The sequence below is a fragment of the Artibeus jamaicensis genome, unplaced genomic scaffold (assembly GCF_021234435.1).
Source record: "Artibeus jamaicensis isolate MK-2021 breed Jamaican fruit bat unplaced genomic scaffold, CSHL_Jam_final contig_1417, whole genome shotgun sequence".
Taxonomy (NCBI): Eukaryota; Metazoa; Chordata; class Mammalia; order Chiroptera; family Phyllostomidae; genus Artibeus; species Artibeus jamaicensis.
In genome coordinates, this window is record NW_026521282.1 from 174,790 (window position 1) to 311,047 (window position 136,258).

Genomic DNA, 136,258 nt, shown 5'->3' on the forward strand with positions numbered 1-136,258 from the left:
ACATCGTTAGAAAATGTGCAGACACTACAAGCTCCCTGAAAACTGCCCCTGGGTGGGGCTGGATACGTGGGGCCAGGAACTGGCGGGCTATCTCCGCCTGAACGGGTGACGGTAGAGGCACCATGAGGGTGCTGGTAGAGGTTCAGTTAAGGCGCCATCCAATATGGACTTCTCCTGTTCCACCTCAGACCAATCCCATCCGCCCCAATCGCCTCCTCCCTGGTCCCTCAGCCCGTCTCCCCGCCCCCATCTCAACTGCCCACCTCCGGCACATCCCCTCAGCCACCTTGGTCTCCCGTCTCCTGTCTTCACTCGGTACCCCCAGGCTGGCCCCCTTTCCCTGTCCCACTGCCTGGCCTAGGTGCGACCCCCTGGCAACGTGCCACTACTCGAGTAGGATACAGGTGGAACAGTCGTCGTCCTGGCATCTCAGCTGCGGAGCGGGCAGGCCCACCACGCGCCAGCGGGACATCTCTGACCAGGCCGGGACCGTGGAGTGCCCACGGGGCCGGCGGCACTCCGGTGGGTGAGGCCACGGTCTCCCTCACGCCTCGCATTCTGGGGTCCTGCTGGCCTCCAGGGCCATCTGACCTGCCGGTGTCACCCCGACTGCCATCGGCTTCAGCCCCGGGAACCCGAAAACCTGCACCGTGGCCTTCGCCCTGCATGACTTCTCAGCACCGGACTCCGGACCTCCGACTCCGACTTCCGGTTTGTAAACGCCGGACGACAGCTTACCCAGAGGAAGCTCCGCCCTTTAGAGTGGGCCCCCACGCGAACTCGTCTGAGCGCCTGCGCAAAAGGCCCCTGACCCCACCTCCCAGAAACGGCTCCTCTGTGGCCCGGGTCCTTTTGACAGTTTCCCCGCGAAGGCCTGCCGGCACCATGTGCGCATGCGCGCAGGCATCACGTGCGCATGCGCGCGTGCACCATGCCCTCAAAGCCTGTGCGGTTAGTAATGTAGCCAATGTCCCATGGGATCAGGTTGCTGACTGCGGGTCCCTGTTCCCTGAGTGGGAGGGATGTGTCAGGGGCCTGATGGACAGTGCAGGCCTGTCTTCTGCCCTGGGATCCACAAGTGGCCAGCCACTGGATGGGCTGCACTCTGCACAGCCTGGAGCGAATTCCCAGCAGGAGTAACTGTTTGGCCTGGAGAGCCCTCGGGCACCCCCTAGTCCAATGTGCCTGGGAAAGCCGGGATGGATGGGCCCTGGTGGGTCCACGTGCTTTGTCGCTCTGGCCCTGTCAATCCAGGTTGCGGCGCCTGCCAGCCTCCCCACTTTCTTTCTCCCTGGGGCCCACACGGTCCAGGCACACACACCACCCTGTCTCCAGGCCACAGGCTTGGGTTGCCCCATCCAGGGGTGCAGGAGGAACCTGCTGGGCACAAGGGCAGAAGGAGCAGAAGGACCGTCCCCGGGACAGGTCCCAGGTGCTCTGCCCTCTGCTGGCACAGCCCTCATGGGCTCTCCCTGCCTAGCTGCAGACTCTTGCTGCTGGGGGGAGGTGGTGGATGGGGGAGGCTGGAGGTGCAGGAGGTGGCAGGGGCCCTCTACCTGAGGCAACCCTGCATCTGCTGCCCTGTGGGGTGCCACTTTACTTCTGTGCCTGAGGGGGTGAAGTCACCTGCAAAAGCACAGCGGGAGGTGGGCAGGGGTGATTGTGGGCTTGTGAGGCAGCCCAGCCCACAGAGGTTTTTGTGTACCTACAGTGTTCCTCTGGCCCCATGTTATGGGGGTGAGTAGGTGAGATGCTGTGCCCCAGGGATATGGGGCTGCTCACCTGGCTGGGCACAACTGCAGGGATCTGAGGTGGGCACCCACCAGGGATTGGATCCCAGCTTGGCTCCCACCTGTGACCTTAAGGCTTGAGGCATTTTCCACGTTCAGATCCTCCATGTAGCAGCTGTACTCAACCCACTCTGTGTCACAGCCATCCCCAGACAGCCGAGTGGATCACAGGAAGATTTCGCCCACGCCGTGATCTCAGTGGGGGTGGGGTGAGGAGGGGGTGTTGAGGCTGAGGGCAGGATGGGTGCTGGCAGCGGGGACATCCTTACTCTGCTAAAAGGCCCTGCAGACATAGCAATAGAAAGGCCATTTTTGCAAAGCTGACTCCTACTCCACCTCTGTTTGTCTTGGAGTTTGAGGGGGGTGGGGTTGTTGGTATGGGGGAGCCTTGCCCACCTGCACCTGATTCCTTGCACAAGCATGTGTTCTGGGGGACTCTGAGCCCCCCACTGTTTCAGGAACTGGGAATAATAGCACAGGGGAAGGAAGCCAGCAGGAGGCCTTGTCTGCAGGGAGCTGACAAGCTTGGGGAGAAAGGATAACACTATGCTAAAGAGGAACACACCAAGCCTGGCAGGTGGGTGAAGGGATTGTAGAGAAAACCCAGGCTGTAGGTGTGAGCAGGTCAGAAGCACAGATTTCAGCAAGGCTGCATGTGGAGGATGAAGAAGTGTGGTGGAAAGGAGGGGCCTCCACGTTTTGGCAAAACTGGGTGATAGTGACATGGGGTCATGGAGGGAAAGAGCAGCCTGGGCAGGTGACAAATGAAGAGCTCTGCTTCGGCCTGCTAATGAGCTCCTTCCTGAGTTTTCTACATTTCTCTACAATGCTTCCTGCTCACTGTCACCTGCAGGCTGCCTATGCCTGCTGAGACTCGGGGCCCCGGGCACTGGCTCTTGCCCTCTGACTTCCTGCTCCTGGGGTGGACACCTCTGTACCCTGTGCCCGTGCTCCCCTCCAGCTCCCTCTGCACATCCTCCTTTCCCCGCCTCCACAGAGCCTGTGCACAGGGTGGGCCCGGCCAGGCAGGGGAGTTGGCAGCCCTGGACATGGCTCTCTGCCCATGCAGCCAAGAGTCACGGGATACAGCCTTTGGAGGGACAATTCTGGGGTGCAAGGGACTAACGAAGGAAGTGGGAGTGGACAAATGAACACTGACCTGTTAAGCTGTTGTGATAGTTCTCACAGAAACATGGGAGGGAGGAATGGGAAGGAGTACATTCACATGTACGCTGCCTATTTACGGGGTATGTGAAGTGTTTATGATGGGAAGGTGTTTAAGTAGTATACACACAATGAAATCATGTGAATATACTAGAGGAAAAGGTAGCTGATGTCTGAGACTTTGCATGGGGAAGACGTTTCTCAGCCCACTGTCAGTGGGGTAACAATAACCACTAGCGTGGATTGAGTGACTGCCATGTTTCAGTCACTGTTCTAAATACTAAACACGAATGAGCTCATTTCATCTGCAGATTCACCGACATTTTCGTTCCGCTGATCTTTCCCAGTGAGAGGATCGGGATCCATTGTCCTTTCCACATTGGCCCCTAGTTTTCTATTGTGAACATGTGCACAGATTATGTGTGTAAACAGAAGAAAATGACAAAGCTTCTGAGCAATTGTTGTTCCCAACTGCACCACTTTGCTGAAGCTTTAATTATCCTGTTCTATTCGTCGGGGGCCGATCCTTCCTCTGAACCTGCATGTAATTGGCACCTTGTCTGGTGCAGTTAGGATTGTGATGAAGTCCCTCAGGCCCCGGTGGCTGGGGCCCCAGGCTAAGGACTGTGGGGCTTGTGCGGCTCAGCCTGCCTGTCTCCCCTGACCTTGAGCTGCTTCCCAAGAGCAATCCTTTCCAAATTGCACATGTACCGCTCGACCTGCAGGGGAAGGTATTCCTCCAGAGGGCTGCTGATGGTTTGCTTTCAATATTTGCATGTCATCAGTATCACACAAGGAAATTCTATGCTCTCCTAATCCATCCAAGTACACAGGGATGCACACACGTGGGTGGGTGACCGCACACTCACACACACACAAGGCATGCACATGCAGGGACACACTCAGGAAGCACTCGGCACTTCACTGACTCTCCCTTCCATAGCTCCAGTTCTGGCCTATGCCCTTGTGGCTGCATAGCAGTGAAGGCCTTCGCAGTTCCGAGTCAGGGAACACTTGTTCACAATGAACTGAACATACTTAAAACCACATGAGGCATAATAGTTAGTGAGGAAGGCTACAAAAGACCGGGCCAGGGTGCATGCATTCAAGGAAGGGGATGGTCACATCAAGAAGGATGTTTCTCCCATGGCGCGGTGCTCAGCATCCTTCTTGAACTCCTGAGCTGCAAATCAGTACAGGCACCTGGACCTGGATGTCCTGTGGGCACTCAGAACCCATCTAGCTGCCTAAGGACCCCATGGTTTAGTCATTCCCCCTAAATGCTCCCTTCTTTTTCATTTTCTGTCTGGTGACAGGTATTTGCACAACCTCCCACTCTCACATCTCACCCCCCCATCTAATCAATCCCCCAAATGTGTCCTACTGACCATCCCTTGTCCACCTGAGAGCAGGTCGGCATCATGCGTTAACTTAGAGATGTGCAAGCAATGATATAAATGGAGCCACTTTAAAAAGGAACCGGCACAGCCCTGCCAGAGGAATGGCCTGGCACGTCCTATTACTGCTCAAACATTTGCAATGTGAAAACAGGGCAAGAGAACTATTGGGCTGGGCCTAGGCAGTACTATGTGTTTCAAAGGACTGTCTGCAGACCTAAGAAGAAAGCAGATGTTGTCACTTCTGGACTGAAAAGTAGGAACATTGTTTAGCACAAACATCACTGTGTTACGTTATGTGCGCCAAAAGGTATGTGTTCCTTGGCCCTGAGGTATGTAGCTCAGTGGGCTGGGCATCTTCGGAAAAAGCAAAAGGTCACCAGTTAGTTCAGTTCCTGATCAGGGTACATGCCTGGGTTGAGAGCCAGGTCCCCACTGGGATACCCATGTTGGAAGCAACTGATCTATAGTCTCACACATCGATGTTTCCCTCTCTTTCAACCTCCCTTCCCTTCTCTCTGAAAACAAATGAATACAAGTCTTTAAAACATGCCCTCCTTCTGTGGATGTAATTGCTCCCTTTCTCTCTCATTAGTACCCATTGCCTTTGTCTCTCATCAGAACACTCTTTGGACTTCTGTTGGAATTTATACATCCCTGATACTTGAACTTATGGATCTCAACAAATGGCTATTTGCCTCTCACCTGCAAAGGCCTTCTATGTGTAGGTTATCAGGTTCTTGGGACCCTTCCTTCTGGGAAGTCCCCACCTAATCCTGGGGCGGGTAGGGTATTACCTTCACCTCAGTTCTGACCCCCCTGTCCCCTTAGCCTCACAGAGGCCCTGGACATAGGGCTGGACCCATGCCTCGTCATGCTCCACATGACAGGGGCTCTCCTTCCTTCCTGGGCCACCCCATGCTCCCCGAGGCCTGCCACACTGCCTGGGAGTGACAGGATGTTCTGTCTTTGCCCAGCCCAGCCCCATGCGCACCCCCAGCCAAGGCTCTACGGGCATGTGTGCATGGGGGTGTATGTCCTGTCAGGGACATTCCCACTGCATTTGTCTCAGAGCTGGGACAGGCTGCAGTCTGCAAGTGTGTGTGTGTGTGTGTGTGTGTGTGTGTGTGTGTGTGTGTGTGTGTGATTACTGGACCAAGACAGTAATCTAAAGGTGGTGACGAACTCCATGGCATCTGAGCAGTGCCTTAAGGGAAGAGTGAGGATTAGATCCATGGCAACACGGTGGGAGAGGGCACTGTAAGGAAGGGGTCCGCTTGGGCAAAGCAGACCCCGGTACCTTGGCCTTTTAAAACTCTCTCTAATGGGAATGACACATCGACACACCAGAAGAGAGGACAGCACTTAAAACACACACCTGCCTTTCCCCCCTGGTGCAATATTTGTCAGCATGTCACTAGCTTACCTTGGAAGCAGGGAAAGATCTAGTGGTGAGTGTAGTGGGAGCTAATATTTCTTGAGGCAATAAAAGAAGCGGCACCCAGGTAAGCTTGTCAAAGAGAGGGGTGTCCCTGCACCCCCTTATGAGGGCATCACATGGCCCCGAAGCACAGAGCCTAAGTTGCGCTGGAGTGGGTATTGTTGGCAAGAAACAGCTACTGTTTGGGGCTCTGTCTGTCTCCCCCTCACTCCTATTGTCTCTCTCTGTAGCCCAGGGATTTCATTTAGCGATCGCCACACCTTCCCTGTGATCAACCTGGAGTCGCCATCTAGGTATCCTGCAGGACCTGCTAATGGTCTCTCCCCCCCCCACCCCACCCCCCCACACACTTGCAGACTGCAGCCTGTCCCAGCTCTAAGGGCACTGAGAGAAGTGCAGCCTGAGGGGAGAGAGCAACATGGAAGGGCCCAGTTCTCCATCTAACTGGCTCATCCTTGCTGCCATTGACTGGGCATCCTGCCTGCCAGGTGCTGGGCCAGGCACCCCTTTCCGTGCTGTGTCCTCGCAATCCTTGCCACGGTCCCAGAAGATGCGGGATAGTATCACCCCGCTTGACAGCAACACGAGCCTGTCTTTTGGCATAGCATGCAGATGGCACCGCAGTGTCCCCAGGACTTTGCTGGTGTGTAAGCTTTGGGGCAGAGCTTCTTAGAAGGCTCTTCTGTTGTCACTGTCTCTCAGCGACTTGCTGTGGCCTTGGCACTGACCAAAACGCAAGTAGGGCTGGGCACCGGAAAGAATGATCTACGTGGTTGCCATTCTCCCAGCTCTGCCACTCCCACTGAGGAGTGCCCCTCTGGTGGCTCTGAGGCTGTCTTTCCTGTCGATGACGATGACGGGGTCCTGGCCTAGGCTTGATGAGGTAGGTAGGAGGAGCTGCAAATCGAGGGGGAGGAGGCAAGGATGGCAATGGCTGCTGTTCACCAAGCTTTCTGTGTGTCGGTTCCGAACTCTTTTTAGGGGCTAAAACTGTAAGGAAATGTACTGTTGACCGAAGGTGAAGTCCAGAGGGTGATGTTCATCACTCTGGTTTAGCTGTCCAATGAAAGGTCATCGAGGATGCAGCCCTGTTCTTGCCCCTTTGATCAGAATGAGGGTTCTCCTGGGTTTGGCGACAAAATCGCTTTTTCCGTAGGAAGTGCTCCTGCCCATGTGTTGTAAAGAGCTGTTTTGGCGCCTCATCCCCCGGGCTAATCTGTGAGCTCCGGGAGGGCACGGACTGTGTCTTGTGCTTTTCCGTGTCCCCAGGGCTATGCTCATTGCCTGGCACACACAAGGTGCTCGATCATTCATTCATTTACTCAGCTGATAACATTTCTTACGGAGTGCTGTGATGGGGGAATTCCAGGGATCCATGGCACCCAGCCCAGCTCGTGGGGTGGAAGTAGGGTCAGCAAACCGCTCCTTGAGATCGGTACGTCTGACCTGAGTCCTTGCATCACAGAGGCCTCTCAGCTCAGCCAGACACTGAAGGCTTTCATTGCATTAGCAACTAGGATCTGAAGATGTACCAAACTCCTGGGGCCTCACGGCGCAATGACTGCTTATTTAATACCCGTGGTGTGCCAGGTCCTCCGGCAACAGAGATTAATCACAGTTCTTGCCTTTAGGGAGCCTCCGGGCCAGTCTGGGAGAGGGACAAACCCTTTCCGCGCTGGGTGATGAGCGAGCAGGTGTGGCCACAGTACAGAGGCACGTCCCCAAGCCTGGAGGGTCAGGTTGGAGGAGGCGCAGGCTTTGCAGGCTGCCAGGAGCCAGTGGCCCTTTAGCCAGTGGGAGGAGGAGGAGTCACCCAGCCCAGAGGCTGGGCCGGGGCAGATGGCGAAATGCCTCAGTGAGGATGGTGAGTGGGGTGGGGGTGGAGCTGGTCACAGGCTTCCCGTGCTGCTGCTTGGGCTGCCGCTGCTTTGGTTTGCATTGGTGTGTCTTCCCCGATCGCCAGGTCATTTTCTGGTGGTGCAAGATTCAGTGTCTGGGCTGCCTCTGCCTTTCCACTTCTTCACTTGACCTAGTTTGGACTTGGCAGCTCCTCGTATTTCTATGCTTGCTAACTCTTTGGCCAGAGAAGTGGCCGCCTCAATGTTTTGTTGGGGTCCTCTCATGACCTTCTTCCTGTCAGTGTTCGTGTCTCTGACAGTGTTCCGGATGATGAATGCAGTTGTCCATGAAGGGACAGCAAAACACCCCCAACCTGCTGCAGTTTGGGAGGCCTTAGGGTTCGTTCCATCTCTCTGACCACAGAAAAGAGGGTGGTGAGGCTCAGGGGCACGCACGACCGGGACCCAGCCCTCAGAGGCGCAGGGGAGCCGCCTGCTGTGCAGTGGACATGACCGACGAGGCTCTCGTAAGGGGGCCAGGTGAGGCTCAGTGGGCTCCACTTTGCCCTTCACTCGGCATTGGGCTGCCGCCTCATCTGGTTGTGGCTCTCCAGGAGCCTCCCGAGGGCACCCTAGACTTCCTTCTTCCGGGGGCTACATATATAGGCCACGGGGTGAGCGTGGGAGTTACACTGGTGTAGATCAAGGGCACGATCCTGTCCTGTTCAGGGGTGTAGCGTGACTTGGGGCGAATGTGTGTGAATCTGGCGCAGCCACAGCGCAGAAGCGAGACCGGCAGGTGCCCAGCACAGGTGCAGAAGGCTTTGCTCCTGCCCTCAGCTGAATGGGTTCTGAGGATGGCAGCGGTAACGAATCCACAGGAGAGCAGTATCCGCAAGAAGGGAATCAACGGGGTGGGAGCATGCAGAGCAGGAAGGATGCAATCTCATTGGCTCACGTGTCTGAGCAGGCCAGGAATGGCACGGCAGGGATGTCGCAGAAGAAATGCCCGATCTCACGGGACCGACACAAGGGTAAGAGGAGCGTTGATGTGCCACTTCAGTTCACCCGGTGAGTCATTATAAGAAACGAGCCGAGATAAGTCAAGTCCACCCATGAAGTTGTCTTACATGTCGAAGAGTTGTCTGGGCCAGGTGGAGGCACTGAGGTTCATGTCACTAAATGGGTTGGAATAGAGGGGACTATCCCTACAGGGTCACTGACCTTGTTATAGGGAATTCCTGCAAGACGTCAGGCCTGGCATGCTGATATTAAACCCGTTTTGACTCTGCACATTGGCTATGCGGTCCTTCCTTTAGCGCCGCCACGCCCCCCAAATTCCCAGGATTCCTGCATCTGCAGGGCTGTGAACACAATGCCCAGGGAGGAAGAAGTGTGACCAGCAATATATCGCTGCTGCCTCCCCCGTGCCAGTGCTGCTCGGCTACAGGGGAGGCCCCGGCCGCCCTGACGCCTAAGCTGACTTAGTCCCTCCCTCAAGGACTGGTGGTGCTCCAGGCTTCCCTGGCCATATTACTTACTCCTCAGTCTTGTAATCCTTTGTTTATGTCTCTTCCACCTTCACAGCCCGTGAGCGGCACGATGGCAAGAATTGTGCCTTACTTCGTCTCTGAGATAGTGGCTGGCACATGTGAGAAGCGTCAGTGAATGTTTGTGGAATATAACGCCTGTCGCTTTCTTGTGCATCCCGTACAGTGAGTACCGCACCAGGCACGGAGCAGGTGCCGATATAACACATATGCTTGAATACACGGTTGTGTGAAAGCAGGGAGTCTCTGATGTACTGGCGATGGCTGAGGCCATGATCGTCCAGGGAGGGTGTAGAGCGAGAAGAGCAGAGGGCACAGGGTGGGCCAGGTCACAGGGCCGGAGCCAGCGGGACAGAGCCGAGAGTCGGGGTGGAAATGAGAACTGTCGGGACGCTGGGGCGCTGAGTGGCTGGCAGGACAGTGGCTTTGGCTGCTCTGTGTCTAGAGTGTGAGAGCAAGGGGATAAGGCCAGGCAGCTTCCTGGGCCACAGGGGGACACGTTTGCTGCGTCCTTCCCGTGGCAGGACCCAGGTGCGCATCCCTCCCTCGAAGCGGAAGAGAGGAGGAGGTTTCTAAAGATGCTAGAGAGCTAACAAGTCTAGAAGTGATAGGAGTTAAGGGTCTCGTGGGAGTGGACCCTTAAAGGACAGGCACTCACTCAGGGGCATGCAGTTTCTCCGGGGCCACGGAGACTCACGTGGGCTCAGTGAAACCTGAAAATCCACTCGGATGATAGGCCTAGACGGTCATGGCGATTCCAGGTTTGCAGTCACTGGCATGTCACACCGAGTATTATTGTGGTTTCCATCGACCCGCCTGGCCCCTGGGCTCTTGGAGCCGACGGGTCCCTAGAGGGCAACCTGCCCACTCCTCCCTTCACAACGACGGGTCATGAAGTCCTCGGCCTCATCCCCGGCCCTGCCCAGAAATCACACAGCCCAGCCTGGCTTTCCTCCTCTGCCACTCTCCCCCCTCTCAGCCCCTTGTCGGTCCAAGGATCACTGTCTAGGAGCGTGAGAGCATGCTTTCTGGCTCCGGGCTTATCTTCCCTGCACTCGGTCCTTTGTCTTTAGCTTTGCTGCCCCAACTCACTGCCACTCTTTTTCCCGCGGAAGAATGCAGGGCCTTCTCGTGTCCTTGGGGCCAGAAACCTTCAAATGTTGAGAAACACAAAAGTGGAAGTAAAAGTCACACCTGATCCAAATACCTAACAAGCGAGAAGTGAGAGTCCATGGGAAAGTCGCTGCTCCTTCGGCGCGCTCTACTCTCCCCGAGTGAAGCATTCTCGGCTGTGAGGCTCAGCTCCTTCCCTGCTCTGGCCCGTGCCTATAAACACACATAACACACACACACACACACACACACACACACACACGTGTGCGCCCACGTACAGCAAAGCAAACATGCCAGCGCGGACACGCACACATATTGTGAAAAATACAGTACAGGTGTCGACAATGTTATCTAACAGACAGACCTGCTTAAACTAACCGCCCCTTGTGCAGTCACCAGCGTGCGGCTGGGTCTCGGGCTAACTGTGGAGGCGGAACACGGGCAGGTTTGGCTGCACTCAAAGCAAGCGATCAAGCCTTGCTAGGAGCAGCTTACAGTGGGCAATGGAGCCCAAGACTGGAGCTCCTGTTAGCCCCTCGAGCCCCTCCGCTAGGATCGTGTTATTCTCTGTCCCGACGATAAGGCGGGGGCCTTATCAGGACTCTCAGGGCCTCCATGTTTCATGCAGACCGCATATGTATACATACATATTGAGTGAGTAATGTGACACATGACCTTGTACAATTCAAACAATACGGAAGTGAATAGAAATGAGGGTGATCACCCACAGCCGCCTCCTGGTTTTCAGGTATCCATAGAGTACGAAATCCCAGGCCCTTTCACAAGCACCTAGATGTGTGCGCGTGTACCCATATGTAATTTTGTCTTCAAAACGTGGACACCAGCTCATACTGAGTATATGGTAACTTGTGGTTTTAATCTTAAGAGTGACGACCATGCACAAGGGTTGAACTCATGTTTAACAGCCTCACACTATTCCATGCCATCAGAGTACCTTCACTGAGGGAAGTGGGGGAATAAGGGTCATGGAACCTTGAGAATGCTACTCCTCTCAGCTGACCTAAACGTCCAGCTAACACTTTCGCCTCCCCAGTCCCGGTCTAGATGTAGCTCCTCGTCTCCCACACACCACACTGTACGTCTGGGCAGCAGGACCCAGGGTACTTGTGGCGTGCCCCGCCTCCATAAAGCAGCCTACACTTTGCAGGCCCTCCAGGCTGCCCGCTGTGGGTGTTCATTTTGTGCACCTCCATCGCCCACAGGGTTTCCTCAGAAAAGCCTCCTGACCACTACTGCCCTTTTCAGAAACAGCAGTGGCCAAGCCAAAGCCATCGCCGTGTCTCAGAATCTTCAGGTCCTGGGAGGGCCAGCGCACTGCTGGCTTCCAGGCAGCAGCAGGAAGAAGGCCCCAGTTCCAGCATTCTGCCACCCCCGGAACAGGACACAGGACCCCCAAGCAGCCGTGTCTGTGCTGAGAATCCCACACGATCCCCTTCAATCACCCCAGTACTTGCTGCCTCTGATGCTGACCCTGAGAGGCTTCCCACAGTCCATGGTGGGTGTGTGCCCCTTTTCCAGCCCTTCCACCTTCCATGGCCTCCTCCCTCCTCCTGGCCACAGTTTCTAACACAAAAGCTCCTCTGCCTCCGAATGGAGACACAGGCCATGCCACAGGCTTTGGGTACGCCTCCTTGCCGTGACCTTGTGCTGCCCATGTGGAAAACAAAGTCACAGAGCTTTCCTGAAGCAAGCTGGCTCAGCAGAAACCAACTGAGCCCAAGGGAGAAACCTGGCCCGGAGGCAGAGCTCAGGGCCACAGCAGCTCTCTGGCAAGGCCAGCAGACACACCACTGTGGCCCGGGGCTGAAAGTGCCTGTTCTCTTTCATCAGGTACTGCAACCACCCGCTTTAGTACCAGGGTCGCCTGGAAACGGGGCCCAAGGGGAGGAGTGCAAAGTAAGAGGTTTCGAAAGATGAATTCAACGCTTTGAAAGACAGGCACTTCAAATGAGACCCAAGTAACTGGGGCTGCCACCTTTGCAAATTCCTAGCTGTGGTAAAGCAGTGGTAGCTCAGCTTCCACATCGCTCAAGAGTATCCAGATTTTCTGCACGTCTCTCCCGTCGGGTATCAGAGATTCCGGGCCAACGTGGCACCGACTTCTGGGAACGTCACTCGGCTAGGACTGTAGCACCACGGGGGGATATTTGTGGGCATCCTAGGAACCACTTGGACCCTTCAGAGGGCAAAATCCTCGCGAGTTGGCATGGAAGTAACCTAACTGCCGCGGCCCATTCCTGTGGATGGTGGCCCGGATGCAGGACCCTGGCTCCACTCGCCGGCAGGAACCTCGGAGTCTGAGCAGACGGGAGGTTGCACAGAGTGAGTAGGGGCTTCAGCTTCTTTCCACTCCAGCTCACAGACTGAAAGACTTTTCTCTGGGGCTTTCCTTCCTCTAACGTCTTTAAACTTGAATCCGTGAGGGGAATTTTGAATGTACTGTCTCCCCGGAAAATTCATGGTGGGTTTATGCTTGCAGTATCGTGCACACTGGACTGTTATTACTAGTGCTTGTCATTTGACCTTGATGCCGAACTTCTCGTGCGATGCGTGGGGCAACGGTGGCTGGAAATGATTAGGATGACAGCAGACAAAGGAGTGAACCTGCGGCCACTGGTACACCATAGATTCCATAGTTGAGCCCAAAAGGTTAGGAGGGACAGCGATCTGTCAAATGTGGGGTGTGTGTGCTGTTAGGGGTGTACCTTCTCTCTCCTGGTTTCCTCCCTCAAGTAAGTGGATGCCACACGGAGATGCAGTGGAACACACTGTTGGTGGGCAGCCTGCACAGGTGCACATTTCTCCACCGAGTGGTTAACTTGCCAAAGGTTCTGAGCCTGGAGCACTTGGTCTCTTTCTTCTTCCCTTCCCCCAAGCTGGGTGGGAGGCCGCAATATTGGAAATGTGAGCCCGCTCTGCAGGCCCAAAACCTTCCTCCGTGGGTTGTTTGAGTCTGGACAGGGGGTGGGCGTTTGGGGGGGAATTAGCAAGCTCAGTCTGCCCCTATAACAAGTGGTACCTGGTGTAAAAGTTGTTTTGCTTCCCCATTCTGCTAGGGCTTTTGTCGTGGGTCTTAATTGGCTCCGAACTCTGGCAGGAAGAGGTATGCTATTTATTGGCCCTTTTCTCTACTCCTCTACATTCTCAAATTAAATGCCATTACTTGTATCTAAGTTTCTCAGAAATTGTGCTGCCAAGCATTCAGGAGTGCCGTCCCAGACTGAACTCCACACCCCGGCTCCTCCTCCTTCACTATGTTGGCTGTGGGCCTGGCACCTGCCTGGGGACCGTGAGGAAGCCTCACCCTCTGCCCCTTCTTCTGCCCACCGCGGCTCTTCTCCACGCAATCCTGTGCAGCTACTCCACCGGGTTCATTGTATTTTCGTCAAGAGTGTCTTTATGTTTCAAAAATGTTAGCTGCAGATTGCTGGCTTCTGTTTATTTTCTTGCCTTGTATTTGGACAACCAACCACAGAGAATCCCATGCTCGGCACTACCTAAAGGTAGGTAAGTATTGGAGTTTTAAAAGCCCAAGGGACCGGGGTCTGCTTTGCCCAAGCAGACCCCTCCCTTACAGTGCCCTCTCCCACCGTGTTGCCATTGAGCTAATCTTCACTCTTCCCTTAAGGCACAGCTCAGATGCCATGGAGTTCGTCACCACCTTTTGATTACTGCCTTGGTCCAGTAATCACACACACACACACACACACACACACACACACACACACACACTTGCAGACTGCAGCCCGTCCCAGCTCGGAGACAAATGCAGTGGGAATGTCCCTGACAGGACATACACCCCCATGCACACATGCCCGTAGAGCCTTGGCTGGGGGTGCGCATGGGGCTGGGCTGGGCAAAGACAGAACATCCTGTCACTCCCAGGCAGTGTGGCAGGCCTCGGGGAGCATGGAGTGGCCCAGGAAGGAAGGAGAGCCCCTGTCATGTGGAGCATGACGACGCATGGGTCCAGCCCTATGTCCAGGGCCTCTGTGAGGCTAAGGGGACAGGGGGTCAGAACTGAGGTGAAGGTAATACCCTACCCGCCCCAGGATTAGGCGGGGACTTCCCAGAAGGAAGGGTCCCAAGAACCTGATAACCTACACATAGAAGGCCTTTGCAGGTGAGAGGCAAATAGCCATTTGTTGAGATCCATAAGTTCAAGTATCAGGGATGTATAAATTTCAACAGAAGCCCAAAGAGTGTTCTGATGAGAGACAAAGGCAATGGGTACTAATGAGAGAGAAAGGGAGCAAATACATCCACAGAAGGAGGGCATGTTTTAAAGACTTCTATTCATTTGTTTTCAGAGAGAGGGGAAGGGAGGTTGAAAGAGAGGGAGAGAAACATCGATGTGTGAGAATATGGATCAGTTGCTTCCAACATGGGTATCCCAGTGGGGACCTGGGTCTCAACCCAGGCACATACCGTGATCAGGAACTGAACTAACTGGTGACCTTTTGCTTTTTCCGAAGATGCCCAGCCCACTGAGCTACATACCTCGGGGCCAAGGAACACATACCTTTTGGCGCACATAACGTAACACAGTGATGTTTGTGCTAAACAATGTTCCTACTTTTCAGTCCAGAAGTGACAACATCTGCTTTCTTCTTAGGTCTGCAGACAGTCCTTTGAAACACATAGTACTCCCTAGGCCCAGCCCAATAGTTCTCTTGCCCTGTTTTCACATTGCAAATGTTTGAGCAGTAATAGGACGTGCCAGGCCATTCCTCTGGCAGGGCTGTGCCGGTTCCTTTTTAAAGTGGCTCCATTTATATCATTGCTTGCAAATCTCTAAGTTAACGCATGATGCCGACCTGCTCTCAGGTGGACAAGGGATGGTCAGTAGGACACATTTGGGGGATTGATTAGATGGGGGGTGAGATGTGAGAGTGGGAGGTTGTGCAAATACGTGTCACCAGACAGAAAATGAAAAAGAAGGGAGCATTTAGGGGGGATGACGAAACCATGGGGTCCTTAGGCAGCTAGATGGGTTCTGAGTGCCCACAGGACATCCAGGTCTGAGCACCGCGCCATGGGAGAAACATCCTTCTTGATGTGACCATCCCCTTCCTTGAATGCATGCACCCTGGCCCGGTCTTTTGTAGCCTTCCTCACTAACTATTATGCCTCATGTGGTTTTAAGTATGTTCAGTTCATTGTGAACAAGTGTTCCCTGACTCGGAACTGCGAAGGCCTTCACTGCTATGCAGCCACAAGTGCCTAGGCCAGAACTGGTGCTATGGACGGGAGAGTCAGTGAAGTGCCGAGTGCTTCCTGAGTGTGTCCCTGCGTGTGCATGCCTTGTGTGTGTGTGAGTGTGCGGTCACCCACCCACGTGTGTGCATCCCTGTGTACTTGGATGGATTAGGAGAGCATAGAATTTCCTTGTGTGATACTGATGACAGGCAAATATTGAAAGCAAACCATCAGCAGCCCTCTGGAGGAATACCTTCCCCTGCAGGTCGAGCGGTACATGTGCAATTTGGAAAGGATTGCTCTTGGGAAGCAGCTCAAGGTCAGGGAGACAGGCAGGCTGAGCCGCACAAGCCCCACAGTCCTTAGCCTGGGGCCCCAGCCACCGGGGCCTGAGGGACTTCATCACAATCCTAACTGCACCAGACAAGGTGCCAATTACATGCAGGTTCACAGGAAGGATGGCCCCCGATGAATAGAACTGGATAATTAAAGCTTCAGCAAAGTGGTGTGGTTGGGAACAACACTTGCTCAGAAGCTTTGTCATTTTCTTCTGTTTACACACATAATCCGTGCACATGGTCACAATAGAAAACTAGGGGCCAATGTGGAAAAGACAATGGATCCCGATCCTCTCACAGGGAAAGATCAGCGGAACGAAAATGTCGGTGAATCTGCAGATGAAATGAGCTCATTCGTGTTTAGTATTTAGAACAGTGACTGAAACATGGCAGTCACTCAATCTACGCTAGTGGTTATTGTTACCTCACTGACAGTGGGCTGAGAAACGTCTTCCCCATGCAAAGTCTCAGACATCAGCTACGTTTTCCTCTAGCATATTCACATGATTTCATTGTGTGTATACTACTTAAACACCTTCCCATCAAAACACTTCACATACCCCGTAAATAGGCAGCGTACATGTGAATGTACTCCTTCCCATTCCTCCCTCCCATGTTTCTGTGAGAACTATCACAACAGCTTAACAGGTCAGTGTTCATTTGTCCACTCCCACTTCCTTCGTTAGTCCCTTGCACCCCAGGATTGTCCCTCCAAAGGCTGTATCCCGTGACTCTTGGCTGCATGGGCAGAGAGCTGTGTCCAGGGCTGCCAACTGCCCTGCCTGGCCGGGCCCACCCTGTGCACAGGCTCTGTGGAGGCGGGGAAAGGAGGATGTGCAGAGGGAGCTGGAGGGGAGCACGGGCACAGGGTACAGAGGTGTCCACCCCAGGAGCAGGAAGTCAGAGGGCAAGAGCCAGTGCACGGGGCCCCGAGTCTCAGCAGGCTTGGGCAGCCTGCAGGTGACAGTGAGCAGGAAGCATTGTAGAGAAATGTAGAAAACTCAGGAAGGAGCTCATTAGCAGGCCAGAGCAGAGCTCTTCATTTGTCACCTGCCCAGGCTGCTCTTCCCCTCCATGACCCCATGTCACTATCACCCAGTTTTGCCAAAACGTGGAGGCCCTCCTTTCCACCACACTTCTTCATCCTCCACATGCAGCCTTGCTGAAATCTGTGCTTCTGACCTGCTCACACCTACAGCCTGGGTTTTCTCTACAATCCCTTCACCCACCTGCCAGGCTTGGTGTGTTCCTCTTTAGCATAGTGTTATCCTTTCTCCCCAAGCTTGTCAGCTCCCTGCAGACAAGGCCTCCTGCTGGCTTCCTTCCCCTGTGCTATTATTCCCAGTTCCTGAAACAGTGGGGGGCTCAGAGTCCCCCAGAACACATACTTGTGCAAGGAATCAGGTGCAGGTGGGCAAGGCTCCCCCATACCAACAGCCCCACCCCCCTCAAACTCCAAGGCAAACAGAGGTGGAGTAGGAGTCAGCTTTGCAAAAATGGCCTTTCTATTGCTATGTCTGCAGGGCCTTTTAGCAGAGTGAGGATGTCCCTGCTGTCAGCACCCATCCTGCCCTCAGCTTCAACACCCCCTCCTCACCCCACCCCCACTGAGATCACGGTGTGGGCGAAATCTTCCTGTGATCCACTCGGCTGTCTGGGGATGGCTGTGACACAGAGTGGGTTGAGTACAGCTGCTACATGGAGGATCTGAACGTGGAAAATGCCTCAAGCTTTAAGGTCACAAGTGGGAGCCAAGCTCGGATCCAGTCCATGGCGGTGCCCACCTCAGATCCCTGCAGTTGTGCCCAGCCAGGTGAGCAGCCCCATATCCCTGGGACACAGCATCTCACCTACTCACCCCCATAACATGGGGCCAGAGGAACACTGTAGGTACACAAAAACCTCTGTGGGCTGTGCTGCCTCACAAGCCCACAATCACCCCTGCCCGCCTCCCGCTGTGCTTTTGCAGGTGACTTCACCCCTCAGGCACAGAAGTAAAGTGGCACCCCACAGGGCAGCAGATGCAGGGTTGCCTCAGGTAGAGGGCCCCTGCCACCTCCTTCACCTCCAGCCTCCCCCATCCACCACCTCCCCCCAGCAGCAAGAGTCTGCAGCTAAGAAGGGAGAGCCCATGAGGGCTGTGCCAGCAGAGGGCAGAGCACCTGGGACCTGTCCCAGGGATGGTGCTTCTGCTCCTTCTGCCCTTGTGCCCAGCGGGCTCCTCCTGCACCCCTGGATGGGGCAACCCAAGCCTGTGGCCTGGAGACAATGTGGTGTGTGTGCCTGGACCTTTCGGGCCCCAGGGAGAAAGTGGGGAGGCTGGCAGCTACTTCCCCTGCCCCAGGCTGGCAGTCACCTGGATTGACAGGGCCCAGAGCGATTAACCATGGGGACCCAGCAAGGCCGGTCCATCCTGGCTCCCCCAGGCACTGTGGTGGGATGTGCGTAGAGGCCTGCAGGGCCCGGGAGTTACACTTGCTCGGAGTCAGTCCCAGGCTGGGCCCTGGAAGCCCAAGCGAGGGCAGGCCATGTGAGCATCCCAGGGAGGAAGTCTGGCAGGCACTGCCCATGAGACACCAGGTTCACTACCAACACTCGCTGAAAAGGGACCAGCACTCACCAATCTGGTTCCATGGGACGTTGCCCCGACTGAGGTCCTGGTGCAGGTGCACATGCGCACTGGGGCCTGCAAGCCTTTGTAGGAAGTTTCGGGAGGCCTGCGGCCTCAGAGGACAGGGTTTCTGGGAGGTGGCGTCAGGGAGCATTTGTTCAGGTGCGAGGGGAGTTCGGATGACGTCACGATCTAAGGGGCGGAGCTTCCTACAGTGGCAGCGTTGTCCGTTGCTAGGAAACCGAAAGTCCAAGTAGAATCTCAGTGTTGAGAAACCATGCAGGGTGAAGACGAAGGTGCAGATGGTGGTGTCGCCAGAGAGGAATCTGAGAGCAGTCTTGGTGGGCCTGGCAGCTCAGATGGCCATGGAGGCCACCAGGCCTCAGAATTGGAGACTTGACGGAAGCGAGGGCCTCATCCAGCAGAGGGCCGCCGGTGGCACAGGCACTCCCTGGTTCTGGCCCAGGTGGAGATGCCTCGCCATTACCAGGTGGCATTGCTGGGTCCACAGCCGAAAGTCCAGAAATATTACTGTTCCATTGGTATCCTCCTCGAGTAGTGAGTGGCAGGTTGCCAGGGGGACGCACCTAGGCCAGGCAAAGGGACAGGGAAAGGGGGCCAGCCTCGGGGTACCCAGTGAAGACAGGAGACACGGGACCAAGGTGGCTGAGGGGATGTGCCAGAGGTGGGCAGGTGAGATGGGGGCAGGGAGAGGGGCTGAGGGACCAGGGAGGAGGGGATTAGGGCGGATGGGATTGGTCTGAGGTGGAACGGGAGAAGTCCATATTGGATGGCGCCTTAACAGAACCTCCACAAAGTACCATCAAGGTGCCTCTATCATCACCCCTGCATGCAGAGATGGCCCGCCAGTACCTGGCCCCACGTATTCAGCCCCACACAGAGACAGTTTCCACGGAGCTCGGAGTGGCTGCAGATTTTCTAATGATGTGAGTTCCAAAATGGGCCAATGTGAGGGTTGGAGTAGCGGGGGGGGGGGGGGGGTAGGGTGGGTCTCAGGAGGGTCATGCTAGTAGTGAACGGGAGACACCCAAAATGTCAGGTGTAAGGAGGTTCTCACGGTGGACCGGGTCTGTCATCACCTGAGTGGGGAGAGAGAGCTAGGTACAGACTTATAAGCTTTAAGTTAATTTTCATTTTCCCTCTTTCAGCCAATTGACTTCTGAAGACCCTGACCAACTCCATATTGCTCTGAACTCCTGTTTCTACCAGCTTTGGGTCTTCATGGGGCCCATGCATATCACTTTGTCCCCAGTGCTTCACCTTTTACCCTAGGCTGGAAAACGGGGGCTAAAATTAACCTGGGGTCCCTCCCTAGGCATTGCGTCTCTCATTGGCGCATTGATTCCTGCAGTAGTTCCCCTTTATTGTAGAGGCCTAATTGTTTCCTTATATTGGCCCTTTGGCACTCTCCACTGTACTGTTTCCCTCAGTGGAGGATGAGTTCTTAATTGTCTGTTACAGCAGAAAATAAAAATGAAACTGATACTCTTGTTTGAGTTTATTTTCAGTTAATAGGTCCCCACCTTTCCCTGCCTTTGACCCTGGTGTGGAGGTGAGGTGTGGGATTCAGTCATTTCAGTCTGAGGGATACCATTTAGGAAATGGAAGAACATGACAATGAATTGTGTCATGCCACTTAGCATTAACAACTGTTAGTAGCTTGGAGTATACTTTTAGTTATATAGTTGCATTTATACAGAAACTGCACAACAAGAAAAATGTATGATAATTAAAAGTTTGGGATTAAATTTTTCTAGGACCATATTCATTTAACATATGAGCTTTTCCTCTTTTTTCATCATTTAGTTCTTTTTTTGAGTTTCTATCTGTTCTCTCATGTGAGCCACGTGTCCTTGTCTCCTCATTTGGGCAGCATCCCTGTGTGTGTTTCTATGCATTGGGTAGAGCTGCTTTCACTCTGTGTCTTGGTAGTGTGGCCTAATGCAGTAGGTGTCCTATAGGGACCAGTGGCACAGCCTCCCCCTATCACACAAGCTGGGTGATTGAGGTACACCATTTGTATGGGCCAAGTACAGTGTGCTCTTGTAGTTGAGCTTTGGCTGCTGTTGGCAGATCAATGGGAGAGATTTACCCAGGCCAGTCATCTGGAAAAACTGTCTCTGCCCACTAGACCACCAACCTCTGCCCTCCGTGGAGAATCAGCTGTGCAGGGGCAGGATGGTGGTGCCCCGATGTTGTCTATAGGTGTCTGCTGGGTGTGTTGGCCCTGGGGTTTCCCAGGTGGTGCAGGCCAAGGTCAGTCCCCACCTGGGTATTCCAGGGCCACCCTCCCTGAGCTATAAAGCAATCTGAGATGGTGGCTACTTGTGCAGGGCTTGGAGATTCCCAGGTGAAGCCATGCTGTGACTCCAATCTGACTGGCACTAGGGCTCACTGAAGCCTGCTGTTGCTTGTTTGATAAGATTTGGGATCCAAGAGCAGCCATGCTTATGGAAAAGCAGCTTGGGTGGGCCATAATTTGGGTGGGATAGGGCCTGTGTGGATCTTCAAGGTGGGTGACAGAGCGTTATCCATGCTGATGGACTGTCAGATGAGCACCAGCCTAATCTGCTCTGGAGGTGGGGGGAGGGTTCAGCAGAGGGACAATGGCCTGTTCTTCTCCCAATGCTAGAAACTTCAGTTTCCCTGTATATCACTGGTGCCCTGCAAGCTGCCACCCTGGTGCTAGATCTCAGAGGGAGTGAGTCTGAGTGGGTGAGTCCATGTGTGGGTTCCCCAAGAGGAACTGCTTAGGGCTCCAGCAGCCTCCTGCACTGACTCAGTCCCTGCTGGTGTTTGCAGCCAGGAGGTGTGCTGACTTAATTTCCTGGCCCTGGGATGCTGGGCTGGGGAGCCTGGTGTGGACCAAGGCCTCCTGGCTCCCAAGATATCCCTCCCGAAATTTTATCCACGTGGGTGAGGGGTCAGCCTGTTCCATGTCCGCACCCCTCCTACCAGTCTGGTCGGATGGGGTTTCCTCAATTCTGTAGCTGTCACACTTCCACTCAACTCAATTTCTGTCATTCCTGAGTGATGGTGGTTCTATATTGTGGTTGTAATTCTATGTGGTTGTGGGAAGCGGTGAGCCGCGTCTGGCTATGTTGCCGTCTTGACCAGAGGACCCAGGCTTGTCAATTTTGTTTGTCTTTCAAAGAAGCAGCCCCTGGATTTGTTGACCCTTTGAATTATTCTGTTAGTCTCTATGTCATTTGCTTCTGCTCTGATCTCGACTATTTCCTTCCTTCTACTTGGTCTGGTCTTGGTTTGTTGTTGTTCCTCCAGATCTTGTAGTTGTAGGGTTGGGTTGTTTATTTGAAAGTTTTTTTGCCTCTTTTAGGTGGGCCTGTGTGGCTATGAACTTCCCTCTCAGGGCTGCCTTTGCTGTGTCCCATAGGTCTTGGGTGTTGTGTGTTTGCTTTCACTTGTTTCCAGAAATGTTTAGATTTCTTCCTTGATCTTGTTGTTAACCCATTCAGTATTTAAGAACGTGTTATTCAGCTTCCATGTATTGACTGTTTTTAACTTTTTTCCTTGAGGTTAGTTTCTGGCGTGAAGCCCCTTGGATCGGACAAAATGCTTGGTATGATTTCAATTGTCTTGAATTTGTCCAGGCTTGTTTTGTGTCCTGTCATGTGGTCTATGTCTGAGAATGTTCCATGTGCATTTGAACAGAACGTATGTTTTGCTTCTTCGGGGTGAAAGGTTGTGGATATATCAGTTCAGTCCACCTGATCTAGGTTATGATTCAGTGACACAGTATTTTTGTTGATTCTTTATTTGGAAGAGCTGTTTCTGGTTGACAGTGGGGTGTTAAAATCCCCTACTATAACTGCGCTGCTGATCATGAGGTGATCTACAGCTGCCCCAAATCTGTGCAACCAGCAGTTCTGGGCTCTGCAGTGTTGTTGGTCTGTCTAGAAAGCCTGAGCCTTCTCTCGCTGTCTTGTTAAAGTCTCTGTGTACAACTCACCAGAGAGGTTTGAGATATCCTCAAAGGAATCATGACTTCTACATGAGGACACCCCAAATAATTCTAAGATGCCTGCATCTACCCCTGCAGCCCTAGTCAGAGCGCCGGCAGGAAACAAGTGGGAACCTTCTAAGTATTTAACTGAGGAGTGCTTCATGAAGAGACTATCTAGAGAGGTGTGAGCAGGCAGGGGCAAGGGGCCAATAAGTAGTGGTGAGTGGGAGTTGCCTCATGTGGGCTCTGGAGAGCTGAGTGCTAAATCATCAGAACTTTGAGAGCTGCGTGTGCACTGGAGCCAATAATAAAAGCTTATTTTATTTTATTCTCTAAATCACTTCACTGAGTCATGTTTAACAGGTAAAAAGCTGTGACGCTGTTCCATAATATATGCTGGTAGGTTGAAATTGGCCAGGGTTAGAATATTGACACCACAGAAATTGGCAAATGCAACAAATCAAGCCTTGGCTTATTGTTTTGTCGGTGGCCTAGCTTAAGCAAGTGATGGAGGAAGTGTTAACAATAAGATGAGCTGTACCTAAAATTGTGTGCCGTCTGTGGCTGTTCCATTGTGAGTAGCATAAATGTTTGAGGAAATGCTTCTGCCATAATTTAAGACTATTATTTGACTCAGAAAAGAAGTCGCTCGTGTCACTGATGGGTGTGTGTCTGTGTTGTTTCCTTTCTGCCTTACTCATGGATTACCGTGAATGAACATCTATCTCAAGCAAGGTTTGAGTCAAGAGTTTGGCAAAAGCCAGCTAAAGCAATCTGTGAGAATCCATGAAGTCTATGAAATACACAAGAAACAGACCTATCTATTTTATTATTATTCGTAAGTTGTGTACTACACATTCTTTATGAGTCAGAATTATAATAGAGTTAGAATTACAGTAAACCTATATATATACTTTCCAACCCCGCCACCTCATCCAGAATCCAGGGAACAAGCTGTCAACCATTTGCCAGCATGCCACAGCTACCAAGGGATGGTCAGGCTCCAAGGGAAGTCATCTTCTCTACAGCAAGCCTTGGCCTAAATGAAGGGGCAGGGATAGAAGTCATTGCTACTGCATCCTGGTAAGAGCTGAGGAATACAGCCTCTCCCAGAACTGCAGGGAGCCTCAGAGGATGTGTGTTAGATGAGGAGGCTACAAATGCCCTTAGTTCTCACTCCTGCCACCCTCTGGTCTCTTGCCAGTGGCCTCCATTGGCTGAGCCCAACTGGCAGCCTGAACAAGGGAGCTTCCTGAGTGGTGCCCTCCACGTGGGGCAGCCTCTGAGGAGCAGAGCAGAGCTGGGTAAGGGCAATAACCAGAACAGCAGGTAGAAAGGTGGTCCAGGAGTAGCAGAGAGGAGCCTGGACATGGCCTGGGTCACCTCCTGGGGTGAGGTGTGACAGGTGGGGCCTGGCACAGGAGCATGAGCAGTCAACATCACAGGTGAGGCCAGGTGGGGAAGCACTGTCCTCCAGGCAGGGAGCACAAGGAGGAATAGGGGGCACTCTGAGGAGAAGTTGAGAAAGTAGGATGACAGTCACTAGAGACCTTGACCTCCGTAGCTCCTTTGATTCCCACAGCTGAATGAGGGCATTTGTGTAACCAGAAAAGACACTGGTCTTTGGGCTGGTTGTGACTGTCAAACCCAATGAGCAATGACACCGATTGAATCTTTGTGGGTGCTTCATTCAGATGGCCGGCGATCTGAGAAGATGGTGGGTTCATACCCTGACAGACCATCTTCCTGTCTCATTCCAGGCCAGATTTTTTATAAGGAGGAATAATAAGGTGTGGTGAGGGCTTTGAGGTTCAGGGAGGATAAGGTGAATGAAGCTGCAACATTCCTGTCCTGGGCAGTTAGCTGTTTCCAGGGGTGGGTGGTCATCTGTCGCTCTCTGGAACACAAAGGCCTGGATGCCGCCACTTGTCCCCAGGCTGCCATCTTTAGCAGTGCCCCAGGAGGTCAGCTGTTTTCCCAGGAGCCAGGATGGGCCTTATCTGTAGTTTCTGAAACAAAAGCTTTCATATACACATTACTTGCTAGGCTTATAACTTTTTAACTTAAAATGAAATTTTCCAACTCTTGAGTCCCCTATCATTTGGATTTGAGTTGCTTTAAAGAATTTTTGATCACAAAATCTTAGTTTACTGTCTCTGTCCCGTGCCTCAGCTGGGAATGCCTGTGAGACCTTGGGTCCTCCTCTGTCATACCTACCAGAACAGCTAGCATGGATTGTCAGTTGGTACAGACATTGTTTCTACGTTTGGTCACGTCAATCCTTGGCTCCTTGTTAAAAATATCCAGGTACCCTCTGGCAACGGGCGAGGACGCACCTGATTGGTGGTGTTGCTCTTATATCAGTCAGGGGCAAAGTAGTTGTACAGCCCTTAGATCATCCTGGCTTGTTGCCCGTGTTGCTGGCCAGAGCTGGTTCATGCCTGGGGCACATAACAAAAAAAAAGTATTTACGTAAACAAAGATGGAATGGGTGAGGAGCACCCTGCTATGCACTGAACGTTCAAGTCTTCTCTGCCGCATAATTGGAATATATTGAAGCCCTGACCCCAGGTAAATAGTGTTTGGGAATGCGGCTTTTGGGAGGTAATGGGGCTTAGATGAGGCCATGAAGGCAGGCCCTGCACCATGGGATGAGGCCCTGCCATGAAGACACTCCCCACTATTGACCTCCGAATATCGGGGAGAACCCTTTTCTTGGAAGTCCTATGCTTCCTCTGATGTTTTTTGCTCCATCTTTGGTTTTATGTGGGGGAGGTTGGGAGGGTGTTGTGGGAGTGAGGCCGTAGCCCTAACTGCCTGCCTGCAGCAGCATGGTTTGGGAGCTGCTGTCAAGGCCGTGGGGGTGGAAAGTTCTAGCTAATCTCTTGGGAGTGTCTCCATGGGCACTTGGGCACTTTCAGAGCTCATGCTCCCAGGAAGTGAGTTTCTCGCTTGGCCGGAGGGAACTGGCTGCTTGTGGGGCAGGAGCTCATTGGTACGTTTTTCAGAAACCCTAATTATTGTCAGAATCCCAAAAGTTTGGGGCTGGCAGAGACTTTTTAATAAGACCCATTTTCCCCAGCCTGCCACCCACCACTTGCTGTTTACTGATAGACACACAGAGGGCCCACTGGGGCACGGACCATTTCTTTCCCTCAGGCACACCTCTCCAATTCTTAGGCATGGTGGCCCTGCAAGGCTACGTTGGCCACGTCTTCACCCTGTTTCCCCTGCCACATTCACCCCATCTTTCTTCTCCCCTTCTTCTGGACTTGCGCTGCCACTCAGCACCCTGGGGACTCTCAGAGCAATCTCTCTCTTTTAGGATGGGCGTGGCCTGTGGGGCCTCTGGAATAGAGGGGCGGGGCTTCGTGAGGGCACCTGGTGCATTCCTCCAAGGCAGCAAGGTGTCCTCAGCGACCACAGCTGGATAGACTGTGTGGTAAGTGTGGCTTGGCGGGAACCAATCCCCTGCCTGGAACCTCCAATGAGCTCTGTGTGCACAGGCTCCACCTCTGGTGAGGAGGTTGGGCGGGGTTTTGTGGGAGGGTCTTATTGCTCAGCGTTGAGAGAAAGGTGTGTGTGTGTGTTTTAGTCTGTGGTGGGCAGCGCAAGGTCATGCAGGCCCCGGGCCATGACAATGATGAAGGCTCGGACAGCATGGGGGGAGGTGAAGGATCACCCAGTGGCCCAGGGGACCCTATGGGCCCTGGAGACAGGGACAGCACTGGAGCCGAAGGCGCTGCAGGCGGGGAAGATCCTCAGGTGGACAGAGCATCACTGGATTCAGGACCAGCTGGAGAGGCCTCTGATTTCAACAGAGACCTGGGAAGCCAGATGCAGGAGTTGTATCCTTTTTGAGAAGCCCCCTCCCTCCTGCTATGGAGGTAAAGGGAGAGGGGTGGGCAGAAGGTGGGGGGATCCAGGAGGATGGGCAGGAGAGGCTTTGGTTCCTTGTGGGAGCAGGGTGGACTTCTGGTGAGATGGAAGGGGATTATAGGGACCCAGGTCACTTGGGGGAGCAGCTATGGTGGCCTGCAGGCATGGCAGGGTGGCCTGAGGATGACTGTGGTGCAGAGTTCCTTTAAGGGTCATCCTGGAGCCTCTTGGGTATCCTGACGGTGAGGGACAACCTGGCAGAAGACCATTCTCTGACAGGTAAGGGGGCCTGAATCAGAAAGCCCCTGTAGATGGTGCCTTTACCTTAACTCCACCAGCACCCTCACGGTGCCCTTCCTGTCTGACGTGGATGCCGAGGTGGCACTCAGGTTCCTCATGCCAGGTGCTGAACTCTACTGTGGGAAAGTTCTTTGGGAGCTCTCAGTGACTGGCAGGGACCTGTTTATGTAAGTACTTGAAAGGCCTGGGTCAGAGTAGCAGCAGGAGACGGGCCAATCTCTGGTTGAAGGTCACTCCATTGGAGATGTGGAGACACCAAAGGGTTGGTCTAACTAAGGAGGGTGGGGGGGGGGGGGGCACTGGGTCTGTCCCAGCCTGAGGTCCTCCCTAATGAAGGAGTAGGTCTAATTGACACCGGGGGTGGTGGAGGGTTAGAGTGAGGATGGCCAGGAGTCAGCACCTCTGAAATGATTTTCTTTTGCCCTCACTCCTAGCCGATTGACTGCTGAAGACTCTGAGCTCCTGCAAATTTCCACTTACTCCTTGCTCATCCAGCTCCTCATAGTGGTGCAGATCATGCAGAACATTGTGCCCCCTGCTTTTGCTAACTTTGAGCCCAAAAGAGGAGACTGAAGCTACAAAGTTGTCTCCACCTAGGTGGTACATGCTTCCCCTAAGGCCATGATTTCAGCAGTAGTTGCAACTTTACTGGGGGAGCGGGGTTAATTGCTTGCTGGTAGTAGCTCTTGGGCCCCCTGGCCCTCTTCTTTGGATTGGTGCCTGAAATGTTCCCTTCTGCAGATAATAAAACTGAGCTAATGTTTTGTGTCTGAGTTTCCTTTCAGCATCCAGATTATCTTGTCTTTGTCCTTGGGTTGGAGGGGAGAGGTTCTGGGTTCAAATATTCAAGTAGTACATTCAATTGAAGACAACTTAGGAAATGAAAGAAAATGAAAATTACTTGCCTCTTGTCATTCAGCATTAACAGCTGTCAGCGTTTTGGAATACTTTTATAGAGTTGTATGTCTACGTTAAATGTATAGTAGTCGTGTAAACAAGTAAGGCTTATAAGGTTAACATGAGTTTTTTCTTCTCCCCTGAAATGTCCTGATTCAGCATCTGGGCCTTACCTCTGTCTAAAAATTCTTCGAAAACATCTTCCTGGATGGATGCATAGAAGATGCATTATAATGTCATTGTTCAACACCTAAATCGTTCTCATTTTTCCCTCACATACATAATGTCTTACTGCAATTTTTGCATACAAGTCTCTGCGTGATTGCTTGTTTTCTTAAAGTAGATTCTAAAAGGGACATCTATAACACAAAACTGCTCTCTGGAAAATGTGCCCACCCCCAGAAGAATGTGGTTTCCTCACATTCCCGTCACTACTGTGTGTGTTTCCTCCTGCAATGATCATAATAATAATAACAAATTCCATTAAAAATTTTTTAAAAATTACAAACACTCAGTTTGCATGAGCAGAGCAAAGAAACCAGAAAGACTAGAATACAAATTTCTCGCTTTACTGTCCTTGTTTCAGATCAGAGGAGAAAAGTGCTGGAACAACTGGTCAAGTGTTTGGGGGCGGGGGAGGGGGCAGCATAGTGTAGTCTTGGGGAAATATAATTAGAAAGAGAATCATCTGTGTGCAGGCACTCTGATATGTACTTTGCCTACATCATTATGTATCATTCTCACAACAACACAGTGAGCTAAGCTCTAACGTACCTTTTACAGGTGAAGAATTTCGGGTCAGAGGAGCTAAGTAACTTTCTCAAGGTCACTGAGCTAGGAAGTGGCAGAGGCCTGACTTGAATTTAGGTGTGTTTGATGTGAGCACCCACTGTCTTAGCCGTGGTATCATACCAACCTCAGCACTGCCACGTGAAGCCACAAGGAGGCTGGGATGGTGCTTTGCCTCCCAATGGCTCTGGGGAACATCCACGTGGCTAATGAAAGGTGCAGGAACCTACAAATGCCAGAAAAGTAGAAGAGGAAAGAGGGTAGGTAGGAAACCCAGTCCTGGCTTTCCAGTGGCTCCCTGTACTCCCAGATCCTTTTACATCTTGAAACCTTATTTGACCCTCTTTGAAATGGATATGAACTGGTGATACCTGTTTGCTTGCTCCCCTGGCCTCACTCCTCACCTACAAAGATAGGGCTCTTTTCAGGTACTTTTAGTAGCTAAGAAATGAAAAAAATAGAACACAATCTGCTGCCCACCTAGAAAAATGTCTCCATAAAAGTAGAAGAAAAACAGTTTTATTGTTGAGTAACCACTCCACCAGAACGTGACGTACGTCACAGGCAGTCTGCTAAGAGATTCCAAAGACAGAAAGCAATCTAACCCCTTTGCACAGCCAAGCAGCTGTAACTCATTACATAGATGTTCTCAAGGTGTCCGTAACCAGTCCTCAAATAAGAGGACTTGACACCAGCAGGCTTCACATGCACCTCATCTTAAGTTTACCTGGTAACCGGGGTGACCATATGCATTAGTTCACTGGTGTCCTGGAGTGAATGGCTGTGTGCCCTCCACACCTCAGATTCATGTATTGAAGCCCTCTGAATTACCATCATCAACTTTCTTGACCAGCTTTTCCCAGTGATGCGAACCATGCAGCGCTTTGGGCCCCCTCTTTCCAGCTAAACCCGGGCTAGGAAAAGGGGCCTGAGGCCCAACCTTGCATCCGGTCCTAGGCAGTGGACCCTTCCCACAGCAGGAATTCCTGCAGTAGGCGCCACTTTCCCATGGGGCCCTAATCTTTTGCCTGCACTGGCCCTGGGGCACTTGCGGTCCACTCGTTTGGTTTAGTGCTTCAGTGTTTGTCACTGCAGCAGATAAAACTGAGCTACTATTCCACATGAGTTTCTTTTCAACTGCAGCACCTCTTAACAGGCTTGGCTTTGTCTCAGGCTGGGAGGGGAGGTCTGGAAGTGGGAGGTGGGTTTGTCTCTCAGTATTAACTACTGTGAACATTTTGGAATCATTCCTTAGTTTTATAGCTGTATTTACATAGTCAATGTATAACAATAACATAATATATAATAAATTATGGAAGCTTAACAGTTTTACTAAAACTTTTCATGTCACATGAACTTTTCCTTTTTCTAAACCTTCTTCAAATGCATTATCCTTTGTAAAGATTCCATTTATTCCTTTCTAGAGAGAGGGGAAGGGAGGGAGAGAAACATCAATCTATTGTCTCTCACACACCTGCCACCCGGCATCTGGCCCTCAACCCTCGCACATGCCCTGACTGGGAATCGAACGGGCCACCCTTGAATTCACACAGGCTGGTGCTCAAGCCACTGAGCCACACCAGCCAGGGCTTCAAAGAGCATCATTGAGTGGAGGCATAACAGATACTTTATAATGTAATTATTGACCATTTAAATGATTTTCAGTTCTTGTCCTATTACAGGATTCAATGTAATTCTCATATATAAATGCTTGTGTGAGTGATTATGTCCTTAAAACAGACTCCCAGCGGCCCTGGCCAGTGTGGCCAATTGATTGGAGCATCGTCCCATACACCAAAGGTGGCAGGTTTGATTCGCCATCAGGGCATATACCTAGGTTTGGGAGTGATTCCCGTTCGGGGTGTGTATGGGAGGCAACCAAGTGATGTTTCTCTGTCACCTTGATGGTTCTCTCTCTCTCCCCTTCTTCCCTCTCTCCGTAAAGTCAATAAACATGTTTTTAAAACAATTTTAATTCTTTTGTTATTAAATATATTTTCTTCATTATGCTATTACAGTTGTCCCATTTCCCCCCTTTTATTCCCCTCCACCCTGCACACCCCCTCCCACCCACATTCCCCCACTTTAGTTCATGTCCATGGGTCATACATGTAAGTTATTTGGCTTCTACATTTCCTATACCATTCTTAACCCCCTCTGTCTCTTTTCTACCTACCATTTATGCTACTTATTCTCTGTACCTTTTGCCCCTCTCTCCCCCTCCCACTCCCTTGCTGATAACTCTCCACGTGATCTCCATTTCTGTGATTCTGTTCCTGTTCTAGCTGTTTGCTTAGTTCGTTTTTGTTTTTGGTTCTTGTTTTAGGTTCGGTTGCTAATAGCTGTGAGTTTGCTGTCATTTTACTGTTCCTATTTTTATCTTCTTTTTCTTAGATAAGTCCCTTTAACATTTCCTATACTAAGGCTTAGGGATGGTGCACTGTAATTGGACCTTCCCCGGGAAGCACTTTATCTGCCCTTCTATTCTAAATGATAGCTTTGCTGGAGAGAGTCATGTTGGATGTAGGTCTTTACCTTTCATGACTTGGAATGCTTCTTCCAGCCCCTTCTTGCCTGTAAGGTCTCTTTTGAGAAATCAGCTGATAGTGTGATGGGCACTCCTTTGTAGGCATCTGTCTCCTTTTCTCTTGATGCTTTTAAGATCCTCTCTTTATCTTTAATCTTGGGTAATGTAATTATGATGTGCTTGGTGTGTTCCTCCTTGGGTCCAACTTCTTTTGGACTCTGTGAGCTTCCTGAACTTCCTGGAAGAGTATTTCCTTTGCCAGATTTGGGATGTTCTCCTTCATTATGTTTTCAAATAAGTTTTCAACTTCTTGCTCTTCCTCTTCTCCTCTGGCACCCCTATAATTCAGAGGCTGGAACGTTTAGAGAAGTCCTGGAGGTTCCTACGCCTCTCCTCATTTTCTTTTTTGAATTCTTGTGTCTTCATTCTATTCTGGTTGAATGTTTCTTTCTTCCTTCTGGTGCACAACATTGATCCGAATCTCACTTTTCTTCCCATCACTGTTGGTTCCCTGTATATTTTCCTTTACTTGTCTTAGCATAGCATTCATTTTCCCCCTGTAATTTGTGACCATATTCAAGCAATTCTGTGAGCAGCTTGATTATCAGTGATTTTGAAGTGTGCATTTGATAGGTTGGCTATCTCTTCATCAATTAATTGTATTTTTTCTGGAGCTTTGATCTCTTTTTTCATTTGGGCCTCTTTTTTTTTTTTTGTCTTGGCACACCTGTTACATTAAGGCGCAGAACCCTAGGTACTGACCAGTGTGGGGCAACCCACATTGCTATGCTTTGATGCTGCATGTGGGGAAGGGGTCCTAGAGGGAACAATGGCGCTTGCTCCACTGTTTGCCAGCTTTCGGTCACTTCCCCCACTACACACATGCACATTGGGCCCTTCTGGTGCTGATTCTTTGGTGGGTGGGTTTGTGTACATTCCATGACCCTGTGGGTCTCTCCCTCTCACTCTCCTGTGAGGCTGGGAGTTTCTCCTGCTGCTGCCTCAATCCCCACATGTGTTTTCAGTCAGAGGCTTTGAGGCTTTATTCCCCCGCTCTGGAACCCTGGGCTGCCGGGTCTGTCTCCCTCCCTAGTTGTCCCTCCGGTTTATCTGTACTCAAAAGTGGGACTGTCCACTCTCTCAGCAGCACCTCCCTGGGTACACCAGCGGCCTCCTTGCCCACCCCGGTCCCCCAGCTGCTGCCTTGCCAGGAGTCCTCTCTGCCTGGCTGCCTGTCTCCGCCCCTCCTACCGGTCTGGATGATTGTGTCTTCTTTACCTCCTGGGTTGTCAGGTTTCCATACAGTTCAATTTTCTGTCAGTTCTGGCTGTTTTTTGTTTTTAAATTTGTTGTTGTCCTTCTCGTGGTTGTGCAAGAAGGCTCATTGTGTCTACCTATGCCTCCATCTTGGATGGTGGGTGTTAGAAATTTTTTAGAAGATACGTTCTTAGAGGTAGACTTACTGAGTTGAATAGGATTTATTTATAAAGCTCTGACTCTTCACTGCAGAACTGCAGTGGAGAAAATGGACCCTCCAACCAGAGTGCTGGTTTCCCACATCCTTGTCACTGTTGGGTGTCCTTGGCTAAAAGTTTTTTTAAAAATCTAGTTTGCATGAGAAGGGCAAACAACCCAGATATGATAAAAATCAGAGCTTTGTGAGCTGAGTAGCCTTGTCTCAGGCCAGTGGAGAAAGTGCTGGGACAATTGGCTTCAGCCTTTCATCAGAAGGAGTGAGTTTCCTGTATAGTACAGGGTAGCGCTTGCTGAGCTCACTTATTACAGCAGCTCTTTTATATGCGCCATCGGATTATCTCCAAGATGATCATGTCTTCTTAGCATAAAGGCAGTGTTACTTCCTTTTCCATGGGGATGCCTTTTGGAAAGATTTTATTTATTGATTTTTAGACAGAGAGGCAGGGCAGGAGAAAGAGAGGGAGAGGAGTATCAGCATGTGTGGCCTCTTGCTCGCCCCCTACTGGGGACCTGGTCCCCAGCTCAGAGGTGTGCCCTGAATGGGAATCAAACCAGTGATCCTTTGGTTTGCAAGCCAGTATGCTCAGTCCACTGAGCCACACCAGCCAGGGCTCAATGTGGATGACTTTTATTGGTTGATACCTTTGCTGATGGTCAGATTGTGTTTTCCCGCTTCTCTGCATGCCTGGTAATTTTAGACTGGGTGCTAGGTATTGTGATTTTCACCTGGGTGCTGCATATCTTCGTAGGCCTAGACATAGGTTTTGCCGTCAGTTCTGGATGCTGTTAAGTGACTTGGCAAGAGTTGGACCCTTTAGAGTCTGGCTCTGAAGGTTTGCTGTGTGGGCCCTTTCAGAATGGGAGTCACTCCCCGCCCTCACTACCGACACAAAATCCTTTGGAGCGTCCTGCTGTGTGCCTCCCACATTGTGAGGGTCACCATCCTGGCTGGTGGAGACAGCCACTAGTCCCCGCCTAGCCTGAGCCCCGGCATGGTTACCTTTCATCCCTTCAGGTTGTTCTCCCCCAGCCTCGGGGTAGTGTCCTCACACACTTGTGCCCATCGGTGGTCTGAGGAATAGTCCAGGGGGACCCTCTGCAGTTAGGCAGCATTCTCGCCCTCTGCCACTCTCTTCCCTGCGGTCCTCTACCTCGCTACTCTAGGTGCTGAGAATTTCGGTTCTATCTCCTGAACTCGGGCTGTGCATGGGGCTCTGCCAGGAAACTCCCTGTCTGGACACTCGCTGCGGCAAACGCAGGGCAGACCTCTCATTTCTCATGTCCCAGAGATCACTGTCTGTCTTCACTTGGTACCCGTTATCCTTACACCCTGCATTTCATACATTTTGTCTGGTTTTGGGGGTTCTTTCAAGTAAGCGGCAGCATAAATCCAGTCCCTGTTACTCCATATGTGTGAAAAGGACCAGCCATCGTAGAGCGTGGAGAACTATGACATGGTGAGCTGGGGCGAGAGAGACGCTGTCCCTAAGGTAATGGTGGAGGTGGTCATGATGATGCTGATGAAGAATGTCTGCTGACAGCATGCAGCAGGAGGGTGTCCCCCTCCCTCCCTCCCTCCTTCCCTCCCTCCCTTCCTTCCTGTCTTCCTTCTTTGCCCCATTCCTCTCCATCCCTGGTCCTCTGTTTCTTGGCTCTTTTTCATTTTGTCCTTCCTTGCTTTTTACTTTTGAGAGAGTAATTATCAATGAATAGAAGAGGAATAGGCTCTTTTCCAGCACTATTCACTCTGCTTCTAGTCCTGACTGCTCCGTTATGGTTCTATTACATTTTGTTTATTTCTGAAAGTTTGGATATGTGTGAATTACAGAGTGGGGTGAACATAGGTTTACAGTTGTTTGTATGGGAAGCAAGACAATAATTAATAAAGAATAATACATGAATAACTCTGTGTTTTGAGCTCTCACGGCTGTAAACCTTCTTTTGCCCCACCCTGTGTACTGCGTGGGTGTTCTGCGTGACAGTCCAGCAGAGAGAAAATGAGGAGCTGCAGGGCCCCATTCCTCCACTCTAGGCACTGAGGGGCTGGCAAAAACGGTCAGAATCAACATTTACAGAACTCTGGAACCCAGTAGATAGGGTACCACCAGGAATAGCTTGGTGAGCAACGCAGGTGCTGATTTGAGGTAGGAGAGCGCTGTGACCTTTCAAATTGCCGACCCAACGGCCCTCAGCTGCGGGGTGGCTGGTACCATCATATTCACCGCTGCCTTCTGCCTTGGAGGCAAGGAGATTGTACAGGTTGTACAGGACAGACATTGGAATCTGTGTGGACTTTTTGAAATTCTACCTACCTCAGGAAAAGACTGGGGGGAGGCCATGTCTGCTAATTACAATTTCTGCCTTTTGTGCTTTTGCATCACAGATTTTTTTTTCCTCAGAGCACTGGTCAGGTTTAAAATGAAGAACCGATGAATATTATATACTCACATAGGTGTGAGGAGTCTTGGTCAGTGAGGAGCCTTTGAACGGCATCAGGGAGGGACTCAGGGGTGACTGGTAGGTTGGGGCGGGTTGCCAGGGGGTGGTTGCCGGGACTATACCGTGTAGCAGCCCGGGCAACCACCGGTATATCAGTATACCGTATACTGATCCTGGCTCAGCCTCGCCTGCCCTGAACGAGTTCTGTCTTTCCCCTGGGCACTCCAGACTGGGCCCGCTCTCTGTCTCTCCTTCTTCCCCATTCCTGTGGTGTCAGGCATGCAGGGCAGCAAGAGGTTACCTTACCTTGGGAGCAGTTTACGTGGTGCAATGGAGCATCGCCTGCTCAGAATAAAAGCTCTCAGAATAAAACAGTCTCCTTGGTGGAAAGTGTTTGAAATAAAAAACGCTGTTTTCATTGAAATCGCCGTCCCCTTTTGGCTAATCTCGTCCATTGCCGCCCTGAGACACACTGCCACTTGATCAGAATCTGGGGTCTGGGTGGTTGCCCTGGAATGTCTGTCTGAAGGGAGTCCGGGACTCTAAGATAATAAAATGCTGTGTGCCCCAGCCTTCTCTTTGCATCAGAGAGGTGACACTCACCCTTTCGGTTTGGGGATGAAGCTTTCTGTTGGTCTCTCTAAGGTCCCTCAGCAGATTTCCTAACTAAAACCTGACATCCGCACGCGTCCTCTGCCTTTGCCCTCTGGCGCATGACCTCCCTGAGCAGCCAGTGCAAGTTAGGGTGTGGAAGCAGAGTCAGAAGCAGCCTGCCACACAGTACAGTGGCTCTCAGCATGGGCTCTGTAGCCAGACACAAGGATTCATTCAGTGGAAGGCCTTCCCCTTGAGAGCTAGGTGACCTTTGACCAATACCCTGCCAGCTCTGGACCTAGGCTTCTGGGTCTGGAGACTGGCGATGGTGAGAATACTGCCTGGCAGGGGTTTTCCCGAGAAGTGATTCAAGTGAACGTCATGAAAGTGCCTGGATTAAGAACCCAGGGCAAGGCAGGGTTGCGGAAACGTTAGCAACCATACTCTGTTGTTGTGCTCTTGTAGCCATCAGTCCTTGTTCCCATCCCTGTGGCTGCATAAGAAATTAGCCCGAAAGGTAAAGTGGCTTAAAGCAGCCACAGGCTGTGCCCACAGGTCACAGATTCTGTGGGTCAGGAATTGGGACAGGGGCAGTGGAGATGTGGGGTCCCTGCTCTGCAATGTCTGGAGCCCCTGCTGGGAAGACTCGGGCAGCTGTGAGCAGGGATCCTCACTCCCTGGCAGGACTCACCTGCTGGTGTGGCACCAGTGGGAAAGCTGGGGCCCTATGGATCGGAGCACGTCTACACGGCCCCCCAGGCAGCTTGGCTTCTTCACAGCATGGAAGCCTCAGGGGGGCCCATCTTCTCACAGGCAGCTCAAGCTCCAGGGCACCTAGTGCAGGGGACAACCCAGCAGCTGCACCACCTTCCACTACTCAGCCTCAGAAGTCACACGGCATCAGTTCCACTGCGCGGGCACTGGTGCAAGCAGTCACAAGGCAGCTGAGACTCAAGGGTCGGGGCCACAGACCCCCGCCTCTCAGGAGGAGACCACCGAGGACATGGTGTAGCAGAGCACGTGGCGGGGACTAACTTTAGGGCCATCACTTGGAGAAGACGCTCGGCCACGCTGTTGTGATCATTGTCACACGCACAGGTCCAGACATGCTGGTGAATCCACTCTCTCCACTTGAACGAGGAATGCTCTTTGTGAAGTCAGCCGGGGGGCTCCACGGCCTGGGCAGGGGGTTGACATGCCATGGTCCGTGCAGGAGTTAGAAGGGGTGCCCATCTCTGTCTCTGCTCGGCTCACAGGCCCACCCAGTGTGCCCTGAAGTCCCAACCCGTGCATTTTCTGCCACCTAGTGACAAGACCCTCCACTGAACATCTTTTCCCCTTAGAAGGAAGTCACAGGAACCTCTTGAGTTGCGCCCAACAGCTGGTTCTTCCACAAGCAGGAGGTGAGAATGCCATCACTTCTTTGATGACACTCTCCATCGAGCAACACACTCAGAACATGCGAGGTGCTTTGGGTGGTTTGCAATTGCTTATTGGGTCAAGTTGGGGGAAAGCGGCAGACTCCCATTCACATTGCAGGAGAGGGAGGCAGAGAAGCCAGCTGTGACCCGTGGGCAGCTGGGGCCGAGTATTCACTGAAGGCAAACCCTGGGAGAGGCTTCCGTGAAACCATTTTAAAGGTGACCCCTGGGTACACAGTCCCTTCTGATGGTCTCCAGGCCCAGAGGGAACCTTCGGGCCCCTCCCCGACCTTGTCAATGGCGTCCCCATAGTGCACGCACCCAAAGTGTTGAGATGCCCAGGAAACACAACTCAGAAAACTATTCTGAACCTGCTATAACTGCGATGGTACTTGCATTCCCAACTCTCCCTGCGTCTGTCGTGGGCACGAGGGCACCAGTCTCCTGCCAGTTGTCAGGGGGATACCTCAGATTATTTGGAAGACTGGGAGAACCTTAGCTGCCTCCAACGTGCCACGCAGCTGAGAGTTCTGTAAGCCTTTCTCCCAACACTCGGGAGAAACCAGCCTTTTTCTGCTTCCATCTCTCTCCCCCCACCCTCTGTCTCTCTCTGTCTCTCTCTCTCTCCCCATCCCTACCCCATTCCCTACCTTTCCTGCATGTATCCTTCCCAGCATTCTTTCAGAGGGATGTCCTGGAATCTCCCAACCTGAATGGGCTGGGAGAACAGATGTGCAAGAAGAAACACAGATGGGGATTTATAACTTGGTGAAGATGACATTTCGACAGAGCAGGGCAATATTCAGTAAATTGTGTCGGTTCACTTGACTAACAATGTGGACAGAAAACAAAGTTAGATCCCTCTGGCCGGGACATTCGTTTCAGCACCGGCAGCCCTACTGAACAGTGAGAATGGCGCAAAGGCCTATACATACGTAGGGGACTGGTTCAAATAGCTACGGAATACGCACTTGTGGATTTCTACACAGCCCACTGCCCACGCCCTGCCTCCTGTGTGTTGGAGCACAGAAGCTTTAAAGGTGCAAAAACAGGTGTGGGAGGTCGTGAGAATGAAGCCCCTCCTGGGAAGGAGAGAGGCCGCAGGAGCAGCGGCAGTGCAGGGAGAAACAGGCACTGCCTGGCCTGTTCTCTCCAAAGAGGGGAGTCAGGGAGGGTCTACCAGGGTGACAGGGAGCTGAGCTGGTGGCCCCCTGAGGCCCAGGATGTGGTGTGCAGTCTGTGTCCCCCGCACAGCAGTGTCCCATAGGCTCACACAGATACGTGAACCCGAAAAGAGGTGGTGAATGGGTTTGCCATAGCCAGCCCTGTCCTACCCGGAGGGGTGGGGTCCCCCTCCGCACCCACGCACTGAGTCCCCAGCGCCAAGTCCACCCATCCACACATCCTCTTGTGTCACCTGGGCTTGGCATACTGAGGCCCATGAGCTTGGTCACAGGAGTCAGTCTCTGAGAGCCTGACTAGCCCTGTGTGAGTGCCTCAGACAGGGCTGGAGGCGGGGCCTGGCACAGGGGAGCACCAGCCCATAGGTCCCAGGGACTTCACCAGGTGTTCCCGCCCCAGATGCCCTGTCTCCGCTCCTGCCACGGGTTGTTCCTGGCAGGCTCCGCCCCGTCCTCCCTCCATTCCATTCCATGCTTTTCACCCAGCAGGCTCCAGGGCCTCTTTGCCTGAGGCTCGGTCTTGCTGGACCCTGGCCAGGGCCCCTCCCACAAGGTCATCTGGAAGACCCAGCTCAGTGGGCTAGCCAGTGAGCACAAGGCGCTTCCACTTGCAGCCCTGGCACCCCAGGACACACCCCAAAGCCCCCAAAGGTGCCATACAGCAGCTAGGGCTAGTTCAGCAGCCTGTGGCATTCACCAGGTCTTCTGTCCTCCGTGCCCACCCTGCCCTGCTCTTCTGGCAGGGCATTGGTTTTGCTCAGGCACCAGTCCCTGGGGAAACAGCCACCGACATTGCCGGTGCTAGTTAAAGTGGCTGCCCAGAGCCTGCTTTGGCCTCCTTCCCAGGCTCCTCCTTTCCATTCCCAGAGTCCTGTTCTTGCAGCCCCCAAGCACCCATAACTCTCCCTCCCACAGTGCCCCAGGAAGCAGTACTGTCCTGCAGATACACTCCCAGTACCTGTCCAGTCTCATCAACCACTCAGATGGAGAGCAATAATCCACCCTCCCTCAGTCAGATCACCCACCTTCCTACTCTTCACTCAGGTCGTTCTCTGTGTGTTTGGAAAGGCACCTTCACACTGCTGGCATACAGCAAAGGCCAGGGTCCAAGCCGCCCCTGACTCTCGCCTGGAATGCCAGTCTCCCCGTTTCTGCCTTGTCCGCCCTCAGCACTTTCTGAACATAGGAGGCACTAGGGTCCTCTGTGGCCACACAAGGTGGCCCTTCTCCCTGTCTGTTCAGAAGCCTCCAGTGGCTGCGCCACGCCCAAACTCCTTCATATCTGACAACTCCTGACTGTCTCCGTTGTACGTGCATCAATGTGCACGTACCCACCACTTAGTCCCCATCTGTTAGAGAAGAGTGACAGAAATCCAGGGCTGGCCAGGAGTGTTCCGGGCCCAAGAAAGGGAGTAGACAAGAGCAGGGTCAGAGATCATGGGCTGGTTAAGGACAGTGTGTGTTTGGGGCTATTCTCTGCCAGGCAGGCACTGCTCCAGGAGCTGGGCATATTGCAGGGGTAATACATAACACAGGGGGCAGGAGAGAAGGGTTGCAATCTCAAATAGTGTGGCCAGGAAAACCTCTCAAAGGGGGCGGCATTTGGGGACCTGAAGGAAGTTGGGCAGTGAGTCAGGTGGAAACCCAGGGGAAGAGAGTTCCAGACAGGTCAGAGCCAGTGCAAAGGCTCTCGGGCAGCAAAAGGGCCAGGTAGTTTAGAAAGCGAGAGGAGGCCAGTGTGGCTGAGTCAGTGAGCAAGTGAAAGAGTGGAAGTGCTTAAAACCAGAGAGGCAAGCAGGCCAGCTCACATCGGGAGTTTTAGATCTTCGGCATTGTGTCTGAGCAAGGGTCCCCTCTGCCGATTTTGTTGAACAGACGAGGGAAGTGATCTGACTTGTTTCACAGCAACCCAGCAGCATCAGCCGTCCATCTGTCAGGCTATGGAAGCAGACTGATTCTGGGCTTTGCAGGTGACTGAGGGAGAGCCGACTATAGATCAAGAGCACCAGGCAGACAGGATCCTGGGGATGGGCAGAGGACCCCTGGACTACTCAGGAGAACGCTGGTCAACACACGTGTGTGAGGAAACTACCCTAGGCCTCCAGAAAAGATGAAGGTAGCTGTGTTCATTGCTCAAGCTGAAACTCTGTGAACATCTGTCCCCACCAGCTGCAACAGAAGGCTCCCTCTTCCGCATACATGAGGGAGGGACTGAGGCACTCAGAAGGGTGATCGCGGACGCATGAGGACTTACGAGAGCCATTTTATGTTGTTTTCCGACTGCTCTGTATGACCATTTTCCCCCATGTTTCTGTCTGTCGCTTCAGTGCAGCACTTCTCTACAGGTTCCTTTTCTCCATCTCCTTGTTTGGCTGTTGCATGTCTTGGCTCTGGACGTGTGTGTGTGTGTGTGTGTGTGTGTGTGTGTGTGTCTATTGTTACATCTGTATCAAGTGTCTCCTGGACACAAGAGTCCTTTCTTCTCCTTGCTTCTTCTCTTCCTTTGCCTATACCAGGTGAGCCCTTTCCCCCTCCTCTTTTATGCTTCCATGATCACAAAGGATCCCTTTTTACCTTGTGCATCCATTACCATGTGCAGTAGTTATAGCTAATGTTCACACCTTTTCCCCTTTAACCACTGTCATAATTTAGTGTCTGATACCCTGTTCTGAGATGAACTTGCGATTTCCTGCTTCCGAGTGCCACCTCAACTCACAGTTTCGTGTCTTTTGTCTGTTTGTTGAAAGGCGTAAGAGCTCCTTCCAATATTTCTTTCGATGCAGGGCTGGTATAATAAATTCCCACAGCTTTTGCTTGTCTGGGAAGGCCTTTACTTCATTTTCATATCTAAAAGGTAACTTTGCTGTTTCCTCTCTTTCAATCAACAAGGAGAGGAATATATCATTCCATCCTTTCCAGCCTTGTAGGGTTTCTACTGAAAATCCTCACAATAATCTTAAAGTGTTGCCCTGGTAGGCTACCGTCTTTTCTCCCTGGCTGCCTTGAGAACCCTTTCCTGGTCATTAACTTCTGACGGTGTTCATACGATGTGTCTTGGGGGGGGGGGTCGTACTGTGTTGAGATATGTAGGCATCCTGTTAGCTTCTTGTATTTGAGCGTCCAGCTCCTTCCACAGGTTTGGGAAGTTCTCCCCGATCATTCCTATGAATAGACTCTGCTCCCCTCTCCCCCTGTATCCCTCTGGGATACCCATTATCCTGATGTTGCTCTCTCCTATGGACTCAGAGAGTTCTCATAGAATTCATTCCTACTTTTAAAATGTTAGTTCTCTTTCTTTCAGTTCCCCCTGAAACATTTCTAGATTCCTGCCTTCAGGCTCACTAATTCTCCCTTCCATGTGGTCTGCTCTATTTTCAGTTTTCTAATGCTATTTCTGACATGCTTCATCACATTTGTTGAGTTCCTCAGCTCCATAATTTGTTTGGTTCTCCCTGACAGTTTCAAGCTCTTTGGAAAAGCACCCCTTTAGTTTGTTAAGTTCTGTTTCTGAGCTCACAGATCTGCCTCTCTGAGTTTTCTTGTATCTCATTGAGTTACTTCATAACTGCAATCCTGAATTCTGTCATTTCAATCACGGTCTTCATGACTGACTTTGCTTTCTGGAGACTATTTTTCTTTTTGCACTACCATGTTAATTTGGTTCTCTCTCTCTCTCTGTTGTTTTATTGATTATACTATTACAGCTATCCCAGTTTTTCCTCCCCCTTTTTTCCCTCCACCCTACATCACCCCTCCCACCAGCATTTCTCTCCCTTAGTACATGTCCATGGGTCATACATCATTTGGCTTATCCTGTCTAGTGTCGTTCAGAGGACTGAGTGCTGGACTGTGAACCAAAAGGTCACCAGTTCAATTCCCAGTCAGGACACATGCCTGAGTTGCAGGCCAGGTCCCCAGTGAGGGGCGTGCAAGAAGCAACCACACATTGATGGTTCTCTCCCTTTCACCCTCCCTTCCCATCTCTAAAAATAAATAAGTATAATCTTTTTAAAATAAAAATAAAAGTGATTAACTGAACATTGGGCTAGAAAAAAATATAACTTTTTTAAGCAATTAAAAAAAAACTGAGTACAAATTGAATTTCAAGGAAAATGAATCAGTGGTTTAAAATCTACCATCACCTACATGAAATCCATTAGATGTAAACAGTTTATCAAGCAAAGAGCAGATATTCCTAATATTGTACAAACTTTTATATAGAAAAATTGTGAATGCCGCCACAGCTCACTTAGTAAAGCATCATATAATTTCATACATAAATACCACTTTGTATCCATAAGAGAAAGGACCTTTTCTTCTTTTGTAAAGCTCCATGACAGTACCATTTTCCTACCCAAATGGTAGCAGGGTGTGCATTTGCAGCTTATACTTTTTTATTGGGGTCACATCTTATACATAACGTTGTCTACTGGTTTTTTCACACCATGCTACACAGCATGTTTCATATTGCAAGATGTTCACCACCATGGCTGTGCAGGTGCATGTCGTCAACATACAGCTTCTTTTTTCTCTGTGGCTTTTGGTGGCTATAAATGATGGTTCAGTGAGTGCCTCTACAGTGCCAAAGTCACTCTGGGCACCTGTCTTTTACAGTTAAACAGGGTAAGGACACTTTCTAAGTGCTTGTTCCATCCTGCCACATAGGTGTGGCATCACAGGCCTGTCCCCTGCACCTTGCCAGCAGAGCACCAGAAGTCTTCATTTGCTGCACTTTTAAAATTGCTTTTTGTTTTAGTTGGAGTCTGTGTTATTTTAGTTACTAGCGCAAGAGAAGTGCTTTCTTATTGTGCTTATTTTAATGGCCACCTGGATTTCTCTTGAGCATCAAGCAGCAGGCAACACAGAGGGCATGTGTGTGAACAGGGAACAACACAGGTTCCAGCAGGATGTGCTTTTAGCTATGTATCTCTACCCACTAAACTCGGCCTGGAAAATCAAGTGGCCACAGCTAAAAACTCAGGCAGGCTACTTGCCTCACAGGAAGTATCCTACCACTTGTTCCAGAAGTCCAACCTAAGTAAAGTCAGAAAGGAAGAAAACAGAACCCCTCTTTTCTGGGAGCCCTGACTGGTGTGGCTTGGCCGATTGAGTATCATCCAGCAAAGTGAAAGACCCCGTTTGGTTCCCACTCAGGGCATACGCCCGGGTTGCTGGTCCAGTCCCAGTTGGAGGGTATGCAGGAGGCAACTGATTGATGTTTCTCTCACACATTGATGTTTCTCTCCCTCTTTAAAAATAAATAAATCAAATCTTTTTTTAAAAGTCTCTGGTGTGGAGTACAGAGTTTGCCCAACAGAAGGAAAGAGACAAAAGACAAGGTTCCAGAGAGCGACATCTCCCAGCCACTGCCCAGTGCCACGTCTGGACCCTGACTCAGATGGTCCGGGGACCAGGAAGGAAACTTTGTAAGATTCCCAGCTGCTGCTGCAGGTGTGTGGCCCATACAGGTACCACCATCAGAACCTGAGGAAAGTTCCCAGGAAGAGAATGTACACCTGTCTCACTGTTCCTGTGTCTCACCTTCTTTCTTTCAACCACCTTCCAGAAGAGGGAGCTGGTTGGAGAAGGGCTCCTATGTGCCTTTGTTCACCGTTAGAAGCACGAAGCCCGCCCCTAGAGAGCCAGCCAGCAGACACTACTCAGGGCACAGGGGGTGTAACAGCTCCGTTGTACTGCAGCCTACCCCCTTCCCCACCCACATTCGCTGACTCCAGTAGCAGTAACCACCTGGAAACGAGCTGTCCTAAGAAACAACAGTCCCCACACCTGCAAGGGCTGCCCTGCACCAAACTCCAGCTTTCTTTGCCACAGAACACCATGTGCTTTTGCAGCCCAGTGGCCACCATCAGCCTGGGGACTGTGCCATCTAACACAGCTGCGGGTCCTGAAGACACCTGCCTGTCACTGCACTTGTCCAAATCTGGGGACTCCAAAAGATGCCCCATACTGGGTTGAATGGTGGCAGCCCAAAGGATGCACACATCCTGACTCCCAGAACTTGTGAATGTGACCTTATTTGGAAAAACAGCCTTTGTGGATATAATGAAGGATCTTGAGGTGAGATCCTCCTGGATGGCATAGGTGAGTCCGAAATCCAATGACTTGTGTCCTTATGAGACGGAAGAGAAGACATGGTCAGCCAAGGAGAAGAGGCCATGTAGCCATGGAGGCGGAGAGTACAGTGACACACCTACCAGCCAAGCAACACCAAGGGCTGCCTGCCACCAGAAGCTGGCAGGGTGGCCTGGGACTGATTCTTCAGAAGGAACCAACCCTGCCCACAGCTGGATTTCAGACTTCTAGCCTCCAAAACTGTTAAAGAATGAATTCCTGGTGTTTTAAGCCACCGAGTTTGTGGTCATTTTTTATAGCAGCCATGGGAAACGAATACATCCTCAAAAACCTAAAAGTGCTCTTGAGAAAAACTGCGGTATTAGGATTGAAATGTAGCACCCATGGGTGGAGAGCCAGACTGCACCTTTAATTTTTCCCCCAAGCACAATCTGCATTTAGATACCTGGGCTTCAGGAAAGGAGAGTCACTCCCACCCTTGGAGAGACCAAGAAACCCCCAGTCCAGGCTTGTTTTCAGAATGAGCTGCTGGCTGTCTTCCAGCACGAGACTTAAACCCTACTTCTAGTCAGCCCTGTGGTGGGCTGCAAGCAGCAGAAGACCCTGTGAGGAGGCCCAAGGACAGATTTGCAACACCCATTCCTACACAGGGGAGTTTGCAGGAAGGCAGGATCGAGGGCCAGGGCACCAAGGACTAAATGGTAGGTATTCCTCCTCCATTTCCACTGTCCTTTTCTTTCTTTCCTTCTTCTTTTTTTTTTTTTTTACAACATTGCAGGGTAAATGCCTATGGCTTTGACATCCTAGGAAATATTCAGAATCTTGCAAAACAACAAGCAAGAGTCCTCTGGTGTTTGTAATCTGCCAGTGATTGCCAAGTGGCTTTCATTTGCAAAGCCAGGGCATTTGGGACTGATGCAAGGAACAGCGTCCCAAACTTCTAGAATGTGATGAAATGCGGCCACCACCACTCAGGCCGGAGGGCAATGCTCTCAGGGAGAACAACAACATGCTAGTGCCGGGAAAAGGAAAGGCAAAGTGTACTTGTGAAGAGCATCCCCCATCAGACCATGAGGTGGCTGCAACTCCAAACCCAAAGCAGAAGAGGAAAGGCGGATAAACATGACTACGCAAAGATGACAAACTTTAAGTCCAAAACATGCTAGTGCAAAGTCACAGTAGGAAAAGGTCATCGCAGCTTCCATCACACAGGAGAGCTGATCCCACTAATGACCAAAGAGCTCCTACAAACCACGGAACAAACACTAAGGGCCTAATAGCAAAATGGGCACAAAACACAAACAAGCCATTCACGCCAAATTGAAAAAGAACCCTGAAGCTCTGAAAGATGATCAAGCTCACTCTTAATAGAGAACTACATGCCTGGTGGATGGCAAAAGCCCACAGCTTGATACCCCTCACTGGGGCAAGGCTATGGGGAATGAGGGGACACCAGCACCACTGACCCTGTTTGCAGATGCTCAGTGCGGCTGCTTGCTTCTAAGAATCCAACCCAAAGACACACATGATTGATGCACATGGGTTTTCACTGCGGTGTTTTTTATGGCAATAAAAAAGACTGACAACCCAAATGCGGTGGTGCCGCCCAGTGGAAGAGCACACAGCCCTCAAGTGCACCGGCAGTGCCATGTGCTGGACCTGGGCCAGAAGGAGGGCCCCCTGCCATCTCAAGCTGTGAAGCAGTTCTGAGAGCCCTGGCCTTGATTCTTGACTTCCCCAGTTGAAGTGGAAGAAGAGGAAGCCCCGGAGGCAAGCGGTTCAAGCAGACAGAACGAACAGAAAGAGCAGAGCATCGGGCCTAGCTGGGACGCTATGGACCCTGGAAGAGACCAACCAGCAGATGGGGGAGCTGAAGCAGAACTCCCTGCAGCTAGCTCTTGGGGCTCAAAGAAGTGGCCTGCCATTTGTCACCTAGCCTGTAATTCAGGACTAGGCAGACAGAAGAAAGCACAAACTGCACTGTCCTGGGCTGGTCATTGGCAGGCGGCCCTACTGAATGCATTCCATGACGTGTATCTGCAGGGTGTCGATATCAGGAGCCTGATACTGGCACTTGGGGCAACAGTAGTCAGGTGGCTCCTCTGGGGGGTTTCTCCTCTGGAGGGGCAAAGGAAAGGACTGGTGAGCTGCAGAAAGAGAACAGGTACTGGTTATAGCACAAACGGCAGGGAGGGGAGGAGAGAGAAAGTACTGAGACTTGATGGGACCATCAGCTCCAACCGCCAGGGTCACCACTACCTTCCCTTTAGCACCACCCCCAGGGTGGGGGGTACCAATAAGGAGGGGCAGCCAATGCAAACGCCCACCACCTAGGCTCCATGCACTGCCAGCACCTTGCCCTCCCCTACCCCTCCTCCTGCAGCTCACTCACCTGGGGCAGGGGCCAAGGGAGGTTGGGAGACCTCTACATGCCGCTTCCTCATATCTTCAATCCTTTGAGAAGAGAAACCACCCAATCAGTAAGTACAAGCCAAGCTCCAAATGGCACATGAAGCTGACAGAAGGACAAGGGTGGTAGGAGGGGAGAGAGAGAGCCAGCTCACCCCACCTGGACAAGCCAGAAGCACTCAATCTCTCGCACTTACTACTGGAGCCCCCACAGCACCCATCCTCCTTTGCACAAATTGCTCTGAGGCACGTGCTCCGAGGCCTACCTGGCAGACTCCTGACAGCTGGCCTTCAACCTGCCATACTCCCGCTGCAGCTGTTCCAGCTGCTCCTGCAGGAGCTCCTTCTTCTCAGCCAGCTTCTCCCGCGCCTGCCTCTCAGCCTGGAAATCTGCCTTGTAGATATCCGCCTGGCAAAGCCAAGAGGGGTCCATGACCCCACCCACCAGCCATTCATGGACACCCCATGCTGGGCACCAGGGGGCAAGGCAGAGCCCGCTCCCACCTTCCCACAGCCCATGGCACAGACAGAGTCACCCCAAGTGTACTGAGAGGTCATAGAACAGTGCAAGGGACTCAAAGAGCTTCCAAGAAGCCACTGCAAAATGACACCAGAGGCATGCCAGGTCCCAGCACCAGTGGGCCTGGTCTACTCACCCACACACAAACCACAGAACAGAGCCCTCACCTGGGCCTTCAGCACCGGAACGGTCTCCATCACAATCTTATGCTGCTCAGCCTCTTCTTTCAGCTTATCAATCACTTCCTGTTTAGCCACCAGAGCCTCCTCGGCCTGCTGGAGCTGCTGCCTGAGATCTTCCAGCTGCATTCCCTAGGGATGGGCGAGGGGAGCTGACGAAGCTGGAGCCAGCCCGGGGCTGCGGTCATGCCAGCCCCGGGCTGGCTGCTACTTCAGGCGAGAAAAACCAAGAGGAAAAAAGATCGGGCCCAGCTGGCCCACCGACCACAGATGTCAGTGAGTGCAGGGCACAGGAAAGGTGGAGGCCGACGAGGGGACTTCTGAGGTTATCTGGCACAACCTCCCACCCAGGCTGACATTCCCTTCCCGGAACCCCAGCTGACAGCCCTCCTCCAACCCTTCAGAGGACAGGGGCCACACTCCCTCCTGAGGCCGCCCACTCCACATTGACCTGGTCTAAAAACTCACACTCCACCACGTGCCCACTAAGCCAGAACCCATCATCAGTCCTTCCACTCTGCCGCCTAGTCAGGGGCCAGCTGTTTCCTCACAAACACACTCATACACAGACACAACAGTCAGGCACACATGCGGGTGCAGTCGGACACAGTACAAATACATGGGCACATGAACAGCTGCACACAGAGACACACACGTAGATAGCTACCTGCACAGATGCACTCCCACAGACATACAGATGCACGCGCACACACCACCCAGCCTTCCCTCTGGAGATGGAAGAGCCACACTTTTGTAATGAACTCTTCCTGCATAACCAGTTTCAGGCTGTACCCTTCCAAGCCTCCTCTGGGTATGTTCACACTTCACGAGCTCCTTCTTAAATTGTGATTGCTAGAAACTGAACCCAGTACAGGCCTAGTAAGGACGAACTAGAAAAGGGTTCCCAGTCGACTTTAACACTGGACGGGAAGCGTTCCCAAGGAAACCCGAGCCAGGAGCCAAATGGTGATGGGTAGCAAAAGGACCCAGCACGGCCCACCACAGGCAGCTAGCAGCACAGCCCGCATGTTCCCACAGCCCCATGGCCAGTCCTAAGTCATCACACTGCAGCCTTGACCAAACTCTAGGACAAGTCAAGTCTCCCCCAAAGCCAATTATCTGCGAATTTGGGAGAGCGGGCCCCATGAGAGAGGAACTAAGGTCAGCTCAGTCCTAAGAAGTCCTGGGGATGTCTCCACTATACTCACTCGGTTGCGCTCGTTGCTCACCATGCTGCTCTTGATGTGGTTGTCATAGTCTTGGAAGAGCTGGTGATAGGCCACCTGCAGCTGGGCCAGCTTCCGCCTAAGAAAAAGGGGCTTTCACTGGAGAAACCACCTTGTCCTGGTCCAGCCACAGCTTTTCCTGCTTCCAATTCCACCCTCTTTTTTCCCCTCCACAAACCCCAATGGGGCTCCCAGAGCAATTTGTGCCCCAAAGGCCATCAGCCCTGAGGCATGCTTGGCTAAATAGTTAACACCATTTTCCTTAAAACGAGTATTTATTAGAGTATAAAAAGGAATGTTCATAATAAAATAGAACTGTCCTGCCCACTTTAAAAAAGTCAACTTCAGCCCTGGCTGGTGTGGCTCTGTGGATTGAGCGCCAGCCCATGAACCAAAAGGTTACTGGTTTGATTCCCAGTCAGGGCACGTGCCTGGGTTGTGAGCCAGGTCCCCATTTGAGGGCGAGTAAGAGAGGCAACGAATATTTCTCTCCCTCTTCCTCCCTTCCCCTCTCTCTAAAAATAAATAAAATCTTTAAAAGAAAAACAAGTCAACTTCAAGAGAAACATAGGCAGGCAGGACTGTTCTAGATTAAAGGATACTCAAAAGTTACGCCAGCAAAAAGAATGAAGGATCCTGGACCAGATGCTATTAACACGTAAGCCAAACGGTGGAGTGCGAATGTGGACTGGAAAATGGAGAATGTTATCATATCAAAGATGAAATCATTTGGCTGTGATAATGGTAAGGCACCAAATCCAGCCCTCAGCCAGAGTCCCTAGAAGGGCTTCCCTCAAAGCCGGAAAGCCACCAACGGCTGTCTGGGCCCCATCCCTCCCATATGGCATGCCCACTCACTTCTCCTCTGAGGCAGCCTGGCGCTCCATGCGCAGGGCAGCCTCCATACTCTGGTTCTGCATGCGCAGCTGATCCACCTGTACGCTGTGCTGCTGCTGCAGCGCCTCCCGCTCGCTCTCCAGCTGCCGGGCCTGCTCGCTGGCTGCCCGGGCCCTGGCATGGAGAAACGGGGAAGTCACGGTAGGCCCCCAGCAGGAGCGAGCAGTACCCCTGCTGTACGGAGGACTGCCAGCAGAAAGAAGCTGGGAGACAGAGAACTAGAAGCTCTGCAGTCTGCAGGGAGAGGACAGGCACTGGGAGCAGGGCACGGGGAGGAGTCAAGGTTCAGAACATCCTGTCAGTGCCGAGCCAGCTCAGCATGAGAAGGGCAGGCACTGTCAGTGGACAAAGGGACAACTGCAGGACACCAGGTTAGCGGCAACATGTTTGTGTCAATACAGGGCCTGGCCAGCAAGCAGGTGCAGATGGCAAGGAGACCTGGGGCTGAAGTTCAGGTTTATGACATCCATATGAAAGCCCCTTCAAAGGTAAAGGAGGCAATCTCAGAAGAGGACGCTGCTGGAGCCAGGGCAGAGGAGCCCCTCGGAACTACCCCTCAAGTTCCAACAGGTGGGTGCTGGGGGCCCTGGCCAGAGCAATCTCAGTGGAAGGGTCAGGCGAGATTGGGAGGAGAGGAAGTGGAGGCAGCCAGCAAAGACAGGCCTTTCTAGAAGGTGGGGGGAGGGGTAAGGTAAGAAGTGAGGTGGAGTGGCTAGAGGAAGAGGCAGAGTCAGTGCACTTAAGCAACACTCCCCCCCCCCAGTTACTGTTCTAGCAGCAGCAAGGAGGTGGCCAGCCCACCTCAGTGGCTCATTTGGAGATGCAAACATCCACACCTGTAAGGAGAGCCTCCCACCTGCCTACCTGAGAGATGCATTAGCCTTGGCAGGGAATTCCTTTCTCTCTATACTCCCGCCATAACAGTTCATCTCTTCTCCCCTGGGTCCCCCCATAGCCCCCAGTCTTCTAATCTAGGCCTCGTATGCCCCACGGCCCACAGTCTCCCATCTCCACACTCATATTTCCTAAACCTCCAGTTCCAGGTTCCAGTCATGTCATCCCACTACCCTGAGACCTTCCACAGTGTCCACTGTGAGGCAATAGTGGGTAGTTCTGGGTGGGAGGAGGTTACTGGGGGGTTGTCACTAGTCTGGTTTTCTACATCTGTCCAAATGTGTTGAACCCACATTTCCCTCTGAGATCGGATAAAACCTAAGTGCAGCTGCCATCATCACCAGATGGAATGCTGCCTGCCAGGAGCCCCCTGGAGACGGGGGGAGGACTGTTCCAACGTGACAGTCCAGGGGCTCAGAGGGCAGGTGTGCAGGCGAAGTTCGAGGCCACATCGAATGATCTGAGAGATACCAGCAAGGTGTTGCACCCTGAGCAGTCCAGCTCAGCGTTTATATGCTCAGCCACATCGGGGAGGGGCAGGAACAGAGGCTGCCCAAGAGCCTACAGCTGCCAGAGTAAATGCCCCTGTGGGGTGCTCCACTGACCCAAGTCAGCTGCGAAACTGCACTGACAGCATAAATCCTCCAGCAGCTTCTGTTCTGTGCACAGAAAAAAGACAGGCAAGAAAGGCCAGAAACTCTCCTCAAAACAACACACGACTTTAGAAACACAGAGATACAGAAAAGTATATAGGAAAAAGCAGCAGAATGCCATGAGCCAGAGACAGCGAGGCTCAGCCTTTCCTCACGGCCTGACTTCCAGATGGAAGCGCCTTTACACTGTCTTCCATATCACTCTGATGACGGGCAGGGAAAACTCCTGACTGCTCCTCAACCTTCTTTCAGGAAAGTGCCCCTGACACACGTAATGCACCCTGATCCCCTACTGCACTGGGGAAGCTTAGGCCACCCCTGTCAGCAAGGACACCCTCCTGCATGCAGGAACCACAGAAACAGCCATGTCCGTAGATGCACTGGCTTCACTTGTGGGAACCCCTCTTTGCAGAAAAGAGCAACTGGCAGGCCTGAGGTGATCAGCTTCAGAAGGGCCACTTGCAACGTTGGCCCTCAGGTGGCAGGCACATGGGCAGTGAGCCGGTGCAAGTCTCCTGGGTCAACGTGACAATCTCCCTACTGCTAATGGTGGTTCCTGAGCCTGGACTGTTTGCACAGTAGGGCGGTTTACGTGGAGCACCTGCTCTCCTTTGGGAGTGGGACATTTGGTATGTGCCTGGCACAGGAGGCCCATGTGACCAGCCCCCAATAAAACCCGGGGTACTGGGCCTCAGGTGGGTCGATTCCCTGGGTCTGCAGTGACACATTTGTCACTGATAAAGAGGGGAGAGTATTTGGCGGGCCCCTCATGGGACTGATGGAGAGAGGAAGCCTGAGGCCTGGGGTTCTCCACCCCTGACCCGTGTCCTCTGTCCTTGAGGGTCCTGGAGGGTGCCCTTCCCAGTAATAAATCTCAGCCATGAAGGCACAGGGAGCGCTTCCAGGGACCCTCTGTGGATCTCGGGCTTGCCCTTGCCCCCCGAAAAATGCCACATAAGGAAAGAATTCAAACTCCAGGACAAAGTCAGAGCCCAGAAGCGCTGCTGGGACCCACGTCCCAGATGCCGAGTTCATAGCTTTGCTACATACCTGCCCCAGTGCCCCACGCACTCACTCATCAAGTCCTCCAGGCTGTCCTCCCACAGAGGGACCCCTGGAGGCTTTTAAACTGCCTCATTCTTCTCAGGCACCCTGCCAGTGGCCTCCAGGGTGGGCTTTCCCTCCCCACTCACCTGCCCTCCAGAGCCTGCCGATCCTTCGTGGCAGCCTCCAAGCGACTCTGGCTCTCCTGAAGCTCCCCCAGCAAGGATGTCACCTGGGCTTTGACCGAGGCCTTGTCCTCAGCCATCTGCTACATGGGAAAAAAAAAAGCCACTTCCTGTCAGCAATGCTTTCTCACCAGCTGCCCACTCTGGGGGGCCCCAAACCCTAGGGCAGCGTGCCAGCGCTAAGATGTGTCACCTGAAGGCTTCTCCCCTGCCCTTGGCACCCCTGCTCACTTCACCTCTCACCTCCAAGAGTTTGCCAACCCCAGCAAGGTGACTGAGGCCGTGGAAAGGGATTAGTCCCCTGAGCCCACACTCGCAAGCCCGTCTTCATCTCTGCTGACAGGGTATGATGAGACCCAGGGACACCAAAGCATAGAGGGAGCTCAAGTCCCATAAGGCTGATGACCAGGCCATGAGGGCTGAGCCCTGCAGGAGTCTCTCAGCCTCTCTGAGACTCGATGCCAAGGGAGGCAAGACACAAAGACAGCGACAAAAGTACATGCTCCCTTCCACAGGCCCAGGGTCACTAGAAGGTAAGATGGACTGACACTGTTTCCAGAAAACCTCCACCAGCAACAAAATTCAAGAGCTGACCAAACTCTCCACCGCCTGACCGCCCTCATCACACTGTCTGGACCCAGGTCCCCCATGGCCTCTCAGGCTGCTCCAGCCCAGGGTTGAGATTCAGTCCTCCCCTCCCCGACCGCTCCACAGTAACCCCTCTGTAGTAACCACCACTCCTGAGGTTGTTCTCGGGGACTCCCTGGAAACAGTGATTGATGTCTCTGTGGGTTTGCAGAATGCGTGTGACTGGTGACACAGGTGGCCAGAGCCCCTAGTTCTCCCACTCCTGGGAAAGGGGCTGCCCTGCCCCCTCGGCTACCTGTTGGCATCTCTTCAGGTGCTCCACCTCCTGCAGGGCCTGCTCCCTCTGCCTCTTCAGATCAAGCTTCTCCAGATTCAGTCTCTCCACCAGTTTTCTGGCCTCCTGGAATTTCTGTATGAGGAACTCCTTCTCCTCCCTCTGGCTGCCTTGAAAACGCTGCAACTCCTCACAGCACTCTCTCAGCATTTGGTTACTCTGCCGGATGGCATCTGGTAGCAGAGGAGACAGCAGAGGGGAGGTAAGGCCTGGCCGCTGGCCTGCCAGCCTGGCCCTGGGCCTGTCACGGGGCCTTCCCCATAATACCATGCTGCCTCTCACACAGAGAGAAGGCTTCAAAACACTTTCATTTCATGAAACACTTTCAAAGTCAATGACGCTAGTGCGTTGCTCCTAGATCTCTCCAACAAAATACTGAACATATTGGCTTCACTCAGAAGTGTGTCCCAAATGTCACTTTATTGGTAAGTGATTCCTGGAACTCATTTGTATTCTGGTGGCAGTCAGAGGCATGCTTACCCTGGGGTGCACAGTCGCTGTCTTTGGGATTGGGAGGTACTGACCCACCTGTAGACGCGGGAACGGCCACGGGGGCAAATTTCCATGTGACCCTGCTAGCTGCAGCCTGGGAGAGCCGGAGGGCTTGAAGTGAACTAGTTACTCACCTCTCTGAGACTCACTGTCCTCACCTGCAGGTTCAGCGGGGACAATCATACCCGTCTCACAGGATGAGGAAGGTTAAATGAAAAAGCAGACAAAGTACCTGGTGCACAACACAAATCCAAGAAAGAGCCAGTCCTGCTCTCGCCAGGCTGAAGGATGGGCATTTATAAGTGCCACACACTCAGCAGAGGCCATGGAAAGGAGACCCACACACCCGGGGGACACCCCGAGCAGCAGCAGACCATCGGGGGTGACAAAACTAATCAGTGATGTGCAAATGTTCTAGCAACCACAGAGCTACAGAAGATGGGGGCAGGCAGTAGCTTCGTGTCACCCACCCTCTGGTCAAAACCCTTGACTACCTAACTAGCTCCTACGGATGGAATATTTCTTTCACTGGAACTTCAGGGGCTTCTGAGCCTGGCTGCAAAGCACTGTACTGTCCCTGAGTGACTCGTCCCCTGCAGGAACTCAAAGCCCTCCTGCCCCGGGTACACTATTCCCCCACCAACCTCCACCTGCTACAAGCCTGCCCAGCCCCTGTCCGAGGCTTGGCTCATGTACGACTTCTTTTTCCATTGAGGTAAAATGCACAGAACATCAAAGTCATTGTTTCAACTATTGGGATTATTTTTTTAAAAGAAGAAGAGAAAAAACTCATGAATGTGGACAACAGTGTGGGGGCTGCTAGGGAGAGGGAAGTGGGAGGGTGGAGGAGGGTACAGCAGGGATAAATGTCACGTGATGGAAGGAGACTTGACTTGGGGTGATGAACACACAGTACGGTGTACACATGACATTTTATGGGACTGGGTACCTGAAAGCTGTATCATTTTGTTAACCAGTATCACCCAAATAAAGTCAATAACAAGGGGAAAAATCTATTTTAAAGCACAGCTGACCCTTGGCCAACATAGGTTTGAACTGCTCAGGTCCACTTATATCTGGATTTTTTTCAATAAACATAAAGTAGGCCCTCAGTATCCCTGGGTTTCGCATCCGCAGATTCAACCAATCTTAGACTGAAATGGTGTTTTTCATCCATGGCAGGGAAAACATGGATGTGCAGGGCCTACTGTATGCACCAGTCTCTGCCTTTTTTTTTAAAGATTTTTTATTTTTATTTTTAATTTTTAGAGAGAGGGTAAGGGAGGGAAAAAGAGAGGGAGAGAAACATCAATGGGTGGTTGCCTCTCATACGCCTCCATACTGAGGACCTGGCCCACAACCCAGGCATGTGCCCTGACTGGGAATCAAACCGGTAACCCTTTGGGTTCACAGGTCAGCACTCAATCTACTGGACCACACCAGCCAGGGCCTCCACCTTCTTATATAAGGGAATTCAGCATCTGTAGATTTTAGCATGGGGTTGGGGAGGAGTCCTGGACCCAGCCTCTCATGGATGCTGAGAGAGTACTACAGTTAAGTTTTCAGTGAATCAAGTTATACGCAGATATTCAACTGTGTGGGGGGTCAGTACCCCTGATTCCCATGTTGTTAAAGGGTAAACTATATACAGTCATTCGATGGTTTTAATGTATTCACAAACTGTGAACCCATCATGTCTAACTAGTCCCAGAACAACTGCATCACCCCTAAAAGAAACCCGATACCCACCAGCGGTCACTTCCCCAATGTCCCTGGCCCCTGGCAACCACTCATCTGTTTCTTTCTCTGGACTCACCTCTCCTGGACATGCCACATAAACAGACTCTGACACTAGGTACATGCAACTTCTTCCATACAATTTCCCCCAAAACATCCCAGTCAAAGTCTATGTCCTGCCCTCTGCCCCCTCCTCCACAGACACAATCCTGAGCAGCAAGGGGGAGAGACACCTTCAAGACCTCAGCGGTTTGGCCCAGGGCCCGCCACACAGCACCTGTTTAGCAGAAACGTGTGCAACCAACCCACTGCACAAGGCTGGGTCAGGCAGCACAGGTGAAGGCCATGCAGCCACAAGGCCTCGACCTGCCACTGGAGCCTGAGCTCTCTGTAGGGGAACTGGAGGTGCCACAGTCCTTGCACTGGGGGGCTCACTACACTCTCACTCAAGTCCCCCTTCCCAGAGTGCTCTCCTGGGGGTGAGCAGAGGACACACGCACAGCTGTAGAGGATGAGCCGTCTTCCACCCCCAACCTGGCGGCCAACTCCATGTGGCCCCAACACAGCAAGGCAGTTGACAACCTCTGGGGACACTGTTGGTGATCATAACTAGCGGGGTGCTACTAGCAACTAGTGGGTAGAGGCCAGAGACGCTGCTCAATACCCTGCAATGCCCAGACAGCACTGGATGTCTGAGCGCTGAGGTGGAGAACTCAGCCCTAAGTGCAGGCAGGTCTTGTTGGCTCTCTGTGCTCCAAACAGGGCTGTCTCCAAAGCAGGCCAGGCGTCCAGGAGACCAACCAGCCTCTTGGGGGCAAGCTGACTGCGCTGGACCCCTTCCATCCTGGAAGGAAAGACAATTAATTCCTCTTGACAGGAAAAGGAGATATATTCCAGGCACGGGTTTGGCGCTCTGACTGCAGAACCTCAGCTAGATCAGTCTCTGAGGCTGACAGAGAATATGATTCGTCAGCACAGGGCCCCACCTAACATCCCATCGCACCAGGGGACACACTATCCAACAAAAGAGGTGAAGGAGTGGCCTTATGACTATGGCCTCCACTGGTTGTGTCCTATGCCAACTCACCAGTCCACTACAATAGTGGACGGCTGACTGAAAACAATAGAGACACTGGCCTGGAGGCAATTTATGCAAGCATGAGGCACTGCCCTCCAGGACATGGTGTATGTAGGGGCTGTGACCTTTATAAGCCCTAAGTTCCCAGCATGAACCAAGGAATGATGCAAAAGAGGCTGTGCACCCCATCACTGCCCATGGCCCACCTGGGAGTCTGTGCCGCTCCTCCCTGCAGTTCCAGGCTCGGCAGGTTAGAAGGTCCCCACAGCAGAAACACAAGAATCTCTTTGAATTAGAAGCTAGGGGCAGTCCCTGGGCACCTGGGGCTACTCGTAAGTACCAAAGGAGTGAGTGGCAGGCCAGATTTGGAGCCCCGAGGGTGTGACTATGAGCAGGGGGCCCACTGTCACACAGGAGAGGCGGGGGATGTACCGCACCCAAGGACAGCCACATCACCTGTGGGGCACAGTACCACAGCCACTGGGACCTGGAAAAGCTGCTCCCGATCCAGGTGAGGACAGTGAGTGAGTGGGGGCTGTGATGGAGACAGGAACGGGATGGCCTGGAAGAAACTCGACTACCAGCCACCGGCTAGGAAGGGGCTGCTGAAAGAATGACCTTTAGCTGAGGGCTCTTCACAAAGCTGCTAGGCACTAAGCCCAGGGTCAGGAGCCAAAGACTCCTCCCTTTCCCAAAGGAGAGCCCAGAGGCCCTTCCCAGGCAGGCCACTCCCCCTCTTAGGAGACCCAAAGCATGTCACGATCCTTCCCAGGATAGCTAGGCCTTAATGACTAATCAGTATAGAAATATAAAGGCCTGACCACATTGGCCCAACTTGGGGCACTTCAGAAGGGTCATTCCAGCTCCCCACAGGGTCAGCCTACACTGCGACCCAGCTCTCCCTCTGTCCACCCATTTCTTCCCTGTCCTTCCCTTCTCTTCCCCAGTTTTGGTCCTCAGAGCACTCAGAGCACAAGAAACTTCCTACACATTATTCTCCATCTGACAATATGCTTCCGGGGAACCCCACCTGAAACAAAGAAGGAGGGTGGCTGAGCTTGAACTGCTACCTGGCTCTGAAATACGCCTACCGCCCAGACCCAGCAAACACAGAGGCACGGGTGAGAAGAGTAAGCCTTCCACCAGCACAACTGGGTGCCCTGACTTTTTATTCCACACCCCCTCTGTCCTCCTCACCTCGGAGCTCTTGATTCTCCTCCAGACAGTGCTGGAAGGTCTCGGGAGCACCCTGCTCTGAAGGCAGGTGGAGCATGGCCGACTTCCCCAAAGAAGATTCTTCACCCAGCAGGTCCTGGTCCCCAGCCGGGCCACTGCTGGGCTGCACCATCTCACAGAGCTGGCTCTTCCAGGGGGGTCTGATCATCCAACAAGTCAAGGTCTGGAAGGGAAAGGCAGCGCAGGTGTCGCATGAGACCTGCGCAGAACTCTAGCCCCGCGGGACAAGGAGCGCAGTCTGTGAAGTGGTTTGGGGGCCACACTTTAAGCAGAAGGTCGAGCACTTTGGCAAGTGTAATAGGGTGGCAAATGGGCTTTCTGGTCTAAAAGGTGACACGTACTCCCATTCCAAAGGGAGGTGCATCCCCATATGTAGGACTTAGAAAGGCCACAGCTCATCATTGGTTATAACTCTGTCCAGCACCTGCCTCTGGGCCGTGAATTGAAATAAAGAATTTCACCAAAGGGAAGAAATCAGCAAGAGGATGACTTTTGGAGGGAGGTGTCCATGTGCTGGGAATCCTATCCCATACACACATCTCCAAGCAGGAGTGAAGGATGTTGGCCCCCACCTAGTACAGAATGACGGCCACCAACAAGGTATGTCCATGTCCTGACCACCAGAACCTGTGGGCATGACTTTATTTGGGAAAAGGGTCTTTGCAGATGTAATTAAGTGAAGGATCTTGAGAGATCATCCTGGACTAGGGGGGTCCCTAAATCCAGTGGCAGGTGTCCTTACAAGAGATAAAACAGGAAAAGACACAGATGCAGAGGAAAAGCCCTGTGAAGGTGGAGGCAGAGGCTGGAGTGGTGTGGCTACAAGCCGAGGAATGCCTGGAACCACCAGAAGCTGGAAGAAGCAGGAAAGACCCTCCCCTACAGCCTCTGGAGGGAGTAGGGCCCTGCTGATACTTGATTTCATAGCTCTGGCCTTCAGAACTGAAAAAGGATACATTTTTGTTGTTTTAAGCCACTCGGCTTAGGGTCATCTTTTACAGCAGCCCTAGGAAATTAATATACTTAGTAGGAGGGGCTTTGAGGAAACTGATCAGAACCTGATGAGTGTTCCTGGAACTAAGGGGGCGAATGGGGACATCCGACATCTGACATGTGCTGAGGAATCTGAAAGTGGGAACTGGGCACACGGCCTGCGACAATGAAGCAGAGACGTGCTGAGCTGTTCCCATTCTCCTGTGAGCTAGAACACAGGTAGGCCATGTGTGATAGCACCCACCTGGAGCCCTTTCGAATCCTGCCCAAGACTGACTACCTGGAGTAACAGGCCAATCTCAATACAAATCTCCGGGCCTGAGCAGACCGGCTTTAACACCAGGTAAACTTGAACATTTGACTATTACACTGAACACCCCACTAACCCATCAGCAGTATCTGACCAACCACTGATCCTTCCCTAAGCTTCCAGAACAGCTCACTCTCCTGGTTTTCCCTTTACCTCACTGGTTGCTCCAGTTCAGTCTCTCTCACTAAATCCTTCTTTTCAGCTCATCATGTTGAGGTGCCCCAGGGCTATGTTCTGAGATCTTTTCTCCCGTCTATCTACCGTCACTCCAGTATTAATTCCATCCAGCGACGCAGCTTTAAGACCCACCTTAACGTTTATGATGCCCCAAATCAGACCTCTCTCTCCTGACATCCAGACTCACATATCAAACTGGACATGTCCACTTGGAACCCAGTAATCCTCCCAAAATTAACCTCTCTAAAAATGCACTCCTGACTGTCCCCAAAAGCCAGTTCCCCACGGCCTTCCTCATCAGTTGATGGCAAATCCACCCTCCAATTATCAGGACAAATACCTTAGAGTCCTTCTAGACTCCTATCCCTCACAGCTCACATCTAATCCATCAGGAAAAGCTATCAAAACATGTCCTAGAATCTAGTTGATGACACTAAGCAATTAATGTTAATTATTTTGGGTGTGATAGTGGTATTGTGGTTATGTTTTTTTCAAAGTCATTTCTTAGAGACACATACTGAAATATTTACAGGTGGTGTCTGAATTTCACTCCAAAATACTGGGGGAACTCCTAGGTGTATACCCGAAAGAAATGAAAACACATGTCTACAGACAAATGCTCACAGCAGCATTACATAACAGCCAAAGAGTGGAAACAACCCAAATGTCCATCAACTGATGAAAAAACAAAATCTAGTACAGTCACATGCTACAACATGGACAAATCCTGCAAACTGTATGCTAAGAAAAAGAAACAACTCACAGAAGACCACACATTGTATGACTGCCTTATATGAAATGTACAGAATAAGCAAATATATAAAGACAGGAAGATTAGTGGATGCTTAGAGGTAGGGGAGATGGAATGATGGGGGCACTATCCAAAGGGTACAGAGTTCCTTTTTGGAGTGAAAAAATGTTCAGGAATTACTGGTGATGGTTGTAGAACTCTGTGAATACACTAAAAACAGTGAATTGTACACTTTAAATGGGTGAATTTTGTCGTGTGTGAATTATATCTCAATAAAACAGTTATTGAAAATTATAAGAGGGGGAGATTGTAAAGGGTATAAATTAAACAAAATTAGCCATGAGTTGATCACTGTTGAAGCTGGCATGTGGGTTCTTGGAATTTACAATACCGTTCTTCCTACTTTTGTACATCTTTGAAACATTTCATAATAAAATACTCAAAGCACCTTCATCTCTCACTTGGATTATTACTGCAATAACCTCCTAACAGGTCACCTTGTTCCTAACCTTAATCACTACATTTGGCCAGAAAAATCCGCCTAAAAAGTTATTCCGATCACGCCCTTCCTCTAGTCAGATCTACCAGAGCTCCACATTGTCCTTCGTGTAAAAGCCAAAGTCCCTACAAGGGCCTAGAAGATCCTGTACCATCTGATCCTCCACTGCTTCCTCTCCAAGTACCTCACTCACTCTGCGCCAGCTATAGTGGCCTTCTTGCTGTTCTTCGAACATGCCCAAATAGCCCATTCATCCTCAGTCACACAAACGGAATGAGGTCACGTAGGCATTAATCGTTTTGCTAAGTGAGCAAATGGAAGCACATGAAATAAGACAGCTGCCAAACTGTATTGGGGTCTTTTTAAACCACTTAACAACCTCAAATACAGTCAAGTTTGATGAACAGAAAATGTCTCCGAACTAGAGTCATGCAAGAACCAGGGGTTTGGTCAAACTCCGCGGCAACGGAGGAGGGACAGGTGGAAACATTCCCACTAGCCACCAAAGTAACTTGGGTCCTGCATTGGTACCGCCCGGGCCGGTGCTCTAGAAGCGAGAGGTAGAAAAACACCGGGGCCCTATAGGAGTAGGAAGCCTGGATGTCCGGGGGAACCTAGGAGGCAGCGGAACGCCCACCATGGTACCCTGACTTCCTGTCTTCAGAAAAGAGGACCACACCTGTCAGCAGAATCCGTCCGACGTGAGATGGACGGGAGTAGCGGGTCTCGAGCGATTCTCGGGGCCGTCGCTCCAAGAAAGTCCCGATTCCGTAGTAGCTCTGCCCTTCTCCCGTAGCTAAAATTCCAACTTCCGCCTTCCGGTGTCGTAGCTGTGGGACCCGGAGGTAAAACACGCAAACCCCGCCCTCACCCAGACAGCCAGCACGAAGTGTGAAGGAGGTTGTTTTAGAAGGAAGTCCGAGTCCATAAGCCTCGGCCTGCCCACAGGGCGCTCCCCAGTGATACCACCACCCGCTACTTTTCCCGGTGTCACACGTACACTTCCCCCGGTCTCTTGGCTGGCGGCAACCAGCCTATGGTTGCTCGGCTGCCCCGCCCCCGCCAGGGGAGGAGCCAGGACAAGGCAATTTAATAAAACTGGTTTGACCCCAGCCGGCGACAAGTCCGGACCAGGAGGCGGGGCTGTGCTGTGAACTTGGTCCAGGAGGCGTGGCCACGCTGCCGGCGGATGTGGAGCCCTTTGCGCGGGCGTAGGGCCGCCGAGGGCGGGGGACAAGACTGGCTTGTAGGAGTCGGGACTATCCTGTGATGGATACGTGAGCAAACGGCGCGGAGCTGCCCGCGGATCTGGTAGGCGTAGGGTACGTTGCACAGCGGCACGGCAAAGCAGCACGGCAAAGCTGCCGGCGCAGGTGCCTAAGGGGCGGGGCGGGCCAAGGCTGGGGTCCTCGCGCCAAAGGCCAGCCTGGCCTGCGCGCGCACCTGCCCGCGCCCCGCCCCCGCAGGGGATGGGTCGTTGGAGGCCCCGCCCCCGAGCCTCGTCTGAGGCGGTCAGCTCAGATCTGGCTCCCGCCCCCGCTAGTTAAATGGACCGCGGGTCTCAGGCCCCGGAAACGGCTAGGAACTCCAGGGCTGTGAGCACGACGGGCGGCGGCAGCGAGGCTCAGGTAACGAGGTGTCACCCCGGCGGATGGGCGTGCTGCACCGCGAGGCTCTTCAGTGTGCCATGCTTGGGAGCCGGGCAAAATCAAAGGGTCTTATCCCACCCCATTGTCCCCCTGAGGAAACAGACCATGATACGGGCGGTGATTTGCCTAGGTCTTCCAGCTTGGCCGGAGGAGGGCTGGAGCTGCGTGGTCTAACATGCTCCAACTCTTTGTGGACTTTCCACCTAATTTCCAGGGTGATGTGAACCTAAGACAGGTCATGCGGTAACTCCAACAGGGTTTTACTCAGTCCCACAAAACTGAGGCTTTAGTTGGAATCCACTAGTGCTTTGAGTAATTTTATAATGTACACTGTAAAAGAAGGCTGCCCGGGGAGTATGGCCAGAACCCAGAGCCAGAAATTTCTAACCCCTAATCATCCTGCCACTGCCCCTGCCCCCACCCCCACCTAACCCCTAATCATCCTGCCCCTGCCTCTACCATTCATAGCCAGTGGTTTTAATAATCAGACGTCAGTTGGGTGAGAGCCCAAAAGACCCCTCAAGAAAGGGGCCAACTTCTCAATGCTCTTCTGTTCTCCTGCCTTGTTAACAAGTCTTTCTTTCACCAGAGAGCATCATGGCAGAGCAGGTGGCCCTGAGCCGGACCCAGGTGTGCGGGATCCTGCGGGAAGAGCTGTACCAGGGTGATGCCTTCCATCAGTCTGAAACACACATCTTCATCATCATGGGTGCATCGGTGAGTCTCCCCCAGGGTCTGCATCTTAAAATCTAAACTTAGAGTGTGACTTTGCTTAAGGTCCCTTCCTGCTGGGTGCCTGAGCTTTCCCAACTGGGCTTTCCCTCTTGCTCCTGCCTGTGTGCCACCCCAGCACCACCTGGTACACACTCACTTCAAGGCGTATCTGGAATCTGCACAGCCATTGGCTGTAGACCCAGGTCCTAAAGCCAAGGGGTCCTTAGGGACTATCTGATTGGACTTCCTTCTCCCTGAGGAAAACTGAGATGCAAACAGGAGAGGCTATTCATTGTGTCTCTCTTTTTCAAACCTGTTTGTGACTTGACAAATGTCACACAGTCAGCGAGTTGCAGGGGCAGGATCTGAGGCTCAATCTCTACCTTGTCTCTCTCTACCACATCGAGTTCCCTGGGGACGAACATTCAACCTTTGTTTGAACATTATCTCTTTGCCCCAACTTCCAAGGCCTGCTGAGGAGCTGTGACCTGCACCATTGCGTAGCCAGTGGTGCTGCTATTTTGCTCTGATAGGAAAAGCCGTGACTCCCACACTAAGGCCCCCTCCCAATGTGAAGTGTAGAAAGGAGATCTGCTGGGTGGCAAGATGTGTACAGGGGTTGGTAAGATGAGCTGTCATGGCTTCATCTTGAAGTAAAAAGCAGCTTCCTCTTCATTTTTAACCCTGGACCTGACCAAGAGTCTGCTAAGCATCGCAGGACCATTTTTAAAAAAATATTTTATTTATTTATTTTTTGAGAGAGGGGACGGGAAGGAGAAAGAGTAGGAGAGAAATATCAATGTATGGCTGCCCCTCATGCGTCCCCCGCTGGAAACTGGCCCGCAACCCAGGCATGTGCCCTGACTGGGAATCGAATCGCGATACTCTGGTTCGCAGGCCTGCGCTCAATCCACTGAGCCACGCCAGCCAGGGCCGCAGGATCATTTTTGCCTGTAACTTACTGTATAATCTTGAGCAAGAATTCTATCAAAACTAGTTAGCTCTTGAAAGGATAGGCATTGTCTCTCTGCACCTTTCACGCCATGGTCCCCTCAGTCTAGAGGGGTTCTTTGTTCCTTGGTTCTTTGTTCATGCATTATAATGTGCTGCTGCCCTTTGCAGGGACTATTCTCTGTCAGCTTTGAGATTCTGACCAGAATTGAAAAAGGAGAGCCAGAATGCAGGGCTCTCGGAAGCCAGGGGGACGGAAGGGAGGTCCTCTGACTCCCCATAAGCCCAAGTCTGGGGAGTAAATAGGAGGACCGCACGAGAGAAGGCTAGGCCTCCACCCCAGCCCCAGCCCAGTCCCGTTAGGGGAGCTATACCTGTGTTGGCTGCCAACCTTATCACCTAGGACTCTGACCATTTAGGCCCTTTGTCCAAGAAATAGTTTGGAGGAGAAAGTAACCCAGGATTATTTCTCCTTTTTTCCTCTTTCCCATACCAGCCTGACACAGGAGGCTCCAAAAGAGCATCCCAGACCACAGTAAATGGCTTACAATTCCGGGCCCTCAACTCTTAGACACTTCATTGAGGGTGTCCAAGCTTCCTGTATAACCTGGGGCAAGTGTCTTCTCTTCTCTGAACCTGTGTTTCCACATAGCAAATGAGGCCTTTGAAGCAAGGGTCAGGGTGCTCAGGCTCTGCCAAGCTGCTTGCGTGACTCAGTGCCGTCACCCTGTGGGCTAGCTCGGGGTTGGGCAACTTGGTTTCTTTGTAATCAGTAGGGTTCCCCTTTTTTCTCCTCTGTTCTAAGAGTGACAACCGGAGGCTTCTAGAGCAGAAGTGGGGAAGTGCCACTCCGGCAGGGTGGACTGGGGGGGAGGAGAGCGTGTCCTCCAAAGAAGAGCCTTGTTTGTTTGTCCATCCTTCTGTTCAAGGGGGCTAGAAGGGGGTGGGCTGGCCTCTCACACTCAGGGAGCACCTAGAACAGCTCCCCAAATCCAATCTCCCGTGCCTGCTCCTTCCATGTAGAAGGTAGGCAGGGTGGTAGTGTGGGAAACCAGTGAGTTTTCTGTTTATTCATCCAGCAAATGGTGATCAAGCGCCTCTGCAGCGTAGAGGCACAGGCCCCACCCTCCTCCTGGGACCTGTGTTCTGGGGGACTGGGACCCAAGGTGAATTAGCAGCCCAGTAAGAATTCAGAGTGGCACATGTGACAGAAGACACAAATGGGCCCTTGTGTCCCCAGCGCCATTCCTCAGCACACAGATCTGATGAGGAGGGCCTTCAGAGCGAGGCTTGCAGAGCCAGGGCCGGGGAGCAGAGCACACAGTGGCTGGCAGGTCCCCCAGGGCAGGCTGGGCCCGTGTGACCATCCTGTGTTCCTTCCTTGTCCCTCACCCGCTTACCCAACCCTCACCCGCACGCCCTGCTTCCTTCCTGGGGGCATCGTGATATTACCCAATGGGCTTAGAGCTGCTCTCTGTTCTCCCTGCCATGTAGCCACTTCCCCCACCTTCTCAGGATTCCCAGCCCCAAGCAGGAAGGGAATAGAAGTACTTACTGTCCCAGTCCAGAAAACAACGAACAGAAACCAGTTTTTCCCTACAGACAAGCATGAGGTGGTCTGCAGATCCTTGGGCCTGGCGGATCACTTCCTCCCCCATCTGGCAGGACCTAGGCCAGACTGGAGTGACTCTTCTAGGGGATGTAGAGTGGAAGGGGGGTAAGAGAAAGAGATAGGACAGGGTCTGCTTGGACAGGATAGGCTTACTGTGTGGTCCTCAGTGAGCCCCTCATCTCTCTGGGCCTCGGCCTCACCACCTGGACCACAAGCGCCATGGGCTCAATGGGTACTCAGGACCAATCCCAATGATGGGCCTGTACAAGGAAGGGATGACCTGACAGTCCTGGCCCCTCCCTTTCCTTGGAATGTTTTTACATTGCCTTCTCCTTGGGCTGATAAGATTCTTGCTGTGTCATGATGATATTGGCACCCCCCCAAAACCCTGGTGATTCACGAGCCTCAGCGAGGAGGAGGGAGGCCCTTTGGTTGGCTTTGCAGCCAAGCTTACCTCAGCAGCCCCCAGTTCTCTCACCCTTGGCAAGGAGCCATCTGTGCTCCAGCCAGCACCCGGGCTCCACCCTGGGAAACCCAAGCAGACCCTTGACCTGAGTGAGCCAGGGGGGTTGGGATGGCCACCCCTACAGGGCCTCCAGCTGGCAGCCAACCCCTGGCACTCTCTGCCACACCTTCTGCCCTAAAACCCTCACAGACATCAGCAGTGGTTTGAGTTTATAAGACAGCATACTGAATTCAAAGCTGGGTGACAACAAGCAGGTGTAGCCCAGGTTCTTTGGCTCTAGCCAGACCAGATGTCTCGGTAGCTGGAGATCCCAATCAGGTCGTGCCTTTCCAGCCAAGTCACCATGTCCCCAGGCAGCTCCTTCCCGGCTGTGGTCCTCAAGCAAAATTGAAAGGTCCAGGAAAGATTGCCGTGTCTCACCACAAGCCCCTATAATTTTGTGTGTAGATTTGGTCAATGTCTTCCTACATGCCTTCTTGCAGAGGAGTCCAGCCCTAGCCACCAGGGAAGGGAGCCCAGAGATGGCAACGGCCAGACTATACCCCCCCAGCCCCCCAGCACCACCACCCCCCCGGCTGCCCTGGTCCCATATCACCTCTTCCTTGGGTGACTTGGAGTCCAGCAGACCTGCTGGCTGCAAGGGCTGAGTTAAACAAGACCAGCAGGTTCTATGGCTAATTAATCCCAAAGGCAGTAGCAAGCACAAACAGCTTGGGGTGTGGGGCACTGTGACTCAGCAGAAGGAAAACTCATCCCGTCACCAATCCATTGCCCATAGTCTGTCCTGATTCCTCACAGCCTGCTGGAATTTGATGGTAGGCAAACTTTTCCTGCCATGAGGAAGAGTGAGAGAAGTTTGCAGGTTGTGTTTCTCATTGCTTCTCCTGGAGGCTAGTCCCCAGTAAGCCCTCTCTGGAACCAGCAGGGCCAACACAGAGCCAAAATGACAGAAGCAGAGTCCCCATCCAGCCCCACTGGTGGGAGAAGGCAGAAGTTGGCACTGCCGGTTAGCCATGAGTAGTACTGCTGTGGGGGCTGTCGGGCACTGAGGAACATGGAGGGGAATCTCAAAGCCCAGACTGGGAGGGGGGGCAGTCAGAGCTGGACCTTGAAGGACCAGTGAGGGCAGCCATCTGATGGGGCTGCAGTAGCGCTTCACATGGAAGGCAGCCGTCCACGTGACCCACTCCAGAGCATTTGGAAGAGCAGTTGGCAGGCTTGAGTGGGGGCACTGGCACAGCATACCCTTGTTTGGGGACTGCCCGTTTTGGGAATTTGTGGTCCCAGTGGAGCCTGGAGAGGGCCAGTAGACATGTTCCTTGTGTGAGCTTGGTGCTCAGTGAACTTGGGTCTAGAAGATACCTGGAGTTGTCCGCATGCAGGTCCCCATCTAAAGCCCTGGGTAGAGGTCAGGTCACCCAAGGCGATTGGAGGTGAAGCAAAGAACAGAGGAACAGGAACATTCCAGACGCCAGACATCCCTGAGCTCCCACAGCCTGCTGTCTCAGAAAAAGCCTTCCCCCACCCCCACCCATAGTAAGTTAGGATTTCCCGCCCGGAGTACTCTCCCCCAGGCCTCCAGTGCCTCCCTAACTGCCTGTCTCCAGGGAGATTTGAACCAGATAGGGATTGCTTTCGTTCCAGTGGCGTGGCCTCCTTTTTTCAACCTGGGGCGAATTGAGACCCACTCCAGCCTAGCACATTCCCCCTCCACGTGGTTGGCCACGCTCAGTGGACAGCCCACACCCATCCTGAGCTCCAATTACAGGGCAGGCAGATGAAAGGGCTCCTTGCTCTGTTCTCCAGAAGCCTGTGACCATCCTTACCCCCTCCTCTTCTACCTGGAGGGGGAATTCAGTTGTTAGTTCACAAAATTAAAGGCTGTTGGAATGACTACAGCATCTGAACTGGAGCTTGGGGAGAAGAAACTTTGATTCCTTCTAGTGAGACTTCATCAGATTGGTGGGATTCACCATATTGTTGCTCACAGTTACTGTGTGTCCCACCCTGGCTTTTATTTTGGAAAATTTCACAAGTACACAAAGTCAACAAAACAGCTCTGTGAGCAGCCACTGCCCATCACCCAGCTCCCACAGTATTCCGTTACCTTGCTTTACCCTCTCCCTACCTTCTGCTCAATTCTTGTTTTTGTCAGTCTTGTTCTTTTTTTTTTTTAAGGAGGGGGTATACATATATGTATGTATGTATTTCAAGGTTTTATTTATTTGTACAGAAAGGGGAAGGAGAAAGAGGGAAACATCAGTGTGTTGCCTGTAGCACCTCCCTGCTGGGCACCTGGCCCACAGCCCAGGCATGCGCCTTGACCACCCTGACCAGGAGTCAACCAGGGACCCTTGGGTTCACAGGCCCACGTTCAAAACACTGAGCCACACCAGCCAGTGCAGTCTTGTTCTTTTTCAGGCAAAAAGTGCACACATTGAAATACCAAATCTTAACTGCCATTGGTTACAAGTCTTTATGATGATATAGGATGTTTCCATCGCCCCAGAAAATTCTTGGATGGCCTTCCCAGCCAATCCACTCCCTGCTCCAGGCAACCACTGATATATTTTCTATCACAATAGATTACTTTTTACCTATTCTAGAGCTTCATTTAAGTGAACTCAGAGTAATTTACCTTAGCATGTTATTGAGATTTGCCTGTGTCGGGTGGGTGGTGGATCACCGCTTTATTGCTTATTGTTGGCTGAGTAGTGTCCCATTGAGTAAACATACTGTTTGTCCATCCACCTGTTGATTCAGTGGCGGTTTCAGCTTGGGGATATTGTAAATTAAGGCTGCTATGAACATGCATGTACAAGCATTTGCTTTACATCCTCTCCATCACTCGGTGTTGTCCATCTTTCAGAGTTCAGCCAATTCTAGTGGATGTGAAGTGGTATCTCCTTGTGGTTTAATTTGCATTTTTCTCACAACTGATGATTTTGAACACTTTCCCATGTGTTTATTAGCCATTCATCTCTTTCTCTCTTTTTTAAAGATTTTATTTATTTATTTATGTTTAGAGGGGAAGGAGAGAGGGAGAGAAACATCAATGTATGGTTGCTTCTGGTGTGTCCCCTGCTGGGAACTGGCCTGCAGGGAACTGGCCTGCAACCCAGGCAATGTGCCCTGACTGGGAATCGAAGCCATTCATTTCTCTTCATTGTGAAGGACTTGATCAAGTCTTTTACCCATTTTTAATTGGGTGGTTTTCTTACAGTGGTGCAGGAGTGGCTTATGTATTTTGGAAGTAGATAAATTTGGTGGCAGTTTTCTCCCAGTCTGTGGCTCGTCTATTCCACTTCTTAATAGTGCCTTTAGTGCCTTATGAACAGGAGTTTTTTTAATTTTGATAAAACCTTAATTTTTCATTTCTTTCTGGGTATTGCTTTCTGTGTTCTAAGACATCTTTGCTTACTCTCATCTGTTGATTTATTTAATCTAGGAACCTTGCTAAACTCTCATTAATTATAATAATTTGTCTGTAGCTTGGTTTGAGGCAGTTCTACTTCAACAGACAAGACTGTCATCTATTGTATAAATAATGCCAGTTGTTTTGGGGTGTGGTGGTTTTTTTGTATTGGGGGTTTTGTTTTGTTTTTGTTTTTGTTTTTGCTTCCTTTCTCACCCTTACACCATTTTCAATCTGCCACCTTGCTGCACTGGCTAGGGCCTCTAGTTGGCCTTAGACTAGGGCCAATAAGACCCTGGCCGGGTAGCTCAGTTAGAACATCGTCCCAATACACCAAGATTGTGGGCTCCATCCTAGGCCAGAGCACATATAAGAATCAACCAATGAATGCATGAATAAGTGGAGCAACAAATTGATGTTTCAAACAAACTTTTAAAGCCTATAGAAGGCACTCTTCTTGCTCCTGGTAGTTTTTTTTTTTTTAAGATTTTATTCATTTATTTCTAGAGAGAAGGGAAGGGAAGGAAAAAGAGAGGGTGAGAGACACATCTGTCAGTTGCCTGTCACATGCCCAACCAGGGACCTGGCACCTGGCCCACAACCCAGGCATGTGCCCTGACTGGGAATGGAACCAGTGACCTTTGGGTTCACAGGCCGGTGCTCATTCTACTCAGCCATACTAGCTAGGGTGCTCCTGGGTGTTTAAAGGGGATTATCTCAACATTTTCTCACTATGTATGATCTTTGGGGCGGGTAGATTTTATTTATTTATCTTTAAAAGGGAAGGAGAGGGAGAGAAATATCAGTGTATGGTTGCTTCTTGTGTGTCCCTCACTGGGAACTGGCCTGCAATCCCAGCATGTGCCCTGACTGGGACTCAAACCACGATCCTTTGGTTCACTGGCCCATGCTCAGTCCACTGAGCTACACCAGCCAGGGTGGTGATCCTTGTGGGGTTTTTAATAGGTACCCTTTATCAAGTTAAGTGAGGAAGTTCCCTTTAATTCTTAATTTGATAAGAGTTCTTATCATGGTAGATGCTGAATTCTGTACAACACTTTATCTACATCTGGTGAGTTAGCAAGGTTCCCAGGTTTTTAAAAGTCAATAGATAGGGGTAGACAGTGGTTCCTTACAGCTGTTTCATTTGTTCTGATAATGTGGTGAATTTCATTGATTTTCTGTTTTTGAATATCAAGCCAACCTGTTGTTCCCAGGACGCCTCCCAATTTGGTTCTAACATGTAACATTTATAACATTGCAGGATCGGGTTCCCTTATGTTTTTTTTTTTTGTTTGCAGGATTTTACATCTGCACCTGTGGATGTGAATGAGACAGGCCGAAGAGTTCCCACGTGCCTTTTATTTTTTAAGATTTTATTTATTTATCTTTAGAGAAGAAGGGAATTAGGGAGAGTTGTCAATGTATGGTTGCCTCTGGTGTGTCCCCTGCTGGGACCTGGCCTGCAACCGAGGCATGTGCCCTGACTGGGAATCAAACCGCGATTCTTTGGTTCGCAGACCTGCACTCAATCCACTGAGCTACACCAGCCAGGGCCCATGTGCCTTTCTTATAGGTCTCAGGACCAAGCCTCTGCAGGCCCCATAAAGTGGCTTAATGAGTGCTTCCCATTCTGTTTGCAGCAGTGTCTCAGACTGGAGCGCTCGCTTCCTGGCATTGTCGTAGAACCTGCTGGGGAAGATTCCTGTGCCAGGGTCAGGGTTGGGGTTGTCTTGGTGGGAAGGTTTAGTGACCACAGTCCTTCTTCTGTAGTGACCATTACCCACTCAGGTCCTTCACTCCATTTTGGCAGGTTGGATTTTTCAAGAAATTTGTCCATGTCTGGGTTGTGGGCCAGGTCCACGTTAGGGGCCACACAAGAGGCAACCACACATTGATGTTTCTCTCTCTCTCTTTCTCCCTCCCTTCCCTTCTCTCTAAAAATAAATAATAAAATCTTTTCCCCAAAAAAGCAGTGTTTCCATTTCATCTAAGTTGTCAAATGCGGAGTAAGGTTGTTCATGAAACCCTCCCCTGTGTTGCCTGACTGATTTTCTCCCGTTGCCTTCCTAATGCTTGGTGCCTTTCAAAAAGCAATCTTGCCAGAGAGTTGTCTGTTTTTTATTAGTGTTTTCAAGCACCAACTTCTGGCTTTGTTCATCTTTTGGTTTGTTTCTTCATTACTTCCCACCTTGTAATTTTTCTAGGGGGGGTGGCTTAAAAAGTCTGCTGTCCTTATTCTCACTTCTTAAATTGAACGCTTAGCTCATTAGTTTCAAGCCTTTTCTTTTTTTTTTTCTTTTTGCTAACATAAGCATTTAAGGCCACATATCACAAGTTTTCATATGTGTTGTTTCCACTGCCATTTGGTTCTAGCGAATGGAGTTTTCAAGTTTCCATCTTTAGCACATGAGATGTTTAGAAATGGGCTTTTTGGTTCGGGTTTGGTTCCTCTTGCTTGCACTGAGACCAGAGATCATGGTGTGTGTGGTTGATTGCAGGGAGGCCAGGTGGGTCGTGGTGCTTCCTGGCCAGCACGAGGTGCATCCACTTCACTGTGGCTCCTGTGATATACATGGGTGCTGTTAGTTCAGGGTCGGGGTCAAGGGCTAGCGCAGGCTCTGATTCAAGCTCCTCTGACTACATATAGGAGCAAAACAGGTATGCCCGTGGTTGAGTGGTGACCCTGAGTGAGTACTGGGTCTCCAAGTGGGGAGACAATCTAGGTCATGTCTCCAGCTTCTCCTAACCGTGCCCGTTCCCTCTGCCACAGGGCGACCTGGCCAAGAAGAAGATCTACCCCACCATCTGGTAAGCAACCCTCTCCACTGCCCCACTGCCCCACTGCCCCTTGCCCTCCTCACCTTCCCTGCCGTCCCCGCCCTGGCCACAACCATGCTCTGCCCTCAGGTGGCTGTTCCGGGATGGCCTTCTACCCGAAAACACCTTCATTGTGGGTTATGCCCGCTCCCGCCTGACAGTGGCTGACATCCGCAAGCAGAGCGAGCCCTACTTCAAAGTGAGTAGCTTCTGGGTTCTCTGAAGGAAGCGCTCCCACACCCCATTCAAGGATGCCCTTCCCTCCCCCCACTCCTGCTCTCTGTTCCTCCTCTCCCCAAGCCCTGCCCTTCTCTCTCTGTCCTGAGGGCAGGGCCATGTTAGGACAGTCACCTGGGGCCACTCACACCCAAGCACTTCTCATCCTTGCCTTCCGCAAAAGCACCCACACCACACTGCAAACCCGGCGCAGAAAACTCTGCCTGCCTGCTCCTGCCACTCCCCTGGTGACAGGGGTGGTGCCAGAAGCCTGCAAGCCCGGGACCCCTGTTTCCCATCTCCCCTTCGTGTGGACTCACTGTGCCCCAGGGCTAGGGGTGAAGAAGCCTCTTTACCATGGAAACCTTACAGATTTGGGGCTTTCTAGCACACTGTAGTTTGGCATAATGACTTTAGAGAGAGAGATTTTTCTCCAGTATGTTTCTCGCAGGTCCAACATTCCTGCGGTTTGACTTCTGTCTTAGGGCACGAGGTCCCCAGGGGTGACGGTGCCCATCATTGGCCTGGCCTGGGATTGCTGGGCCCCGTCTGCTGTAGTGACACATGCCACCTTGGCCTCCCACTTGGGTGTGCAAAACTGACAAAGCAGGGGTGAGCCCTGCGTGGGGCCAGGATGGCTGACTTCCACAGAAACCTGCCCTGGCTGTGGGAAGGGCGAGGAAGGACTAACATCCCTTGTCCGTCTTTCTCAGGCCACCCCGGAGGAGAAGCCCAAGCTGGAGGAGTTCTTCTCCCGCAACTCCTACGTGGCTGGCCAGTATGATCACGCAGCATCCTATGAGCATCTCAACCACCACATGAACACCCTCTGCCAGGGCTCACCGGCTAACCGCCTCTTCTACCTGGCCTTGCCCCCCACTGTCTATGAGGCCGTCACCAAGAATATCCGAGAGATCTGCATGAGCCAAACGTAAGACTTGTCTTCTGCCCTTCCTTCCTGCCTGCTTGCCATGCCCTGCCTTGGTCTGACCAGCCCTGGCAGCTGCCCACAGTCCCTGGGGCACACGGGTGTAGGGAATCCAAGAACGAAGGATACCCCTATTTGTTCGCTACATGAATTAGCTCCACAAAGAATGGAAGAGTCTGTAAATACGGTAGCTTTCTGACATTCTTGCTGAAAAGGCTACTACATGTGTTTACATTTTAAATCCTCGTGTAAACCCTCAGGGTCTTATCTCTATCACTAGAAATCCAGCTGTTCCTGGAAGCTGTCCACACAGGAGCACAGGGGTTGCTGCTCTTCCTGCTTTTTGGTGTTTCCCAGGGTTCCCTTCACGGTCACCAGGTGGCAGTGTTGCCCCACAAGAATCCTGCTGCCTGGGCTTGGGCACCTCGCTGTTTTCCCCAAGCAGAAACCATCTTTCACTTTGTCCTGGTTTTGAAAGCAGAACGCCATATTAAGTCTCAGTCGGGACTAACAAAGAAAGGCACTTTCTCCCATTTTAAAACCCATGGCGATAACTGTGCCCTTGATGTTCCCCTCCTGCTCCCCCACTTGCCCTGGAGCCACTCCTGTCCCCACTCCCTGAGGAGAGGCTATTGGGGGTGATGAGGTTCTAGCCCCCGCTCCCCAGTAAGCATGTGGGGGTGACGCACTCTGGGCTCCTGCAGAGGCTGGAACCGTGTCATTGTGGAGAAGCCCTTTGGGAGGGACCTGCAGAGCTCCGACCGGCTGTCCAACCACATCTCCTCCCTTTTCTGCGAGGACCAGATCTACCGCATCGACCACTACCTGGGCAAGGAGATGGTCCAGAACCTCATGGTGCTGAGGTGCAGCTGGGGCAGGGGCAGGCACGGGGGGCCCCACCTGCCCTGCAGCTGCCCCATCGCATGCAGCACCAGCCTCTGCCCTGCCCCTCCCTCCCTGCAGATTTGCCAACAGGATCTTCAGTCCCATCTGGAACCGGGACAATGTCGCCTGTGTCATCCTCACCTTCAAGGAGCCCTTTGGTACTGAGGGTCGTGGAGGCTACTTTGATGAATTTGGGATCATCCGGTGAGAGCCCATCTCCCTTCCTAGGAGGCCCACATAGGCACGGGGCACAACCCTGCCTCCCTGCAGGGTCACCCCTCCCTGTTCTAGGAGACTCCTTCTTCCCCACGCCGAAGTTCAAATTCTGCAGTGAGAGTATCTGATTCATCAGTGGTGGCTATGAAGAGAAGGTCACTGTCTGCTTCCTTGCCCTGAGGGGACCTGGCAGACACTGAGGATCAGGAAGCAATTTGTTGCTCAAAAGTCCCACTTGAAGCCCCTGCCCCTGGAACCTGGCCAACAGGGCAGGGACTGAGACTGGCTCACTCCTCACACCTTTCTTCCAACCTGGAAGCCCCTGACCTGAGTTCTACCTGCTTCCCTGCCAGGGATGTGATGCAGAACCACTTGCTGCAAATGCTGTGTCTGGTGGCCATGGAGAAGCCGGCCTCCACTGACTCAGACGATGTCCGCGACGAGAAGGTGGGTGGAGGGGCACCCCCAGCCCTCGCTGCCAGCCCTGGAAACCAGCCCTGAGCAAGGCGTGTGCATTGGTCTGAGACACAGAAGCCCAAGATGTCACGTGGCAGGACTAATAGTAACTGCTGTGCGACCAAGGGCAGACCCCTTGCCCCTCTTAAGTCTCAGCTGCTTCAGAAAAAAATGAGGGTGTTTCTGGGAGGCCTTTGGGTCATGTGACTCATGCTCTGCCCCATGCACAGGGCTGCTCCACCTTTTTACCCAAGAGATCCCTCTCTCCCCCACCTCTGCCCAGGTCAAGGTGTTGAAATGTATCTCAGAGGCACGGCTGGAAAATGTGGTCTTGGGCCAGTATGTGGGGAATCCCAACGGAGAGGGCGAGGCCACCAAAGGCTACCTGGATGACCCCACAGTGCCTCAGGGGTCCACCACTGCCACCTTCGCAGCTGTTGTCCTCTACGTGGAGAATGAGAGGTGGGACGGTAGGTGACACCTCCGAACCTGGCAGGCAGGCAGGCTGGCAAGCCCTCACGGAGCTCTTCTCCCTGGGGTCCGACCCACTCAGGCATCGGGCAGCCCACAAGGGATGCTGGAACGATGAGGGTACGTAGGGTGGGATCTCGCCACACACATACACACCTTCACTGGCACGCACCGTCAGATTTGCTTACACCCTCTCCCTGGCACTCCCACGTGCATGCAGCATGTGGCCTGGGCTGCTGGCAGAGCCAGTTCTGAGGCCAGCCTTGGCCCCCACACAGGGGTACCCTTCATCCTGCGCTGTGGCAAAGCCCTGAACGAGCGCAAGGCCGAGGTGCGTTTGCAGTTCCGCGACGTGGCTGGAGACATCTTCCAACAGCAGTGCAAGCGCAACGAGCTGGTGATCCGCGTGCAGCCCAACGAGGCCGTGTACACCAAGATGATGACCAAGAAGCCCGGCATGTTCTTCAACCCCGAGGAGTCAGAGCTGGACCTGACCTATGGCAACAGATACAAGGTGGGTACCCAGCCCAGGTTGGGGCCAGGGTGCTCAGTGTGCACAGGTAGCCTCAGGGACACCCTCTTTTGCAGAACGTGAAGCTCCCTGATGCATATGAGCGCCTCATCCTGGATGTCTTCTGTGGGAGCCAGATGCACTTTGTGCGCAGGTGAGGAGGGGACCTGTGCCATGTGCGATGGGGCTGGGCTGGACTCCAGGCTGTGGGGATGGCCTGCCCCCTCCCTTTCTCCCTCCATGTCCCCACATCCCCCCAAAGCTACAGTGTGTCCCCTCAGTGATGAACTCCGGGAGGCCTGGCGGATCTTCACCCCACTGCTGCACAGGATCGAGCGTGAGAAGCCCCAGCCCATCCCCTATGTTTATGGCAGGTGAGGGGGTGGGCAGGGCAAGAGGGATGGATGGGTGGGGGGCACTGGGCTGAGGGCTCCCTCATGTCTACCCTCTGCCTGTCTGTCTCTCAGCCGAGGCCCAGCGGAAGCAGATGAGCTGATGAAGAGAGTGGGTTTCCAGTACGAGGGTACCTACAAATGGGTGAACCCTCACAAGCTCTGAGCACCGGGCCCCTCCCCACCCCGTCTGTCTCTGCCTTCCCCACCTTCCCACCACCTGACCCCACATCAGGAGGACTCTGGGACCACAGGCTTCAACTGCACATTCCTGGCCCTGGACGCAGCTACATTCCTCAACTACCGACACTGTGATCGTCCGCAGCCGCCACTGGCCCTGCCTGAGCCAGCTTCTGTCTATGGGACTGAGCCCCAATGGAAGGAAGGAAGAGTAGCCCCTTCATTTGTCCCAGGCCCCAGCCTAGGACAGGAGTTAGGGATGAGGTGGAGTATCAGAGGGACAGTGGCCGACCCAGGCCCCCACTGGCTATGGGCAAGCTCCTCAGGACCTAGAAAAAGGGGGCAAATGTGTCCACACCAGCCTCAGGGCCACTCTACATTCCTGGTCACCTGCTGGAGGGGACTTCCATGCTGCCCAGCCGTCCCCCATGTCTTGGGCCCCCCAAATGTCCCTCTGCCCCACCAGGCCAACGCTGTACTCCATGACTCACCCCACGTGCAGGTTCCTCCCTTGCTACTAAGAAAAGCAAAAGCAGCAGGTGGGATGCCCCACCTCAGCTCCTGCCATTAAATGCAGACAGACCCACCTGTCCCCTGGTGGTTTTGTTTTTGCCACCTGCAATGGCAAAGGAGGGTTCCTGCCCCTGAGGCCAGCCTACCTGGTAGAGGGCCTCCAGCCACCTGCCTTTCTCAGGACCCATCTCTCTCCCCCTCCCTGTCACCCACTTGCCACTGGTGGCAGGGCCGGGAACCTGGATGTCCTTCACCCTGACCCCGTGTCCTGTCATGACCCAGTCTTGTATCCCAGTGCCTCCAGAGTCCCCCTTTCTCTGTGCCTTCATTCTGCCCCACTCCACAGGATACAAGGATAGATCAAATTATTTTCACCTTCCACCTGCACGCTTCACTGACCATCCACCCACATGGCTCTCCACCCTGACCGTCCCTCCCCCCGCCGGGTCACTTTAAGGCACTTGTGGTAAACACAAGGCCTGTGGACCGAACCTGGCCCGGCACCTTATTTCTACCCAGCGGCATCACCAAACTCTCACTTAACTGTTAAGGAGTTGTTCCATGTGTACAGCCCTAAAATGACATTGGGCCCTTTGAAGGCAACCATGAGGCTGATGTGGCCCCCTAGTGAGTTTGACACCCCTGCTTCAGGGAATCCGTGAAGGCCATTTGCTTTCCACGAAAGCAAAGGCACATTGCCATTCCACAGGAGTAAAAAGCATTCAGGAAGGAAAGGCAACAGGAGTTTGTGACTAACATCAGATGCTGAGCGGGAGGGGATAGATGAGGGAGGTACCACAGCTTGGCCACTCTGAGGCCGACGTCTGGGGTCCTGAGGTCATGGAGTCTGCTTGTTTTAGTTCCCCAGAGCCACCGTAACAGTGTTCCCGGGAGGGCTTAAGACAACTTATCCCTTCACAGCTCTGGAGGCCAGATGTCTGAAATCAAGGAATGGGCAGGGCTGCACTGCTTCCAAGGCTTTAGGAGGGTCCATCCTCGTGTCTTCTAGTTTCCGGTGTAGCTGGAGTTCCTCGGCCTGTGGACACATCAGTGTCTGCCCTCGTCTCCGTGCAGCCCTCTCTGTGTGTGTCTTAGTTGCATCCTTAGTGTGGTGTTTCATTTGTGCTCAGGGTGGGCAGTTGTGGGGGAGAGTTCTACAGAAAGGAAGATATGTTTTTCTCTCTTAAATCTTCACCAAAGTTATGTTTATTGATTTGAGAGAGAAAGTGATATCAGATAAAACAATCCATTGGTTGCCTCCCTATGCGCCCCAACTGGGGATTGAACGCAACCTAGGTATGTGTCCTGATCAGGAATCGAACCTACAACCTCTTGGTGTACAGAATGATGTTCCAAACGAGCAACCTGACCAGGGCTGTCTTGTTTTCTTACAAGGAAACCATATTTGATCATGGGCCCATCATAATCCAGTGTGACCTCAACCTAACTTACCTTAATTACCTCTGCAAACACCCTATTTTCAAATAAGGCCACATTCCAAAGTTCCACATAGACACATATTTGGGCAGGGGGGAGACTGTACAACCCCGTATACTCCCAACAAGGGCAGTACCCCTTGAGCATCTGTCCCTGCTCCCTGGCTTTTCTCAGCTGAGCACGGTGAAGGCAGCAGGCACCGACACTGGCGCCTACATCCATGGGCCTGGATTCTGTTAGATGCAGCCAACCAGGGAGAAAATGAACAGATGAAATGATCGGGGTGAGTGGTACGTTTTCTGGAGGGAACAAACCAGTAACCATGGCCAGGGGAAGAAAGCTCCACTCTCAGAGGAAAGAACATGCACTGGTAGGGAAACTCTCCCACTGTTAGCAAGAGCTTGGCCACCATGGCCCCTCCCTCCAACTGGGCCTATGTTCCCTCTGTCTCTCACCCCTGCCTGAGAAGGCAGTTGCCCAGAGCTTTTTTCCCCCAACCATCCGTGGCCTGCCATTGAAAGCTGGCTGTTCCTATTCCTGCACAGTCCCCCTGAGCTGGGATGGCAACAACTGGAAGCCTAGTGCAGTTGGACAGGCGGAGCAGCAGGGAGGGGAGACGGATGAGCCAAGGATCCTGCCCAGGTCTCTGCAGAAGCAATGCCTAGATGAAGAAATTGAAATTGCAGGTTGGCCTGTTGCCATCCCATAAGCTAGAATGGCACATCACCACACACACACACACACACATATACCATGTCCAGACTGCGTCCCTGGGCACTATTCCTGCTCTCCCCATCTCCTGTAACCAGGGGGGGCAGCACCTCCATGATGTGGTAGTAGGAAGATCAAGTTCACCTGGACCCCACTGAGTAGGGAAAGGAGGAGATTTATGGGACAGGGACAAGTCACAGACCCTTAAGTAAGGTGACTTTCCAAGACTGGGACCTCATGGTCCCTCCTAGCCCAGCTCCATGCAGGGCACCTGAGAAGGCTCCATGTGGACAGGCGTCGGCTGGGGGACTGGCCTTAGTCCTCACTGCTGTGGCTTGGAGAAGGGGCAATGGGGCCAACCTAGGGACTGAGGATCCGTGTAACCCTTTGGCTCCAGGGGGCCACAGAGAGTCTTACCCTTGACCTCTCTAAGGTGCAACCACATGGCTGCAATGGGGGGCAGGCAAGGGTTTGCAAAAGGCCCAGGATGACACAAACAGCAATGGACCCCCAGATAGTGACCCAAATGGTGCAGTCAGTCCTTGAAGGTGCAGCCATGCCTTCCCCCTGCTTACCACCAGAGGGCACTGTCCTCTTGCCTGGCCCCACAGGAGTCTTAATGCTCAAAGCACTTTCATAGAGCTCCCCGCACCCGGCCCAGATGTTTACAGATTTTGGGGGGTCCTAGCAGAGCTATGTGCTGGGTATAGTCCTCCAAGATCTCCGGGTTCCCTGTGGAAACTTGCTGGCATGGCATCACCAAGGGGAACGCTCCCAAAAGTGTGGGAGGATCCAGATAGGGGCAGTGAAAGTGTGACAAGGAGGAGGGACCCAACTCCTCCTGGGCCCCCAACATATGATGGTCATGTGTGAGCATCAAGGAGGGACTACAGGAACATCTCCATCTGATCCTGCTCTGAGTGTCTCCACTGTGACAGAGACATGAGGGTCCAGGTGAGGGCAATCAACTGACACTTCAGATCTGGGTGCTACACTGACATAGATGTGAGGACACTCAACTGTCACCTGACCTCTGGGTGCCTATGAAGGAGAAAGCGATGAAAGCCCTGGTGAGGACTGTCATCTGTCATTTCAGCCCTAGGAGCCTGCAATAGGGAAGAGGCACGAGGTCCCAGGTACAGAAATTCAGCTGTTATCTCCAGTCTGGGTACCTACAATGAGGCACAAGTATGAGGGACCAGTGAAGACAGTCATTTGTCAACTCACCTCTGGGTGAATACATTCTGACACAGAGCTTGGAGCCTCACTGAATTGAGTCAAATGTCACCTCAGCTCTGGGGCCCTACAATGGGAAACACATATGACAGGCCAGGTGAGGAGAGACATCTGTCACCCAGTGCGCATACACTGAGGCAGGTGCAACAGGTCTCAGATGAGGAAAGACACCTGTCACCTGAGCCCTGGGTGGCAACACTGGTGCTGAGGTATAAAGCCTTTCAACTGACATCAAATCTCTACAGTGGGACAAAGCAGGAGGGCCACGTGAGGACAGCCAGCAGTTCCTACAGCATCAGATGCAGGTTTTGACACTTCATGAACATTTAACTTCTGGATGCCTTGACTAGGGCAAGGTTTAAGGGCCCATGAGTGGAGAGTCACCTTTCGCATCAGTGCTTTTTTAAAAAAAAGATTTGATTTATTTACTTTCAGAGAAATGGGAAGAGAGGAAGAAGGAGGAGACAAACATCAATGTGTAAGAGATACATCAACTGGTTGCCTCTCGAGCGCCCCCAACCAGGGACCTGGCCCCCAACCCAGGCCTGTGCCCTGACCGGAACTCAAACCAGCAGCCCTTTGGTTACAGGCTGGCACTCAATCCATTGACCCACACCAGCCAATTTTTTAAAAATTGATTTTAGAGAGAGAAGAAGGGAGAAAGAGAGAAAAAAAAAACATCTATTTGTTGTTCCACTTACTGCCGCATTCATTGGTTGTTTCTTGCATATGCCCTGACTGTGGATTGAATCCGCAATCTTGGCATCTTGGGACAATGCTCTAACCAACTGGGCTGCCTGGCCAGGGCTTCACATCAGTTCTTGATGCCTAACCTCGGGTAGAGGCATGGACAGATGAGGGTATTCAACTGTTACCTCAGTTGGGTCCCTACCCTGAGGCAGAGCATGAGGACCCAAGACACAACACACAAGTAACACTTCCGTGATGGAGCTACACTGGGGCACACATAAGGACACTTAAATGTCACCTCAGCCCTGTGTAGCTACATAAGTCAGAGACATTAGGGCCCAGGTGACAGTATCAACTGAAAGCCCAGATATTGATATTTATGCCAGAAAGAAGAATGAGGGACTAGGTAGAGCCCATTAAAGCATCAATTATCACTTCACACGAGGTGCCTGCACATGAGGGCCCACATGGAGACAGTCAACTAAAAGAACAAACATCGGTGCCTACACAGGAAAGGGGAATGAAGGACCGTAGAGGTGATTCAGTGGTCGCTTTAGCTCTGGGTCATTACATGTAGGCAGAGATATGAAGGACTAGATGAGGACAGTGAATTGTCCACTCAGCTCTGGGGGCCTACACAGAATAAAGAAATAAGGGCCCGACTAAGGGCCACCAACTCTCTCCTCAGCTCTGGGCACCTATTATGGGTAGAGACAGGAGGTACTTGCACTGGGGCAGAAGCACAAAGGTCCATGTCATTACCACTGCCAGGCAACCCAGCGGTCAGCATCCACACTGAGGGAAGGGCAAGAGGGATCAGTTGATGGTATCAACTGTCACCTAAAGTCTGGGTGCCTGCAGGGAGGCAAGGACATGATGACTCAAGGAAAAATAGTCAACTGGAACTGGGAGCTACACTGGGACACAAGCAAGAGGCTCCAAAGAAGACATTCTCTGCCACCTCATGCTGGTCGCCTATGCCGGGGCGGGGACATGAGGACCTGTGACATGACAGTCTAATGCTCTCTATGTTCCCATTGAAAAACAGTCCCAGAGAGGGACTTTGGTCAAGATGGTGGCATAGGCAGACACGGCTTGCCTCTTTGTAAAACTGCAACCAAGATATAGTACCACCATTGCTCAGAACAATCAGAAATCAAGTTCAATGGAAGTCTGACAACTACAAAATTAAAGAAACCACATCCATCCAGAATGGGCGCAGGCACAGAACAGGCTGGTTCCAGACCCACATGTGGTGGACAAAAATTCAGGAGGGAGATCTCAGGAGCAAGGAGTCCCAGCCCCACACCAGGCCCCAGCCCAGGGTTCCAGTGCCAGGAAGATAAGTCCCCACAACTTCTACTACAAAACCAGTGGGGACTGAGTCAGTGAAAGAAACTTCTGGAGCCCCAAGCAGCTCCCCTTAAAGAACCCATGCACAGACTCACCTACTCAGACTCACTCCCTCTGAGCTCCACCACTTGGGGGTAGCAGCTTGAAAGGCACCAGTAGCATAATGGGATGAACTGAAGTGTCTGGCATCTAGGCCAGCAGAGGCCCTTGTCCCTTTTCTAAACCCTCCCCCCCACAGAGCCACACAGCCTGCAAGCTGGTGCCATATCTGAGACTCCATCAACCTGGCTAACAATGTTTGACCCACCTCAGAGATCCCCAGAGACTCCGGCCCACCCAAACAGCTTTTCTATACGAATGGCTGGTCCTGGCTCATGCTTCACAACTTCCTAAATCCTCTCAACAAGTACAACTGGCCTCAGTGAAGCCCCAGGCATGGCACCAGCAGCAGCCAGCCCAGATTCACAGCTTGGCTCCACCTGGAAATCTCCAAGCCCAGCACAAGTAACCTGCATTTATAGCTCAAGCAGGGAGGCCCCTGGTAAAACACAGGTGGGGGCTGACCTTGGCCTGTACCACCAGGAAACCCCAGGGCCAGCACACCTAGTGGACAGCTACAGACCACATGGGACCACCACCACCCTGCCTGCCCCTGCACAGCTGATTCTCCAGGGAGGACAGAGTTTGGTGGTCAGTGGTCACAGCCAGTCCTTGCAGCTGACTGGCCTGGGTACGTCCCTCCCATTGACCTGTCAACAGCGACCAAGGCTAAACTACAAGAGGAGGGGGTACTCACCTCACACAATGGGCATACCTTGAGTACCCAGCTTGGGTGATAGGGGAGGCTGTGCCACCGGCCCCTACAGGACACCTACTGTATTAAGACATGCTACCAAGACATATAGTCACAGCAGCTGTAACTAGTACATAGAAACAAACACAGGGAGGCTGCCAAAATGAGTAGACAAAGAAACATGGCCCAAATGAAAGAACAGATCAAAACTCCAGAAAAAGAACTAAATGAAATGGAGATAAGCAATCTATCAGATGCAGAGTTCAAAACGTTGGTTATTAGGATGCTCAAGGAACTCATTGGGTACTTCGACATAAAATAAAATTCTTTAAAAACAGGCACAAATAAAGTTTACACTAAGTGAAATAAAGAAAAATGTATAGGGAATCAACCATGGAGTGGAGGAAGCTGAGATTCAAGTCAATGATTTGGAACATAAGGAAGAAAAAAACACTCAATCAGAACAAGAAGAAGAAACAAAATTTCAAAAAAACGAGGATAGCCTAAGGAGCCTCTGGACCAACTTCAAACATACCAATGTTCGAATCATAGGGGTGCTGCAAGGAGAAAAGAGTAAAAATTGTAAACTTATTTGAAAAAAATACTGAAAGAAAACTTCCCTAATGTGGTGAAGGAAACAGACATGCAAGTCCGGGGAGCACAGACAGCCCCAAACAAGACGGACACAAAGAGGACCACACCCAGACATAAGCAGAGAGTTACCGACAACATAAGCAGAGAGTTACCGACAACATAAGCAGAGAGTTACCGACAACATAAGCAGAGAGTTACCGACAAGGGAGTTCCCATAACACTGTCAGCTGATTTCTCAAAAGAAACTTTGCAGCCTTCTTGTCTCTGGCTGATGGCATTCTGGTGTTTTCTCCTATATAGTCTTCTGTACCTCCATGTTTCTAAAAGGCACATAGTAAAACAAACTTTAAAACAATTTCTGCCCGGGCTGGTGGGGCTCAGTGGATTGAGCGCCTGCCCAGGAACTGGAAGGGTTCTGGTTCAATTCCCAGCCAGGGCACATGGGGGGGGGGGTGTGGACCAGGGCCCCAGTAGGGGGCATGTGAGAGGCAACCAATAGATGTATCTATTGCACATTGATGTTTCTCCCTCCCTCCCGCTCTCTAAAAATAAAAAAGTATATTCTTTTTAAAAATGAATAAATAAAATCCTAAGGGGAAAAAAATAATTACGCCCCCAAATCCCACTGCCTTTTCCTAGGCTTCGGAAATCCGACCGCAAGGTCCCAGCGTGGCCCCAGAACTCCATGCCTAGGAAGCTGGAATCCCCCACCAAAGAGGAGTGTCTGGTGGGAGACTTCTGGGGTGGAGCTCACTTACAATCAGTGGCCCGGCAGCGCGGGGCCCTCGCGGGCCCCCTCTCACCCGGTGGCTCCAGCAAACGGTGGAGGCGGGCCCTTGCGCCGGCTCCGCAGGGCCAGGGGCGGGGCCTGCGCTGCTACCCTTACCCAAACCTGGCAACGGAGAAGCGAAGCCCCAGCCAAAGGCGGGAGTGATGCCTGCGGGCTGTGGCCCCGCCCCGGGCCGCCATTGCCGGGCCTGTGGGACCAAGCTACAACAGCTCTCTGTCCTTCTTTCGCTGAGCAGACCGGCTTGATAGAGCCGTCCCCGACTGAACGCGCATCTCCCCACGGCTAGGCAAGTCTCCGGCCGGCCCAACCCGCGTCGGCGGCCCCTGGACCGGGAGGGGCCGCCTGAGCTCGGGGCCTCCCACGGGAGGGCCCGGCGTCCAGGAGAACTCAGTCTCAGAGGCTCCCCTGGGCACGATCAACCTTGAGCCAACTGGTTCCCGAGGCCCCTTCCTGTGCCCGCAATGCCTCTTTCCGCGTTCCAGAGGAGCCTGGCCAGGTGGCTGGACGTACAAGTCGGTGCACACATCGCGCCCGTACCCGCAGCACTGGCTTATCCCTGACCCCCACCCAAACCTGCTCTTCTGCTTTGTTGCCTCCAGAGCTCACGGTCCCCAAACAGTTCACCTGCCGGCGGCCCCAACCCAGCGGGAGAAGTGGACATGAGGTTGGCAGGTGGGTGGCTTCCACAGTAAACGGGAGGAAGTTGGAAAGGGGACCCTCCTGGAGGCCCAGGTGACCACTGGGTTTCCTTTGGCAAACGGCGGACTATGCACAAAGACTCATTCTGTGACCTTGAACAAATCCTTTCGCTTCCGAGGATTTCAGCTCCCCAAACTGTGAGATGAGGATTAGGATAGTGAATTTCTACCAACTCAGGTAACTGGACGCTGTTTGAAAATTGAGTTGTGAAAGAGAGACTCCGTGGACTATGGGGGCTGGGTGGAGAGGCAGTGGTCCTAAAGGAGAAACTGACCAAAGTGGCTGTGAGTTTCTCAGTTGGACAACAAAGATAAAGATGGATTTCGGGGGTTGGGGGGGTGGAGAACAGAACTCAAGAATTGGAGTTGCGACCTGTGAAGGTTGCAGCGTTATGAATGTATTTCACTGGAGCCGGCCAGTGAGAAACGGGCTGGGAGGGCGCAGCCTCAAGGCTAGGGCAGGAAAGCAGAGAGCCGCTGCTCCTTGTGGGTGATTCAAGCCCAGGGGTAGATGAGAGCACCTATAAGGAGGGTAGGAGAAGGAGAGTCAGGTATAGGCAGAGAAGGCAGGTGGCCTGGGACAGAAGCCAGGGAAAGTCTAACTTTTCAGGGGAGCATAGAGGAGGACAATCTGAGCAAGGAGAATGAGGAGTGTCCAGAGACTGTCATTCTGGGCAGTCAGCTGAGGGGTGGAGGAAGATCAGGGCTGAGAGGTGACCTGGGGAGCTCACACCAGGAAGGTCATAGGCAGCCTTGGCAATAAGCTGGGTTTTTTTAAAATCCTCACCTGAGGATGTGTTTATTGATTTTGACAGGGGAAGGGAGAGAAACACATCCATGTGAGAGAGAGATATCTATTGGTTGCCTTCCGTACATGCCCCATCCAGGATCGAACTCACAACCTAGGTATATGCTCTGACTCAGAATGGAACCCACAGCCTCTTGGTGGATGGGACAATGTTCCAACCTGCTGAGCCACCCAGCCAGGGTGGCAACAAACTGTTTTGGTAGGGTTATGAAGGCAAGACTGTATTGGAGTAGGTTGTGAGAGAGTGGAAGAGCCACTCTGTGGAGAAAGAGCCACTGTAAATGCTTTGAAGGAGCTGATGGGGAAGAGGAAGGATAGAAAGAGATCAGTGCTTCAGTGGGATGCAATTCTGAAGGAGGGCTTTTCCTTCTATGTTCTTTTTAACATTTTTTTAAAGAGTTTTTTAAATTTATTTTTTGGAGAGAGGGGAAGGAAAGGAGAAAGAGAGGGGAGAGGAACATCAATATGTGGTTGCCTCTCACATGCCCCCTACTGGGGACCTGACTCACAACCCAGTCATGTGCCCTGACAATCGAAACCGGTAACCTTTCCATTCACAAGATCATGCCCAACCCACTGAGCCACTCCGGTCAGGGATTCTGTGCTTTGTTATGAAGAAAGGTCACATGTTGAAAATAGAAGAGATAGACTGAGATAGAATGGTTGATGTTACAAGAAACCTGAGCAGGGAGGAGAGCTCGGGGTCTAAGTCATGGCAGGTGAAGGGGCTGTTCTTCAAAAGCAGTAGGGACCTCCTCAGTCATAACAGGAGAAAAGAGGACATAATGGGTGAAACACAAGTATCGGAAGCCTCAGAGGCAGGAAGTTAGGAGGCTCCTGGGGGAGCACTGGAGCCCCCTTGAGCAGTGAATTCTGAAAGGCTGCTCCATGTGTGCCAGGGAGAACCAAGCCGAGAGCCTTAGAGGTGGAACTGTTTCCTTCTTCCATCTGCCAGGAGCTCGAGTCCCTGGCTCCTGCTTGGTGGATGGCAACAGGTCTCCCCCTTCATTTCCTCTGATCCCTCCTTCCCAAGTGGATGGGGAGATTTGGCCATAAGAGACCATAGGGTCTTTGGGGAGCTTGCTGGCATCTGCAGTGGCCTTCTCTTGTCTGTCCTGCCTCCAGGTCCCCTCCGCATCATTGTCCTGGTTGTGACTGTGGGCCTCACGTGGATCGTAGTCAGCATCCTCCTGGGTGGGCCTGGCAGTGGCTTTCCTCGAATCCAGCAGCTCTTCACCAGTGAGTGTGGGACCCTTCCTTGCCCTGCCACCGAAGTCCCCAGGACAGCCAGCCACCTGGGTCTGTGGGCTGAGGCTCAGGGTAGGGGTGGGGGGAGCCTGGGTTTTCTTTCCCTTCCCTGAAGGCCACCTCTAGGTGCCCTCAGTCCGTCTCCTGGCACCCAGTGCAGCTGGGAAGATGCTTTAGCTGGGAAGCCAATCTCTGCTAATTAGAATTCTGAGCCCATTTGCATTGGGTGGGACCTAAGTGAGAGGCAGGGGGACTTCTGCTGAACGTTGGGGCTGACATCCTGGTTGCTCCCTGCAGGCTTTCCACCGAGCTTTAAGATAGGGAGGGGATCCTACAGCTTGTCCCTGGTGATGGGCCACCTGAGTAACTCTTTACAATTCCAATTTACCCGGTTCTTGGATCAGGGAGCTTTGCATAGGAACATCATTTAGACTTGAGCAGGGACATGGTATGATATGCCTGGCTTAGCCCTTGGCCTCTGAGTCTGCTGCTCTGCCACCTTAACTGCACAGTGCAGGCCAGGCTGCCCTGCTGTGGGCCCCAGGGGGCCTCCACACTAACAGAAACAATGCTCTGTACCCACAGGCCCAGAGAACTCCGTGACTGCAGGTAAGGCCCCTGTCCCCTCCCTGCTCTTCCTCATACTGTTTATGGGGTACCCCTGCCTGGCCCTAGTTCTTCAGGGTTTCTATCCTCCATTTGTCTCTCCTCCAACTGGACCACACAGCCTGCCGCCTGCATGTGTGAACCTAGAATACAAGTTACCCGCTTCCAGAATACTCTCGTAGGACAGGAATATGACAGGCATTCCCATTCCAAAAGGGAAATATTGCAAGGAACAAAGGAGCCACCAGTCTCAAGCAAGTCCAAAACCCAGCAGGGGAAATGCCATTAAGTTTCAAGGGCTCTGAAGGATCCTCTGTGGCCCAATGCTCTGTCCTCTGGGCCCCCCAGTAGGGGGCGGGGGCATCTGGAAAAAAGGGGATGGGCCTAGCCTCTGGGCCTGGGTTATTTCTGGCCTCAGCAGCCACCCTCTGTCCATAGAGCCATCCTTCCTTCCATCCTTTCTCCGTCCCCTTCAGTTCAGGCCGGCAGTGTTTCTGCTTTTATTTTTTATTTTTTGTAATATTTTATTTATTTTAGAGGGGAAGGGAAGGAGAGAGGGAGAAAAACATCAATGTATGGTTGCCTTTCATGCGTCCCCTGCTGGGAACTGGCCTGCAGGGAACTGGTCTGCAACCCAGGCATGTGCCCCGACTGGGAATCAAACCGTGATTGTCTGGTTTGCAGGCCCGCGCTCAATCCACTGAGCTACACCAGCCAGGGCTTGTTTCTGCTTTTATAAAATTCTCAAAAACCCATGTTGGTCTCCTGTAGACTTCATGGACAGTAGGATCCTCCAGATCTCTCTCGGGTAACCTCCTGGCTTCTTCTGGCATAGTCAAGTGGATCTGCATGTCAGCTCAGCTCTCGGAGAACAGTTGTCTGGCCACGCCCCTGCTGTTCTCTCTAGAGCATGCTTTCTCCTTAGGCTGAGAATTCCCCCAAATGTTCACGTTCTGGTTCCTTTATGCTTAATAATTCCTTTTCCACTTTGCTCTCTCCTTTCACATTTTACTATGACACGGGTCCAGGGAAACCAGGCCCTGCCCTCAACACTTGGCTTATAAATCTCAGTGAAATACCCAAGTTCAGCAGTTACAAGTTCTGCCCTTCCCCCAGCACACTGGGACACAATTCAGCCAAATCCTTTGTCACTCCATGACAAGGATGGTCTTGCCTCCAGCGTCCAATATCATGTTGCCCATTTCCTCCTGAGATCTCACCAGAACAGCCTTTAGCGTTCACGTTTCTGGCAACATTCCGGTCATCATTACATATGTACCCCCAAGACGACAGAGGTTTTCCCTAGTTTTCTTCCGTGTTTCTGAGCCCTCACCACCATCCCCTTTAACACCTATGTTTCTCCTAGTAGTCTCTTCAAGGCAATCTAGGCCTTTTCCAACATGCTCCTCAGAATTCCACAGCTTCTACACATTACCCAGTTCCAAGGCCATGCCCACATTTTCAGGGGGTTGTTACAGTAGCACTCCACTTTCTGGGGTCAAAATCTGTATCAGTGTCCTCGGGCGGCCACACTCTCCAAGGCTCTAGGGGAGGGTCCTTCCTGCCTCTCCCAGTTTCTGGTGGCCCCACATGTTCCTTGGGTTCATGGCTGCATCATTCCAGCTTCTGCCTCCTCCGTCTTCGTATGGCCTCCTCCATGTCTGTGTCTTCTCTTCTGTCTCTTTTTTGGGTTTTGTTTTGTTTTGGTTTTGTTTTTAAGATTTTATGTATTTATCTAGAGACAGGGGAAGGGAGGGAGAAAGAAAAGGAGAGAAACATCAATGTGTGGTTGCCTCTACCACGTGGCCCCTCTACTGGGGACCTGGCCCACAGCCCAGGCATGTGCCCTGAATGGGAATCAGACTGGCCACCCTTTGGTTTGCAGGCGGCTGCTCAACCCACTGAGCCGCACCAGCCAGGGTTGTCTCTTCTGTCTCTTATAAGGATACTTGTCATTGGATTGAGTGCCACCCTACTTTAAAATGATCTTATCTTAGCCCTGGCTGGTGTAGCTCAGTGGATTGAGCGTGGGCCTGTGAACCAGACAATGGCGGTTCGATTCCCAGTCAGGGCACATACCGGGGTTGCAGGCCAGTTCCCTGCAGGCCAGTTCCCAGCAGGGGACACGGAAAGCAACCATACATTGATGTTTCTCTCCCTTTCTCCTTCCTTTCCCCTCTAAAGATAAATAAATGAAATCTTAAAAAAAAATGATCTGATCTTAATGAGTTATATCTTTAATGACCCTGTTCCCAAATAGGGTAACATTATTAGATACTGGGAGTTAGAGCATCAACAAATCTTTTGTGGGGACACAATACAACCCGTGACAGAGGCTGGCTTCCTCCTGTCCTTTCACCTCCACCCCGAGGGAACCGGTGCTCCCTCTGTTACCACTTTCCTGCGGTGTGTTCTGGATACTCGTCCATGCACTTGTCCATGCACTTGTCCTCCAGGCACTTGCCCTCCAGGCTGCTCGTCCATGCACTTGCCCTCCAGGCTGCTCTTTTATCTTCTGTGACCTGTGGCAGAAAAGCTTCCCTGGGGCCCTTGTCACCTTGCCCTGAGTGTCAATAGAAGTGTCCCTGGCCTGAGCAATTTCCCCTTGAGGCACTGGTCCCCTGCTCTGTGATCACTCATTCGTCCCTGTGGGCTGGTCCTGACCTTACCCTCTCAGACTTCAAGTGACCACAGGGCCAGGCCCACGGTCATCCCTGCTGTCCCCACCCAGAGCCGAGGGCCAAGAAGTATAAGTGCGGCCTGCCCCAGCCATGCCCTGAAGAGCACCTGGCCTTCCGCATGGTCAGCGGGGCTGCCAATGTCATCGGACCCAAGATCTGCCTCGAGGACAAGATGTGAGCTTCTTGGGGAGTACGGGTGGGGTGGGGGAGGGGAGGGGGGATTGGAAGCTGGGTCTGCAAGGGCAGATGATCGGAGCAGATGTGCCATTTGAGAGCTGTCTCCTTGCCAGGCTCATGAGCAGCGTCAAGGACAATGTGGGCCGCGGACTGAACATTGCCCTGGTGAATGGTGAGTTCCCTGTGATGTAGGGTCACAGTTTGGTTCAGGACAGTGGAACCCTGCTGTGACCTTTCCGTCCAGAATTCCTAGGGAGGGGGTAGAAAGGGTCCACGCTGGCTGAAGTCTCCACAGAAAGCGACTCAGTGAATGAAAGCTTGGGAGCAGTACAGAATCAGAAGTTCCCAGGAAGTTGAAGGGTGCTTTGTGGGGGGGCCCTTGGAGGGACTCAAATGCCAGGCAGAAGCTCTGCAGCCTTGGGTGGGCTGCAGCTGTCTGAATAAGGAACACAGTTGGCATGGATATGGGGGGAGATTTGAAAGCTTCTAGAAGGGCTGCACCCAGTGGCCGTGGCCATGCCATGAGCCTGGTCTGGGAGGACTGAGGTGGTAGGGTAGAATTGCCCTGGTAGCCTGCCCAGCAAGATCCCTGTCCTCCCTCTTGACCCAGGGGTCAGCGGTGAGCTCATCGAGGCCCGGGCCTTCGACATGTGGGCAGGAGGTGAGTGGCTGCCGCGGCCTCCCACTTTGTGACTGTGCGGCAGAGTGACCAGGTGTCCTTCTCCCGAAACACTGCTCTTTCTCTGTCCATTCGCTGGGGGCTTCTCGAGTACTTCCTTGGGCTCAGAAAAGGCAGGGGGATGGACAGGTATGTCATCATGGGGAGTTCCCTGGCCAGTTTGTCCCTGCACCCACTTGGTGACCCTTAATGGGGTGTGTCCCTGGCCTGATCCCTGCTTTAAGTGTCCTCGTTTGGAGAACAGGGGATGGTGGGGAAGGGATGTTCAGTGATGCCTGCTGCTTCATGTTCAACGGAACCTGTGCTCCCAGATGTCAATGAGCTACTGAAGTTTATTCGGCCTCTGCATGAAGGCACTCTGGTGTTCGTGGCGTCCTATGATGACCCAGCCACCAAGTAAGTGATTGACCGGGCAGACCTCAGCCTCACCCTCCTATGGCGAGTGCTCACATCTCTTCCTTCTGTGTGGCAGGATGAATGAAGAGACCAGGAAGCTTTTCAGCGATCTGGGCAGCAAGAACGTCAGGGACCTGGCCTTTCGGGACAGCTGGGTGTTTGTGGGCGCCAAGGGTGTGCAGAACAAGAGCCCCTTTGAACAGGTATGGGTGGAAAGCCTGGCACCTCCGCTTCCCAGCTCAGGGCAGTTGGCCCAGCCCTTCTGCCTGCTTCCTGTGAGGTCCCCATCCGTTCGTGCTGCAGCCTCCCCTGAATTCTGCCCCAGCGTCCACACCCAGGGCAGCCCTAGCCCCCTCCCAGTCTGCCCAGGGAGGGCGGCAACATGGACGTTCCCTGTCCTGTATGGCTTTCACCCTAAAGGGGCTTTAAATGGCAAAGCTTTCACAATGGCAAGACTCCCAGCTAAGAAACTTTCCTCCCAAATCTCTACCTCTTAAAGAAGCTCGGTCCTGTCCCAGTGCCTCCCCAAACCTAAGACCCCCCCGTTCACACTGCATGCCCTTCCCCCAGCAGCCCTGGCTGCCATCTGGCCAGCTGTTCCTCTGGGGCCCACACGTGTCAGGCCCCATGTGAGGGGCTGGTAAGCCCCAGGTGCCGGTAAGCCCCAGGTGCCATCCTCATCTTTGGGAGGCTCCGAGCTCTGTAAAAGCCACGTTGTCCCCAAGACCTGCTCCCCACAGCGGGACAAGAACAACAGGCTGTTTCAGTGGTGTCTGCAAGGTTCTGGCTGCCAAAAGAGCAGCTTAGCCCCCAGAGAAGACATACCCCTCTGCCCTTGCTCTTGTAGCTTCCAGCATCTCCGCGTGGGCTGGGTGAAGGCGGAGACAAACGGACTCCCTCCTTGCCTTCCCAGTGTGTGCCAGGCCCGCACAAGTGCGGAGCAGATGACTGCCCTCACTCCACCTGTGAGCAGGCGGGCCCGTGCAGCGGTTGCCATTTTAGATGAGAAAATCAAGGTGCTGGGACAGACAGGGGGCGAGTGCCCCGAGAATGCAGGGTTGGTTGCCACCACCACAAAGGGACTGACGGCTCTGTCTCCCGTGCCTGAGGCAGTGACTTCCTGCTCCCTGCCCCCGCAGCACGTGAAGAACAGTAGACACACCAATAAGTATGAAGGCTGGCCCGAGGCACTGGAGATGGAAGGCTGCATCCCTAGGAGAACCACAGCCAGCTAGCCAGCTGAGCCCAAGCACCAAGCTGAGGGAGGCTGCGCGTGCCCGGCCCAGGAGGAGGCAGCGGCAGTGCCAGCGAAGAGCTGAGTTCCAGCCCCACACCTGGCCAGGAGTGTTTTCTTGCATCGGCACCTCTGGGCTCTAAGGCGGTGACCAGTGTGTGACTGGCGGTGGGGACTGCAATAACCAGCCTCATCGTGATTTGTCAGGAGAGCCCAGGTACCCATCTCCTTCCTTTCCTAAAGCTGCTTTCCCTAGTCAGCTCCCACCCAGTTCCCAAGCATCCCCAGGCACAAGACCCTGGGTGCTTTTGCCCCCTCAAAGCTGATTGGGCATCGCCCAGAACCTCTCTGCCCCAGAGCTGCTCACTGCTCTGCAGGCTCATCCAGTGTGATTCCTTCTGCTGAGCCACACCTGGCGGCTGCGGCAAGGGACCTGGCTGCCTCCTGCCCCATTCTCTGCAGGAAGGGGCCGCCTTAGAGCTTGGTTGGCGGGGCAGTTGCAGTCCCTACTGCAATGCGAGGCAGCTCCTGCAGTTTGTCGGAGGGCCCGCCTTCCAGATGACCTCTTAATAAATTGGTGCCCTCCAGTGGAATGAAGTGCATTCACCATGGAGTCCGGAGTGATATTGTCCTTGGGGGAAGGGACATGTCCCGGAGGTTCGGCCAACCTACCCCCGCAGCCTCAGCACATGGCTTTTGGCTCCAAGCCTCCTGCCACAGACGGGTCCTGCTATGGCTGAGCTGTGACTCAGGTGGTGAGCAGAGCAGCTCCGCAGCTGGCAGCCCCATCTCCTTGCCTGGGAGAGACAGTTCCGCCCTCCTGGGGCTGCAGGAAACCCACGGACTCCCTCCAACACAGCACAACCTGTCAGGACCCAGATGGGGATTAAAACCAGTCCAGGTGCCTCCCCAGCCCACCCAGGCTTCCTGAGCCTCCCTGAGAGCTAGTGTGTCTCTCCAAAGCACTCATCTTCGGATGCCTTTGAAATCAGGACTGCGAAGGGCAGGGTCACGTGGCCTGCTGGCATTTCTCACAGATTTGTTATCTTTCCCTTCACTGAATGAGAACCAGCAGAAACTATCAGGAATTTTGCTGGAATACCACATCTGGGGGTGCAGCAGTGGTCTGGGGTCAGAAAAAGAGAAGGCATTTTGGATTCCCCGCATGGGAGGAATTAGTGTACCAGCCAGACAGCTTCGAGGGGGCTGTGGTGGGGACAATGGACTGTTCTGGAGCCTCAGGAAGGCAGAGGCTTCCTGAGCCCCTGCCTTCTGGGACTTAAGTGCTGCCAGAGTACAGGCAAAGTGTCAAGAGATGAAAGGTGTAAGGCGCAGGCAGAAGAGGAGGGAGAGGCCCCGGGACAGCACAGGAAGGAGAGGCTTCAGTTGTGATGCCAGGACAGGGAAGGGTCAGAGAAGTGGAGACCCGAGGAAGGTCCAGCTTGCCCAGGAGATGGTGATCATGGGAGCTGACACCCAGCCTGACCCTGTGCCAAGCAGTTTATGTGCATTCATGTTTTAGGAGGCTTTCTTTTTTTAGAGAGTTTTAGGTTCACAGCAAAGTAGAGCACAAAGTACAGAGAATTCATTCTTATGTACATACCCACTAACACCTCATCATCACCCAAGGCTCAAGGACATCAGGGTTCCCCCTTGTGTGGTAGTCTGCAGGTTTGACAAACGTATATAGTGATATGTATCTACCATTGGAGTATCATACATGTATTCATTTTGTAAACCTTGTATGATGGAAATTTTCAAAGGGCCCCCAAAGTAGTGAGAAGAGTATAAAGGAACCCCGGTGTACCCATTGGGGCTATCACGAGGATCACATGGGATGGAGCCTCACTGCAGGCCCGTACTGCAAGGCTGGGAGGTGTGTAGACCCCTCCGTGCCTCTCAAACAACTGCTGCGACTGCCTGACCTTCCCCATTCACCAAATGCCTTTCCTGTACCAGGCACTGTTAAATGCGGGCTTGTGCCCCAGCGGCAGCTGCTAGCTAACTACTCAGGGGGCTATGCCCTCACTGGGGGTTGCCACAGTCACACAGGTAGAAAGAGCAGGCCAGATTTATGCCCCACTTGGCCTCTCACAGGCTAGAAGCCGATGGTAGTGTGGAGCAAGCCTGCCTGACTTTACAAAGCAGAGGTCCAGCTTTAGCCTGCAGTCTTTCTCAGCCAGGGTGCCACCCGCTGCCTCCTCAGCCCTACCCTTTAGGAGTTATAACTTTCTCAGTTACAAGTACCAGAATTCCATCTCAAACTGGCATAAGCAAAAATAAGTAATAACAGCAGGCAGATTTACTGTGCCCGTACTGGACCGCAGAGCCCACGGGTGATTCTAGCACTAATAATGTCATCAGGACACAGGCTCTCTCCATCTCTTTGCTCTGCTTTTCTTTGTATTTGATTCCTTGTCAAACATGCTGTTTCCACCAGGTAGGGGAGGCAACCCCAGCCAAAAAAGACCTTTTGGCTTTGCCAGTAGTTCCAGTACTTGTCCCTGAGGACCTTCATAGCTCCAGACTAGACTATGGGTTTATCTTTGCATCAGTCTGCCTGGCTCTGATTGGCTGGACCTGGGCACGTGCCTACTCCAGAGGCCAGTGGGGGGGGGGGGTCATCCACAGGCAAACCTTTCCTACCAGGAGTGGAGGAGAGATGGTTTTCCCAAAAGAAATTGAGGGGCTGCAACCTGATGCTGGGTAGGCACTACACTTCCCTGTAAATATCAAATATATCCCATCATTGTTCTTGTTTAGAATATGACTTCCATGCATGCTTATTTATCACAGTTTTTCTGTAGGCCCCTGCCTGGAGAGGTAGGCATTCCTCTCACGTTAGGGTCACAGTGGTGACCCTATTAATAATATGGCATGTCTCCCATCTGAAGTGTGTTTGTGTTGTTTTGGCTGTCACCATAATGTGTTCTATCTGTCCTCTCAGTCCAGATGACTTCTCTTTCGAAACTAAATACCTTTGACTGATGTGCAGAGCCCTTCCTCCTCTGCTGGGGTAGATCAGTTCTTTAAATACGAACATCCTCTTGCCTTTAATTTAGCCATCCCTTTTTCCTGCAGGGAAGGCCTCCAAATCCCCTCACATCAGACACCCCAGCAGCCCACTCTCGCTTTTCAGGGAAGGTTGATGATATTGGGGAGCTGCCTGCTGACTGCATTTGCTCTCCTTAACCCTGGCACCAGTTCCCATTCAGTTAGGAACTGGTTTTCCTTCAAGAAGGACACATCTTTTAGGTTTTCCTTCCCCTGATTGTCCACCCATTCTCCTTATCCCTCTGGCCAGCTTTACACTGTCCTCAGACAGCCCCACCCCCACCCTCACTTCTGCAAACCGCAGTCTTCAACGCAGCATGTGCCAAGCCCAGCCCTCTCATGTGTGCCAACCTGCTGCCTTCAGTACCGCACTTGAGAGGGGCAGTTGCAAACGTTCCGGGGCACCACATCCACACACAGATGGCTTACCCCTTACTGGCCTTCTGAGGCTAGAGCTATGGCCTTGAGTGTTTAGGATCACCCACATAAATCAAACCCTCTTGAGCATGCAACCCCACCATGGGTATTTCTACACACATATCCTATGCATGTATTTAAATAAGTTTAACAAAACTACAGATGATCTCGTTTACACATTCTGAATGGCGTGCACCTCGTGGTGCAAGTACCTGTAACTTTAGCGACCACAGCCTCCATCACAGCTGTGACAAGAGGTTCTTCCCAAGCAGTGGGTTGCCAGTGACCCGCTGGCAGACTGAAAGTAACTGCCCTGAAGTCTTAAGGAACAAGCACTTGGCCTTCGACTCTGCACTTGTTTACTGTATTCCCAAGTCCTTTCTACACCCTCACCACCTTTCCGCCCATCCGTATGCCATCTATTTGCGTTTCTTTGCTGTGAATCCTCTGGACCTTGCTGGTAGTGCCAAACAGTGTTAAGAGGTGGACAGGTCCACTGATGTTCCAGTGTGGAAATAGACGCTCAGTCAATGCTTGAACGAAGGAAGGTGAAATTAGGTCGAACCTGGGACCCTGTGTCCAGGTTGGTCGGACTCGGACCTCAGACTACAAGGTGGGCGCCCGGACAAGGAATGTGGCAGAAACCGTGGTCCCGGGAACCCCAGCTCCGCTAACAGCGAAACCTCTCTCCGACCGCCCCCAAGGGTAGTAGCGTGTATGAGAATGACTGGGGCGCCTAACCGGAAAGGGTCGCCCCGCCGGCGATCAGAGATGACACACTGGGCTCGCGCGCCGCACAGGACCAACCGGCAGCGGCCAGCTGCGACCCGGAAGGCAGCCAGGTCGTCGCTCCCATATGCGTCACGTCCGGTGGGAACAAGCCCCGGGGGGCCGCCGCGGGAATGGGGGGCGGGGCCTTGGGCGGGTCTGAGGCGGGGCCTTGGTGGGCGGGCCCGGCTCCAGAGGGCCGAGCTCGCAATCGTCCGCCAGCGGGGCGGGCTCTGGCGCTGTAGCCGAGCTTCGGGGCTGTGGCGGCAGGTGAGAAAGGGCGGGCAGAAGGCTACTTCTGGCCCCGACCCGGTTCCGCGCTCAGTCCAGGTAGCCGACCTGACATGGAAGGACCGCCGCTCCCGTGTTCGTGAGGCCTGGCGCTGCTGCGAGACCTGGGAGTGGCGTGAGGGGTCCCCTCGCTGCGATCCCGGTACCACCTGGGCGGGTCGCCGGTCTGTCAGCTGCGGCGTAGCAGCGCAAGCCCGGCAGCGGCGTTTCACTCCCTCGTCCTTCCCTCTCTCCCGGGTCTGCGCTTGAGCTCTGCTTGTTCCCCAAGCTGACAACTTCTAGACTCCCAGCTAGGGAGAAGCCCTGGGTCAGCACTGCCAACTGCCCTAACACCTAACACTCGGCCGGTGTGGGAAAAAGGCTGCTAGCTCGGGGTTCTCTTCCCTGCCTTGGGGTACATCTGCTCAAATTCTTCCTGCCCTTCAAGCAGAAGTGGCGTGGGATCTGGGCCAGAACCCTCTTGCAGTGAGTCAAATCTGCCCACCTTACTGGAAAAACAGAGTGAATGGTCCTTAGCCTTCTCTCCTTTCTGAACTGATTCTCGCCACCCCTGTGGTTTCAGTCTCGGGTGCCTTCATCTTTTCCTTGTGATCCCCCTCTACTTTGCTCCTCATATACTCCCTCTGGTTTTCCTGCCTCCCTCTTCAGCGGTGGGACGCAAGGCTGGACCAAAACCTCCAGGGTAAGTGACCTAAACTTCAAACCAGCAGAAGCTATGGCTTCCCAGGTCTGTAGGGGGAAGACTTTCCAACGGATGAGTCTTTTGCTTAACCTACCTTCCACCCTCTAATTCCCACACTCCCCAGTCTCAGATGAGGGAGACCAGGGCCAAAGAACAATAGGATCTAGAGGGCAGGGGCCTCTTCCAGGACTGGGACACTGCAGGCATGGAGCAATCAACAGTAGTGATGAAAAACCACTGTGTCCCCATTCTGGTTGCCCCAGTTCCAGCAGGTGATGTGCCAATAGGGAGGTGGCCACCCAAATAGAGAAATGGAAGGAGACGGACCTTTTTCTTTCATACCGAGGCACCCCATTCCCACCTAGAAAAACTCTTAGTCCCACTGAGAGTTCCAGGCTATGGTCGGATGGCATGTGGATGTGGGGAAGAGCCCCTGGACTCCAAGCAGACCCCTCAGATGTGACACAGTGGCTCCCGGATTGCCAGAGGAGCGGAAGCTCTGGCAGGAGGAAAAGCCCCCACAGCAGACAGGTGGCCCTGTCTGACCCCTCCTGCTGCTGCTTCCAACAACTTCCCTGGGGAGGGGGGGCCTGTACTCCCCCAGCATCCCCATCACACCCCTGTCAGCGGGTAGGGTAGGTGAGATGGCCACCGCAACAGTGTTTACAACTGCATGTTGGTTGTGGACATCAGCCCTTGGGGCCTTTGGCTGATGGTCACACGCTGCCCACACCACTTTGCTGCTTGCTTTTTGCCTAACAGGTGACACCCACACACCCTAACCTGCTCTCTGATGGCCTCTCAGATATGGCCTGAGCCAGCATTTCTCATCGACACCCTTTCTCTCCACAGGCTTGTCTCCCTGCACAAGCTTCCAGAGAGTTCATTCTAGTTGTAGCACTGCTGCAGACCCTTTGTGGCTGTGTCTTGAAGCCAGTGGGAGTCAGGCTTGTGGTGACAGGATTGAGGGTGGCTCTTCCAAATCCCTTCATAGCAGGACATCTCCTCAGGGTCACAGTGCTTGAGCAAGCCCAAGGAAATCAGCAGGTATGGGCAGTCTGACCAGGAACTCCCACCTGTAGGCGGCCCCTCTGGGTGAGGGATGGCAAGCTTGAGGCAGTTGTGCTGGGGGATGGGATAACTGAATGGCACTCAAGGCCCTGCTGAGTCTCTCAGCGGTGGACTTCCAGGTCCTTATGTTCTGAGTTCACCAATACTCACCCTCACCAGCCACCTCCCTGTGTTCCTTCTCTCCTCAGGACAAGCTCTGCCATCAAGGAAAGCAGCACAGGGCCAGCCCTCGCCCATGGACCCTTCTCAGGACAACCCAAAGGCACCAGTGAGGCTGTTCTCCTAAGCCACACAGGGCCTGGGCACACCATCCTCCGGGAGGAGCCATGGTGTTTAGAAGGGGCAGCTCCCAGCCGTGGTGTGGACCAGGAGGGGACAGCGGTTGCATAGGCACCCTGGGCATGCTCAGGGCTGCCCTGCTGCTTGTCAGCCTGCTGTGGGGGGCCCAGGGAACAGCTAGTACCAACCTCAGCACAGCTCTGGGCCATCCTGGGCCACGGCCAGGGGGCCGCTACTTGAGCATTGGGGATGGCTCTGTGGTGGAGTTTGAGTTCCCAGAGAATAGTGAGGGCATTATCGTGATCTCAAGTCAGTACCAAGGCCAAAGCAATGTGTCAGGGCCCGGTCCCACACTGAGAGTTACCTCCTTGGACACAGAGGTGCTGATCATCCAGAATGTGAGTGCCATAACCTGGGGCATTGGAGGTGGCTTTGTGGTGAGCATCCACTCAGGCCTGCCTGGGCTAGCCCCACTGCACATCCAGCTTGTGGACCCCCATGAGGGCCCACCCATGCTGATTGAGGAGCGGAGAGATTTCTGCATTAAGGTCTCACCCGCCGAAGACACTCCCACCACCGTTGGCACTGACCTTGCTCACTTCTCGGAGAATCCCATACTCTACTTGCTCCTGCCTCTTATCTTTGTCAACAAGTGTTCATTTGGGTGCAAAGTGGAGCTCCAGGTTCTGAAGGGGTTCCTGCAGAGCCCCCAGCCCATGCTGCTGGGCCTGCTGGGCCAGTTTCTGGTCATGCCTTTCTATGCTTTCCTGATGGCCAAGGTCTTCATGCTGCCAAAGGCCCTGGCTCTGGGCCTCATCATCACCTGCTCGTCACCTGGTGGCGGAGGGAGCTACCTCTTTAGTCTCCTCCTTGGAGGGGATGTCACCCTGGCCATCTCCATGACTTTCATCTCCACAGTGGCTGCCACTGGTTTCCTGCCACTGTCCTCAGCTGTCTACAGCCACCTGCTCAGCATCCACGAAACACTCCATGTGCCCATCTCCAAGATCCTGGGGAGCCTGCTGTTTATTGCCATCCCCATCATAGTAGGTGTGCTGATCAAGTCCAAGCTCCCCAAGCTCTCTCAGCTGCTGCTGCAGGTCATTAAGCCCTTCAGCTTTGTGCTGCTCCTGGGTGGCCTCTTCCTGGCCTACCGCATGGGGATCTTCATCCTGGCAGGCGTCAGGCTGCCTATTGTGCTGGTGGGCCTCACTGTGCCCCTGGTTGGCCTCCTGGTGGGCTACTGCCTGGCCACATGCCTGAAGCTGCCAGTGGCCCAGCGGAGGACAGTAAGCATTGAAGTTGGGGTCCAGAACAGCCTGCTGGCCTTGGCCATGCTGCAGCTGTCCCTCCGCCGCCTTCAAGCCGACTATGCTTCTCAGGCCCCCTTCCTTGTGGCACTGAGCGGCACCTCGGAGATGCTGGCCTTGGTTATTGGCCACTCCATCTACAGCAGCCTGTGCCCAGGTCCCTGAGGCCCCTGGGTCAAGCATTTGCCACTCCTTGCCCCCACCCTACACCCACTGTCCCCACGGTTCTTGTGTACCAAAGGCCTTTAGTTCTCATGCACTATGCACTCAGAAAAATCCAGGCTTATTTTTGTTACTGGTTTTTTATTCTCCAGCTTTCAGTGCCCAAGAGGCCATGCTAAGTTGGGTATGTGGGCACTGCCCAGAAAATATATTTGAATAAAAGAGAAGCAAACTTGGGTCTCTTCCAGTCTTTGCTGTTTGGGGTCTGACAGTGGAGGTAGGAAGGGTGTTCACTGGGTAGGTGTGGGCCAGGGTGGAGGACTGACTTGGGTGACATGGTGACCTCTGCACAGACTTTCTCTCTTAGCCCTCCTTCCCCATGCATCCCCTCTCTGTGAGAGGTGGGCCTCTGTTCTAGAATGAGCTGTAGGAGGATGCCGGCTACCCTGCGCTCCCAAGTTCAACCGGCTTTCCACAGCCAGACCAGAAAGGAGAAGGCAGAAGGCCTGTGGCCAATGCTGCAAGCCTGTCAGGGTGGGGCCCTTTGTGGACTCCGGAGAGACGGACTCGGGACAGCAAGGACCTACTTCACCAGCTGGAAACTGGGCGGGCCAGGCCGTCGGCGGGGCGGGGCCAGCAGACTCCCAGCCCTCCCTCCTCCCTAACCCCGCTCTCAAATGAAGCCCACCTGGCCCGGCTCGATCCCCCTCCCTATCCTGGAGGGCGCCTCTACACCGTCGCAGTGGTGGACTTGTCACCCTGGGCGGTCCCCGTGCGATTACAAAGTGGAACCCCAAGGAGATCCCCCCCCATCCAGGGGCCACGGGGCCGGGGGCCGGAGGCGGGGCCAGGGGAAGCCACACCCCTCTCGCCCCTTCCGGCTGTGGCGGGCGGTTCCGGCGCGCGCCCGGGGCGGCGGTACGCCGGCGTGCGGCTTTTTAGGGTGCGCGTCGGCCTGAGTGGATGCCGTGGCGGCCGCCATGCAGCTGACGGTGAAGGCGCTCCAGGGCCGTGAGTGCAGCCTACAGGTAGCGTCACCAGGCTCGGGCGGTGAGCCGGCTCGCTCATGTCCCCCCCCCCTTGTCAGGCGCAGGGCTGGGGTGAGGGTGGGTACAGGACTGGCGGACCAGCCCCTCCGGGAAAGCCAGGAGAGCTGCCCACAGCCGGGGCTGCAGGCTCAACCCCTGCTCCCGTCCTCGGCCTGACCAGGTGTCGGAGGATGAGCTGGTGTCCACGTTGAAACATCTAGTCTCCGAGAAGCTGAACGTCCCGGTGCGCCAGCAGCGGCTGCTGTTCAAGGGCAAGGCACTGGCAGGTAACGCGGGGAGAGGAGACGCCCAGGGAGCCCTGCAGAAGTTGGGGTCGGAGTGTCTAGACCGAGCTAGGGCAGCAGTATGATAGGGGGTGATGGCCACTTGACTGTCTGGGTGATGGCTGATCCCTGCTCAGCCAGATGCCACAGTTGGCCCTGAGGTCACCCCCACCGCTGTGGGTAACAACTTCATCAGTCTCTTTTTGACAGATGGGAAAAGACTCTCCGATTACAGTATTGGGCCCAATTCCAAGCTCAACCTAGTGGTCAAGCCACTGGAGAAGGTGTTACTGGAAGAAAGTGGGGTCCGGAAACTGGCCGAGGCCTCACCCCCATGCCCACCTGCCTGGCAGCTGATTGCCAAAGTCTTGGCACGCCACTTCAGTGCTGCAGATGCCAGCAGAGTCCTGGATCAACTACAGAGGGTGAGAAGGGTAGCCCCAGGTGTCCACTCCTGCCCCAGCTTACTCCCATCTGCTTCTGTCCTGGTGTACCCCCATTGGCACCCCCTGAATCCTTCTGGCCTTCTCTCCTTAGGATTATGAGAGGTCCCTGAGCCGCCTGACCCTGGATGACATCGAACGTTTAGCTAGCCGCTTCCTGCACCCCGAAGTCACTGAAGCTATGGAGAAGGGGTTCTCCAAATAGGATTCACGGAGTGTGGGCATGAACCCAGCCAGGCTGCAAGATGCATGTGTAGCATTAAATGTGTTCTCATGTTGCAATTTGGCTTATAATAATAATAGCTGGTGGGTACCCAGGAACCTGTGCCCAGCTCTTGCTAGGTGCCAGGCACCACTGAAAGCACTTGACCTGAGTTTGCTCCTGCACCTCAAACAAAAGGTGAGACAGTCAAGGCTCCTTGCAGTGAGGTGGGGGAGCCAGAATCCAAGTCTAGCCAACTTCTAGAAGTGCCTCAGGATGAGAAAGAAAAGGGACTGTTTGGAAGATTTCGAGGAATGGGCTGTAGCTTTTTGTTTGTAGCCCACTGAGAATAAACCCTCAAGAGACTTCTTTCCAGATCTCTGGCAGGCCCAGCACTGGTGGGGGGCTAAGTGACAGCCAGCCCTGGGCCCCCGCAGCTGCTGCAGCCAGCGTGCACCTGACGAAGGAAGAGCAGGTTGGGGAGTCGGGGATGAATATGGCCCAGCTCTACGTTGCGACCTCAGGCAAGTCCCTGTGCTGTGTTGGTCCCCAGTCATTGACTGCCCAGTAAAGGCCACTCCTTAAACCTCACTCAGTTTCCTTCATCCTCACCCCATAACTGGGTGGGGGGGGGGCTGCAACAGTCCTCCCCTCTGTGTCCCATAAACAAACAGGGCAGAAGCTAAGCGATGGCTAAGCATGGCCCAGAGATGGGGTGTCCTGGCCCTCCCTGTCGCAGCTCTTCCCTTGGGTACCCCCTTTGCTTGTCTCCCAGTGGACGTGGACAGTTCTTGCTCCTTAGGGATGACAGGTGACTGGCTGGAGGTCACTCAGCAAGAGCCAGGCCTTAGCCAGGCCCCTGCAGCGTGTGCTTATCCTCAGAATGGGAATGGACCCTTCCCCTGCCATGTGTGCACAAGGGCTTTCACTTTGCACACCCCCCCCACTGCCTAACAGGAAGCCTCAGGGTGCCAGGGAGGGGACAGAAGCATGGCCTGGTGGCACCTGCCAGGTATACGGGCACTAGAGCTCATTTAGGCACCTGCTCCTTGGAAGAGAGCACTCAGGGCAGTTGAGGCTGGGAGGAAGCTGTGTGCACAGGAGGATGGATGCTCTGGCCCCACCACCCTCCCTGCCTGAGGCCCTCCTCCTGGGTCCCTGGGCTGGGAAGACAGACAGAGGCCCGACGGGTGAGGGATTTGAAGAGTAGACAGTCCCTGGTCCCACCTGAGAGCTGGGAACATCAAAGAGCAGGGCCCACCTAGGAGCCCGTGTGATCTGGCAGCTCATGTGATAGACTTACCAATGCTCTCATTTATTTCAAGTCAGGAAGTTTATGTCGAAATTTTAAATAGCACTTGAGGTGAATGTGAGACTTTGATCCAAAAAGAACTATATTAGTTAGGCTGCTTTTGGTTTCCAGTAGTTAGTTGAACCAAAATGGAAATCAATTTAAACAATAAAGGAAACTTACTGGTTTACAAAACTGAGAAATTCAGGGGTATTGGCAGCAGATGAACAACCTCACCAAATACCCAGTTTTGTCCTACCTCCCCTCTGCACTCCACAGTGTCTGCTTTGTCCCAGGCTGCCGCCTCAGGACCAATAGATGGCTGCCTGCAGCTTCCACTGAGTCCCTCGTTTATAGCCAGCAAGGAGCACCTTCTTGCCCTGTAGCATAGCTTCTTTCTCAGATGCCCCCAGCAAATAAATGCTGTCCTTTTCTTGGTCAGAACTGGGTCATGCCTCCAATCATTTTGTTCAGGGGCGGGTTGGGGTGGGTAGTGGGAAGCCAGCCCCTTGGAAACACAGGCTGTGGGAGGGAAAGGGGGATTCTCAACAAAAGCCAGGTCCTCGAGAGGGTGAGTAGTGTCCCAAACAGCAACTGTCCACTGCAGGGGAGTGACACGCAGATGCACATTTCAGACAGACCCTAGAATTGGTCATTGAGTACCTTGTGCCAGTGCCTCCCAGCCTGAGGGTGACAGCAATCTGGTGGCTAAGAGCTATCTCCTGGGCAGATGGGGGTCAGGAACTCAGGAGATTGGGCTGGACATGGAGACAGGAATAAAGTCTTCAGGGTGTATGATGGAAGCCTTGCTGAAGGGAGAACTGGCTGGGACCCAGGCCCAGTCTGATTCCAGAGCCCTCTGCAGCTGATGGCTGTGAGTTACCTATGGAAAGGACATCCTAGAAGCTGTGCAGATGGATGAGGTGGCTTCCCAGAGAGTGCGGCATGAAAAGAGAGGAGAGGACTGGACCTTGAAGAACTTCACCGGCCGGAGACGTGGTAGAGGCCAGGAACACCCCCAGAGGCAGGGCCACGGGGGGGGGGGCGCAGTGTCAGAAGCCAAGAATGCCCCTCCAGAAAGGGGAAGTTTCCCACTGCTGCCAAGAGGCAAAGTGAGGGCAGGACGGAGCCGCCTCTGCATTAGGAGCAAAAAGGTCATTGGTGATGTTGGGAGTGGGCAAAAAGCAACTGCAGCGTGAGGAGACGAGGAGGTGGTGACTGGGGCCACCTCAGTTCAGAAGATGTGTGTGGTGGGACAAGGATGGGCAGGAAAGGGAGGAAATGCTGCAGGGACGAGTACAGGAGGCCCAGGTCGGGAGGGGCCAGGAGGTTCTGGTCCAATCCCGGTGCCACCACCAGAGGAGAACAGGGCCTCCAAATGAAGGGAGAGTAGCCGCAGGCTGCACTCTGCCTTCGTCCCTAGGGTGTGGGGATGGCCCAGGAGACACCTGCAGGCCCCAAATGCTAAGCTCCTTCAATAGGTGTCGGAAGGTTTACTGCAGGTGTTGTGGCCCTCCTAGCCAAGTGTCCACCCAGGCCACCCACCCACTGCTACCTGTCCCCTGCCCACTGTGAGGCCCTGTGACCCATTGCCTGCCCCTTGAGAAGGGGCCTCAAACATTCCTTGACCTACTCCCAGGGATATGGTACAGCTTGAAGGCCCTCTTGGGATCTGGACGACACTAAGAAAAGGCAGAATGAATGGTGGCCTCTCAGAGAGAAATGGCTTGGCGCCTGAACTGAGATGCTTGTGACACAATTTCTCAAGGGCCCAGGGAGGAGGGGCAGACTCAGAGGAGAGCTGCGTTTGCTTTAGGGTTGGCTTGTTGAGTTGAAGGTGCCCAGGTGACAGATTCAATGTGCCTACAATTTGTTGGTGCTTTGCAGGACTCCCATGCAGGCCTGGCCAAAACCAGGCCTCGCCAGCCCCCGTAGGTCCAACAGGGCACTGTGTAGCCACACAAGGCACTCTTGAAGCAAATGTGACAGCCGCAGTTGGCCTCCGACTGCCAGGCCCTGGAAACCCTGCGGGAGAGACAACGGCTCTGTCCACCTACAGGGCCCAGCTGGAGCAGCCTCCCTGGGCTCCTGGGGACTCGACCCTATCCACATACCCCTCTTGGGGTGACCAAGTGACTCTGGCATTCCTCATTTCTTGCCCTCTTCTGCCCTCACTTTCCTGCCTTTTCTTCCTCTTCACTGCTCACTCCTTCTCTCGCTCCTTTGCCAGTTTTTCCCCTTCACGCACACATCCCACCTTTTAATGGCGGGGGGTCTCCAGGACTCTATCCCCAGAGCTTTTCTCTTCTTTTTCTTTATCACTTCCTCAGAGAGCTTCTCTGCCTTCACTCCCAGCCTTCTCTCCTGAGCTCCAGGCTATGTCTCCAGAGTGAGATTCTGAGACAGCTCTTGGCTCTCCTGTAGACACCTCATTCACTTCTTTATCACAAAACCCTGAGTGCCCGCCACGTCCCAAATGTGGGTAACACTGGATCTGAAAGACACAGTCCCTTCCCTCTTGCCTGCATATCAGCCTGTCTTGATGAATGAATATACCACTCAGTCAGGCTTTTAAGGACAGGAAGCAGGAGGCCACTTTTGCTCCTCCCAACTCTCCCATCTCCATAGATGATATGTTTTGAATAGTCCAGAGCAGTTGCCTTGTAGATGTTCCAGAATCTAGATATGGAGGGAGAAAGAGAGGGAGAGAAACACTGTTGTGTGATTGCCTCTCGTGCACCCCCTACTGGGGACCTGCAACCCCAGCATGTGCCCTGACCGGGAATCGAACCTGCAACCCTTTGGTTTGCAGGCCAGCACTCAATCCACTGAGCCACATCAGCCAGGGCCAGCTTAAGTGTTTTTGATGAGAGCACTCCCATGGGGATGCTGTGTCTTTCCTCCTTCTCCCCACCCTCAACATCTGGAGCCACTCAAGGTCAGGCTGTTGCATTGCTGGGGAGGCTCAGTCACATGGTCAGGGTGGGGGCTGGCTGGTCTCTCTGTTGTAATGTTGCATTTTCCCATCGTAACGCACAATGGATCCAGGGTAAAACCTTGAGTTTCTGTGAATATCCTTCTCCCCAACAATCTTAATCTACTGGTTTCACCATCTGGGGATGACGCTTACCTGAGCGAATTGCATTAGTGGCTGCAAAAACATGGTGGTTTTTTTGATGCTTTCTTTCTTTCTGCAGTTCTCAATTGGCATTTATCCTTTTTCCCTGCTGTCTTTTCTCAGTGATCAAGCTATTTACTCAACAATTTAGAATCCAAGAGTGTCATTTTAGGGGGTAATTTTTATTGGACTATAGCATACATAGAGTAATCTGCGCAAATCATCTCTATACAGCTTGAAGGATTTTTAAAGTGAATACACCTACGTATCTATCCCATCCGGATCAAAATACAGAATATTGCCAGCACCGCAGCACCTTCCCTGGTGCCCCTTTCAATCATATTCCTCTCCAAAGGGTTTAATATCCTTTTGGATGCTCAAATTGTTCTAGCTTTGGCTCTTTCCTGTTGATTTGTGTTCCTTTGACATGGCTGGTCCTTTTGTTTTTCAAGCCCTTCCTTCCTGTCACTACAAGGTTCCACAGGCTCATCTTCTATTTATTTGTCCTGCCCCAACCCTAGAATCAGGCATTTCTACCCAAAGCTCTGGTTCTTTTCAGTGGAGGATGGTGTTGAGAAACCAAGGTCTGGGTGCAGGGTGTGTGCATTGCTACCAGGTCTCACTGCTTCTAGACTCTTACTGGGCAAAACTTTGAAAGACAGTTTTTTACAAGTTTAGTCATTCCACGCTGCCCAGAGAGGGGCCCATATGGTGTTGTTTTCAGTTGCCATGTAACTTAAAGGGCAACTTTCACAATGTCCAGAGGCCTCGATGTCCGGCAGATGAAGGAGGGAGATGTCCTCAGGAACCCACTAGGTGGCACCAACCTTGACTTTCAAATGGAGCAGGACATCTACAAAAGGAAAAGTGATGGCATCTACATCATAAATCTGAAGAGAAACTGCAAGAAGTTCTGCTGGCAGCTCATCCCTTTGTTGCCATTGAGAACCCCGCTGATGTCAATGTCACATTGTGCAGGAACACCGGCCAGTGAGCAGTGCTGAAGTCTGCTGCTGCCACTGGAGCCACTCCCACTTCCGGCCGCATCACTCCTGGCACCTTCACTAACCAGGTCCAGGAGGCCTTCCTGGAGCTGAGACTTCTGGTGGTAACCCATCCCAGGGCTGGCCATCAGCCTCTCACTGAGGCATCCTACGTTAACTGCCTACCATCACTCTGTGTCACACGCTCTACTCTGGGCTATGAAGACAGTGGGTCTGATGTGGAGGATGCTGACCAGGGAAGTTCTGTGCACATGCAGCACCATCTCCCATCAATACCCATGGGAGGTCCTGCCTGGTCTTGACTTCTACAGAGATCCCAAAGAGCTTGAGAAGAAAGAGCAGGCCACTGCTGAAAAGGCTGTGACTAAGGAGGAAATTTAGGGTGAATGGACTGCTCTGGTTCCCCAGTTCACTGCTGCTCAGCCTGAGCTCACTGACTGGTCTGAAGGTGCAGGTGCCCTCTGTGCCTGTTCAGCAGTTTCCCACTGAAGACTGGAGCGCTCAGCCTGCCCCTGAAGCCTGGTCAGCAGCACCCACTGCACAGGCCACTGAGCGGGTGGGAACAACCACTGAGCGGTCTTGAGCTTTTCTTCCACAAACTGTTAACAGAATGCAAATAAGGTTGACAGAGAATAAACAGTTTCTAAAGGGGGAAGAGAGAGAGTTTATACTGCAATCCCCAATTTTAATCCAGCATCAATTCTCTCTGTCACCTCCCCTTATTCCACCGCGAGAAGTCTCATTCCCCACAGCATCACTATATTTACACATTGGCTCTACCACATAAAGCCTGCCTTAACGTACTCCCCAAATAGCACTACAGTCCCCCGATCACTACCGTCGCTGACAACATACATCCTAAGAGCAAAGTCAGTGCCTTTTATCCTAAGAATATATCTCAGGAAGGGAGTATAGTCAGACAGCTGAGTTTAAAAGGCACCTGAATTATTTTCTGTGTGGCTTTGTTATAAATTGGATATGCAGTTAGGCTCATTAGCCTTTGTTTTTATTCAATTTTAGCACTTGATTTTTCAGTCTTTTTTTAAAAGATTTTATTGATTTATTTTTAGAGAGAGGGGAAAGGAAGGAGAAAGAGAGAGAGAAACGTTGATGCGAGAGAGGAATATCAATCAATGCCTCTCACAGTCCCCCAATAGGGGACCTGGCCTGCAACTCAGGCATATGCCCTGACTGGGAACTAAATCAGCAACCTTTCGGTCCACAGGCCAGCACTCAATCGACTGAGCCACACCAACCAGGACAGATTTATTCACTCTTTCAAATGTATTTTTGCACATTTAAAATATTTATAATGGTTCAGCCCTGGCTGCTGTGGCTCAGTGGACTGAGCACCGGCCTATGAACCAGAGGATCATAGGTTCGATCCCCAGTCAGGGCTCATGCCTGGGTTATGGGCCAGGGCCCCAGTAGGGGACACAAAAGAGGCAGCCACACATTGATGTTTCTCTCCCCCTCTTTCTCCTTCCCTTCCCTTCTATCTCAAAAATAAGTAAGTACAATATTTTTAAAAGATAAAATATTTACAATAGCTCAAAGTCAAAACTACACAAAAGTCTGTTCCAAGAAATCCCACACTCTTGTCAACTTCCTATAGGTGACCATTTTCGTTAGTTTTGAGTTTCTCCTTGTGTCTTTAATAAGTATGTGTGTCTGTGAGTGTATATGTCCTTTGCACTCTGCTTTTTTTCACATAACAATGTATCCTGAAAATTATTTCATTTTTATTAGAGATTTTCATTCTTTTTTTTCTTCAAGATTTTACTTATTTATTTTTAGAGAGCAGAAGGGAGGGAGAAAGAGAGGAAGAGAACATAATTGTGTGGTGCCTCTAGCACGTCCCCTACTGGGGACCTGGCCCATAACTCAGGCATATGCGCTGACTGGGAATCAAACTGGCAACCCTTTGGTTTGCAGGCCAGCACTCAATTCACTGAGCCACACCAGCCACAAAGGATTTTCACTCTTTTTTACTGCTGCTTAGAACTATTGTATGAATGTACCATAGATTAGTTCACCAGTTCCCTGATGATGGACATATACATTGTGTATGATAACTTTATGTTACCAATTATATTACAGTGAATACCTGTGTGCATCTTATTTTGTATCTATGAAGTAATTTCCTGCGTGGGGATTGCTGGGTCCGAGACAGTGATTGAGTTTTGTACATATGGAATATTTTGTTCCATTCAATGTGCAAAAAATGGCATACTGTACAAACTACTGAACAAGAAAAAGGTACCAGGGATGATATATCAACAACTTATTGAGTGAACAAAACAAGATTTTAATTTCAGATTATTAGAGATGCTATGCAACAATTTAAAATGGGCAAAGGTGATGAAGTGTGCCTGGGGGTAGTATGTTAGAGCGTTGATCCAGAACTCCTCTCAGAGGTGACATCGGACTCAAGATCCTACGACAAGAAGGAACCAGCCATGGGGAAGTTTGGGGACAGTCTTCCAAATAGAAGAGTAAGTGCAATGGGCTGGGACCAGGGCACCCCTGGTCAGGGGCTGAGAAATGGCTCCAGAGGCTGCAGAGCACGAGGAAGCCGACAGGTGGGGGCAGAGGGTGGAGGAGCTGGAAGTCAGGACACCTGGGGTTTTTACAAGACACGGCAAAGAGTTCAGATTTGATTCTAAGGGCGATGGGAAATCATTGTAAGGTTTTAAGCAGAGACGTGATATGAAATGACTTATATTAAAAATTAAGACTTAATCCTGGTGCGTGAAGAGCAAGCTCTAGAGGAGCAAGTGTAGAAGAAAACTAGGTAGGAGGCTGTGGGGGGAGCTCAGGGAGGGACAAAGAGGGAGAGAAGTGGGCTGATTAGGTTCTGTTTTAAGGGGAGATCCAACAGGACTTAATTATACAGTTCAGCTTTATATCCTTCTTTATGATTACAATGAGGAATGGAAAACTAATAGGGTAACCACCGTCAGAAATTTCATGTCACTTAAAAAAATTATTTTTGAGTCCTGGCCGGTGTGGCTCAGTTGGAGCGCAAAGTGGAAGGTCTCGGGTTCAATTTCTGGTCAGGGCACATGCCTGAGTTGTGGGTTTGGTCCTCTGTCAGGGTGCTTGCTGATCAATGTTTCTCTCCCTCTCTTACTCCCTTCTTTGTCCTCTAAAATCAATAAAAGTAAAAAAAAAAAAAGCAAACACTAAACCCGTTTTTTTTTTAAATGTCATATAAGGTCACTGTCAAAAATGTTCAGAAAAACAGAAATAGGAAGTTATCACCCACAGCGCCATCACACAGAGATAACAAGTGTTTACTTTTTGGTGTATTGTTCTAGGATTTCAGTGCATATAGTAAGTTATTAAGTTGGGACTTTTGTGACTTTAGTTTTGTACTTTGACTTTCCACATGTGAAATTAGCCCTATTCCCAGTGCGACTACTTTATCTCAAATCCCTGTCATTTCCTACCTTGCTTCTGTGCGGGGTTTCCCTGCTGGCAGGCTTCACCTTTGGTCTTTCTGAAGGGCAAATATGATTGGCTCGTCACCCCCTTTAAAATCCCCTTTGATTTCTGCATGCAGAGTGGTAGCGCTTTTGGACTATCCGACCCCACCTCCCTCCACAAATCACTGCGTGGACATTGAGCCACATTTCTTGGGGACATTGAGCCCAGGGAACCGACAAGGAGGGAGACTAGCCCACCTGTCTGTAGCCCTACACGAGGTAGGGGGAAAGAGGAACGGGTTTGCACCGGGGCAGTGGGATCACTGGTCGCTCTAAGGGGCGGAGCATCGTGAGCTAGGCAGCCAGTAACGTGTCTCCAGGCTGTGGCGGGGCTGGCTGGGCAGGAACCAATCTCCTGTCCTACCGAATTGCTTGCGCGGACGCAAGGATTCTGCGCACGAGCTCTGGGGATCCCCAGTTAAACTGCGCGCTAAGGGGCGGGGTTTTATGAAGGAGTGCCCTTTGGGGTCTCCCAGACCTGCGGGTTGCAGGGCCAGGTTGGTGGGAACTGACCACACAACTGGTTTCCCATAGCCTTGTCACTGTTGCGTCTCCTTGGAAGCCTCACTAGGGACCTGTTCGGGCAGGCGCCCTGGGGTAGAGTCATGCCCAGAAAGAAGGGGCTTCTTCAGGGAGTCTCAGTTTTTTCATGGCCAAAGGACTTTCTGAGAGCACAGAGCACTGTCGGTTTGGTAGGAACTGACCACACTGCTCACTAGGCAGGGCCCTGCTGCGCAGGCCTATAGGGTAGTCAGCGCGACGGGGCGGAGAGCGCAGATGGTTAAATTCGCGCCTCGGGGGCGGGGTCGAAGGCGGAGCACGGCGGCCATGCAGGCAGCAGACGCAGGCACTACTGGAGCCCAAGGCCTGGATAGCCAGGATGGCTACGCCACCCCGCGGGGTGCAGGCGCGGCGGCCGCTGTAGCCGGCGGAGCTCCTTGTGATGCGCGAACACAGAGTGCCTCAGGGTGGGGCGGAGAAGCAGCAGTCACGGTCAGAAGGCTGGAAAATCGACCACATACTTTGTAACCTACCCGAGGGGACAGCGAGGAATACGCTGGGGGCTGCCTTCTGGAGGGTTGCTTTGGGTGCCGGACGGAAATGTTGGGGCCGAAAGGGGAGCGGAGGGAACCAGGCGCAACTTGGGTGTGTATGGTCCAGGGGCAGTCTGGAGGGGAAGAGGAAATGAGAGCGGGCGGGGGGGGGCGGGGATAACGAGGTGGCTAGTGGGAATTAGGGCTAGGGGTGCTCTGGAGGGGGTTGATGGAAGTAGTCCTTGGAGAGGTGTGTGAGACTAATCAAGGTGGCCTGAGAGGGGACCTGAGACCAAAGTCGGTGTGGATGGTGCCTTAACCGAATCTCCACCAGCGCCCTCAGTGTGCCTTTTCCGTCCCCCTTGGAGGCAGACATTGCCCGCGGATCCCTGGCCCCCGATGCGGAACCCCATCGAGAGGCAATTCGGAAGGAGCTCACAGTGAGCGGCAGCGTCCTAGCAATGTAAGCTATAGAGAGGGGGCAGCAGGTGGCAGGGCCAGACTCCACCGAGGGGCGCTTTATTGGAGAGAATACACTCAAGAATTAGATCTAGGGGAGGGACTAGAATTAGATCTAAGGGGATGTTGTAGTGGAGACAGCAAAGGGTTCAGTCTAATGCCCAGGGGCAGAGCAAGGAAGAGAGGGATTACTACCTCTAATTTGATTTTCTTTTCTGCCCCCTCACTTTTAGCTGCTGGAGAGCTGAAGATGCTCACCTCCTCCGAATCTCCATCATCAACTTTCTTGACCAGCTTTCCCTGGTGATGCGAACCATGCAGCGCTTTGGGCCCCCTCTTTCCCGCTAAACCCGGGCTAGGAAAGGGGGGCTGAGGCCCAACCTTGCATCCGGTCCTAGGCAGTGGACCCTTCCCACAGCAGGGATTCCTGCACTAGGCACCACTTTCCCATGGGGCCCTAATATTTTGCATGCATTGGCCCTGGGGCACTTGCGGTCCACTCGTTTGGTTTAGTGCTTCAGTGTTTGTCGCTGCAGCAAATAAAACTGAGCTACTATTTCACATGAGTTTCTTTTCAACTGCAGCACCTCTTAACAGGCTTGGCTTTGTCTTGGGCTGGGAGAGGAGGTCTGGAAGTGGAAGGTGGGTTTTGTATCTCAGTATTAACTACTGTGAACATTTTGGAATCATTCTTCAGTTTTATAGCTGTATTTCCATAGTCAATGTATAACAATAACATAATGTATAATATTTTGCAAGGTTAGTATTTTTTACTAATATTTTTCATCTAACACAAACCTTTCCTCTTTCTAAAACTTCTTCAAAAGCATTATTGAATGCAGGCATAACAGATACATAATAATGTAATTATTGACCATTTAAATTATTTGCATTTTTCTCCTGTTACAGGTAATAATTCAATGGAATTCTTGCATATAAATTTTTGTGTGAACCATTGTGTGATAGAGTCCAAGAAGCCCTGGCTGGTGTGGCACAGTTGGTTGGACTGTCATCCTATACACCAAAAAGTTGCAGGTTTGAATCCCATTCAGGGAACATACCTAGGTTGCAGGTTTGATCCCCAGTTAGGGTGCATATGGAAGGCAACCAACTGATACTGTTTTCTTTTAGTACATTTTAGTGATTATGCTATTACAGTTGTCCCTTTTTTCTCCTCTTTATCCCCCTGCGCCCTACACCCCCTTCCCCTTAGCATTATTCCCCCCTTAGTTCATGTCCGTAGGTCGTACATATAAGTTCTTTGACTTCTCCATTTCCCATATCATTCTTAATCTTCCCCCTGTCTATTTTGTACCTACCATTTATGCTTCTTATTCCCTGTACCTTTTCCCCCATTGTCCCCACTCCTCTTCCCCTCTGATAACCCTCCATGTGATCTCCATTTCTATGATTCTGTCCTGCTTTAGTTATTTGCTTAGTTTGCTTTTGTTTTTATTTCTTAGGTTCAGTTGTTGATAGTTACGAGTTTATCATTTTAATGTTCATAGTTTTGATCTTCTTTTTCTTAGATAAGCCCCTTTAACATTTCATATAATAAGGGCTTGGTGATGATGAACTCCTTGAACTTGACTTTTATCTGCGAAGCACTTTATCTGCCCTCCCATTCTAAATGATAGCTTTGCTGGATAGAGACATCTTGGATGTAGGTCCTTGCCTTTCATGACTTTGAATACTTCTCTCCAGCCTCTTGTCTTGGTGTGTTCGTTTTTGGGGTCTAACTTCTTTGGGACTCTCTGAGCTTCGTGGACTTCCTGGAAGTCTATTTCCTTACCCAGATTGGGGAATTTCTCCTTCATTACTTTTTCAAATAAGTTTTCAATTTTTTGCTCTTCTTCTTCTCCTTCTGGCACCACTATAATTCAGATGTTGGAATGTTTAAAGTTTTCTTGGAAGTTCCTAAGCCTCTCCTCATTGTTTTGAATTCTTATTTCTTCCTCCTGTTCCAAATCATTGATTTGAATCCTGGTTTTCTTCCCTTTACATTTTTCTTTATTTTACTTTGCACAGCCTTTACTTCTTCCTTTGTTTTGTGCTTCTGTACTCAGTCGTATCTGTGAGCATTTTTATTACCATTGTTTTTGATAGGTTACCTATCTCCTCGTTGCTTCATTCTTTTTCTGTTTTTATTTTAAAATCTTTGTTTACTTTTAGAGAGAAGGGAAGGGAGGGAGAAAGAGTGGGAGAGAAACACCAATTTGTAAGAGATATATCAATGGGTTGCCTCCCACAAGCCCCTGAATGGGAACCTGGGAACCAACCTAGGCATGTGCCCCAGCCAGGAATCAACTCAGTGTGACCTTTTAGTTTGCCGGCTAGTGCTCAATCCCGTGAGCCACTAGCTCAGGGATTTTTCCCCATGATTTTGATCTGTTCTTTCATTTGGGCCATATTTTTTTTTCTCAGCCTGCCTGTTATGTAGTAAAGGGTAGAGCCTTAGGTATTTGCCACTGCCAGGCAACCCACTTCCCTGCGTTGTGGTGCTGTCTGTAGGGAGGGCTCAGAGAGGGAACAGTGCCACTTGCTTGGCTCTTACCCCTCTTTCAGTCACTTCCTCCACTACCAGCAAGCAAATGGTGCCTTTCCGGTGCTGATTCATGGGTGGGTGGGTTTGTGTAAATTCTAGGATCCCATGGGTCCCTCCAATGGGCTCTCCTGTGAGACTAGGAGTTTCTCCTGCCACCACAACCCCCACAGATTTTTATAGCCAGAGGTATTGAGGCTTCATTTCTCCACACTGGAACCCTGGGTTGTGTGGTCTGTCTCGGTCCCCAGGTGTTCCTTTCGATTTATCCACATGCAAATGTGGGATCGTTCAGTCTTCCAGCCCCCACCTCACCCACCTGGCTGGCCATCTGCTGCCTTGCCTCACATCCTCTCCACACTGGCCACTTGTCTCCATCCCTCCTACCAGTCTGGATGAATGTTTCTTTAACTCCTTGGTTGTCGACTTTTATTATCTGGCAGTTCTGGTTCTTCTTTGTTTTTTTTTTTTGTTTTGTTTTTTTTTAGATTTTATTTATTTCTCTTTAGAGGGGAAGGGAAGGAGAGAGGGAGAGAAACATCAATGTATGGTTGCCTTTCGTGCGTCCCCTGCTGGGAACTGGCCTGCAGGGAACCTGCCTGCAACCCTGGCATGTGCCCTGACTGGGAATCGAACTGCGATTGTCTGGTTCGCAGGCCCGTGCTCAATCCACTGAGCTACACCAGCCAGGGCTCTTCTTTGTTTTTAAATTGGTTGTTGTCCTTCTTTGTGTGAGGAAGTGAAGTGTATCTACCTACATCTCCATCTTGGCCAGAAGTCTCCAATTGGTGTTTCTCCCATAGATGTGTCTTTCTCTCTGCCTCTCTCTCTAAAATCAATAAACACACTTAAATTTTTTAACTGGTATGTCTGTATTTCGTGAGCCATTAAATTTTAACCAATATTCCTTTTTTAATTTGATTTAAAATTTTTCAATGATATTTTATTGATTATACAATTACAGTTTTCCCAATTTTTCCCCTTTGCACCTGTCCACCCACTACTTCTATTCCCTCAGGCAGTCCCCCCACCATCGTTCATGTCCATGGGTCAAGTGTATAAGTTCTTTGGCTACTCCATTTTCTATCCTTTATTTTACATCCCCATGCGATTCTGTAACTACATAGTTGTACTTCGTTATTAGAAAAAAAAAAACATTTTATTTGCTTACTTATTTCCAGAGAAAGAGGGAGAAAGAAAGGGAAAGACACATTGATTTGTTGCCTCTTGCATGCCCCCAGCTGGGGACCTGGACCACAACCCAGGCATGTGCACTGACCAGAAATTGAACCAGCAACCTTTCGGTTCTGACGCTGGTGCTCAGCCCACTAAGCCACACCAGCCAGGGCCTATTTGTATTTCTTAACCTCTTCAACTCTTCACTCATTCCCCCATATCCCCCTCCCATCTGGCCACCATCAAAACACTCTTTGTATCCATGATTCTGTCTCTGTTCTTATTTGCTTAGTTTGTTTTTTAGGTTCAGTTGTTGACTGGTATGTATTTTTGCCATTTTATTGTTCGTAGTTGTGATCTCCTTTTTCTTCATAAGTTCCTTTAACATTTCATATAATAAGGGCTTGGTGATGATGAACTCCTTTAGTTTCTTCTTGTCTGGGAAGCTCTTTATCTGCCTTTCAATTCTAAATGACAGCTTTGCTGGGTAGACCAATCTTGACTGTAAATCCTTGCTTTTCATGACTTTGAATATTTCTTGCCAATCCTTTCTTGCCTGCAAAGTTGTTTTTTTTTTTTTTTTTTGAGAAATCAGCTGACAATCTTTTTAGAACTGCCTTGTAGGTAACTAACTCCTTTTCTCTTGCTGCTTTTAAGATTCTCTCTTTATCTTTAACCTTTGGCATTTTAATTATGATGTGTCTTGGAGTAGGCCTCTTTGCATCCATCTTGTTTGGGACTCTCTGTGCTTCCTCGATTTGCATGTCTATTTACTTCACCAAATTAGGGAAGTTTTCTTTCATTATTTTTTCAAATAGAGTTCCAATTTCTGGCTCTTTCTCTTCTTCTTCTGCCATCCTTATGATGTGAATATTGGACCTCTTCAAGATGTCTGAGAGAGTGCTTATACTATCCTCATATTTTTTGGATTATTTTCACTTGTTCTGATTGGTTATTTTTTTTCTTTTTTATGTCCCACATAATTGATTTGATTCTTGGCTTCACCCACTCTACTGTTGTTCCCCTGTAAATTGTTCTTTATTTCAATTAGTGTGTCTTTCATTTCTGACTGGATCTTTTTCATGTTGCTGAGGTCCTCACTAAGTTCCTTGGGCATCCTTATAACCAGTGTTCTGAACTTTGTATCTGTTAGATTGCTTATCTGCATTTAGCTCTTTTTCTGGAGTTTTGATCTGTTCTTTCATTTGGGCCCTGTTTCTTTGTCTCCTCATTTTGGCAGCCTCCCTGTGTTTGTTTCTATGTATTAGGTAGAGCTGCTTTGATTCTGCGTCTTGGTAGCATGGCCTAATGTAGTAGGTGTCCTGTAGAGTCCAGTGGCACAGCCTCCCCTATCACCCAAGCTGGGTTCTCAAGGTGCATCCATCGTGTGGGCTGAGTACCCCCTCCTCTTGCAGTTGAGCCTTGGTTGCTGTTGGCAGATCAATGGGAGGGACTTACCCAGGCCAGTCAACTGAAAGGATTGGCTGTGACCACTGACCACCAACTTCTGCTCTCCCTGAAGGATCAGCTGTACAGGGGCAGGGTGGTGGTGCTCCGATGTGGACTGTAGCTGTCCAGTGGGTGCACTGGCTCTTGGGTTGCCCAGGTGGTACAGGCCTAGATCAGTCCCCACCTGTGTGTTGCCCAGGGATACCCTGCCTGAGCTACAAAGGCAGGTTACTTGTGCTGGGCTTGGAGATTCCCAGGTGGAGCCAAGTTTTGAATCTAGGCTGTTTGCTGCTAGTGGTGGGCCTGGGGCTCACTGAGGCCAGTTGTGCTTGTTTGAGAAGATTTAGGAAGTGGTATGATATGCACCAAGACCAGCCACTCATATGGAAATGCAGCTTGGGTGGGACCTTAAGCTGCATGGTACAGAGTCTCTAGGGGATCTAACATTGTTAGCCAGGTTGATGGAGTCTCAGATATGGCACCAACTTGCCGGCTGTGTAACTCTGTGTGTGTTGAGGTTTTAGAAAAGGGACAATGGCCTCTGTTCACCTCGATGCCAGACATTTCAGTTCCTCCCTGTATACCACCAGTGCCTTTCAAGCTGCTACCCCAGTGCTGGAGCTCAGAGGGAGTGAGTATGAGTAGGTGAGTCCGTGTGTGGGCTCTTCAAGACAAACTGCTTGGGACTCCATAAATTTTTTCCACTGACTCAATCCCTGCTGGTTTTTGCAGCTACAAGTTGTGGAAACTTACTTTCCCGGCACTGGAACCCTGGGCCAGGAGCCTAGTGTGGTCTGGGACTCCTTGCACCTGAGATATCCCTCCCCAATTTTTATTCACCACTTGTGGGTGTGGGACCAGCCCATTCTGCATCTGCACCCCTCCTACCAGTCTGGATGGATGTGGTTTCTTTAATTCTGTAGTTGTCAGACTTTCATTCAACTCTATTTCTGGTGGTTCTGAGTGATGGTTGATCTATATTTTAGTTGTAATTTTGATGTGGTTGTACGAAGAGGCAAGCCATGTCTGCCTATGCCACCATTTTGAGCAAAAGACTTAAATTCTTTTTAAAGATTTTATTTATTTACATTTAGAGAGAGGGACAGGGACAGAGAAAGGGAGAGAAATACCAATGTGTGGTTGCCTCTCACACATCGCCTAATGGTGACCTGGCCCACAACCCAGGCATGTGCCCTGACTGGAAATTGAACCAGCAACCCTTTGGTTCCCAGGCTGGCACTCAATCCACTGAGCTATACCAGCCAGGGCTATTTATTTATTTTTAGAGAGAGGGGAAAGGAGGGAGAAAGACGGGGAGGGAAACATCCAACGTGTGAGAGATACATTGATTGGTTGCCTCTTGCTCACCCCAAACTGGGGTCCTCACCCACAATCCAGACATGTGCCCAGGCATGTGTATGAGAAAGGCAAACAACCCAGATATGATCAAATCAGAGCTTCGTGGTTTTCTTTATTTATTTTCAGACATAGGGGGAGAAAGGGAGAGGGAGAGAAACATCAATGTGTGGTTGCCTCTCAGGCACCCCCTACTGGGGACCTGGCCCCCAGCTCAGATGTGTGCCCTGACTGAAAATCGAACCAGTGATCCTTGGATTCACAATCCGGAGCACAATCCACTGAGCCACACCAGCCAGGGCTCAATGTGGATGACTTTTATTGGTTGATACCTTTGCTGATGGTCAGATTGTGTTTTCCTGCTTCTCTGCATGCCTGGTAATTTTAGACTGGATGCTAGGTATTATGATTTTCACCTGGGTGCTGCATATCTTCGTAGGCCTAGACATAGGTTTTGCCGTCAGTTCTGGATGCTGTTAAGTGACTTGGCAAGAGTTGGACCCTTTAGAGTCTGGCTCTGAAGGTTTGCTGTGTGGGCCCTTTCAGAATGGGAGTCATTCCCCGCCCCCACTACCCACACAAAACCCTTTGGAGTGCCCTGCTCTGTGCCTCCCACATTGTGAGGGTCACCATCCTGGCCGGTGGAGACACCCACTAGTCCCCGTCCGACCTGAGCCCTGGCATGGTTACCTTTCATCCCTTCAGGTTGTTCTCCCCCAGCCTCCTGGTAGTGTCCTCACACGCTTGTGCCCATCGGTGGTCTGAGGAATAGTCCAGGGGGACCCTCTGCAGTTAGGCAGCATTCTCGCCCTCTGCCACTCTCTTCCCTGCAGTCCTCTACCTCGCTAACTCTAGGTGCTGAGAATTTTGGTTCTATCTCCTGAACTCGGGCTGTGCATGGGGCTCTGCCAGGAAACTCCCTGTCTGGACACTCGGCTGCGGCAAACGCAGGGCAGACCTCTCATTTCTCGTGTCCCAGAGATCACTGTCTGTCTTCACTTGGTACCCGTTATCCTTACACCCTGCATTTCATACATTTTGTCTGATTTTGGGGGGTTCTTTTAAGTAAGCGGCAGCGTAAATCCAGTCCCCGTTACTCCATATGTGTGAACAGGACCAGCCAACGTAGAGCGTGGAGAGCTCTGACATGGTGAGCTGGGGCGAGAGAGACGCTGTCCCTGGGGTAATGGTGGAGGTGGTCATGATGATGCTGATGAAGAATGTCCCCTGACACATGCAGCAGCTGTAGTGGCTACAGGTAGGGTGTCTTTGTCCCTAGTATTTTGCTTTAAGATTATATTTATTTATTTATTTTTAGAGAGAGGGGAAGGAAGGAAGGGAGAGAAACATCAACGTGCAAGAGATACATCCATTGGTTGCCTTTTGCATGCACCCAACTGGGGACCTGGCTCCCAACCCAGGTATGTGCCCTGACTGGGAATAGCACCGGTGACCTTTCAGTTTGCAGACTGGCTCTCAATCCACTGAGCCACACCAGCCAGGGCTCTCTAGCTTTTTTATAGAAATGATTCTTAAGTTCTTAATTATTGATGAATAGATGAGAATTTAGCTCTTTTATGCCATCTACTCTGCTTCCTCTCCTCTTCCCCAAATGGTTCTTTTCAGTTCTTGGAATTTCTTTTTTCCACTGAGGTAAAAATTCACCTAGTTTAGTTTTTCTTATCCAAGTACTAACCAGGTCCAACCCTGCTTAGCCTCTGAGATCAGACAAGATTGAGCATGTTCAGGGCGGTATGGCTTAGACTCACCTAGTTTAGTTTTTCTTACTGGTAATTTCTGTAATTTCACAATGGTGACTTTTAAAATCACCTTTTTAAAAAATATATTGATTATGTTATTACAGTTGTCCCATTTTCCCCCTTCATTCCCCTCCACCCTGCACACCCCCTCCCTCCCACATTCCCCCCTTTAGTTCATGTCCATGTGTCACAAGTTCTTTAGCTTCTACATTTCCCATATTATTCCTGACCTCTCCCTGTCTATTTTCTGGCTGCCATCTATGCTCCTTATTCTCTGTACCTTTTCCCCCCCTCCCCTCCTCCCACTCCCCTGTTGCTAACCCTCCATGTGATCCCCATTTCTGTGGCTCTGCTCCTGATCTAGCTGTCCTCTTGGTTTGCTTTTGTTTTAGGTGTGGTTGTTAATAACTGTGAGTTGGCTGTCCTTTCACTGTTCATCTTTTTTTATCTTCTATTTCCTAGATAAGTCCCTTTAACATTTCATATAATAAGGGCTTGGTGATGATGAACTCCTTGAACTTGACCTTATCTGAGAAGCACTTTATCTGCCTTTCCATTCTAAATGAAAGCTTTGCTGGATAGAGCAATCTTGGATGGAGGTCTTTGGATTTCATGACTTGGAATACTTCTTTCCAGCCCCTTCTTGCCTGTAAGGTCTCTTTTGAGAAATCTGCTGACAGTCTGATGGGAACTCCTTTGTAGGTGACTGTCCCCTTAGCTCTTGCTGCTTCTAGGATTCTCTCCTTCATTTGAATCTTGGCTAATGTAACTCTGATGTGCCTTGGTGTGTTCCTTCTTGGGTCCAACTTCTTTGGGACTCTCTGAGCTTCCTGGATTTCCTGGAAGTCTATTTCCTTTGCCAGATTGGGGAAGTTCTCCTTTATTATTTGTTCAGATAACTTTTCCACTTGTTGCTCTTCCTCTTCCCCTCTGGTACCCCTATAATTCAGATGTTGGAACGTTTAAAGATGTCCTGAAGGTTCCTAAGCCTCTCCTCATTTTTTTGAATTCTTGTCTCTTCATTCTTTTCTCTTTGGTTGTTTCTTTCTTCCTTCTGGTCCACTCCATTGATTTGAGTCCCAGTTTTCTTTCCACCACTATTGGTTCCCTGTGCATTTTCCTTCATTTCACTTAGTGTAGCCTTAATATTTTCATCTAATTTGGGACCAAAATCAACCAGTTCTGTGAGCATCCTGATCACCAGTGTTTTGAAGTGTGCATCTGATAGGTTGGCTATTTCTTGGTCACTTAAAAGTATTGGCTCTGGGGCGTTGAGCTGTTTTTCCACTTGAGCCATAATGTTTTGGTCTGTTCACGCCTGTTACATATGAGGGGCTGAGCCTTAGCTGTTCACCAGGGCAGGGCAACCCTGTTGCTGGGTTGTGATGCTGTATGTGGGGGCGGGATCTGAGAGGGAAAAAATGGCACTTTGCTCTGCTCTGTGTTGCACCTCGTCCCTTCCACCACTTCCCCCAAGCCAATTGGGCCTTTCTGATGCTGATTCCCGTGTGGGCGGGCTTGTGTGCGTTCTAGGACCCTGTGGGTCTCTCCAATGAACTCTCCTGTGAGGCTGGGAGTCTCTCCCTGCGCCTCAACCCCCACAAGTGTGTTCAATCGGTGTTTTGAGGCTTTATTTCCCAGCACTAGGACCCTGGGTTGCGCGATCTGTCTCACTCCCCAGTTATCTGTGCTCGAATGTGGGACCGCTGCCCGGTCAACCAGCCACCTTGCACACAGTGCCCTGCTTCTCAGTCACCACCTCGCTGGGTCTGCCAGTTGCCACCTGGGTGCCCAGGGTCTTCCCGGTGCTGCCTTGTACGCCCGGGGTGCCTTGTGTGCCTGGTGTCACTGCTTCCCATGCTGTGACCCCTCTCTGCTTGGCCGCCCGACTGAGCCCTGCCTACCAGTCTGGATGAATGTGTCTATTTCAACTTCTTGGTTGTCGGACTTCCATACAGTTTAATTTTCTTTCAGTTTTGGTTGTTCCTTTGTTTCTGAATTGTTGTCCTTATTTTGGTTGTTCGAGGAGGCACAGCGTGTCTACCTACGCCTCCATCTTGGCCGGAGGTCGTTAAAACCACCTTCTTTGACCCGCGCTTTCTTCTCCCTGCATGGTTCTTTTAAAAAAAGAACCATGGTCCTGTCACCCCCTCCCTGCCTGCAGGGCCCAAAGCCAGGCACTAATGAAGGGGGCCCAGGTGTGCTGGGGACAATTTGGCCCAGTGACCTTGCCCGTGCCACCCAATCCTGGGCTCAGCCCTGAGAGCCAGGCATGAGCCTGCCCCCTCTTTGACAGGAGGATGGCCCAGGGCTGGATGGTCCAGCTACCTGCCTGCACAGCTGTCATCCTGGGACTTCCCTTTGGGCTTGAGTCCTCATGCTAGATCACCTGGTTTTCTCTTTATTCTTTTACTTCTCCTTTTTGTTTGTTTGCATTTGGAATCAGGTTTAGTGAGGTATAATTCCCATAGTATAAACGTCTGCATTTTAGGTTTACTGGTCTAGGACTTTGGCAAATATATATATATATATATATATATATATATATATATACACATACACATACATACATAGTCATGTAACCACCACCAGAGTCTACCATCTTGGCCCCCTGGACGAGCTGCTAAAACTGCTTGCAGCTTTAACATCTAGGTCAGGCCACAGAACTCCTGCTCCAAACCTGCTGTGGAGCCCCCTCTCCCCCAGAGACAGCCAAAGGCTCCACAGTGGCCTACAAAGCCCTACGTGATCCCGCCCGCACCCCCGCTGTCCTCCGCACCTCGCTCACTCTGACTCAACCATGTTGGCCTCCTGCCACATCTGAGACACGTTAGGCCCACTGCTGCCTCAGGGCCTTTGCACTGGTTCTTCCTGTCTGGGCTCTCTTCCCCCTGGGGATCCACTTGATTCCCAGATGATCAAATATCATTCCTGGCCACTCTTCAAAAACTGCATTCCATTTTCTCCCCACCTGCATTATTGTAAGAGGGGTGGGGGTGGGGAGAGGTAGGTAGGTGTATTATGAACAAGATACAATGGGGACCATAGGGAGCTGTCAGATATGAAAGACTTTGGGTGCAGCGAAGCCATTGGAGGGTTCTGAACAGAGCAGGACAATGGGATAAGATCCACCTTATATCTTCACAGGACCCCAGTACCTCCCGCACTGAGAAGAGGCTGAGAGCAGGCAGGGCAGAAACAGGGATAGTCAGGGAGTCCAGGCAAGAGACAAGGGTGCCTGGATGAGGCTGGGGGCAGTAGAGGTGGGGAGAAGGGAGCAATTCCGAATGCATCTTGAAGGTTGAGCCACCGGCACTTGCTGATAACTTGGACATGGCCTTGAACCTCCTTACATCCTCTGGAACCCTGCGATGAGTTCCCCTTCCTCCCATAAGGGGGTCCAGTTCATTCGGAGTCCAACAGTCTCCCAACCTGTTTCCCATGTTCCCTGATCAGCTGCCTGCCCCAAGGGCAAAGCCGCACACAGACTGCATTTTCCCAACATTTAATTAGGAAAAAAATTACATGAACAACAGAAAACTCATGCAACAAAAGAGAGAATTCCGTTTCCCGGACCGTGAGATGGGGTCAGATTCCTCAGAAGAGGCAGAAGAACACAGGAGTAAGGCACTGCCGCCTCGGCCCCTTGGGGCAGGCGCAGGACAGGGCAGCGGAGGGTGAGGGGTTCCAAGGCAAGGGCAGACAACACTGAGGAAGTTTGGCAGTAGGGCCGGGAGAGAGAGAGTTCTGGAGCACCCGCGACCAGGGCAGGCCCTGGAACGCCTCTAGGTACAGCTCCCCAGGTGTGTGGAGAGAACAGGCCCTGTGAGAATGTACAGTCGGACTCCCAAGAAGTTTGGAGACAGGTGCTGTGGCCCAGCTGCAGGGGACCCCTTGGCTCGGCCACAGTCTGAGGGCAGCTTCAGGTGCCTTACCCCTTTCTGAGTGCTGCTGGTGCCAAGGTCCCCTTCTGGGAATGGGTGGGGCCAGCCATGGCAAAGGTGAGGTACCAGAAGGTAGGCCAAGGCTGACAGTGTCACAAGGGAGTCAGGACGACTCACGGAGAGGTGAATGAGGTTGGCAACATCCCAGGGTGGGGACGACACATATTTACAGATAGAAAGGGTGAGGTGGAGATAAATTAAATAAATAGGTGGTTGGGAGTATAAATAGCAAGGAGGACAGGGGCTGTCACAACACCTGGGCACAAGGGCAGGAGGCTGGGGGTATTGCTGCTGCTGGGGTGGGGGGCTTGGTCCTATCACCCCCTCCCTGCCTGCAGGGCCCAAAGCAAGGCACTAATGAAGGGGGCCCAGGTGTGCTGGGGGGCAATTTGGCCCAGTGACCTTGCCTGTGCCACCCAATCCTGGGCTCAGCCCTGAGACCCAGGCATGAGCCTGCCCCCTCTTTGACAGGAGGATGGCCCAGGGCTGAGAAGCCGCCTCCTCGCCGCTTCTGCTACCCTTAGCTGTTGCTGGACATGAGGCTGATGATCTGTTCCAGCTTCTGGCGCAATTTATGCTTCCGACAAGAGACGTCTCTGTCCAGAGCGGTGAGAACCTGTGGAGGAAGGCCCCAGAACTGGGCTCACAGGGACGGGCCAGCTCCTCCCGGGCAAAGCCCTTTCCCCTTCATAGCTTCAGCTCTTCCCTCCCTCAGGCCTCTTAAGCACATCCCTCCTCCCCTGGGGCTCTAGGCACCTGGGAAGGGCTCCACCCTCTCACCTCTGAGCATACCCCCTATTTTCTCCTGGAACCCAAATCCTGCTCTAGCTGCAGAGCTTTCTTCGCTCCCAAGCATTGTCTGGACTCCTTGCCCCTGATTTCCCCACTCCCACCCCCTCCTAATACCTCCCCCAAACACCTCTCTTGGCCAGGTCTCCATGGTCTTGTCACCAAACCCGGCCAGCGTTCTTGGGCCCCCTCCCCCCTGACCATCAGCGGCACCTGACAGCCGATCGCTCCCTCCTCTCTGACCCCCACAGGTCGGAGGCTGCTCACATCCATGTTCCGGGATCAGCTCTGTCCTCTTGGGGTCCATCCCACCCCGCTGGCCACTCTGTGTCCACTGCTGCTCCCTGTCTTCTCTGCCACTTCTGAGTGTCCCAGAGCCCCAGTGCTTACTTAGGCCACCTCTCCCTCTATACCCGCTCTGCTGCCCTCGCTGAGTTCATCCAGGCTCGGGGTTTTCGGGGCCATATCCTGACTCCCAAATTCCTATCTCCAGGCAAGAACACCCACACTTCTATGTCCCTTGCCTACCGCCTCCTCCAGTCCCAAATCCCACAGGGCCCACAAAGGGCTGCCCACCCACCCCATGTTCCTGGCCCTCAACTTTTGCCCAGCTGGAACTTTGTACTCTAGCCAGTGGCTTCTCTTCTGGGTCTCTCATATCCCAGCACTGAGGACAGTGTCACCTGTACTGGCCTAGGGCCCTACTTCGGGGATTGAGCATGAGCAATCTGAAAGATGGGCTCCCTACACCCTCCATCCCCTCCACTTCCTTGAGGCACAACTCAACTCCCACCAAGCCCCCTGCCTTTGTCACCCTGGGAGCAGCACACACCTCCTGGCGGTACTTGGTGACATAGAAGTAAAGCTCACTGAGTGCACTTAGGACACTGAAGTCGCTGGCATGGAGGCGGGACTGTTCCACCAGGTAGGCATCCATGTCTTGGTCACTGATGGACGCCATCTTTGCGATGTCCCGGTAGTACCTGTTGGGACCTGGAGTAAGTCACATGGGTGGGTGGCACAAAAGCCAAACTCCCTGCCCTGCTTGCCAGGCCAGCCTCTGGGCCTTTTGCCTGTAGTTGGCCCACCTCGGACAAGCCCACCCTGAGGGAAGCTCCAGCCTCCCCTAGCCCACAGCAGGTTCCCCCCGCCCGGGGGCCACAGGACAGGGCGCACCTCTCCACCCAACTCTTGTAGTTGGGGATGTCCTTGGCATAGAGCAGCTTATTGGAGGGCGAGTCCTTGCCCAGGCGGTGCTCAGACGTAGAGCAGGAGTCCATGAAGGTCTGGGCCACCACCGACAGGCAGGCGTCCGTGATGCTGCTCTTGTGGATGTCGAACACGAACTGCGGATTCTTGATCACGTTCACCCAGAAGCGCAAGGGCAGGCTGGACAGAGGGACACGCACATGTGGCTCCCTAGTCTCCCCATGAGCACCCCGTCATCACTGTTCCCCTCCAGGGTTCCTGCCTGGCCAGCCCACACCTTGCCCTGAGCAGCAAGACTGAGACGTTTGGGGTTAACAGCCTTTTCTTTAAGTTTCTGCCAGAGACGCAAGAGTAAACACCTACCACTTGGGCCAAGCTACCGGCATCTCCACTCTGTGCAAGGCCCTGAGGACTAAGAGCCACCTGCGGGTACTGGCCACTACCAACCAGCCAAATGTCCCATAGAGCCCAGCTCCAATTTGTGCTCACTCACACTCTTCGCTTAGTGGCACCCTGGACACTAGTCCTCTCCTGCCTGGATGACCAGTCCAGCTCCCATCAGTTATCCTGACCCTGTGGCCCCTGAGTCTTGCCAAGTCCACCAGCCTCTTTCGACCACCCACCCCGAGAGGGGCCAGCAGGGGCAAGGCACAGGGCAATACCAGTTGCTCTTCCAGGTATGGCGTACGTCAGGGTCACTGATCTGGTGGTGGTCAGCTTGCTCGTCCAGGAAGTCAAACATGTACTTGATGGCCAAGGGCAGGGCAGAGCCCCGGTGTGCCGTGCTGAACACGGTCTCAAAGAGGTCGTCCACAAACTTCTGCAGCGTGCCCTGCAGGGCACAGCAAGAACACAGGCTGTGAGGGAGGCAGGTGAGGATGTCCCCACAGCAGGACAGATGGGGGACAGGCTTGGCAATGAGCAGGGCTTCCCTGCAGGGCCAGCGCACCCCTGAGCCGGGGTGGAATGGGGCAGGCCCACACCTTGGTGGCCAGCAGCCGTGTCAGGTAGATCTCTGAGACCATCTTGCTTCCACGGTCCCCCTCACGGTGGTCGGCATGGTCATGGTTCTTCACCAGGTGCCACAGTTTGGTGCCCGTCTCCTGGTCAGGTGTGATCATGGGTGCCCGAGAGCGGAGGCTGTCAGGGCTGCTGGCTGTGCGGAGCAAGCTCTCTGGGGCAGAGGACCAGTTTCCCCTTAAGCCAGTGGGGCTGCACCAGCCATTGCTGGAGCTCCTGCCCCACCCTGTCCTGAGAGCCCAGCAGGCTGAGGGGTCTGTCTGCTCTCGGTAGCCCACTCTACTTCTAACCTCTGAGGAACTGGAGACCTTCAAGGGCAAGGTCCAGGGAGGTTACCAAAGCCAAGCTGGCTGCTCAGACAGAGGCTCCCCATGACAGCGGTCATCGCCTCAAAGGACACAGGGCCAGCAGAGGCCACTGTACTGAGGATACCTACCATAGCGGCTGAGGGAGCGGGTGAAGGTGAAGGAGTTGGCCATGTTATAGGCAGACACTTGTTTGGGCACCAGTGCCACCAAGGAACCATCTGTCACCTGGAAACCCCAGAGACACAGAGGGGACAGTGCAGGAGGCTGAGAAGCCAAGGGGCCCAAACCACCACCCAGCCAGACCCCGCAGTATGCATGTAGAACAGCTCCCGAGGCTTTCTGAGAAGGGCCTGGGAAAGCAGGGGCCAAAGAGGAAAGGAGCCAGGGCCCCTGCTCCTGTGTCATCAGGGCAGGGCCACAGCTCCCAGGTGGCCCTGGGGGTGAGCAGCCCCCAGCCCCTCACCTGGTAGTGGGCCAGCGAGTTGACCCTCTTCCAGTCACACTCGATCTTAGTGGTGACATCCTCATCCTGGAGGATGATGCGGGCCATGCGGCCCTGGCGCCACTCTGCGGGCCACAGACAGTCCTTGAGGTCCTGCTCTGTGTCCCGAGACCCTGGGCCCACTCAGAGGACAGAGTCCAAGATGGGGAGGCATGTGTGCCAGTCAAGGTAAGGTGGCCACCAGGCGGGGTCCAAGAGGACAGGGCGCAGGCCTCACCTAGGTCCATGTCCTCAGCTTTGGGCCGCTGGGAGTACGGAATGCCCTTGTACACAGCATCCAGCAGCTTGTCTTTGGCTTGGGTGACGCTGTCACAGTTGAGAACCTTCACCGGGACCTGAGCGCTGCCCTCACTGTCCGGGCACACACAGTACAGGGTCTGCAGGTGAAGAGAACCGCAGGGTGGGTCCTAGGCCAAGCTTCCACGCATGCCCCCAGGCCCAAATCCTGCCCCCTGGACCCCCCATTCACCAGCGTCTTGTAGTCAATCTGCTGCCGAATGAGCTTATCCTCACTCAGGGAGTAGCGCGCCTCGCCTGTGATGGCGTCGATGGGGCCCTTCTCCATCTGCTGCTTGATGGCACAGTACAGCAGGAAAAGTGGCTCTCCGGCACACTCCTGCGGCCAGAGTCGGGCACAGGTCTTGCCGCCTGCCTGCCAGCCAGTGACTTCCCCACACCCCCTTCCCTGCAGCCCGACTGCCAAGCGCACCTTCAGAAACTTATGCAGCAGGAATGTAAACCAGTTGGTAAGCATCTTCTCAGCCACTGACTCTGTCCTATAGGGGCAAAAAGGCTACTTGGGGCCCTGGCCTGGCAGGGCTTGGGGCTGTTCAGGGGCCAGGCTGGCAGGGGTTGGGGGCCAGAGTGGGGACAGTACCTGCGCAGTAACAGCTTTGGGTGGTTCTTGCTCTCAAGGTTTTTCTCTATGAGGTCTGCCAGCAGCTGCTTGAGCAGCCCTGTGGCATAATCGAGGCGGCTCTGCAGGGCCACCATGGTGAGTGAAGCCACGGTGCCGCGATCACGCATGGAGAAGCTGCTCTGGGCCTCCAGCGTGTGGATGAAGGTGAGCACGAAGGCGCGGCTATGCAGGAGCTGCCCGAAGAGACGTAGAGCCTTCTCGACATTGGGGGGGCTCTGTGAGGGACAGAGCGTGTCAGAGGGTGCGGCAGTGGTCCTGGGGGTGACAGGGAGTAGACAAGCGAGGTGGGAGGCTCACATCCAGCTCCTTGAGCACTGGGTGAGCCTCAATGCCTGGGAAGAGCACGCGCACGGCATAGGTGCGGTAGTCCAGGAAAGGGATCTGCACCACATCCATATGGTTGGTCAGCTCATTGATGTCTGTCTGCAGCTCAGCAAAGGCTGGGAGGGGCAGGGAGAAAGAGTGAGCAGAGCAAGAGGAGGGAGGCACCCAGCCCACCCACCCTGCACCGCACCCCTACCCCAGGCACCTTCCTTGCATTCCAGAGCCACGCGGGACTCCAAATTGTCCATCTGGAGTTGGAGCCGCTTGAGTGTGCGGTCTGCATCCTGAGTTTTGCGCTTGTAGGCAACCAGCACAGCGGTGATGGCCAGCAGCAAGAGCCCACCCCCTGCTGCCAGCCCCACCATGGCTGGCAGCGTCAGTGCTCGCTCAGCCGTGATGTGTAGGGTGCCCAGCCAGAACTCCAGGCCGCCCACCAGCACCTACGGGGATAGGCTCACAGTGAGCTGACCCCCATACCCACACCACACTGCCTGGGTGCCCTTCCCCACCCCACCCCCCCCACTCACCATGACAGGCTGCCGGCCCGTCTGACTGGGTGAGTCACACAGGAGTTGCGTGTCTGAGACGGTGAGCGCACACGGCTGGCCCCCAATCAGCACGGTGTAGTTGAGGCGGGAGCTGCCAGCTGGCACAGGGATCAGATTCTTGCCCTGGGTGTGGAGGGCACGGTCAGCCAGAGCTCCCCATCACCCTGCCCCTCACAGCCCCTGCACCCCGCTGGCACCTTCAACACCACATGGGAGCCAGGTTTAACATCCAGGACACCGGAGGGTCCGAGTGGTTCAAAGCTGGGGTCGGGGTAGTAGGTGAAGGATGACCGGTTGAAGGAGCGGGCTGTCTGCACATGGTCTAGCAGGAAGCCAAACTCGTCGGGGTGTTCGCCCTGAGCCCGAGGCTGGGGCCGCCCCAGAAAGATGCCAGGGGCCTTGCACAGCATGGCGGTATCGTTGATAACCTGGCACGTCTGTGTGGAGAAGGGCAGGCAGCTTAGTGCATGAGACCACGCAATGGCAGGAGCGGGGCGAGGGCAGCTGGCACTTACATTGGTGGTCTCAATGCCTCGGTACTTGGCCCGGACCCGGGGCTCCTGAACTGTCAGCAGGTGGGTCCCACTCACAGTGATGGCAGTGCTTCCACTGGGGAAAGGGGAGAGGGGCATTAGGCCCTGTTCCCCAGTGCCCCCCAGTCCAGCCCTGGAGAGCCATCGAGGCTGCAGCGGGGGCCTGGAGCCTCGCACGCCTCAGGTCACGGTTAGGCGCCAGGTGCTCGGTGGTCAGGAGGACGCTGCCCCCTCTGCCAATAAAGGCTCAGGTTTAGAGGAGGTACACTTTGATATCCAAGGACCCAGGCACCAGTAAGGCCCCGGGGATGAGAGCATGGGGACCCATTCTCCCCAGGCTCTTACTTGATGATGCTCCAGGTGGGCTCAAGGTGAGTGACAGTGGGGTCCTGGGTGTAGGTGTAGAGAACTCCAGGACTGGAGATGTTGGCACGGTCAATGGCCAGGGTGATAGGGGCCTGGCTGGGGCCCAGGGTGGAAACAGGCGAGATACACACAATTGCTTCGGCATCTCTCCTGTGTCGGCGAATGGAATGCTCTGAGCATGTGGCCCAGGGACCTCACCGGCCCCACCCCACCCCGCCCCTGCGGCCCCTACCAACCAAATGCCCATCCCAAGGCTAGCAGGGCCCCACCCACCTCACGAACTGGCACTCGCCATCTCTCACGATCACTGTGACCCTGCTGCCGGCATCTAGAGAGTTTCCAGAGATGGTGAGCCTCGTGCCCCCCGAAGCCGGGCCCCGACTGGGACTCACACGGTCGAACGTTGGGGTCTGTGGGAGAAGCAGCCCTGAGGGGAAGGACGAGGCAGCCCAGTGCGGGCCGTACCCTCTCAGAAGGGGAGGGCACGCATGGGAAGGAGTGGGCGGCTCACACACCACAAAGCTGTAGAGCTGCTCAGACTGCGTTCGGAAGTCGGCAGAACAGTCTCCCACACAAAGCTCCACGGGCCCCGGCGATGGACTGGGCACCAGCGACTCCTCCATCTCACACACGATCCTAGGGGTCAGAGAAGGTCAGAGGCAGCCTTGGAGTACCAGCCCAAGGGCCTACACAGCCGCACTCACCTCTCGGCGCTGATGTATTCAGCGGGGATGGAATTGCAGCGCACACCAGCCACCCGAAGGCCCACCTCTCGGTAGGTGAGGCCCAGGTTCTCGCCCACAATGGTGACTCGGGTGCCTCCCTCCTTGGGCCCCATGAGTGGGTGGATCTGCAGAACAGAACAGGAGGTGAGATGGTAAGCCCTGGCTCCCGGGTGCCCGACATGTGGAAGGTGTGGGAGGCTAACCTGGGTGATGCGGGGGTGGCTGCAGCGGGTCCCCTTCTGGCTTGGGTGCATCCAGTTGTTTTTGGGAGCCGGACAGTGGGCCCGCAGCTGGCACCTGTGCTCTGAGATGCACCAGCCACAGTTGAAGCGAGGGTCGGCCTTGAGGCAGAGGCCGCAGCTGGGTCTTTGTGCCCAGCACTTATACAGAAGAGCTGCGGGCACAGAGGGCACTGCTGGAGGGCAACTATGGGGAGCCGGGGCCACCAAGGGCCCTAACAGAGGGTCTTCCTGTTAAACCTGGCCCCAGCTCGTGCCCACTCTGCCCCCAAAGGCAGGTTCCTCAGCCCCATCTCACTCCTCACCTCGGAAGGTTGCAGGCTTGTCAATGGGGAAATCTCCGTCCCACACCACAGAAAAGTCCAGCTCGGTGTCCCCAAAGTCATCACCTTCATAGGAGTACTGGGGGAGAGGGACCACATGACCCCTCAGAACATCACCTGCCACAGCCACCTGAGGCTTCCAGGCCAGCGAGCTGGACACAGACCCAGGGGAGGCGCAGCAGGGGAGCCTCACCGAGGCGTTCTGGCACTGCACGCTGCTACTGTTGAAGCGCACGGCGGGCACCCGTTGCTGCCGCCCCTGCACTCGGACCACACACTCGTAGTTCTTCTGGCCTGACTGGGGCTGTGGCAGGTTCTTGGCCCGCAAGGTGAGAGGCTGCATGACGCCAACGGGGATCAGGAGGTCCCCGCTGGGCAGGATCTCAGGACAGCCCTGGGTGGGGGAGAATGCCCGTCAGCCACGCACCAACTGCTGCCATATTGGCCCAATCGGGCCAGCCCTGCATTGAGGAGACTCTAAGAAACCAGTAAGATCAAAGGCAGAAAAGCCAGAGGCCAGCCCACACAGAGCCCAGCCCCCTTGCATGCGGCACCCGCCTCACCTCAGGGCTGTGGACCCTGCCTTCCTGGAAGGAGCACTCGTGGGGGTGGCTGGTACACACATGGCGGTACTTACACCAGTGGCAGGGGTACGGGCTGCCAACACAGGACACGCACCTGCGGGGGAAAGGCTTCAGAAACAACAGAGAAGGCCAGGCCTGCCCCCTCACTGCCCCTCCTATGGGACACAAGGGCAACCGAAGGAAGAAGGTGCCAGGGCTCATCCGAGGCCTACACAACACAGCAAGGGTTGAAGTGACATGCGGACAGAGGTCGGGAAGGCTAGTACTCACGACTGGAGGACGCTGCAGTTGTAAAAGACAAAGTCAGTCCCAGCGAACCTCACCCCAGTCTCCTTGGAGAGCAGCTGTAGCCGCACAGTGCGGGTGGCCCCTGCAGCAAGCCCAAGGGTAGCTGTGAGGCAGCCAGAGCCAGACAGTGCCCCCCTCCCCAGCAGCCCCAGCCACTGACCATGACCCCTGGTGAGAGCCCGGAGCTCCTGGAGAGAGGGCGAGGGGCAGCGCAACTCCCCAGAGGGCAGCAGGGTAGCCTCGTTCTCCGTCACCTCCTCGAAGGCACAGCTCACGCCCGCGCTGAGGTCTGGCACATTACGCATGGCCACAGTCAGCTGGGGAAGGCAGAGGACTCAGCGGGGTACGCCCCCAACAAACATGCATTGGCCCACCCCCACGCGCACACTACATCACTTACCTGCACCCCAGGTGATGTCACTGATACATTGTTGGGCCGGACCCGCACCTGGACACACTTGCTCAGCTCCTCGGCAAAGCCATGCGGGGCCGAGGCACCTGGGCAGGCCCCTTCTCGACAGCATCTACGTGGGGTCAACAACGGATGAGCTCGACAGTGTCCGCAATGTCCAGAGCCCATCCTGCATCTGCCCCGGGAGGGCCCTGTCCAGGACTCAGTGGGGGCCTGGGGAAGATGGGGTGCAGCTGGCCCAGCCCACAGTGCCTTGGCCCACAGGGTCAAAGCGACCTCACTTGGGGTGGAGTTTCTCATTAGCTGGAGAAAGTGGAAGGAGAGGGAGGGGAAGGCCCAAAGGGCCCACCGAGAGAAGTGAGCATGTGGATGAGGGCGGGCACTGTCCTCCCCAACCAATACCAGGCCTGGGAGGCTCCCCCCAGGAACAGAGCCTCACAGGGCCTATCATCGGCACCCAACCCTACGCCACCTCCCTCACCTGTGCAGCAGCACACACCAGCCGCAGTGCGGGTCCCCGGAGCCCAGGCAGGCTGCACAGCTCATGTACTGCTCACAAGTCTCCACTGGGAGCTGGCTCACCTGGGGACAATCTCATCAGCACCCACCCCACCCCCGCACGGCCGCCCACCGCCACCCGCCTCGGGCCCACCTGCTTCTCACTCAGGAGGTAGATGTGCCGGTGGTCAGGGCTAAAGAGCAGGTCTCGAAGTATGGGGCTGCCATCCACCACGGGCACTGTCTCGTATAGGTGGGCATCCTGTGAGCCATCAACTCGTACCTGGACCACGACACCGAGGAAGAGGGATGACCAGTCAGTCTGATGCCACTGCAGCACCCCCTGCACCCAGGACGCCCTCTTCTAGAGCCAGGGACTCTCCAGTTTGTGGCCAGGCCGAAGCCAGGGCCTGGCAGGGCTCCGCATCGACCTTCTGCCCCCACAGTCTCTGTGAACAGGGGAAGGAGGGCTCAGAGGCCATCCCCTGGAGGGCCCTGAGGGTGACTCAGCCAGCCCGCAAAAACTCCCAGGAGACAGAGACAGAGAGATTATTGATGCCTAGAGATGGGGGATGGGAGAGAGGGGTTATAGCCAAAGGGGAAGAGGTTTTTAGGGTGATGACAATGTCCTGGAATGAGATAGTGGTCAGGGCTGTACGACTCTGCGAACTGACTAAAACCACTGGAATGTGCTCTTGAAGCAGGGGGAGTATACGGGATGGGAATTATACCTCAGAAAAGCTGTTGAAGTGACAGGGGCCCAGGATGGGAGCAGGCCCAGCCCAAAACCTCCACAGCTCCCTTCACGAACCTTCGCCCAATCACCACCCACCCCCGTCACCGGGGAAGAGCTCCAATACTGCCAGGCAGGCACGGGGAGGATGTGGAGGCCATCCCGACTGCCCTTTAGAACACACCCGGACTCCCAGGGGCTCACCTCCCCATTTCACACCGCCCCCAATCCGGGGACAGAAGCAGCTGTGGCCCTGCTGCACACAAGGGGACAAGAGGGCAAAGATGGTTACATGTGTGTTCATTTTGACTATGGATCCAGCAATGACAGCTGAGCCATGGCCACCTCCTCTCCGGGCAGGGAGGACCCAGGATAGGTCTGGTCTCTGTCCCCACAGCCAGAGGAAGCCAGCAATTGAGGCTGAAGCAAGCAGCGTGCTGGCACAGGTGATGACTGCAGCAGCTGCCCGTGGATCCTGGCCAGTCTCCTGGGGCCCGGCCTGGGAGGTCCCCCTTCCCCTGTGGGCTGTGTACTGTCCAGGGTCTTGCAGGGCTC

The 136,258-nt window shown here is 52.8% G+C and overlaps 8 protein-coding genes and 2 pseudogenes across 24 annotated transcripts in view; 8 read left to right on the top strand and 2 right to left on the bottom strand.

The window, feature by feature from the left end:
* Positions 1-24,756: 24,756 nt before the first annotated feature.
* Positions 24,757-24,901, top strand: LOC128627862 (uncharacterized; annotated as a pseudogene).
* A 1,338-nt stretch (positions 24,902-26,239) lies between these two features.
* LOC119053176 (EKC/KEOPS complex subunit LAGE3-like) lies at positions 26,240-27,239 on the top strand. Its single transcript, XM_037150668.2, has 3 exons — positions 26,240-26,295; positions 26,665-26,793; positions 27,061-27,239. Exons 1-3 carry the CDS (start codon positions 26,285-26,287, stop codon positions 27,197-27,199), a joined length of 279 nt encoding a protein of 92 aa, XP_037006563.1. The 5' UTR covers positions 26,240-26,284; the 3' UTR covers positions 27,200-27,239.
* A 14,903-nt stretch (positions 27,240-42,142) lies between these two features.
* Positions 42,143-61,304, bottom strand: IKBKG (inhibitor of nuclear factor kappa B kinase regulatory subunit gamma). 4 transcript variants are annotated; one of them, XM_037151559.2, is made up of 10 exons: positions 60,925-61,304; positions 57,477-57,678; positions 52,934-53,145; positions 52,015-52,130; positions 49,236-49,388; positions 48,381-48,456; positions 47,140-47,283; positions 46,719-46,861; positions 46,436-46,497; positions 42,143-46,190 (listed from the first exon to the last, which is right to left on the bottom strand). In XM_037151559.2, the coding sequence occupies exons 2-10, from the start codon at positions 57,661-57,663 to the stop codon at positions 46,054-46,056; spliced, it is 1,230 nt and encodes a 409-aa protein (XP_037007454.2). In that variant the 5' UTR covers positions 57,664-57,678; positions 60,925-61,304; the 3' UTR covers positions 42,143-46,053. The 4 variants fall into 4 exon arrangements, with proteins under 4 accessions (XP_037007454.2, XP_037007438.2, XP_037007445.2 ...); XM_037151543.2 differs by having other exon boundaries at positions 48,360-48,456; XM_037151550.2 differs by having other exon boundaries at positions 52,015-52,133.
* Positions 61,305-61,454: 150 nt separating this feature from the next.
* G6PD (glucose-6-phosphate dehydrogenase) lies at positions 61,455-76,713 on the top strand. 3 transcript variants are annotated; one of them, XM_037151520.2, is made up of 13 exons: positions 61,455-61,556; positions 62,484-62,611; positions 71,826-71,863; positions 71,963-72,071; positions 72,802-73,019; positions 73,721-73,879; positions 73,980-74,105; positions 74,471-74,564; positions 74,857-75,043; positions 75,323-75,558; positions 75,633-75,709; positions 75,837-75,929; positions 76,023-76,713. In XM_037151520.2, exons 2-13 carry the CDS (start codon positions 62,492-62,494, stop codon positions 76,111-76,113), a joined length of 1,548 nt encoding a protein of 515 aa, XP_037007415.1. In that variant the 5' UTR covers positions 61,455-61,556; positions 62,484-62,491; the 3' UTR covers positions 76,114-76,713. The 3 variants fall into 3 exon arrangements, with proteins under 3 accessions (XP_037007415.1, XP_037007405.1, XP_037007399.1); XM_037151510.2 differs by having other exon boundaries at positions 61,460-61,567; XM_037151504.2 differs by lacking the exon at positions 61,455-61,556 and adding an exon at positions 61,740-61,873.
* A 7,564-nt stretch (positions 76,714-84,277) lies between these two features.
* FAM3A (FAM3 metabolism regulating signaling molecule A) lies at positions 84,278-93,377 on the top strand. 3 transcript variants are annotated; one of them, XM_037151489.2, is made up of 10 exons: positions 84,278-84,756; positions 84,844-84,916; positions 86,876-86,989; positions 87,584-87,607; positions 90,336-90,459; positions 90,576-90,634; positions 91,073-91,123; positions 91,453-91,537; positions 91,614-91,740; positions 92,677-93,377. In XM_037151489.2, the coding sequence occupies exons 1-10, from the start codon at positions 84,706-84,708 to the stop codon at positions 92,770-92,772; spliced, it is 804 nt and encodes a 267-aa protein (XP_037007384.2). In that variant the 5' UTR covers positions 84,278-84,705; the 3' UTR covers positions 92,773-93,377. The 3 variants fall into 3 exon arrangements, with proteins under 3 accessions (XP_037007384.2, XP_037007393.1, XP_037007373.1); XM_037151498.2 differs by having other exon boundaries at positions 84,278-84,740; XM_037151478.2 differs by having other exon boundaries at positions 84,279-84,530.
* A 3,817-nt stretch (positions 93,378-97,194) lies between these two features.
* On the top strand, positions 97,195-101,128 carry SLC10A3 (solute carrier family 10 member 3). 8 transcript variants are annotated; one of them, XM_053668146.1, is made up of 4 exons: positions 97,248-97,280; positions 97,864-97,983; positions 98,836-99,030; positions 99,243-101,128. In XM_053668146.1, exon 4 carries the CDS (start codon positions 99,381-99,383, stop codon positions 100,806-100,808), a length of 1,428 nt encoding a protein of 475 aa, XP_053524121.1. In that variant the 5' UTR covers positions 97,248-97,280; positions 97,864-97,983; positions 98,836-99,030; positions 99,243-99,380; the 3' UTR covers positions 100,809-101,128. The 8 variants fall into 8 exon arrangements, with proteins under 8 accessions (XP_037007323.2, XP_037007350.2, XP_053524121.1 ...); XM_037151428.2 differs by lacking the exon at positions 97,864-97,983 and having other exon boundaries at positions 97,195-97,280; XM_037151435.2 differs by lacking the exon at positions 97,864-97,983 and having other exon boundaries at positions 97,258-97,340.
* A 569-nt stretch (positions 101,129-101,697) lies between these two features.
* Positions 101,698-103,353, top strand: UBL4A (ubiquitin like 4A). The gene is made up of 4 exons (XM_037151386.2): positions 101,698-101,833; positions 102,015-102,120; positions 102,328-102,542; positions 102,655-103,353. The coding sequence occupies exons 1-4, from the start codon at positions 101,786-101,788 to the stop codon at positions 102,763-102,765; spliced, it is 480 nt and encodes a 159-aa protein (XP_037007281.1). The 5' UTR covers positions 101,698-101,785; the 3' UTR covers positions 102,766-103,353.
* Positions 103,354-107,913: 4,560 nt separating this feature from the next.
* LOC119053148 (40S ribosomal protein SA-like) lies at positions 107,914-108,758 on the top strand (annotated as a pseudogene).
* Positions 108,759-112,178: 3,420 nt separating this feature from the next.
* Positions 112,179-113,714, top strand: LAGE3 (L antigen family member 3). 2 transcript variants are annotated; one of them, XM_037150619.2, is made up of 3 exons: positions 112,179-112,656; positions 113,066-113,160; positions 113,390-113,714. In XM_037150619.2, exons 1-3 carry the CDS (start codon positions 112,441-112,443, stop codon positions 113,502-113,504), a joined length of 426 nt encoding a protein of 141 aa, XP_037006514.2. In that variant the 5' UTR covers positions 112,179-112,440; the 3' UTR covers positions 113,505-113,714. The 2 variants fall into 2 exon arrangements, with proteins under 2 accessions (XP_037006514.2, XP_037006505.2); XM_037150610.2 differs by having other exon boundaries at positions 112,184-112,688; positions 113,032-113,160.
* An 11,200-nt stretch (positions 113,715-124,914) lies between these two features.
* Positions 124,915-136,258, bottom strand: part of PLXNA3 (plexin A3) — a 15,474-nt gene continuing 4,130 nt past the window's right edge. For both annotated transcript variants that reach the window (XM_037151366.2, XM_037151374.2), the window contains exons 5-33: positions 135,125-135,253; positions 134,954-135,054; positions 134,461-134,584; positions 134,221-134,377; positions 134,043-134,142; positions 133,752-133,866; positions 133,382-133,582; positions 133,171-133,267; positions 132,830-133,020; positions 132,606-132,751; positions 132,417-132,537; positions 132,175-132,311; positions 131,881-132,051; positions 131,518-131,611; positions 131,200-131,439; positions 130,982-131,125; positions 130,660-130,894; positions 130,428-130,570; positions 130,089-130,345; positions 129,921-129,987; positions 129,681-129,827; positions 129,429-129,588; positions 129,173-129,276; positions 128,838-128,934; positions 128,365-128,555; positions 128,044-128,213; positions 127,349-127,561; positions 127,005-127,155; positions 124,915-125,999 (exon numbers count right to left, since the gene is read on the bottom strand). In XM_037151366.2, coding sequence (XP_037007261.1) covers positions 125,904-125,999; positions 127,005-127,155; positions 127,349-127,561; positions 128,044-128,213; positions 128,365-128,555; positions 128,838-128,934; positions 129,173-129,276; positions 129,429-129,588; positions 129,681-129,827; positions 129,921-129,987; positions 130,089-130,345; positions 130,428-130,570; positions 130,660-130,894; positions 130,982-131,125; positions 131,200-131,439; positions 131,518-131,611; positions 131,881-132,051; positions 132,175-132,311; positions 132,417-132,537; positions 132,606-132,751; positions 132,830-133,020; positions 133,171-133,267; positions 133,382-133,582; positions 133,752-133,866; positions 134,043-134,142; positions 134,221-134,377; positions 134,461-134,584; positions 134,954-135,054; positions 135,125-135,253 — 4,299 coding nt within the window. In that variant the 3' untranslated portion in view covers positions 124,915-125,903. The remainder of the gene's footprint in view (positions 126,000-127,004; positions 127,156-127,348; positions 127,562-128,043; positions 128,214-128,364; positions 128,556-128,837; positions 128,935-129,172; positions 129,277-129,428; positions 129,589-129,680; positions 129,828-129,920; positions 129,988-130,088; positions 130,346-130,427; positions 130,571-130,659; positions 130,895-130,981; positions 131,126-131,199; positions 131,440-131,517; positions 131,612-131,880; positions 132,052-132,174; positions 132,312-132,416; positions 132,538-132,605; positions 132,752-132,829; positions 133,021-133,170; positions 133,268-133,381; positions 133,583-133,751; positions 133,867-134,042; positions 134,143-134,220; positions 134,378-134,460; positions 134,585-134,953; positions 135,055-135,124; positions 135,254-136,258) is intronic.

Coding starts and splice junctions, on each gene's coding strand:
- LOC119053176 (XM_037150668.2), top strand. Junction 26,794..27,060: donor ACTGGCAGGGACCTGTTTAT/GTAAGTACTTGA, acceptor CCTCACTCCTAG/CCGATTGACTGCTGAAGACT.
- IKBKG (XM_037151533.2), bottom strand. CDS start 57,663: ATGATCAGACCCCCCTGGAAGAGCCAGCTCTGTGAGATGGTGCAGCCC. Junction 53,146..57,476: donor GGAGAATCAAGAGCTCCGAG/GTGAGGAGGACA, acceptor CTCTGCTACCAG/ATGCCATCCGGCAGAGTAAC. Junction 49,389..52,014: donor CGGCAGGCTCTGGAGGGCAG/GTGAGTGGGGAG, acceptor TCTCCATGCCAG/GGCCCGGGCAGCCAGCGAGC.
- G6PD (XM_037151520.2), top strand. CDS start 62,492: ATGGCAGAGCAGGTGGCCCTGAGCCGGACCCAGGTGTGCGGGATCCTG. Junction 74,106..74,470: donor GATGAATTTGGGATCATCCG/GTGAGAGCCCAT, acceptor CTTCCCTGCCAG/GGATGTGATGCAGAACCACT. Junction 75,930..76,022: donor ATCCCCTATGTTTATGGCAG/GTGAGGGGGTGG, acceptor TCTGTCTCTCAG/CCGAGGCCCAGCGGAAGCAG.
- FAM3A (XM_037151489.2), top strand. CDS start 84,706: ATGCCTCTTTCCGCGTTCCAGAGGAGCCTGGCCAGGTGGCTGGACGTA. Junction 90,460..90,575: donor ATCTGCCTCGAGGACAAGAT/GTGAGCTTCTTG, acceptor TCTCCTTGCCAG/GCTCATGAGCAGCGTCAAGG. Junction 91,538..91,613: donor TATGATGACCCAGCCACCAA/GTAAGTGATTGA, acceptor TCTGTGTGGCAG/GATGAATGAAGAGACCAGGA.
- SLC10A3 (XM_037151428.2), top strand. CDS start 99,381: ATGGTGTTTAGAAGGGGCAGCTCCCAGCCGTGGTGTGGACCAGGAGGG.
- UBL4A (XM_037151386.2), top strand. CDS start 101,786: ATGCAGCTGACGGTGAAGGCGCTCCAGGGCCGTGAGTGCAGCCTACAG. Junction 101,834..102,014: donor GCCGTGAGTGCAGCCTACAG/GTAGCGTCACCA, acceptor CGGCCTGACCAG/GTGTCGGAGGATGAGCTGGT. Junction 102,121..102,327: donor CAAGGGCAAGGCACTGGCAG/GTAACGCGGGGA, acceptor TCTTTTTGACAG/ATGGGAAAAGACTCTCCGAT.
- LAGE3 (XM_037150610.2), top strand. CDS start 112,441: ATGGTTAAATTCGCGCCTCGGGGGCGGGGTCGAAGGCGGAGCACGGCG. Junction 112,689..113,031: donor GAAAATCGACCACATACTTT/GTAACCTACCCG, acceptor AATCTCCACCAG/CGCCCTCAGTGTGCCTTTTC. Junction 113,161..113,389: donor AGCGGCAGCGTCCTAGCAAT/GTAAGCTATAGA, acceptor CCTCACTTTTAG/CTGCTGGAGAGCTGAAGATG.